The sequence below is a fragment of the Mobula hypostoma genome, chromosome 8, assembly GCF_963921235.1.
Source record: "Mobula hypostoma chromosome 8, sMobHyp1.1, whole genome shotgun sequence".
Classification (NCBI taxonomy): Eukaryota; Metazoa; Chordata; class Chondrichthyes; order Myliobatiformes; family Myliobatidae; genus Mobula; species Mobula hypostoma.
Window position 1 is genome coordinate 150,949,843 of NC_086104.1, and position 121,896 is coordinate 151,071,738.

A 121,896-nucleotide genomic window follows, 5' to 3' on the forward strand; every position below is an offset into this window, starting at 1 on the left:
GGTGCTGTCTGTGTGAGGTCTGCACATTCTCCCTGAGCTTCCCCCCATGCCCCAAGGGTGTGCACGTCGGTAGGTTAATTGCCATGCTGCATAAAGTTGTAAACTCTGCCGCTTCCATCGTGGGCACCAGCCTCCCAAGCATCGAGGGCATCTTCAAACGTGGTGCCTCAAGAAGGCAGCATCCATTGTTACAGACCCTCACCATCTGGGACATGCCCTCTTCTTATTACTGTCATCAGGGAGGCAGTTCAGGAGCCTAAAGACCCACCCTCAGCACTTCAGCAACAGCTTCTTCCCCTCCGCCCTCAGACTTCTGAATTGTCTATGAACCCATGAACACTAACTTGCTATTTCACTTTTGCCCTATCTCTCTGTCCATCTGTCTATCTACTATTTATTGGCTTGCTTGTAACTTGTAGTAATTGTTCTGTCTTGCACTGTAGTAGTAGGCAGCCGTCGATCGCAGGGGATCGTGGGTTTGCGCCTCTGGTGGACTGTGTCCTCTCCAGGCCGCAAGCCTGGGCGGGAAGATTTCAAGAACTGGCTGTTGCCCTTGCAGTGGGTTCCCCCTCTCCACGTCACTGATGTAGTCCAAGGGAAGGGCAAGCGATGATACAGCTTGGCACCGGTGTTGTCGCAGATGTTGCCAGACTGAAGTTGTAAACAACATCAAGCTGCCTAGGGACCCCGGCTCCAGATTCCTTCCTCAGGGTTTACTCCTGAAGCCTTTCCCATCAGTGGGTATGGGCTGCAAGGCAGCGGAGGCTTAAAATCAGAGTTTTCTTTCTCCTACGTGGGCTGCCGTCCAACACGGACGGGCCTCACCTGACTGAAGCAACTGGTTTTGAGGCACCAGTGGTCCGCCTTTACCCCTTCTCTTGTCAGTAGAAACAGTTCCATTTGGGCCTAGTAGCTAAGCCACTCGTGAAGGCCAAGAATAGGACTTGGTTGTCAGAGGCTGTTAGAGACGCACGCCATTTGGAACACTTTATAGGTAGTGGCAGCTTATCCCCACTACCACCTCTGGCTATGACAACCTTAGGACCACTGTCTTGTACTGTACTCCTGTCACAAAACAACAAACTTCATGATCTATTATCATCATCATTATGTGCCTTGTCATAGGCCATTAGGCGACCATGGTCTATCCCCGACTGTGATTGCTCTCGGCAAGTTTTTCCACAGAAGTGGTTTACCATTATCTTCTTCTGGGCAGAGTCTTTACAAGACGGGCGATCCCAGCCACTATCAATACTCTTCGGAGACTGTCTGCCTGGTGTCAGTGGTCACATAACCAGGACTTGTGACATACACCAGCTGCTCACATGGCTTCACAGGACCCTGATCAGGGTGGGGGTGGGAGGTAGGGCTAAGCATGTTCTACACTTTGCCCAAGGGCGACCTGCAGGCTAGTGGAGGGAAGAATCGTAAACACAAAATAATCTGCAGATGCTGGGGTCAAAGCAACACTCACAACACGCTGGAGGAACTCAGCAGGTTGGGCAGCATCCGTGGAAAAGATCAATCGACGTTTCGGGCCAGAACCCTTCGTCAGGACGGGAAGGAGCGCCTTACACCTCCTTTGGTAGAGCTGTATCTAAAGCTGACATAAGTGTTAATAAACCTGATTCTGATTTGCTCTTGTCTAACTCTAAAAGTCTACATCATTGTATAATAGCAGTTGATGCTGACTTTATAATGTTGGTGCCATTTATCAGAATAATCAACCCTTTAGGCTGATCAAAGTTCAGTCGGTGTTTATGATGTCAGTAGTAGTCATTCTGTGTAAGTCTCTGCAGCTTCCAAACTGTGTGGTATTTACTGCTTCCACTCCTCTTCCATTTCAGCCGCACTTGTGCATGTCAGGGAAAGGATCCCGAGACCTGTGGTGCCTCCTTCTCCTTCGGCTGCTCCTGGAGTATGTACTTCAATGGCTGCAAGTACGCCCGCAGCAAGCACCCTCGCAAGTTCAGGCTGCTGGGAGACAACCCAAAGGAGGTGGGTGCCACCTTACCACTGTTTGTACGTGTGTTGCTGGATCAGTCCTGAACTGAGTGAGAGGCCAGCTAAATTATCAGAATAACACGCACACAGAATGCTAGAGGAACTCAGTAGGTCAGGCAGCATCAAGAGTTGGCGGTTTGGACCAAAACCCTTCATCGGGATGGGGACGGAAGGGGAAAGAAGCCAAAATAAGAAGGTGAAGGAGGAGGCACAAGGAAGTCGATAGGTGAAGCCAGTTGAGGAAGAGGGTAGGTGGGTGGGGGGGTGGAGGTGATAGGTGGGAGAGGTAAAGGACTGAGGAAAAAAAAATCTAATAGGAGAAGAGAGTCAAAAGAGAAGGAGAATAGTTACCAAAGGGAGTTGATAGGCAGGTGAGGAGAAGAGAAGGGGTAAGATTAGAGCCAGAATGGAGAATGGAAAAGGGGGGGGGTGCTGAGAACTTAATGGAAGTTAGAGAAATCGATGTTCATGCCATCAGGCTGGAGGCTACCCAAATGGAATATGAGATGTTGCTCTTCCAACCTGAGAGTGGCCTCATCGTGGCAGTTAAGGGGGCCACGGAGCACTTTAGAATGGGAATGAGGTCTGCAATTAAAATGGTTGCCCACTGGGAAATCCTCTTTTTTGGCAGACGGAGCAATCACATTTTCTGTGGCGTCAGCTCTTTATTCCTCTCCATTGATGCCGAATTTCCAGGATTTGCAGAAACTCTTGTGTTGACTTACGGCTAAATTGTCAGACAAGGTTCAGCAAACAAGCAACTGATTCTGAATCAGATGGCCATGGGTTCAAATCCCACACAACTAACTGTTTGTTATTGTCACATATACCAAGATACGGTGATAAACTTAGTTATCTATACAGATCAGTTCAAAACGTCAATACTGTACAACAAAGTAGCACATGGAAACCAATAACAAAATGCCATATATAGTGTTATATTTACAGGGAAAATACTACAGGGGTAGATAAATAAGATGCAAGCACCATGACAAGGTCAGGAATGGAACAAGAACATTGAGAGCAGATTTGATAGAGGGAGATAAAATCATGAGGGGTATAGACAGGCTAAATGCAAGCAGGCTTTTTCCACTGAGGTTGCGTGGGACTACAACTACAGGTCATGGGTTAAGGGTGAAAGGTGAAAAGTTTGAGGGGAACTCAGAGGGTGGTGAGAGTGTGGGATGAGCTGCCAGCACAAGCGGTGCATGTGAGCTCGATTTTAAAGTTTAAGCAAAGTCTGGATAGATGCATAGATGGTAGGGCTATGGAGGGCCCTGGTCCAGTGCAGGTCGATGGGAGTAGGCAGCTTAAATGGCTCGGCACGGACTAGATGGGCCAAAGGGCCTTTCTCGGTGCTGTACTTTTCTATGACTCTATAACTCTAATTCACCTTGATTGATTAAGACTCTTATTATAGAAGCAGTTGTAGCCTCCTGGTAAGCCTCAGGCTCGCTCAGCTCACTTTTGTCTGGGGGGAGCAGCCTTTGGCCCCGCCAAACTGGGTAGTCAAGTTTGTGTGGATGCTGTGTGATGTACCCCACCCCACCAAATAACAGACAATACACCATATGCGATTAAATGATTACACTTTAGAGATCTTACTGGAACTCTAATTAATAGAGATAAAATATAAAAGGTGCCAAAATTATCAAAGTTCAACCACTTCGTGCACAACAGTTGGAGCTCAATTAATGGGGTCCTCTTCCCACCATTCGATCCCCTCCGACCCCTCGACCCACCACCTGGGACCAACCACGGTGGTCGACCAGACGCTCCACACAAGTCTGTCTTCGTCTGCTCTCCTCGCCGAACACTCTGGGCCTCGGATTCCCGCTCGGGGTCCGTCCCACCGCCCAGCTTACAGTATCGCGCCTCCTCTCTCTGTCCCCATCCACCTTCTTCTGCCCCAAAACCCGTGAGAAACAATAGCTTACAGACACACAAGAAAGAATAACATCTATCCCAATTGGTTCATTCTCTCTCTTATCAATAATATAACCCAAGCAAGCAGAGAGAGAGAAAACTCCTTACATCGCAGATATTATTACAGAAAAGCCATTTTTATTCTAACATAACAAAGAAGCCATTTTGTTAGCCTTTGCAGTAACATAAAAGAAGAAACCCTTTACACTGTCTTTGAGCAACACACATAAAAGTTGCTGGTGAACGCAGCAGGCCAGGCAGCATCTCTAGGAAGAGGTGCAGTCGACGTTTCAGGCCGAGACCCTTCGTTAGGACTGTCTTTGAGCCTGGTGGTACGTTTTCAAGCTTTTGTATCTTCTACCCAATGGAAGTTGGAACAAGAGAGAATGATTAAGTTAGAAGAAGTCTTTGAATAAGCTGGTTGTTTTTTCAAGGTGGCAGGAAGTGTAGATAAAGCCAATGGTACACCTTAAGCATAATTCCAATGGTACACTTTAAGCATAATACCAACTAATGGTTCAGTGGTGTTGCTCCAGAGACCTTAAGTTAAGACCTTGTGTGTTATACCGAAGACTCCATGGACTTCTCAGCGAGTCCTGGCACAGTCAACATTAAACCACCTCATACTTACATTAGGCAACCCTTGTTCTACGTACTACCGATCACCATTGATCACAATTGGCGATTAGAAAGCTACACTGCTCCAACATGGTACTGAAAGTTTTCACAATGTAGACAGGTTTCAGCACCTCAGTTAGGATGAGATAGGAACCAGAGACAATAGATGTAGAGGGCAAATTTCAGAGGAAACTGAGGAAAAGGATTTTCACTCAGGGAGTGGTGTGAGTACAGAGCGGAAGCAGTAGATGCAGGTTCAATCATAACACTCACAAGAAGTTTGTATGGGTATGTGGAAGAGAGGAGTTTAGAAGACTATGTGGATGGGATTAGGGAGACCGGGCTGGCGTGGACTAGATGGGCTGAAGAATTCTGGGCTGTAATGCTCTATGACTGTCTTTAAGATGGAAATCTGTAGAAATTCCCTTTGAATCACCAGGATTATCTACCGCAGATGGTGTGGGTTCTAGATCACTGGAAGTATTTAAGGAGGAGGTGAATACGTTTTCAGTGAATTGAAGGGATCTGCCCCAAAGGAGACCTAATCAAATTAATTGGCAGGGAAGACTTGCAGAGACGAGTGTCCTTCTCCTGTTTCTATGTTCCTGGGTTCTTGTAACTTTTACATATGTGCGGAGCAAGAACCACAACGGGGCAATAGGAAAAAGGTGCTCTTACTGTGTCATGTTAGCCACAGTACATGCTGGGCAGCTTAGAGTGCGGGCGCAACAAATCGAGCCCGCTGAGACAAAAGCATGCACCCTGCAAAGCTGGCGCAGAGAGAGAGAGAGCCTCCCGCGTGCAGGAAGCCCAGTTGATTCACTTGGTCGCTCAGTCAGCTGTTTGTGTGCTTGCCCATTCTCTTAATCAATCCAATAAGGTTCAAGACCTCTCTGTGTACACGTCAGGTACAGAATGTGCCTCAGATGCCTGGTCATGTCAAGTTGTTTCATGTGCACACAACTAATGCAGCTGGACAGAGAATTTGTAGGTCATGAATCTCACCACTTTTCATAGCACATCGATTGCACACATTATCTGCTTTGTTTTCAAACATTGGAACAGTGACTGCATTCCAGTGGCTAAGATAGATTGAGGGACACATTTAACTATCGAAAGAACTAAAGTAAGTGCAAATATTTATTGTCTTACGGTTGATTAATGATCAGCTTTATTTGTCACACGTACATTGAGACATACGGTGAAATGCATCACTTGCATCAATCAAATCAATGAGGATTGAGCTGGGCAGCCCGTAAGTGCCAACATGATTCCAGCACCAACATAGCATGCTCACAACTCACGACTGTAAATGTACATTTCTGAACTGTGGGAGGAAACCTGAGCACCCGGAGGAAACCCACACGGTCATGGAGAGAACGTACAAACTTCTTGCAGACGGGCGGTAGCGGGAATTGAACCCCGATCGCTAATGCAGTGCCCCAACTGCTACACTATCATGCCACCTCAGGAAAAAAACAACATGAAGTCAGCAGGTGTACAGAGGAGGAGAAGATGGCGGCGCGACGACAGCGCACGCAGCCACTTCGGTGGTGATGTCTGTTATCTGTCAAGACGGGAACCGTGCACAATCCTGATTTGATGGAGACAGATGTGAGAGTACGGAGGAACATCTGGAAAACTTCTGAAATGCCCGCTTCGCTGCCACTGCTACTGTGTGGTAACCAGAATCTCCGGGGCAGAAGTCCCCGAAATCCTCGGCTTTGCGTGTTTCAGCAGCCGGGGCGAGGTCGAAGGCACTCGGCAGAGGATTGCGCTCGGAGGCTGTATTGGAGAGGCTGGTCGGAAGCTCGAAGTTTTCAGACGGATGGACTCAGTGTCGGCTATGGTCGGCTGCTTCCAAGGCATCGGCAAGTAGACAGTGCCTGGAGGTTTATGGCAGAGAGTTTCTCCCTTTTGCCGCCTGCTATCGGGGACTCGGGAGTCGATCGACTCGGGGACTTTTGAGACTTTATTTACTGTGCCCATGGTTTGTTCTTCATCAAATTACGGTATTGCTTTGCACTGCTGTAACTATATGTTATAATTATGTGGTTCTGTCAGCGTTAGTCTTTGGTTTGTCCTGTTTTCTGTGATATCACTCCGGAGAAACATTGTGTCATTTCTTAATGCATGTATACATTTCCAAATGACAATAAAAGAGGACTGAGTGTTCTCATAATCTATATGTGCAGTTTTGGTCACCTACCAAGAGGATTGATATCAGTAAGATCAAAAGAGTTCAGAGAAAGTTCACAAGGATGTTGTCAAGACCTGAGGACCTGAGTTATAGGGAAAGGTTGAAGAGATTAGAACTTTATTCCCCTGAGCGTAGGAGAATCATAGGAGATTTGATAGAGGTATACAAAATTGTGAGTGGTATGGATAAGGTAAATGCAAACAGGCTTTTTCCACTGAGATTGAGTGAGACTAGAACTAGAGGTCATGGGCTAAGGGAGAAAGGTGAAATGTTTAAGGGGAACATGAGGGGTCACTTCTTCTCTCAGAGGGTGGTGAGAGTGTGGAATGAGCTGCCAGTGCAAGTGGTCGATGTGGGTTCAATTTCACAATTTCAAAGGTTCAAAAGTTCAAAGGTTCATTCAGTATCAAAGTATACAACTTGAAATTCTTCTTCTCCGGGAAGAAGAATTCCCGGCCATGAAGCCCAGGCAGAGAGGAAAGCAGCACGATCAAAAAACCGCACCCCCCCCCATCACCAAAAATGAACAAAAACAGAACAGGCAATTAACCCCCAAATCGCTCGTCCAGCACAAAAGAATTGAACAAAACAGAACAGGCACATCGACCCCCAAATTCCCCTCCCCACACAAAAAAATCAAGACAGATTGGGCTAAAAATACAGAATATAAAAAACTATAAGAGTGGGGGAAAAAGAAGTCTATAGTCCCAGTCCACATCCAAAACGCAGAAAACCTGGTCAATATTCTCGGCAGGCCTTTCCCTCTCCGTAGCAGAGCGATCAAAAGACAGGCAGCCAGCGCTCAGCCTCTGCACTTGCCTCGATGCTTCAATCTTCCTTATCACTCTAATCGGCGAAATGGAGTCGAACATCAGCTCGCGCCCCATCCTGCAGCCTACCCATGCTCACCACCTGTGCCTCCTGGAATCCCCTTGGAGACTGCAGAGTGCTGGAACACCCAGGCGATCTCCAAACAGCAAATCACAGGCTCCCAACGGTTCCAGAATCACATCTAAGACGAAAAACAAATGTAAAAGACATCAAAGAAGTGAAATATATGGATTCATGGTCTATCCAGAAGAGGTCAACCGAAGGAGCAATGTACACAGGCGCCATTTAAGAGAAATTTAGAAAGGTATATGGATGGGAGGGTTATGGAGAGTTATGGTCCAGGTCCAGCTGATGGAACAAGGCAGCTTAATAGCCCAGCATGGACTAAATGGGCCAAAGGGCCTGTTTCTGTGTTCTATGGCTCCATTTTAATATCCATCAAAACACCTACTGCTTATTTCCATGCCATGGTCAAAGTTGTAAAATAAAGGTCTGTACCCTCATGAATAACTCAATGTGCAATAATAACAGCATGCATTATGATCAGAAAAATATCCATTCCCAGGAAGCTGAATGGTTAGGTGCACTGGCTGTGCCTGCACAATCTTCCAATGTATTTCTGAATTATCCTGGTGTAAATACTGTCTAGCATGTGAAGGGAAATTTAGTTGACAATACAGAGAACTAATTCTGAAACAGAATTTGGGAAGAAAGTAGAGATATTTGCAATTAGCAGTTGTCAACTAAAGAGCAAATTCATTTCTTAAACACATATAAAACCGTAAGAGCAGAATTAGGCCATTCAGCACATCAGATCTGCTCCACCATTTTATCATGTCTGATTTATTATCCCTCTCAACCCTGTTCTCCTGCCTTCTCTCCGTAACCTATGACGCCCTTATTAATCAAGAACCTATCAACCTCCACTTTAAATATATCCAATGACTTGGCCTCCACATCCATCTGTGGCAATGAATTCCACAGATTTGTCACTGTCTACCTAAAGAAATTCCTCCTCATCTTTGTTCTAAAGGGGCATCCTTATATTCTGAGGCTGTGCCCTCTGGACCTAGACTCCTCTACTATAGGAAATATCTTCTCCACACCTACTCTATTTTAGCCTTTCAATATTCGATAGGTTTCATTGAGATCCCCACACATTCTTCTAAGCTCCAGCGAGTACAGGCCCAGAACCATCAAATGCTCCTCATATGTTAATCCTTTCATTCCCAAGATCATTGTGGACCCTCTCCAATGTCAGCACACCTTTTCCTAGATTAGGGACCCTAAACTATTGACTATATTCCAAGTGTAGTCTGACCATAAAACCTCAGCATTCCATCCTTGCTTTGATATAAGACCATAGACCATAAGACATAGGAGCAGAATTAGGCCGTCAGACCCATCGAGTCTGCTCCACCATTCAATCATTCTTCCTCCTCCTCAACTCCAGTTCCCAGCCTTCTCCACGTAACCTTTGATGCCATGTCCAATCAAGAACTTATCAATCTCTGCCTTAAATACACCCAACGACCTGACCTCCACAGATGCCTGTGGTAACAAATTCGCCACCCTTTAGCTAAAGAAATTTCTCCGCATCTCTGTTTTGAAAGGGTACCCCTCTATCCTGAGGCTGTGCCCTCTTGTCCTCGACTCTCCCACTATGGGAAACATCCTTTCCACATCTACTCTGTCTTGCTCTTTCAACATTCGAAAGGTTTCAGTGAGATCCCCCCCATCCTTTTGAATTCCACTGAGTACAGACCCAGAACGATCAAACTTTCCTCGTATGATAACCCTTTCATTCCTGGAATCATCCTTGTGAACCTCCTCTGAACCCTATCCAATGCCAGCAAATCTTTTCTAAGATGAGGGGCTCAAAACTATTCACAATACTCAAGGTGAGGCCTCACCAGTGCCTTATAAAGCTTCAGCATCACATCCTTACTCTTGTATTCTAGACCTCTCGAAATAAATGCTAATATTGCATTTGGCTTTCTCCCCACTGACTCAACCTGCAAGTTAACCTTTAGGGAATTCTGCATGAGGACTCCCAATTCCCTTCGCACCTCTGATTTCTGATTTTATCCCTGCTTAGAAAATAGTCTACACTTTTATTGCTTATACGAAAGTGCATGACTATACACTTCCTGACGCTGTATTCCATCTGCCACTTCCTTTCCCATTCTCCCAATCTATCCAAGTCCTTTTGCAGATTCCCTGCTTCCTCAACACTACCTGTCCCTCCACCCATCTTTGTATTGTCCACATATGTGGCCACAAAGCCATCAACTGCACTCCACCATGTGCAGTTCATTTCAGTCCAGAAGGAAGAATTACGTGAACGATGGGAAAATAATTTGGCATGTGATTTCTTTTGCTGAAGTTTATGACGTTTATCATCATTCCAGCAATCCCACTGCCTCAGTGAGTCTTCTGCAGGGGTGAGATACAATAATTAATCTGGGGGAAGAAATGTGGGTCAGCTGTTGTACATACAGTAGAGGTCATTCTTGGCAACAGGTCTAATGATGTGTGGGCGTCATCAGAAATACAAACACAGAAAAGATAAAAAATTAAACACAAGAGGTTCTGCAGATTGCAGAAATCCAGAGTAACATAAAACTGTATAAAATACTAGAGTAACATCTATGGAGAAAAATAATCAACTCTTTGGGCCGAGACTTTTTAATCAGGACTGGAAAGGAAATGTTTCTTTCCTTAGAAGCAGGTGGAGGGGGGGTGGGCAGTGAGTCCAAACTGGTAGGTGATAGGTGAAACTAGGTGAGGGGGAAAGGAGGGTGGATGAAGTGAGAAGCTGAGAACTGATAAGTGGTAAAGGTGAAGGGAGAAGAAGGAATCTGAAGAACTGCCGAAGAAAATTCACAGACTGAAAAGACATCCTTGTTTTCTGAGACGAAACCCTCTGGTCCTAGACCCCCCCCACTATAAGAACATAGGGATTTACAGACCCAACGCCTTAATGTTCGTTGAAGGATTAACATCAACCCCAACTCCTTGTGAATGTAATTAACCCATGGAGATACCCGAGTTGAAATGGGCAGCTCACCACACCAGTGTCCTTTGTTGTATCCAGACCTAGAGTGTTGTCTACACTCAGTGGTCACTTTATTGGGTACACATGTACACCTGCTCGTTAATGCAGGTATCTTATCAGCCAACCATGTTCCAGCAACTCAATGTGTAAAAGCATGTAGACATCGTCAAGAGGTTCAGTTGTTGTTCAGACCAGATATCTGAATGGGGAAGAAGTGTGATCTAAGTGAAGTTGACTGGGGAATGATTGTTGCTGCCAGATGGGGTGGTTTGAGTATCTCAGAAAATGCTGATCTCCTGGGATTTCACACACGACTGCCTCTAGAGTTTCCAGAGAATTGTGTGAAAACCAAAAAAAAAACATCCAGCCAATGGCAATTCCATTAATGAGAGATGCTGGAGGAGAATGGCCAGACTGAATCAAGCTGACAGAAACGTGACAGTAACTTAAATAACCAGACGATACAGCAGTGGTGTGCAGAAGGGCATCTCTGAATGCACAACATGCCGAACTTTGAAGTGGACGGGCTACAGCAGCACAAGACCATGAACACACACTCAGTGGCCACTTTATTAGGTGCAGGAGGAAACCAGAGCACCTGGAGGAAAGCCACTCGGTCACGGGGAGTCCGGGCAAACGGCGCGAGTTAAATCCAGGTCGCTAGTGCTGTAACGCATTGTGCCAACTGCCCTGCTACCATGCCGCCTGTAAAGATAAAGATTAACTTTGTTTATCACGCTTAGATCGAAACGTTGAAACAGAGTGAAATGCATTGTTCGTATCAATGACCAGCACATTCTGAAAATGGTGCTGGGGGCAGCCCACAAGGGTTACCATAACCCTTGTAGTGGTGCCAACATAGCGTGCCCACAATTCCCTAACCATAATGGTACAAATATTTTTGGAATGTCGAGGAAACTGGAGCACCCAGAGGAAACAACCGCAGTCATGCAGAGGACATACGAACATCTGACAGACTGTGGCAGGATTTGAATCAATCTTACAGTCGCCACTGTAATCTGTTGCTCTAACCCTTGCACTACCGTGCTGCACCCAACACTTCACCCCCTTACCAATCAAGAGCTTGTCAACCTCTGCCTTAATTACACCCAGCGTTTCAGCCCCCACAACCCTCGCACAATTTCCACAGATTCACCACCACCTAGCTGAAGAAATTCCTCCTCATCTCGGTTTTAAAGGGACATCCCTTTATTCTGAGGCAGTGCCTTTGGATCCCAAAGAGAGCAAGTTCAACAGGTTCCTCCAAAAATGTGCACGGAATTGTTGCTGGAAGGAGTTTACAGCTGAAGCTTGACGTTGAAATGCAGTTATCGGAGTTTTTGTCCAATCCATCCATGTGGCATTCCTCTGCCCATGAGTGTTGTTACGGAGCTGCGAGAAGCTAGTAGTCCAAGATGGAACAAATGAGCATTGGTGCAATGGACCATAGGCAGCATCCTGCCTGGATGCATTACGGCTTGCAAAGCACCTGCTCAGCCCAGGACCACAAGAAATTGAGGGGAGTTGTGGACGTAGCTCAGCTGACACTCCACTGATCTGTCTCCACTTCTCGCTGCCTCAGTGAAGCAGCCAACATAATCGTTGACCCCACCCACTCCGCACATTCTCTCTCCTCCTCCCCCCCCGCCTTCCATTGGGCAGAAGATACAAAACCCTGAAAGAATATACCACTGGGCTCAAGGACAGCTTCTAGCCCACTATTACAAGATAATTCAAAATTCAAAATAAATATTATTATTAAAAGTTCAAAGGTTCACCTTATTGTCAAAGTACGCATGTACAATACAACCCTGACATTCACCTTCTCCAGATAGCCATGAAGTACAGAAAGACCATGGGAGTTGACGAAAGAAAAGGCATCACCTCCGCGCACCCCCCCCATACAAAACCGGCATAAAAAAGAAATAAAACTCACAGATGTATATGTACTCTGATATGTATTCTTTTATTGTAGGCATACTTTAATATGTATTAAAATACATACACGTCACCATATACATCCCTGAGATTCATTTTCTTGCGGGCATTCACAGTGAATACAAAGGAACCGTGTAGAATCAACAAAAGAACGCACACAAGACGGACAAGTAACCAATGTGTAAACGAAACTTGACTCAGCGCTTTTTATCCTGTTTGTCATTAAACTATCAAACCTAATCTGATAAGATGAACCCTCGTTATTTATTGCTATTTATTTATATTTGCATTTGCACAGTTTGTTGTCTTCTGCACCCTGGTTGATCTTTCATTGATCCTGTTATAGTTAATATTTATAGATATGTTGAGTACGCCCACAGGAAAATGAATCTCAGGGTTGTATATGGTGACATATATGTACTCTGATAATAAATTAACTTTGAACTTTGGTTTCACAATCAAAGTTCAAGTAAATTTATTATCAAAGCCTTGAGATTTTACTTCATCCTGGCTTTGTATCGTATTGTCTGTCTACACTATGTTTTCTCTATAACTGTAACACTTCGTTCTGTATTGTTATTGTTTTTCCCTTGTGCTACTTCAATACGCCAATGCAACAAGTGATCTGTCCGGATGACATGCAAAACAGTTTTTCACTGTATCTTGGTACATGAGAAAAAAAGTCACCTGCTTGCTAATTAATTAACTGTGTCCTTTTTCAGAGATAGCACACTGAAAGCAAATGAAAGCCACGAGTTATAACAGTGATAACAGTAAATGCACCAGCTTTATGCTGTTCGTGTTTCAAGTTCTGAATGTATCCATGCTTTTATTGGATATAATTGAGGAATATGGTGAGAATTTAATGAAACCTGTAGTGCTGCATTTTTATGGTTTTTAATTTGAAATCTTACTTCTCAGCAATTCAAGTATTGGCATAATTCATCCCAGTAAGATTCCATTCTAAATCACAGCTAAACTTGTGTAGAAATTCATCTCTTCTTAGTTCAAAGTTCAAAGTAAATTTATTATCAAAGTTGATATATATCACCATATTCAACCCTGAGATTCATTTTCTTGTGGGCATACTCAATAAATCTGTAGAATAATAACCATAACAGAATCAATGAAATACTGTCCAACTCGGGTGTTCAACCACAAGACAACAAATCCTGCAAATACAGAAAAAAAGAAATAATAATCATAAATAAATAAGCAATATATATCGGGAACATGAGATGAAGAGCCCTTGAAAGTGAGTCCACTGGTCATGGGAACATTTCAAAGATAGGGCAAGTGAATTTGAGTGAAGCTATCCCCTTTGGTTCAAGCTGTGGCAGTGAATTAGACTCCACTTCTTATTAAGAGAAACAGAACAAAGTTACTGAAACAGGTGCAAATTTATTGGCAATGGAGGTTGCAATTCAAAAGAAAGTTACTACTGATTCTGGAAATCAGATATAAAAGTAGAAAATATGAAAATAACTTAACAGATCAGGCAGCATCCGTAGGGAGAAATGAGAAGTTACTGTTTCTGGTCATCAACCTAAGATGTTCATTCTTCCTACAAAAGACTACAAAACTGGTGGATATAACCTTGTCTATCACGGAAAAGCCTCCCCACCATTGAGCACATCTGAAGGAGTGCTGGCACAGGAAAACGGTGTCCATCATCGAGAATGCCCACCATCCAGGCCATGCTGTCTTCTCACTGCCGTCATTGGGAAGAAGGTCCCAATGCAACAGATTCAGGAACAGTTATTACCCTCTAGTCATCAGGCTCTTGAACCAGCATGGGTAACTTCACTCACCTTAACTTTGAACTGGTTCCACAACCAATGGGCTCACTATCAAGGACTCTATAACTCATGTTCTCAGTAGTTATCAATCTATCTATCTATTATTGTATTTTTTTCTCAGCTCAAGCTGGTAAACCTGAGGTACGGGCATAACCAAGCATGCTCATTTCTCAATTACTAACAACTTTCAGACTATTCTTGTTGTGTTTAATATTGTTGCTTTCTGAGGATTTACATAAATGTTGCTGTGTAGCTCGATTTGCTTAATGCTGTTGTGTAGTGCCTTTGGGATGATACCAGTTGTAGATATTACTATTGGGACAATGTATACTCTGTCCATGTTCCATAGTCTTTCAATTTCCTCTTTTAATTCAGTATATTTCTTGTACTTTTCACTTACTGATTTTTGTAGGTTATGTTTGTTTGGAAAGGCTATATCTATTAAGTAAGTTGTTTTTCCTTATTTATCCTGTAATATATCTGGACAGTTATTATGGATTCTCCTATTTGTAATAATAGATATAATTATTATTATTATTATTTGGTTTTTTTTTGTATTTGCACACATTGTCCTGTTTTTCACATTGGTTGCTTGTCAGTCTTTCTTTGTGTGTAACTTTCATTGATCCTATTGTATTTCTTTGTTTTACTGAAGGAAAATGAATTTCAGGGTAGTATATGGTAACATGTACATACTTTGATAATGAATTTACTTTGAGCTTTGAACTTTTTCCTCCTTTCCCATCCAGCCCAGCAGTTTATTCTCCTCCATAGATGCTGCCTGACCTGCTGAGTTCCTCCGGCATCTTGTGTGTGTTGTTGTTCACTGTTTTACTCCGCACTGTGATCACACTTAGTTCAATTCTCACATGAAATGAAGAGGGATCGCTACCTCTGATGGTCGGTGTTAATTACTGTTGTTATTCTCCCCCTCAGGAAGCTTTACTTAAGGACAGATTGCAAACGTTAGCCACAGAAGTCGCTCCACTCTACAAACAGCTTGCACCCCAAGCCTTCAGTAATCAGGTAAGTTGTACAACACACGGGAGAGCTGTGAGATTCGTTCACTCTTGTACTGTAACCAAGCATGGCTAAAACAATAATGCCTATTATTCAAAGTTTCTGTTATTTAGATTTCCCATTGCAAATCCCTGTGTTTTAATTATTATCCAACTGCGCATTGTGTAGAACATTTACATAATCTCCACAAACATGTGTGACACATGGTTAATCTGTTCTGTACCTTACAATATTTAATTTATGCACTTTACTTAGTTTATTGATGCAGAATTTATCTGTAGATTTTATCCCAAGTTATTGTGTGTTATATGTGCATTATGTGTTCTGCTGTGCTTTACACTCTGGTTCGGAGAAACATTGTTTTATTTAACAGTATACATATAGATATTTATATATAAAAAACAATAAACTTGACTTGACTTGACTTCAGACATTTCAATATACTGGTGTAAATGGCAAGCTAATAGAATGGTGTTGGTGCGTGGCTAAGTGGTTAAGACATCGGTCTAGTGATCTGAAGGTCACTAGTTCGAGCCTCAGCTGAGGCAGCATGTTGTGTCCTTGAGCAAGGCACTTAACCAGACATTGCTCTGCGACGACACTGGTGCCAAGCTGTATCGGCCCTAGTGCCCTTCCCTTGGACAGGATCGGTGGCGTGGAGAGGGGAAACTTGCAGCATGGGCAACTGCCGGTCTTCCATACAACCTTGCCCAGGCCTGCGCCCTGGAAACCTTCCAAGGCACAAATCCATGGTCTCATGAGACTAACGGATGCCTATTAATAGGATAGTGAAACTGCTTGAGCTGACCCCAGCCCTCTGTGGAGTAACTGGGGTTAGTGGCACGACATGACATGCTGCTTTGCCCAGTAAGAGAGGGAGATCAGAACATGAGTTATCCAATCACTCTGACACCATTGCAGTTGCTGAGAGGGGAGTGCATGGAATAAGATGGAAAGGAGGTATCTGTTCAGCTCTTTACATGGTGCACAGTGATGGAGGGGTTTTAGGAGAAGTCAGAGAGTTTATATCTTGCAGCAGCCCTCTATCTTTCAGTCAGCATGCCAGGTCAGAGGGCAAGACGAACAAGAGAACGACATGGGAACAGGTGCCACATTTTCTCCTTGACCCTATCAAATAGACCTGTGCAACACCACCGCAGCCTAAACACTGTGGATGTTCCGGGTAACATGCAGAAGGGCAGGACTGCACGCAAATATCAATCAGACCCATACAGCAGCATCTTAGCAGTGGGAGGAAGAAAGGATAGAGGATCAGATTGAAAAATTACCTTTATTTGTCACATAAACATTGAAACATACAATAAAATGTGTTATTTTACGTTAATGACCAACACAGTCCAAATGTGAGCTGGGAGCAGCCTGCCAAGCGTCACCGTGCTTCCGACGCCAACACAGCATGCGCCCAACTTATTAACTCTTAACTCGTACATTTTTAGAATGTGGGAGGAAATCGGAGCACCAAGGGGAATTGCACACAGTCATGGGGAGAACATACAAACTCCTTACGAACAGCGGTCGGAATCACTGACGCTGCAATAGCGTTACGCTTTGCGGAACAGACTTGATGGGCCGAATGGCCCAATTCTGCTCCTGTGTCCTATGGTTAACTGCTGCGCTACCACGCTGCACTATGGAGGAGGAAGGTGAAGGGCGAAGAAAGGGGGAAGTAATAGAAGAAGTCGTCAGTGCAAACAGGTCAGAAGACCAGCTCAGCGATCTAGTCCGCCATCATGACTCTGCCAACGATCATTGTATTGCCCTCTTGCAGACATGGTCAAGAAGTTCAGTTATTATTTGGACTAAACATCAGAATAGGGAAGAAATGTGATCTAAGTGACTTGTTGGTGCCAGACAGGGTGGTTTGCGTAACTCAGAAACTGCTCACCTTCTGGGATTTTCACAAGTAAGAGCCTTTAGAATTTACAGAGAATGGTGCGAGAAACAAACAAAACATTTCTCGGAAGCAGCTGCCCTGTGGGCAAGAACACCTCGCTAATGAGAGAGGTCAGAGGAGAATGGCCAGACTGCTTCAAGCTGACAGCAAGGTGACAGTAACTCAAATAACCAGGCGTTACAACAGTGGCATGCAGAAGAGCAGCTGTGAGTGCACAACACGCCAAGTCTTGAAGTAGACAGGTGCAGTTGCTGAACCTATCGTCAGCCATTTTATCAGGTACAGGAAGTCCCTAACAAAGTGGCCGCTGAGTGCATAATAGTGAAACTTGGAAGCTTTGCTGGAACTTCAGCAATTGTAGAAAACTTTTGCTTAATTTAATAATTTTTTATTCTGAAGCAGAGGCGCCCAACCTGGGGTCCTCAGACCCCTCAGTTAATAGTAGAGGTCCATGGCTTAGAAAAGGTTGGGAACCCCTGATCGAAGACTCATAAATCCACCTTTTCACTGAGATTAATCGGGAAAGGATTGAGTCTTTTGCTGCATTGTTATCCCACACAGCAGTCAAATGCAAAATGTATGAAGGCATTAATGTTAAACCTGTTCAAAATTATTTACAGAAATAGAAAATGATTACTCCACACAGAGACAGCTGATTTATCAGACTGGTTAGAATCTTTTGTCTATTAATACTCCCTAAAATAAGTAACAGGTAAGCACCGATCTATGAAATATAAATGCAATTTCGTAATAAATAAAACTGCAATTCATTGTCTTCACAGATTACCAATGAACGGTTAGCCCCTGACTGCCGACTGGGGAAGAAGGAAGGGAAACCATTTTCAGGAGTAACTGCATGTATGGATTTCTGTGCTCATGCCCATAAAGACCAACACAACATGTACAACGGCTGTACTGTGGTACGTAAATCACCACATCACTCAAATCTGTTTTTAACCCATATATCCCTCCAGCAGAACTTTGAATTTCATGCTATCAAATAAGTAGTTAAATTTCCAGCACAGTCAGAAACTTGCTTCGCAATAATACCCTCTCAGTAATAACAAGTTTTTAAAAAATCTGCAGATGCCAGAAATCTGAAATAAATTCTGATGAGGATCCTGGACCTGAAATGGTGATTGTTTCTCTTCGGCAGATGCTGCTCGACCTGCTGATGGTTTTCAGCATTTACTGTATTTATTTTAGTTTTAACAGTTCTCAGGAACATAGTGGGTAAAAGAACTGGACCCACGTTTAAATCAATTTGAGAGTTATGGGGTATAAATCATTCTGATTGTTTTGAAGGAACTGGGGGAGTTTCAAACTGGTTTCTGCAGAATGACCATAAGACCATAAAACATAAGAGTGGGATCAGCTCATGAAGACAAAGAAGGACACCATTTCAACTGGATGACAGCCAGAGTCTTGACTCAAGCAAGAACAAGAATTTCTCAAAGTGTGGTTCTCTTCAGAAGGATTCATCAACAAGCACATTGACATAGATCCAGTATAGGAACCCTTACAGAGAAAAGACAAACAACGACGTCAACAATTAACAAACCACCAGTAATCTCGGGATCTGGACAGCAAAGCAAACACTTCCACTGGACCTCCCTCGAAACTAGCCAATCAGAATCTTCGACTACTAAACTGTTCACCGTGTTCTGAACCAGCCAGCCACATCACGACGTCTAACAACATCTATTTGGACCCCAGAGGAGGAGATAAACCAGCATTCTGAGGAGACAGCACACTCAACTGATGATGGGTTCTTGTCTGGAGCCAAAACATCTGCAAACATTTTGCCAAGTTCAGCAATCAATCGAAGTTCCACATAAGAGTAGAATTCGGCTATTCGGTCCATGAGTTTGCTCTAGTTCAATCATGGCTGATTTATTTTCCCTCTCAGTCCTGTTCTCCTGCCTTCTTCCTGTATCCTTTGACCCCCCTTACTAATCAAGAACATATCAAACTCCACTTTAAATATACCCAATGACTTAGCCTCAATGAATTCCATAGAATCACCATCATCTGGCTAAAGAAATCCCTCCTCGTCTCTACCTTAAATGGGCATCCTTCTATTCTGAGGCTGTGCCCTCTGTTCCTACTATAGGAAACATCTCTGTATCCACTCTATCGAGGCCTTTCAGTATTTGTTAGATTTCTGTGAGATCCCCCCTCATGTTTCTCAACTTCAATGATACAGGGCCAGGCCCCTTCAAACACTCAATACTTTGCAGATTGTAAACACAAACTACTCTGCAGAAAATACTCACCCCTTTATCTTTCCCCTTACTGGTTTTTCACCTGGAACCTACCAGCCTTCTCCTTCCCACCCTCCCCCCACCTTCTTTATAGGGCCTCTGCCCCTTCCTTCTTCAGTCCTGACGAAGGGTTCCGGCCCAAAACGTCAACCAGTCGTTTCCACGGATGCTGCCCGACCTGCTGAGTTCCTCCAGCGTGTTGAGTGCCCTTGAAACACTCTTCTTGCTTTAATTCTTTCATTCCTGGGATCATTCTTGTGAATCTTCTGTAAGCCCTCTCTAGTGTCAGCACATCTCTCTCTTCGATACGGGGCCCAAATACAACCCTGTTCAATTGAACAGTGTTTGGAATTCAAAATCCGCAGGATAGAGAGATTAATTTTTTAATAATTGCTGATAGAGTCGGCATTTAGTGCCCATCCTCAAATCAAGTAAATGTAAAAATTATCTTTCCAAAACTCCTGGTGATTAGGAGATCAACAGAAGTTATTTTTGCTGCTTATTTATTTATTATTATTATTATTATTATTTCTTTTTGTATTTGCACAGTTTGTTGTCTTTTGCACACTGGTTGATCATCCAAATTGGTGCGGTCTCTTGATTCTGTTATGGTCGTCATTCTATTATCCATTTATTGAGTATGCATGCCCACAGGAGGGTAAACCTCAGGCTTGCAAATGGTGACACATTCTGATACTTTGGGAGTAAATTTACTTTGAACTTTGGAGGCCAAGTCTCGATTAGTGAGGTTACCAAAGGTTACAGGGGAGGGAGAATGGGGTTGAGAAAGTTAGTAAATTAGCCATGATGGAATGGAGGAGTAGATTTGATGAGTCAAAAGGCTTAATCTTGCTCCCAAGTGTTATGGTCTTAAATTAGTGCTGCAAAGGAGAATGATAAAGAGATGAACAAGATATATACATATATGTATATATAGAATCTAATTTCTTTAAAGAATTAGGGCAGAGCAGTTGTGCCGATGGTAGAACCGCTGCCTCACGGCATTAGAGACCGGGGTTTAATCCTCAGCTTGGGCGCTGTCTGAGCAGAGTTTGCATGTTCTCCTTGTGACCATGTTGTATTCTCAGGATGCACTGCGTTCCTCCCACATCCCAAAGACGTGCAGGCTGGTAGATTAACCGACTGCCGTGAATTGCCTCTGGCACATAGGTGAGTTGGGTGGCGGGGTGGAGATACGTCTCTATCAAAGGAGATGCAAGGCGCTCCTTCCCACCGCTGGCCTGCAGGTCACCCTTGGGCGAGGTGTAGCACCTGCTTAGCCCCCCGATCACGGTCACGTGAAGCCATGGAAGCAGGTGGTGGATGGTCGTATGAGTAGCTGGTGCATATCACAAGTCATGGTTATGTGACCACTGGCGCCAGGCAGACAATCTCTGAAGAGTATTGATAATGGCTGGGGTCACCGGTCTTGTAAAGACACTGCCCAGAAGAAGGCAACGGCAAGCCACTTCTGTAGAAAATTTTGCCAAGAACAACCATGGTCGTGGAAAGACCACGACCGCCCACGTCATATGACACAGCACATAATGAAAGAACAATGTAGGTGAGTGTTTGAATCTGGGAGGAATTTAAGAGAATATGGGGAGAATAAACAAAATGAGTATAATGTAGGATTAGTGCAAAGTGAGAGGTTGAGGGTCAACATGGATGCGATGGGCTGAACAGCCTGTTTCCATGCTATGACCCCATAACTCTAAATCTTGAGAATGCATCAGTACTTTTTTATTGCTACTGATGTAGGCACTCGTTATTACAGGTTACTTAAAGAACCCTCGTCGCCACTTTTATTGAAACTGTCATGTTATCATGGCTGAGTGTCAAACGTGGAACTATCCCATGTGAAAAGCTGCTGAGGGTTCTCTGCAAGGAACCAAAGTCACTCTACTCCAGAAGAGATGAGCTGAATCGCATTTTCATCAAATGACACATTGAAACTGCAATACAGGATCATGTTTTGGCAATCCTGTTAGCAATTGCTTGGAAAAGGCATGGTAGTCCAGTGGTTAGTGCAACGTTTTATGGCACTAGCTCAATTCCTGCCACTGTCTGTAAGGAGCTTGTACGGTCACCCCCTGACCTCATCGGTTTTCTGCAGCTACTCCAGTTTCCTCCCACATTCCAAAGACGTAGGGGTTTGGGTAAGTGAGTTGTGGGCGTGCTATGTTGCCACCTTAAGTGTGGCGACATTTGCCCAACACAACCCTCATTGATTTGACTTGATGCAAATGACGCATTTCACTGTATGTTTCAGTGTCAATGACAAATAAAGCTAATCTTTAAAGTACTGAATAGCTCCCTCTGTCCCTCTGACTATACCCCTTGCCCATCCTCTGGGTGTTTTCCCCCTTCCCCCTTTTCCTTCTCCCTGGGCCTCCTGTCCCATGATCCTCTCATATCCCTTTTGCCAATCACCTGTCCAGCTCTTGGCTCCATCTCTCCCCCTCCTGTCTTCTCCTATCATTTTGGATCTCCCCCCCTCCCACTTTTAAATCTCTTACTAACTCTTCCTTCAGTTAGTCCTGACGACGGGTCTCGGCCGGAAACATCGACTGTGCCTCTTCCTAGAGATGCTGCCTGGCCTGCTGCGTTCACCAGCAACTTTGATGTGTGTTGCTTGCTAATCTTTAAAGATCTTTATTGAAAAAATATTACATCATTACCTGCTTGTCACACCTGTCTCACTCATGCAGAGAAAAACAAGGACAGCCTTGAAAAGGACCTTTAAAAGTTCTGCTTGAAAGTAGAGGAGCATGGTGCAAATCATTGTCCTTGACCTTTTACCTTCATTCCAGGTGAAACCAGGTCTCAGTGAGGCGGCCAACTTCCAGCTGTTATTCACAACACAACTCTGCCACATGGTGGCAGCTAACAGTACTGCAATGGCTGTTTCTTCCCGATGGATTAATGGAGAAAAAAAATAAAATTAGAATTTTGTCACGTCATTGTCTTGGTGTTTGATTCTGAGTTTAGTGTTTTAGATCTGAGGTCAGAGTGCTGTAATGGCATGAGTTGCTGCGGTACGTTGATATTAGTAAGTTAGTTAAACTCACTTGGTCAAATTAATTCGAGTTGATTTATTGTGTGCACAAGTACGGTGAGGTAGAATTATAATGAGAAGATTCTTTGCTGCAGCATCACCAGCAGGTAGGGACAGACGGCACACCAAATACAACTTACAAGGCAGTGAAGAGAGAGAGAGAGAAACAGACTGTGCAAAAATAAAACTTTAGTGTTGTTGGGTCTGACTGTTTAATTCTTAGATTAGACTGTTTAATTGTTATTTTCTTTGCAGTTTAACAATTGTCTGCTGGTATTTTAAGTAGTCTGATATGCACAAAACAGTTTAATATGCTTCTAGTAGTTACACGAAGTATAATTCTGGAAAGTTCGAGAAGCTTCTTTGTACTGCATTAATTGAATAAGAGCTATCTCATTGGTTAATTAGTCACACTAGTGTAATTGCGTGGCACGAGCTCATTGGGCCGAAGGGGCTGTTACTGCTCTGTATTTCCAAATAAAAAATTCTCCTAATAATCAAGCACAATTAAAGTTTTGTTAACGGGACACATTGTAGAACATCAAAAAAGTGCAGATGCTGGCTATCTGAAATAAAAGCAGAAAATGATGAAAACACGCAGCAGGTCAGGCAGAATTAGGTTTTTCAGGTTAAAGGCTCGTCTTTGGAAGGTCAGTCACACCAAACGCTTCTCGCAAAGTGAGTCCTGTCTCCATCAGTTTACACCAACACCCAGTCATCACGTCACACTGCTGTGCTCTACCTGACAAGTTAAATGGCAGCAAAGAAAAGCACCATTAACCATAAATCTTCCCAAGAACGTGGCACGGTAGCATAGTGGCTAGCACAATGCTTCACAGTACCAGCATCTGGAGTTCAATTCCCACCACTACCTGTAAGGAGTTTGTACATTCTGCTCGTGACCGCGTGTGTTTCCTCCGGGTGCTCTGGTTTCCTCCCACAGTCCAAAGACCTACTGGTCGGTAGGTTAGTTGGTGATTGTAAATTATCCTGTGATTAGGCCAGGGTTAAACCAGGGGTCGCTGGGAGGTGTGGCTCATGGGGCCAGAAGGGCCTATTCTGCACTGTATCTCAATCAACCAATCAGTCAATAATCTGCTTTTATTCCCAGGTTTGCACCCTGACAAAGGAGGACAATCGGCAGATTGGGACAATACCAGAGGATGAGCAGCTGCACGTGCTTCCCCTCTACAAGGTGTCGACAACCGATGAACACGGCAGCGAGGACAACCAGAACGAGAAGATCAAGGCGGGGGCGATCGAGGTGCTCACCGCCTTTCCCAGGGAGGTGAGAATGCTGCCTGAACCAGTCAAGTCAGCACGCCAGAAGAAGTTGGAAGCCAAGAGAGCAGCTGAGAAGCAGAGGAGCCAAGAGAAGAAACTCCTGGCTGGGAAGCTGAAGCAGGAAGTAGAAAATCTCAAGTGCAGCACTCCACAAAGCAAAGGTAATCAATTTTTCTTCTTTTATAATCAAAATTTGTACTCTTACCTCATATTCTGCTGATGCAAAAACAGAATTAAAAAACATACGTTTTTGGATTGACCATCGTTCTCTTACTTTCCATAAAAGTTTTAACCTTCTACTGACGTACACTCAGTGGCCACTTTACTAGCTACACCTGCTCGTTAATGCACATATCTCATCAGCCAATCATGTGGCAGCAACTCAATGCATAAAAGCATGCAGACACGGTCAAGAGGCTCATTTGCTGTTCAGACCAAACATCAGAATGGGGAAGAAACGTGATCTAAGTAACTTTGACCGTGGGCCGTTTTTTGGTGCCAGACACTTATTCAAGGCCTTTACCCTGCTATATCTTAATAAATAAATAAAACTGGTCAGATCGCTCTTGAAATATTGTGTTCAGTTCTGGTCGCTTCATTATAGGAAAGATGTGGAAGCTGTAGAGAGGGTGCAGAGAAGATTTTTACCAGGATGCTATCTGGACTGGAGAACGTGTATTATGAGGAATGGTTGAGCAAGCTAGGGGTTTTCTCTTAGGAACAAAGGAGGAACTAGATAGAGGATGATCAGAGGCATAGACTGAGTGGACATCCAGGGACTTTTTCCCAGGACGGAAACTGGTAGTATGAGAGGGCATCGTTTAAGGTGACTGGAGGAAAGTATAGGGGAGATGTTAGAGAGAGGACTTTTATACAGGGGGTGCGAAGTGTGTGAATGCACTGTCAGGGCGTTGGTGGAGGCAGATACATTAGGGCCATTTAGGAAACTCTTAGATCTCATAGGTGAGAGGAAAATGGAGGGCTACGTGGGAGGGAAAAGTTAGATCGAACTTGGAGTAGGTTAAATGGTCGGCACAACATTGTGGGCCGAATGGCCTGTACTGTGCTGGAACGTTCTATGCTATGAACCTGAACTTTATTGTCTTTCTGCACTGCACTCGCTCTGCTCCTGTTACACTTTACCCTGCATTGTTACTGTGTTAACTTGTTCTAGCGCAATGCACTGTGTAATGATTTGATCTGAATGAACAGTGTGCAAGGCAAACTTCTCACAGTATCCTGGTACATGTGACAATAGTAAACCAACTCTAATTCCAATAATACCAACTCCTGTACTCTGAAAACTCGTAGACACCCGACCACTGCATGCTGTGGCCTTCTGTCACCGTTCAACTTGCTGCTCTTTCTGATTGAGAATTCAAACATTGGAGAACTCAAATACAAGCAATTAAATAAATTTAGAACGTAAAAAAAAGAACGGTTTCAACAGTAGGGCAGCACAGTAGCGTAGTGGTTAGCATAACGCTTTTATAGCGCCAGAGATTACTGCCCGTTATGCTGCTGGTATTTCGGGGCAGCGATAAAGATCCTCCACCTCTCACTGTATAGAAGGATTCTTCATTGCTGTTTCCACGACAATTTTGTTTGACCAGTCAGGGTTGTTAGCCCTAAGCTGAACCCCAGGACCGGTGGACCACTCTTAGTCAAGCCGCTAGCCTTTGACCTGTTTACCAACAGGCTAAGCGCAAGGCCCTGACTCCAGCCAACACAGCTCCCCGGGTCACTGAGGCACACAACAAGGCTTTGTCCTCGCTCCCCCACACCTCCGCCCCCAACTGTCTGTCAGGAGTTTGTAGGATTCTTCCACTGACTCTGTGGTTTCCCTCCAGGTGCTGCTGTTTCCTCCTGCATTATAGGATGAACGGGTTAGTCAGTTAATCGGTCACATGGGTGTAATTGGGTGGCATGGGCTGGTTGGACCAGCAGGACCTGTTACCACGTTGTATCTAAATAAACAAACAAACAAATGAATAAATAAATCAGGGTGGGTGAATATTGTGTGTTGTATTCCTCCGCGGAGTGAGTGGTTTGCCGTTTGTTCCGGGGGAAAAAAACTTATCTTTGTAAGTCAAAGCCACATAACCCAGAGAGTCGCAACCATTGTGAGTCCAGAACCAGAGGCCACAGTTTAAGAATTAGGGATAGGCCATTTAGAACGGAGTTGAGGAAAAACTTTTTCACCCAGAGAGTGGTGGATATATGGAATGCTCTGCCCCAGAAGGCTGTGGAGGCCAAGTCTCTGGATGCTTTCAAGAAAGAGATGGATAGAGCTCTTAAAGATAGAGGAATCAAAGGTTATGGGGATAAGGCAGGAACTGGATACTGATTGTGGATGATCAGCCATGATCACAGCGATTGGCGGTGCTGGCTCGAAGGGCCGAATGGCCTACTCCTGCACCCATTGTCTATTGTGAATAGGGGAATACTCGGCTTTCGAGGGGCGGCTTTCTGATTCAACTTCTCTTGTCTCCACAGATGTGAGTTTGGCAAGTGGAACGCCCCAACATCACCTCACACCTTCGATCAAAATAGAACCCCAGGATCACTATAATTCCTTCAAGCACAGCGGGAATTCTGTTGTGGAGAGTTACACAGTGCTGGGTAACTACAGACCCTCCAACGCATATGGTCTGGGCAATGCCTATCCTTATCATTCCTACTATGCAAGGCCCGCCCTCTCTGCCATTAATAATTTTCACGCACGTTACTCATTTCCTTACGGATATTATGGTTATCCAAGCAACCAGTTATTCCCCCCATCATTCCTTAACTACGGCGGTAATGACTCACGGCCAGGGAGTTTCTCAGGAAGCAGGTTTGAGAAGAAGCCAGACGTTCAGGAGCTGTGTTCGAATTTCAACCTTGCCCTCATAAATAACAGGATCGACGGCTCTGACCAGGGCACGGAGATGGCGCCAAAGCAGAACCATCAGCTGATGTTTCAAGGGGGAGCGGGCCTAGGTCCTCAGAGCTCGCTGCCCGCAGCATCCAGTCAGTCCCAGCAGGCGTGCCACATACCCGAGGAGGTCAAAAGAGTCTCACAAAATGCCAACAGCATCAATCGATACATCAAGAAGGAGCCCGAAGACCCTGCTCCCTATTCCCAATCTTGCCACGAGGTTTCCGTGAATGCCCACGCAGTAAACAATGCCTTCTCTGCCACACAGACGCCACCTGGCCTCGGTCACCAAGGGAAGTCGTGGGATATGTTTAAACCGAATGGTAGTTTGGTGCCAGCTGCGGCGACTGGGCACGAGAAGCCTTGGGGCCTGTTCAATTCTACCGACAGCACCAAGTTAGCTAACACAAGCGTTCAAGAAAGGTGGAACTCAATAACACCCAATAGGAATATGACTGGGACGCCCGTTTCGAACGCACAAGAAAAGCTGTGGAACTTGCACACTGATGCCAGGAGCACGCCACCCGTGAAAAGTGGGAGCCTACAGGGGGCGCCATGGGATTCGTACAAACCAGGTGAAGCCATCACTCCCCCTTCCATCTCAACGAATGTTAACCTTAAGGACAGATTATGGGAGCCCATGAAAATGCAGAACAACCTGTCAACGATACCGGGCTCCAGCCTCCCTGACAAACTCCAATGGGAAATGTACAAAAGGAGTAGCAGCAGCAACGGTAACCTGCGGGAGAAAGTGTGGGCAGAAAATGGAACTGTGTTCTCCAGCGCAAGCACAGAAGGGAAACAGTGGGATCTTTACAAACTGAATGAGAACAAGGCAGCTTTAGATGGCTCAGGAATACAGGAACAGCTCTGGGACCCGTACTGTATGAATGACAGTGTGGAGGACTTGCCTCCCGAAAACATGAAGGAGGAGGAGGAGGAAGTGTGGTCGGACAGCGAGCACAATTTCTTGGATGGGAACATTGGCGGGGTTGCCGTGGCTCCGGCTCACGGCTCCATTTTGATCGAGTGCGCCCGGAGAGAGCTTCACGCCACCACTCCGTTGAAAAAACCAAACCGGTGTCACCCCACGCGAATATCTCTTGTGTTCTACCAGCATAAGAACTTAAATGAGCCGAACCACGGCTTAGCACTCTGGGAAGCGAAGGTGAAGGTCCTTGCAGAAAGGGCGAAGCAAAGGCGGGAAGAAGCGGCGAGGTTAGGCTTGCCCCTGGTAAATTCCAAGCTCCTCGGGAAAAAGCGCAAATGGGGCAGTGCGCCATCTACAGACATTGAACACAGTAAGAAAGACTTCTTTCCCACACGCCAGGCTTTGACCATTACCACAAACACTGTTATCACTGTGTCTTCATACGCCTATACCCAGGTAACAGGACCCTACAACCGCTGGATTTGAGACACGTACAACTTGGCGGCCATTTTACCTCACTACGGCAACGGTGTCTGTTGCTGGATGCGGTGCTTTCCTCTGTCAAATATACTGTAGAGGGAGAATTCCACTCAAGTGCAAATCATCTCGAAATCTGCACTCTGAGCAAAGAATTTTAATTACGATTAAAAAAAAAATTCCTGGTTTTAGTAATCTAATTTATATATCTACATGTTTTTGAACTTATAGCTACCCATCGTTACTGAAGGGTAAAAGAAAACTTTCTATGTCAAATTAGAAAAATAGTATTTATTGTACACATTTTGTTGTATTTGTTGTTCAAAGAAAAATAATCATTTGGTAGAGAAGCAACTACTTCTTCAGGGCCAAGTTAATTCTGACAGATATCAACATCTCAACCTGTTAGACTTCATCTGAAACTAAACTAAAAAAGGAAAAGAAAACTGGTGCTTTTTTAAAAAAGAAGTTTACAGCACAGAGTTCATTTTTAGTCATGGCAGTAAAGATCAGCTTACACAATCCTTAGCCCAGTGATTTCATAATGTAAGCTATTACCACTGGCCTGTCTGTTGGTGCTCTAAACCTTATTAGCCTGGTGTTTCTGGTCGAAACACCAAGCACATGCACTTAAATGTAAAAAAAAATTCCCATTGTGCCGTTCAGAGGTAGATAATAATGGCAATTAACATCTTGGTGCTCCTCCATTGCCTTTTTGTTCTCATTTCATAAAAACAGAGAATTTTACAGTATATCTGCTGTACCTTGATAAAGCAGAAATCATTTTATGATCTAATCATCTAGTTGTATTTCACTAAGCGTTTGAATTGTAATTACAGTCAAACCTAAGATGACAGATTTCTGGGAATGGATTTCCCAGAATATCTTCTTCAAACTCTATAAAAATAAATAATTTTGCAGTTTTATGCTGAAATACGCTCACCACCTGAACCCATCTTCTTTCCATTCTCAAAATCCTATCGGATTCTTTCTTCTTCAGCCCTTTACCTTTTCCACCTATCATCTCCCAGGTTCTTACTTCATTCCCACTCCCTCCCCCACCCAGTTTCTCCCTCAACTGGCTTCACCTGCCCCATCTTGCCCTCTTTCCCCTCCTCCCCCCACTTGCTTATTCTGGCTCCTCTCCCACCTCCCCCCACCCATTCTCAACACCTGAACCATTCTCCAATATCCTACCAGATTCCTCCTTCTTCAGCCCGCTGCCTTTTCCACCTATCACCTCCCAGCTTCTCACTCCATCCTGCACCCTCCCCCTCACCTGACTTCACCTATCACCTGCCATCTTGTACTTCTTCTCCCTTCCCTCCCACCTTCTTTTCTGGCTTCTCCCCCCCCCCCCCCCCCCCCCCCATCCTTTCCAGCCTTGACGAAGGGTCACGGCCCAAAAAAACGTTGACTCTTTATTCCTCTCCAGAGATGCTGCCCGACCAGTGTACGTCTCTGGATTTCCAGACTCTCACACAAAACGGAACTCAGCAGGACGGGCAGCATCCGCGGAAATGAATGAACAGTCGACGGTCCGGGCGGAAACCCGCCATGGTGCAGAATCTCTTTGTGGTTTGTCGACACCTGAACCCGTTGCGTTGAACACAAGTGATTCTGCCCAGGCTGGAAATCCAGAGTATGGTCAGGTGAATTTCAGTGCCGAACACTTGCGGTCTGAAATTTGGTGAGCTTCAGAAGTTTCCCAGTTAATAAGCGAAGAAGGGTTGACTGTAATGACAATGCACCACCAGTCTAGGAGATAGGCCTATTATTTTTATTAGCATGTCATTGAAACTCCACTCAGGTGCCTCTCTCAGAGTGCAGGGATTCAAGTGACTGAGTTGATTTATTTTTTCGTTCTTTTCTTCATATTTTTTTTCCACACATTGATATAAAAAAGTACAGCGGGTTGTATATTTCACCTGCATTCTATATCCTCCAATTTTAAACTGTAAATATATGAAAAGAAAACATTTTAAAGCACTTTCACCTTGATTTTAAAATGACAACTTGAAGTAGTTTATTTAACAGATAATTATTGGGAGAACTACTGTATATAGCTGCAAAATTTTTAGCAAAATATTTCTCAATGTTCCTGTCCCCTGTTCTTTAACCTCCCCACAACCATTTTTAGGAAATCTTAACCATCATGTTCGTGTTGAATTCAGCTCATGTTCTTACACTGATTAAGCCCAGAAATAGGTTGAGGATTATTTTTTGGGAATCATTGAAACCATTTGTTTTTGATCAGATGCCGTAACTTTGGCTTAAAGTACCATTTATTTTGCCACATTGAAGCATGCACGTGCTGTAAAATTTGGTGTATAATCAGTTTATAGCCTTTTATAATAGAGGAAGATCAGCTGGCATTCACCCAATCTCCTGTATCTCTAAAAAAGCAGCCGCAAAAAAAAACAGCTTATGATTCAGACTTAAAATTGTTTTGCCTTCAAACAAGTAGACGTTTACTTGATTTCCCATAGTACAATGCATGCTTTGTTTAATCTTCCAGTTTCTAACACAGAGTATTGAATTACCTGCATGGAAATTGATTTTTTTTTTTACAACACTTCATATTTTGTCCACATGTTCACCACTGAACTGATAGGCAACTTTGAGGAAGTCGCTGTGCAGTTTTGAAATGGCATTTTTATTTTTGTTTTAATGCAACCCATGGGGTAATATTTCACCAACAACAGAAAAGATTTTTTTTTAAAAAAGAATATGGCCCATGTGTAATCTGATAACAAAAGTAAGGGGCATAGTGGTTAACACAACGCTTTACAGTACGGGTGAACAAAGTTCAAATCCCGCCACTGTCTGTGAGCAGTTTGTACGTTCTACCCGTGACTGCGTGGGTTTCCTCTGGGTGCTCTGGTTTCCTCCCACAGTCCAAAGGCGTACCAGTCAGTAGGCTCATTGGTCATTCTAAATTGTCCCGTGATTAGATGAGGGTTAAATCAGTGAGTCACTGGGCGGTGCGGCTCAAAGGCCAGAAGGGCCTATTCTGTACGTATCTCAATAAAATCCAAACAGATACAATTTTGAAAAAATATTGTACCAATAAGCCATCTTGGAAGAAAATATAATGGACAAAGGTACATATACAGTAGGTGTTTGATAGTACAGACTCAATAGGCCGAAGGGCCTTTATTTCTCAATATATTATGTCCTCTGAGTTCCACAAAAGGGAGTGTAAATTATCCAATTTTGGTTGGTTTTACTTTAATAATTTCATGTGCCTTTATTGAATATTTTACACCTAACCATTCCAAAAAATTCAATTCAAGTTAAGATTTGCTCTCTCTGACGGCCTGTTACGCTACTGGCGTTTAGGGCAGCAGTGAAGGTCCTCCATCTTTGGCGGCGTTCAGGGCTTCCTTCATCGTGTCCGCAGCTCGGTTTCCACTGCTGTTAGTCAGGCAAGTCCCAGATGGAGACTCAGGAATACCGTCACACTCAAGTGAAGGATTCTTCATTGCTGTTTCCGTAACAATTTTGTTTTAATAATCAGAGTTGTTAGCCCTGAACTGAACCCCCCCCCCCCCCCGCACCGAACCTGGAGGACTGGTGGACCGTTGTTAGTCTGGTCTTGACCCTTTGACCTGTTTGGCATGGGTGACCCTACCAAGAGCCAAAGCATAAATCCCAGGCTCCAGCCAACGTAGCTCTCTGGGGCATTGAGGCATGCAAACCTCCAAACCACAACAAGGTTGTGGTCCCCTTGGAGATAAGATTTACCAGCTCCCCAAAATAAAGCTCACCCTCAAATAAGAGACTGGTCTATGATGTCCTTTCGATGTCCCCTTTCCCCAATCTGAACAAATATTTACAGTAGAAACTGGCAGTTCATAGTTTCCATACCACTTAAGAAATCAGTTATAAGTATATGTAGTCATCAATGCCATTATTAAACTAGAAGAAAACTACCTCAGATCTCTCATTTTATTAAAGGATTGAGTATGTTTTCTGAACAGGTTAAAGTTCCTCCATTTGCAGTAGTCATAAGCATTTACAATTTTAAGACGAGAATTTCTAAAACTTTTCAGGTAATGTCGGGTACAAGATCAATTGACGTAACATACTCATAACGTGGAACATTGAAAGATTAGTTTCAGCTACATAAGATAAAACTCCTTTAATGTGAGCTGCTATTTCCATCCCTCAAAAAATATTAGCCTTTTTTTTTAAACATAGGAGCAGAATTCGGCCCTTTGGCTCACTGGGTCTGTTCCATGTCTGATTTATTATCACTCTCGACCCCAGTCTCCTTCCTTCTCCCCGTAACGCCCGATGTTTCAGCTGCGCAAACAACGCACGTTGTCTCTGTTTCATTTAACTTTGCGACTCGGATGAGGAGAATTTGTTTATCTCCCTAACCGTCCTCTTGGCATGCCTCAATCCTGCGGGTAAAATGCTCCTTCTCTAAGTAGTTAGTAACCTTGAAGTGAACTTTCAATAGCTGAAGCTGAATCGCGTTATCCTTGGATGACAGTCCCATGGTCTACCATTGGAGATACAAAGCTGTCTTCACTCTTTATATTATTGCATGAATTTTATAAAGACTGCCCTGGTAGGCAAAAGGATAATGTGTACTCAAAGAGTTAACTGAATTGGCATTCTGCACTGTCTGTCTGTCTGTCTCTCTCTCTCTCTCTCTCTACAGCACTATTTCAACATTAATATAGATTCTTCCCTTCACCCCTAACACACTCTCAGGCTAAGCCATAGAAGCTTACATTTACCAGATTACGTTTCCCCAATTACTAAAGAGCGCAGTATGATTGCTCTCTTGAGAAACAGGCAATTTTAATTCCTGGAACTTTAGCTCAGGAATTGTTTCTGTACATGCAAACAACACTAAAAGGTGCTAAAATAAATGACTAAATGTGAAATACCAGCAATTTGTACTCACTGTAACAGCCTGACATAACTTGAATTACATGCAGGATAGCTTTTGTCACTGTTTCATCACAGGGTTAAAGAGCACCACATGTGCTACTTGTATTTGCTGGTTACATTTAAAGCAGTATAGTATTTGCTTCCAACTCTGAAAAGCTCTGAGCAAACCAGTCTGTCTTTGACAAGTTTCCCCAGTCTAAATATGAATGCCACTGATTTAAGTTCCATGCAAATGCAACGTCAGTTGTTGTACTAAAAATGAAGGCTGCTGCTTAAAATCCACCTTACTGTGAAAATTAGAATGTATTGAGGAAAAAAAACCTGCCTCAATTTTCCCGTCAGTGAATAGCAATGATACTTATATCGTCAAAGTACATAAATAAACCAAACAGTGATAAATTGCTTGTCAAAATTATGTTAATCACAATTTTGAGAATCTTAAAATATATACCAAATTTTGTAAGCCAATCAGAATTAAACAAATAAAATTACCTACGCAATCAATGACGTAGGTCTAAGGGGAAAGTCCTTTCAAGAAAATGCTTTGGAAAATCATGTGCATAAATGCACTGTAATTCATCTTTACACATCAATATGTTGCTCGTTTTCCTCTCCAAAGGATAAGCTATACAGTACTTTACAAAGAGATACATTCACAAAACAAGTAATGGCCACCTCCTTAATCCCCTACCTATTTTATATAAGTCTAAGTAGAATTTGGATTCAAATCTAAGTTATGTTTTTATAAGGTTAATCAATCTAAAAGATTCCACAACTTCTGATCTGTGGATTGTCCAAGCAAACTTTTGATGGCGATAGGTTGCTGGTACCAGTGTGGAAAACTCACTCACTAGCCTTCCGCTGATGAGATAGAGTGGCTTTATTCTTGAGCGTTGGTACTGCTCACTAAGTCCTGTACCTCAGCCAAGTCTGGAAACATCTTGACCATTGTCAATAGACATCCAAAAAATGTATTTGAACGCACAGCAAGAACAAAACCCAGTGCATTGTTTAGCCTAGCGTGATACAGTGAAAATATTTTCAGAGAGATTATAATGTGACCTGCTGAAAGGTGCTACAATATTCTTCAATATAGTACTGTAACTTAAACCAGTTGCAGTGTCCACACAGAGATTAGAAATTTAGGTTCAGGGGTAGACAAACTTCATTTTCAACATTGCAATATGATTTCTCACTGAAAAGGAGAATATATCTCTTAGACAATTACATGACACCATCTCTATTTAGTTCCTTAGCAAGTTTTATTGCATACCTTTTGTAGAGCTATTTCTATAGAATGTATGTAAATTCACCAGTGTGGACACTCAGAGTGCGCACAATAGGATTAAAATATTAACACTTAGTTAACTTTGAAATTTCTTGTCTTCAAATGTGACAGCTAAGGGGAAAGTGTGTTAAATATATGTCTTTTGATGCAACGTTCTATGGTTAAAAAAAATGATTTAAAACAGTTCAGATTCACAGGGCCTTTCTGGTTTCTTTAATTACAGAAATGTTAGCATTTGTTACCCATTCTGCAGCAAAAATTTTTGCAATGCTTGTGCTTAATGCTGGCATAAATTTATGCTTTATCCATGTGACTTTATTTTGTATATCAGTATTTGTAAATATGAAGTATGTTTTAAACTTCTTCCAAATTGTTTTTATATTTCTTTTGTTTTTTTTATTTGAGGTGCTATTTGATTTGTCCAGTCAGGTGATCTTGCCCCCCTTTTTTTTAAATAAATGCTTGTGTTTTGGTTGTACAGAAATTTGGATTCTGTTTGGTGACTTCCTCATCCTAAAATCCAGGATTTCCTTAGAAATCTATAGCATTAGGGCAATCTTGTAATACAATGCAAATGAGCATGACTTTCATAAAACATGGGTTTAACGAGAGAATTTTAATGTACCTACATTACAGGGCATGCTTTCTTTGCTTTGATGACTAAATATTTTAGGTCTCTTTAACAAGATCTATCTTCTTTAAAAGGAGAAGGATCGTGTATATTTCTTGATAGGTAGATAATTTCAGAAAAAAAAAATAGAATGTTAACTCTGTGGTATTCCCATAGAATTTACACTCAGTGACCACTTTATATGAGATACAGGAGTGGAGCCCAGGTTGGTCTTGTGCTGCTGTAGCCCATGCACTTCAATGGTCAATACGTTGTGTATTCAGAGATGCTCTTCTGCTCACTCGCTCACTGTTGCAACATGTGATTATTTTGAGTTACTGTCACCTTCCTATCAGCTTGAACCAGTTTGGCCATTCTCCTCCGACCTCTCTCATGAACAAGGCATTTTCACCCACAGAACTGCCACTCACTGGATGTTTTCTTCTGTTTATTGCGCCATTCTCTACAAACTCTAGAGACTGTAGTGCATGAAAATCCTTCTGAGATACTCAAATCACCCTGTCTGGCACTGATAGTCATTCCACGGGCAAATCACTTAGATCACATTTCTTCCCCATTCTGACATTTGCTCTGAACAGCAACTGAACCTCTTGACCACGTCTGCATGCTTTATACATTGAGTTGCTGCCACATGATTGGCTGATTAGATTACAACATAACGAGCAGGTATACAAGTGTATCTAATAAAGTGACCACTGAGTGTATATTATAAAAAAAATCACAGGTAAAATATTCCATCATCGCTGCGTAAGAGCCACTCTTATTTTTATTTACAATACTTAGACACTGTAAGAGCAATCTTGCTTGGAATGACAAAGTGTGCAGTGGGAGCAAGATGGTTGCCACCTTTTATTTGGTGATTTGCCACCTCTTCGTTGTTATACAACACAATATCGAAGCATGCATTTTGCAAGGGCAAGGGCACACACACACACACACACACACACACACACACACACACACACAAGCACACGCAGGATGTATGTCTGCACTTTGGTTTTGTCAGTTGCAGTTCAAGAAATCCAAATGATAGCCAACATCGTGATATCTGGATTTAATACCGTGAATGACAAAACGGAGCAGTATTTAATACTATAAAAATGTCCTATGGTGTTTGAAGCAAACCCAGGATTAGGTCAGCACTAGTTGTTTAACATACCGTCTAGCTCAAATATCACTTCTGTTTAGAAAGAGCTTTGCACAAATGAGGTCACCTGAATGTACAGGCCATTACTGGCTGTACTTCCTAAGCATTTGAAGTAAGTGCAGGTATTACACTTGTGAGACTCCGAGCATTTTCCAAGTACACTTTGATCACACGCTGGGATCTGTGGTGTCAAATGCAAACAGAGCGAGACTATGTCTTCTGGGCAGGACTTCTTTCTGAACCCTGTTCAGGCTCTGACTCCATAGCAACTTTCTAAAAAGCATAAAAACCTCCTTGCGATGGTAATATTGTAAAAGGAACAGCCCTTTGAACACGTTTGTGCTGCTTCTCTTTTGCTGACGTGGGAGTGGTATACATGTAGTTCCTCTTCGTAGAATGCTGACTTTATAGTGTTAAAGAAACCATGTTATTCCATAAAGTGCACATGATGGAAGAGCTCTATATTCTTTCTCTCTCAGTGAAAGCAAGTTACTCTTTTTCAGAAGTTATGGACAACTATAATGTTACAACAAGGTGTATATAGTTGTTTTTGTTTTGGTAGGGTGGGTGAAGGAATATTGAAAATTCCCAATAGTTTGTCAGTAGTCAAAGACTGCTACCGAACATTGCGGCATCAAAATCGGTGAATATGTTTCAAACCTTTCTGTAGTACGAAAAGCTATTAATCATGTGACTATTGAGTGAATATTGCAAAGATGGCTGTGCAGTGGAAGACTGTGTTGTACACTTTGTATAATACTGTAAGTAGAAAATTACTCTTTTTTTTCCTTTTTAGTGAATGGGCTTATATATCTTTTGTAACTTCTCTGTCTGCTGGCAAGGTAGAAAAATGCGATCAATAATCTGTAACCTTTGTTTTCAATCATGAATGGTTTATAAACAATTGGTAATGAATCCACATTCCATTTGTTAAAAATGCAATACTAAAACATAGCGATACTAAACTTTAATATAATATAAAAATGAATACGTTTATGTAAACAGGATACTTACCCATGTGACCATTTTAGTTCAATTTACAGCTTTTAAAGAGAGGGTCTTCTATTTGACATTTGAGTTTAAAGATAATCTAATATCTAAATTCTGCAAAAAGCAAGAATTTCAGGTTGCACACTGTATACATTCTCTGATATTAAATTGAAATTCAAACATCTGTGAAGCACACAAAATATTTTCTAACCAAAATGAGATTTTAGAAAGAGTTCTGAATTGAAACATGTTATATACTCAGCTTTGTGTTGAGTGGAACTGTTTAGATGTCCAGTTGATTGGGGTTAGCAGAAGTTCAGTACATACCGGGAGGTACATTGTTGGATACTTCAGGGGACAAACATAACTGGGCAGAGTGCAAAGAGTGACTCTCAACGCTAGAAATTCACAAACTTACTTAACTGAGCCTCTTTCAGAGATTTATTTACTGTTTAACAATGTCCCATTTGGGCTGTCGAGGGTCATCTCACTCCAGACCCCATCACAACCATGGACCTTGATACCTACAACTAACGTTCTTGCACTTTGCTCTCAGACTGGTTCTGTAAACTAATTTGATTTTAATCTCAACAGTCTGCTAAATCTTTATCTGTGTGGTGCTCATGATAAAACAGCGGGAAGAAAAAAACTCTCAGAGTGGCAGCTTATCTTCTGCCTGCGATTTGGAGTAGGACGATATGGAAAAAAATAAGCCCTACGAGGCAGATCGTCACAGCACACTGCAAGAGTGTGTTAGTTTACAAGCAAGCATTTGTTTCAGATAAGACCCAAGTTTAATTCAAGGACAGGAACCTGTACTGAATTTAGCCCGGTAACTAAAATTATCCTTAAAATACAGCTAAAATAACTAGTGTTTTGGAATTAAGCTGAAACTTTAGTTCGATTGTTTAAATTGATAACCTTCTCAATAAAATATCCAACATAGACAATAGACAATAGGTGCAGGAGTAGGCCATTCGGCCCTTCGAGCCAGCATCGCCATTCACTGTGATCATGGCTGATCATCCACAATCAGTATCCAGTTCCTGCCTTATCCCCATACCCTTTGATTCCACTACCTTTAAGAGCTCTATCCATATCTTTTTTGAAAGCATCCAGAGACTTGGCCTCCACAGCCTTCTGGGGCAGAGCATTCCATACATCCACCACTCTCTGGGTGAAAAAGTTTTTCCTCAATATAATTCCTCAACATAAATAAAACATTTGGAACAATTCCTCCAGCTTTCACTCATAAAACTCTTCTATACACTCACTACACCTTGGTTAATACCTGCACTCAGTGGCCACTTTATTAGGTACAGGAGTGGAACCCGGTGTGCTGTAGCCCATCCACTAAAAGGTTTAATGCGTTGGGCTTTCAGAGATACTCTTCTACCCAAACCGTTATTTGAGTTACAGGTGCCTTCCTGCCAGCTTAAACCCGTCTGGTCATTCTCCTCTGATCTCTCTCATTAACAAGGTGTGTTCTCCCACAAAACTGCCGCTCACTGGAGTTTTTTTTCACACCGTTCTCTGTAAACGCTAGACAGTATTATGCGTGAAAATCCCAGGCGATTCTCAAACCCTCCTGTCTGGCATCAACAATCATTCCACTGTCAAAGTTAGTTAAATCACATCTTATCCCCATTCTGATATTTGGGCTGAACAACAGCTGAACCTCTTGACCATGTCTGCATGCTCTTGTGCATTGAGTTGCTGCCACACGATTGGCTGATTAGATATTTACATTGACAAGCGGGTGAACTAATTAAAGTGGCAACTGAGTGTACACTTCATGATGCAGAATTCATTATTTGATTCACACCTACTAAATGGAAGACAACTCTTTAAAACAAAGCTACAAATTGTTTATGTTGAGTTTACCTACTGTTAGCTGTAAATAAGTAAAACTTTAAATGCTGCAGTTTAGCTTTATCTAACAACCACTGGCTGTAAATCTTGCAAAATCTAAACAAAATCACTTGATGTGCTTCGACTTAAAATGTACATTTTAAAGGTGCAAACTCACTTGGTTTTAATCATTTTTCTATTTGGTTGGTGTTCAACAACAACAAAAAAGAAAATCATAATGCTATTCCATTCCAAACTAATTTAAACAGTGGGCTGCCTATGAATCACAGAACATAATGCGGCCTAATTTTATTTTATTCACATTCTGACATCAGGGATATTTTTAACAGCAATGAAACCACCTCTGTTTATTTTTTATCATCCATCTTTCAGGGATTTTACTTTGGGATTAGATTTGCTCTATCCATGTTGTAAATGTGACAACTAAGCTTTTTTGTTGCTTTAATTAACATAAAAAGTGGGAAAAAGTTTTGTACATTAAGGCAAAGCTGTAGTGGATAATATTCTAAAAGCCTGTTGTCTTTTTTTTCTAAAGTATTTAAGAAATTTAGGAGGGGGTACAGGCGAGAAAAAATGGCTTATGAAAGAACAAAACAGTATAGGAAACTTTTATTCCAATTTGTTTTTGAGTTGATTTACTGAGAAAACAAAAAAGGAATTGTTATCCATAACTTTGTAACAAGTTCCTCGGGCAAGAGGCTAGCTTGTAACCCGTACTTGAAACTATTTCCTTTTGTTTAAAAAGTCATCAGCTTCACAACTTGAAATAAAAGTTTGCAGCTTCACGGATGAAAAGTAGCATCAAACTGCAGATGGAATAGGACCATTGAGCATTTTACTGCAAATATTAATACAAGTAAATATTTTGCTGGAAGTTTTATTTTGAGTCGATTTTTTTTGTTTTTCCTTTTACTTTTCCTCAAAGGTCTGACTCAACAGTCCATAATTGTATCATTAGGCACTGATTAAAGAAGACCAGGATTAATTTTGATTTTATTGCATTGTATTGTACACAGAAAGGTTGTTTGCAAGAACTTCCTTGTAAATGTATTCTTCCTGATCATTTCGAAATATTGTGGGTGTTTTAATAAATTTTATATTTATTTTTTGCACTCAAATCACTGGCTTTTATTCCCATTTGTGACACACTTAAAATTTCAAGATTTAAGATTCAAGACTGCTTAATATCATAGAGTCATGGACAACTAGTCTAATGTCACAGAGTCATAGAAAAATGCAGCACAAAACAGGCCCTTCAGCCTCTCTAGTCTGTGGTGAACCATTTAATCTGCCGACTCCCATCAATCTGCACCTGGACCATAGCCCTCCATGTACCCATCTAAATTTCTATTAAAATTGACCCTGCATCTAAAACTTGTGCCGGCAGCTTGTTCCACACTCTCACCATCCTTTGAGTGTGAAGTTCCCCCTCTTGTTCCCCTTAATCATTTCACCTTTCACCCTTAACCCATGACCTCCGGTTGTAGTCTCATCCAACCTCACTGGAAAAGCCTGCTGGCATTTTCCCTATGCATACCCTTCATAATTTCATGCACTTCTATCAAATCTCCCCTCAATCTTCTACATTCCAGGGAATAAAGTCCTAACATATTCAACCTTTCTCTATACTTTAGGTCTTTAAGTCCCAGCAACATCTGTATAAGTTTTCTCAATCTTAAATACATCCTTCCATAGTGAATAAAACCACACACACATCTCCAAGTTCGGCCTCACCAACATCTTATACTACTTTAACACTACATCCCAACTCCTGTACTCAATGCATTGATTTATGAAAGCCAACGTGCCTGAAGTTTTCTTTACAATCTACCTGTGACACCACTTTCAATGAAATATGGACCTGTATTCCCAAATCTCTTTGCCCTACCACACTCCTCAGTGCCCTACCATTTATTGAGTAAGACCTACCCTGGTTGGTCCTACTGAAGTGCAAAACCTCACTCTTCTCTGCATTAAATACCATCTGCCATTTTTCCAGCTGGTCCATATCCCACTGCAAGCTTTGATAGTCTTCCTCACTTCCATTTCACCCCTAATCTTGACGTCATCTGCAAATCTGCTGATTCAGATTACCACGTTATCATCCAGATCGTTGATAACAAACAATGAAGGACCCAACACCGACCCCTGCAGCACACCACTAGTCACAGGCCTCCGGTCAGAGAGGCAACAGTCTACTACCATTCTCTGGCTCCTTCCATGAAGCAATGTCTCATCCAATTTACTACCTCATTTTGTCTTGACCAACTTCCCATGCAGGACCATGTCAAAGGCCTTGCTAAAGACCACGCAGGCAACATCTGTGGCCTTGCTTTCATTAACTTTCCTGGTAACTTCCTTGAACAACTCTATAAGGTTGATTAGATATGACCTACCATGCATAAAACCATGTTGACTATCCCTAATCAGTCCCTATCTATGCAAATACTCATTTATCTGGTCCCTTAGAAAACTTTACAATAACTTTCCCACTACTGATGTCAGGCTCACCGGCCTACAATTTCCTGGCTTATTCTTAGAGCCTTTCTTAAACAACACGACAACATTAGCCAATCCTCCAGCACTTCACCCATGATCAAGGTTGTCTTAATTATCTTTTCTAGGGCCCCTGCAATTTCTGCCTCACACAAGGTCCAAGGGAACATCTTATCAGGCCCTTTGGATTTATCCATCCTAATTTGCCTCACAAACGGCAATCACCTCCTCCTCAGTGATCTGCATCAGGTCCGTGACCTCGCCGCTGCATTGCCTCAGATCTAGAAAATGTGGCCATCTCCCAAGTAAACACAGAAGCAAAAAAAAAAAAAAAAAAAAAAAAAAATTCTATTTAAGATCTCCTCCTTCTCTTTTGGCTCCCCACATAGATTACTATTCAGATCTTTCAAAGTACTAATTTTGTTCCTTGGTATCTTTTTGCTCTTGACATATCTGTAGAATCCCTTAGGATTCTCCTTCATTTTGTCTGTTAGAGCAATGTCATGTCTTTTTTAGCCCTTCTGATTTCTTCCTTAAACTTCCTTTTGCATTTATTATACTCCTCAAGTACCTCATTTGTTCCTGCCTGCCTATAACTGCTATGCACCTCCTTCTTTCCCTCAACTAGGGACTCAATACCTCTTGAAAACCAAGGTTCCCTACACCTGTTATCATTGCCTTTTAGTCTGACAGGAACATACGAACTTTGTACTCCCACCTGAAGGATTCCCACTTGACGAGACCATAAGACCATAAGACAAAGGAGCAGAAGTCGGCCATTTGGCCCATTGAGTCTGCTCCGCCATTTTATCATGAGCTGATCCATTCTCCCATTTAGTCCCACTCCCCCGCCTTCTCACCATAACCTTTGATGCCCTGGCTACTCAGATACTTATCAATCTCTGCCTTAAATACACCCAATGACTTGGCCTCCGCTGCTGCCCGTGGCAACAAATTCCATAGATCCACCACCCTCTGACTAAAAAGATTTCTTCACATTTCTGTTCTGAATGGGCGCCCTTCAATCCTTAAGTCATGCCCTCTCGTACTAGACTCCCCCATCATGGGAAACAACTTTGCCACATCCACTCTGTCCATGCCTTTCAACATTCGAAATGTTTCTATGAGGTCTCCCCTCATTCTTCTAAACTCCAAGGAATACAGTCCAAGAGCGAACAAACATTCCTCATATGTTAACCCTCTCATTCCCGGAATCATTTTAGTGAATCTTCTCTGTACCCTCTCCAATATCAGCACATCCTTTCTTAAATAAGGAGACCAAAACTGCCACAGTACTCCAAGTGAGGTCTCATCAGCACCTTATAGAGCCTCAACATCACATCCCTGCTCCTATACTCTATTCCTCTAGAAATGAATGCCAACATTGCATTTGCCTTCTTCACCACCGACTCAACTCCTTTGCCAGAAAACAACACGTCCCAATCCACATTTGCCAGATCCTTTCTGATACCATCAAATTTGGCCTTTCTCCAATTTAGCATCTCAACCTGAGGACCAGACCTACCCCTTGAAACAAATGCCATTATGATAACTCGATGCAAAGTGATCCCCTACACAAACTTCTGCCACCTGCCCTGTCTGATTCTCTAAATGAAGATCTAGTCTTACACTCTCTCTAGCTGGGGCTTCTATGTACTAATTAAGGAAACTTTCCTGAAGACATTTCACAAATTCTTTCCCATCTAGTCCTTTTATAGTATGGGTGTCCCAGTCAAAAAGTGGAAAGTTAAAAATCACCCCCCTGTCACAACCTTATATTTCTTGCAACAGTCTGCAAGCTCTCTAATCAATTTTGTTCATCTAAATCCACTGACAGTTGGGTGTTCTATAATATAATCCCATTAACATGGTCATACCTTTCTTATTGCGCCACCTCCAACGGGATCCCACCACTAAGCATATCTTTCCCTCCCCCCCTCTCTCTGCATTCCGCAGGGATCGCTCCCTACACAACTCCCTTGTCCATTCGTCCCCCCCATCCCTCCCCACTGATCTCCCTCCTGGCACTTATCCGTGTAAGCGGAACAAGTGCTACACATGCCCTTACACTTCCTCCCTTACCACCATTCAGGGCCCCAAACAGTCCTTCCAGGTGAGGCATCACTTCACCTGTGAGTCGACTGGGGTGATATACTGCGTCCGGTGCTCCCGATGTGGCCTTTTATATATTGGTGAGACCCGACGCAGACTGGGAGACCGCTTTGCTGAACATCTACGCTCTGTCCGCCAGAGAAAGCAGGATCTCCCAGTGGCCACACATTTTAATTCCACATCCCATTCCCATTCTGACATGTCTATCCACGGCCTCCTCTACTGTAAAGATGAAGCCACACTCAGGTTGGAGGAACAACACCTTATATTCCGTATGGGTAGCCTCCAACCTGATGGCATGAACATTGACTTCTCTAACTTCCGCTAGGCCCCACCTCCCCCTCGTACCCCATCTGTTACTCTTTTTAATGCACACATTCTTTCTCTCACTCTCCTTTTTCTCCCTCTGTCCCTCTGAATATACCTCTTGCCCATCCTCTGGGTCACCCCCCCCCCCGTCTTTCTTCCCGGACCTCCTGTCCCATGATCCTCTCGTATCCCCTTCTGCCTATCACCTGTCCAGCTCTCGGCTCCATCCCTCCCCCTCCTGTCTTCTCCTATCATTTTGCATCTCCCCCTCCCCCTCCAGCTTTCAAATCCCTTACTCACTCTTCCTTCAGTTAGTCCTGACGAAGGGTCTCGGCCTGAAACGTCGACTGCGCTTCTTCCTATAGATGCTGCCTGGCCTGCTGCGTTCACCAGCAACTTTGATGTGTGTTGCTTGATACCTTTCTTATTCCTCAGTTCTACCCAAAAAGTCTCACTAGACGAGCTCTCCAGTCTGTCTTGAGTGAGCACTGCTGTGACATTTTCCCTGACTAGTAACATCACCCTTTAATCCCTCCCACACTATTACGTCTAAAACAACGGAACCTCAGCACATTGAGCTGCCAATCCTGCTCCCCCACCCCCCCCCCGCAACCAAGTCTCACTAATGGCTAAGATGTCATAGTTCCATGTGCTGACCCATGCGCTAAGTTCATCCATCTTTCTGACAATACACCTTGAATTGAATTATACACAGCTCAGAACATTAGTCCCGCCATGCTCGGCCGTTTTATTTCTGACTTCGTGTGTAGGCTTAACAACATCTTGTTCCACCACCACTCCACTATCTGTTCCGGCACTCTGGCTCCTATTCCCCACCCACCCACCGAGGAGCTGCATTAGCAAACCTTCCTGCGAGGATATTAGTCTCCCTCCAGTTCAGGTGCAAACCATCTCTTCTGTACAGGCCCCACCTTCTTTGAAAGAGACCCAAATAATCCAAAGATCTGAATCCCTCCCTCCTGCACCAACTCCTCCACATGTTAAATAGAATGATCTTCCTATTTTCGGTCTCACTAACACATGGCAGAAGTAGCAGTTCTGAGCTCACAGCCCTGGAGTCCCTGTGTCTTAATTGAGCACCTAACTTCCTGCACTCACTTTGTCGGACCTCATCGCCCAATTTGGTACTAATATGGACCACTACCTCTGGCTGCTCACCCTTCCACTTAAGAGTGCTGTGGACTCGTTCCAAGATGTCCCTGGTTCTGGCACCCAGGAGGCAACAAACCATCCAGGAACCTTGTTCTCATCCACAGAAACTCCTGTTCCCCCAGCCAACAAGTCCCCTTCACTTCTGATCTACAGAGCCAGACTCAATGCAACTGCTTCTCCCCTGTAGTTCATCTTTCCCCCGCCCCACCCCCCCATCAGTTTCCAAAGCAATAATCTTACTATTGAGGGAACAGCCACAGGGGAACTCTGCACAACAACCATCTCCTCATTCTCCCATATTAACCAAAGGTCATCAAGCTGCAGCTCTACTTCCTTAACACAGTCCCTAAATAGCTGCAGCTCAGTACTCTTCCTGCAGATGTAGGTATTAGTGAGACTAGAGGTCCCCTAAAGTTCCCACATTTCACACAAGGAACATACCACTAACTCTGGACACTAGCACACCAGTTATGTACTAACAGAGAAAAAGTGCTTGCAACAATCTTGCTTGAAGTCTATGTCTGTGCTTGACTAAGCCTATTCTCACCCAAACCTTTTGAGCCAAAGCCAGACCACTCTAACACTGCCCCACTCACACAGTGACCACTCCAACAATGGAAAGCTGGATCGAAGTATCATTTCCAGTACAGAGGTGTAATGGAGAACAAAATAATAGTTACTCCAGATCCGATGCATTACAAAATAAAACACAAAGGTAAAGAACAGCATACTAAAAAAATGCAATAATTATGAAACCATAAGAAAGCTTTGTTACATATGTCCAGAAAGTGAGGCTAGGCACAACAGCATCTGTCCATAAGGTCTGTATCTAATTATATCTCAATATTCTGAGAAAGGCTCATTATAATTTAATATTTTTATTAATTATTTCATGTGGGTACTCTTGAATATTCCTTGTGTTTTCTTTCCCAGAGAGAGAGAAACCTTTCGAAGTAATATTCCTCTGATGAGGTGAACAATAATTTATTCAATTTACTTGAACGATTGTTAAAAAGATCTATGAGTCATTTCTGTAGTGTGGCCAATATATTATATAAAAAGATCTAACTAAAAAATATAAATATCTTCAAACCACATAACCTACACAAGGTTTCTAACACTGCTGGAAATCATCTGCGTTATTTTCAAATGACATTAAAAGTGGGAGAAATACTGGAGGAAAATGGTTGAGTGTCAGATGTGCAAAACTGTGGACCTCTCATACGGAACTAATACAGCTTCAAAATTAGTCTGAAACAAGTAACAACTTGCTCAGTGATTTGTCACAAATCTCACCTATTTTTAGGTTCACTTCCTGTTTGTAGGAATAAGTTTGCCAAATTAATCTAATCCTACAGCAGTGTATGAAAGATGAAATCCAGAAAGGTTTGGCGAGACATATCCAGAATTTGTTACTTAAAACCCCTATTTTGTGTCTATTGCAAGTGTTTATTAACCTACCTATTACAGATGAAAATGCCTTGAGGCCTTTATTGCGTACATGATCAAGATTCAAGATGAGTTTATTTATTTTGTGTGCTTTGAAACATACCGTAAGATGCATCATTTGCGTTAGCAAACAACACACCTGTGGGTGTACTGGGGGCAGCCTACAAGCGTCATCACACATTCCTGCATTGACATAACATGCCCAGAACAACAGAGAACACAACAAGCAAAGAAACAACAGCAAATCAAGCCACTTTCATCCCTCCTCCTCAGAGTCTTTTAAGTCCAGGACAAGCCTCCAATGAATTTAAACTTCCCTAATGATGACCGCAGTGATTTGCAAACTTGGTTCCAGCCTACAGGCCTTGATATACTTTCAGTTTTATAAGTTGAGGAATGTTGGGAGAAAGCCCTTGAAAAAGTGATTTAAGCTGTCTATCTGAACCAGTGTTCTTTTGGTGAAGAGCCTCAGGACCCACCACCAGGTTCAAGAACAGTTACTACCTCTAAACCATCAGGCTCTTGAACTGAAGGGGATAACTGCACTCCCTTGCCCCATCACTGAAATGTTCCTACAACCAATTATCTCGCTGAAGACTCTTAATCTTGTTATTTATTAATATTTGCATTTGCACAGTTTGTCATCTTCTGTGCTCTACTTGATCTTTCATTATAGTTACTATTCTGTAGATTTGCTCAGTACGTACACAGGAAAATGAACCTCGGGGTTGTAGATGGTGACATATGTAGGCTGATAATAACATTTACTTCGAACTTTGATGATACCCACATGGGGCTGATGTGAATTGTACCAGACATTTTGATGCAGCATATTTGAGAGTGAAGACACTGTATGAATGGGGGTGGGGGTGTGCATGTCTATGTGTCTTCTTCTCGGGATTACTGCCTGTGCCACGCGACAGTGAGAGTAGGAATGCGATGAGGTGGAGGATAAATGCGTGGCTGAGGGATTGGAGCAGGGGCCAGGGATTCAAGTTTTTGGATCATTGGGACCTCTTTTGGCGCAGGTGTGACCTGTACAAAAAGGACGGGTTACACTTGAATCCTAGGGGGACCAATATCCTGGCAGGGAGATTAGCGGGGGCTACTGAGGTGACTTTAAACGAGAATGGTTGGGGGGTTGGGAATCAAATTAAAGAGGCTAGGCGTGAGGAGGTTAGTTCACAACAGAGGGATGGGAACCAGTGCAGAGAGACAGAGGGGTGTAAAGTGAGCGTAGAAGCAAAAAGTACAAAGGAGAAAAGTAAAAGTGGCAGGCCGACAAATCCAGGGCAAACATTAAAAAGGGCCACTTTTCAACATAATTGTATAAGGGCTAAGAGAGTTGTTAAAGCACGCCTGAAGGCTTTATGTGTCAATGCAAGGAGCATTCGTAATAAGGTGGATGAATTGAAAGTGCAGATTGTTATTAATGATTATGATATAGTTGGGATCACAGAGACATGGCTCCAGGGTGACCAGGGATGGGAGCTCAACGGTCAGGGATATTCAATATTCAGGAGGGATAGACATGAAGGAAGGGGAGGTGGGGTGGCGTTGCTGGTTAAAGAAGAGATTAACGCAATAGAAAGGAAGGACATAAGCCGGGAAGATGTGGAATCGATATGGGTAGAGCTGCGTAACACTAAGGGGCAGAAGACGCTGGTGGAAGTTGTGTACAGGCCACCTAACAGTAGTAGTGAGGTCGGAGATGGTATTAAACAGGAAGTTAGAAATGTGTGCAATAAAGGAACAGCAGTTATAATGGGTGACTTCAATCTACATGTAGACTGGGTGAACCAAATTGGTAAATGTGCTGAGGAAGAGGATTTCTTGGAATGTGTGCGGGATGGTGTTTTGAACCCACATGTCGAGGAACCAACTAGAGAGAAGGCTATTCTGGACTGGGTTTTGAGCAATGAGGAAGGGTTAATTAGCGATCTTGTCGTGAGAGGCCCCTGGGGTAAGAGTGACCATAATATGGTGGAATTCTTCATTAATATGGAGAGTGACATAGTTAATTCAGAAACAAAGGTTCTGAACTTAAAGAGGGGTAACTTTGAAGGTATGAGACGTGAATTAGCTAAGATAGACTGGCAAATGACACTTAAAGGATTGACGGTGGATATGCAATGGCAGGCATTTAAAGGTTGCATGGATGAACTACAACAATTGTTCATCCCAGTTTGGCAAAAGAATAAATCAAGGAAGGTAGTGCACCCGTGGCTGACAAGAGAAATTAGGGATAGTATCAATTCCAAAGAAGTAGCATACAAATTAGCCAGAGAAAGTGGCTCATCTGAGGACTGGGAGAAATTCAAAGTTCAGCAGAGGAGGACAAAGGGCTTAATTAGGAAGGGGAAAAAAGATTATGAGAGAAAACTGGCGGGGAACATAAAAACGGACTGTAAAAGCTTTTATAGATATGTAAAAAGGAAAAGACTGGTAAAGACAAATGTAGGTCCCCTGCAGACAGAAACAGGTGAATTGATTATGGGGAGCAAGGGCATGGCAGACCAATTGAATAATTACTTTGGTTCTGTCTTCACTAAGGAGGACATAAATAATCTTCCAGAAATAGTAAGGGACAGAGGGTCCAGTGAGATGGAGGAACTGAGTGAAATACATGTTAGTAGGGAAGTGGTGTTAGGTAAATTGAAGGGATTGAAGGCAGATAAATCCCCAGGGCCAGATGGTCTGCATCCTAGAGTGCTTAAGGAAGTAGCCCAAGAAATAGTGGATGCATTAGTGATAATTTTTCAAAACTCGTTAGATTCTGGACTAGTTCCTGAGGATTGGAGGGTGGCTAATGTAACCCCACTTTTTAAAAAAGGAGGGAGAGAGAAACCGGGGAATTATAGACCGGTTAGCCTAACGTCGGTGGTGGGGAAACTGCTGGAGTCAGTTATCAAAGATGTGATAACAGCACATTTGGAAAGCGGTGAAATCATCGGACAAAGTCAGCATGGATTTGTGAAAGGAAAATCATGTCTGACGAATCTCATAGAATTTTTTGAGGATGTAACTAGTAGAGTGGATAGGGGAGAACCAGTGGATGTGGTATATTTGGATTTTCAAAAGGCTTTTGACAAGGTCCCACACAGGAGATTAGTGTGCAAACTTAAAGCACACGGTATTGGGGGTAAGGTATTGGTGTGGGTGGAGAATTGGTTAGCAGACAGGAAACAAAGAGTGGGAATAAACGGGACCTTTTCAGAATGGCAGGCGGTGACTAGTGGGGTACCGCAAGGCTCAGTGCTGGGACCCCAGTTGTTTACAATATATATTAATGACTTGGATGAGGGAATTAAATGCAGCATCTCCAAGTTTGCGGATGACACGAAGCTGGTTGGCAGTGTTAGCAGTGAGGAGGATGCTAAGAGGATGCAGGGTGACTTGGATAGGTTGGGTGAGTGGGCAAACTCATGGCAGATGCAATTTAATGTGGATAAATGTGAAGTTATCCACTTTGGTGGCAAAAATAGGAAAACAGATTATTATCTGAATGGTGGCCAATTAGGAAAAGGGGAGGTGCAACGAGACCTGGGTGTCATTATACACCAGTCATTGAAAGTGGGCATGCAGGTACAGCAGGCGGTGAAAAAGGCGAATGGTATGCTGGCATTTATAGCGAGAGGATTCGAGTACAGGAGCAGGGAGGTACTACTGCAGTTGTACAAGGCCTTGGTGAGACCACACCTGGAGTATTGTGTGCAGTTTTGGTCCCCTAATCTGAGGAAAGACATCTTTGCCATAGAGGGAGTACAAAGAAGGTTCACCAGATTGATTCCTGGGATGGCAGGACTTTCATATGAAGAAAGACTGGATGAATTGGGCTTGTACTCGTTGGAATTTAGAAGATTGAGGGGGGATCTGATTGAAACGTATAAGATCCTAAAGGGATTGGACAGGCTAGATGCAGGAAGATTGTTCCCGATGTTGGGGAAGTCCAGAACGAGGGGTCACAGTTTGAGGATAGAGGGGAAGCCTTTTAGGACCGAGATTAGGAAAAACTTCTTCACACAGAGAGTGGTGAATCTGTGGAATTCTCTGCCACAGGAAACAGTTGAGGCCAGTTCATTGGCTATGTTTAAGAGGGAGTTAGATATGGCCCTTGTGGCTACAGGGATCAGGGGGTATGGAGGGAAGGCTGGGGCAGGGTTCTGAGTTGGATGATCAGCCATGATCATAATAAATGGCGGTGCAGGCTCGAAGGGCCGAATGGCCTACTCCTGCACCTATTTTCTATGTTTCTTTGAAGACTAATAGAGATCTTGCCCTTTAAGGCGTTGTCAAAGAAACTCATTATCTGGCAGTGCATCCAGCAGCCGTGATGCAGATGGGAGTGACTGCTTAGGGCGATGGATTGGGCTGCTCTGACCTACCTGTGTGACATTGAATGCCTGGAATGCTGTTGGAACTGGTTGTTCCATCACACTCCTGTTACCTTGGAAAGGCTCTGGAACAATAGGAAGCAAGTCACGCTCCGAAGACAACTAGTGGAGTAGCCGCAGTATTTATTTGGCTGCCCATGAGTGTTGACCAAAACATGCATGAGCCATTGCATTATCTGTTGTGCAATCAGATGGATTTCTACTCCCAACCTTCTGCTGGGAGCAGTCAACGATGACTACAACACTGCACAGCAGCATAGGTGGGCAGCAACAGTGAGTGGAACATTTCACAATGCCAGAGATTGAGGTTCAATTCTTGCTGCCGTCTGCAAAGAGCTTGCGCTTTCTCCCATGACCACGTGTGCCCTCCCACATACATTCCAAAGACACACGGATAGCAAGTGTGCGCATGTTATATTGGCACCAGAAGCAGGCTGACACTTGTGGGCTGGCCCCACATTTCCTCAGACTATGTTGGTCGTCGACACAAACAGCACATTTCAGCAAATGTTTCAATGTACATGTGACAAATTAAGCTAATATGTATATAACATTGTTATGAGGAACCCCAACACCAAGATTTTTGAGAGAGACAACTGCCCTCTGGCTACGTAGGTACGACTTCCACTAGTTATGACTCTAGCCTTTGGTTATCAACTTTAATTTTACCTCGATGCCACACTCTATGTTTAACATCAAGGCATCCTTTGGTATTCTTCTCCCCCCAACTTCTGAACTTAAGCACTTTCACCCATTTTGGAACAAGCCTATGAACCTAGGTGGTCCTGACAAAACCCATGCCGAGCATCAGTAAGTAGGCTATTGGTGAGTAAGTGTTGCTTGGCAGCAGTGTTGATGACATCCTCCATCGTCTCGCTGAGGATATCTAGACAATTTTCCCTCAGTTAGGTTAGTGGTTAGATCACAGGCCCCAGCCCACAATGCTATACAGCAGCTTTTAACCTACTCTAAGATCAATCTAACGCTTCCCTCCCAAATAACCTCCATTTTTCTTTCATCCATATGCTTCTCATGAGTGTCTTAAACGTCCCTGATGTATCTGCCTCTACCACTACCCCGACAGTGTGTTCCAGACACCCGCCACTCGTTTTTAAAAAACTCTGATCATCTCCCCAGTACATACTCTTAATCACTTAAAATTACACCCTTGTGCATTAGCCATTGCCACCCTAGGATAAAATCTCTGGCTGTCCACTCTATCCAGTGCTGCCTCTTGTCAATACTGAGTACACCGTTTATACAAACGCAGTCTAGGTTCAGGAAAGAAGTATGTGAACCCTTCTACAAAAGCTATTTGGAGTCAGGTGTTCCAATCAATGAGATGAAATTGGAGGTGTGGGTTGTGGAGCTGCCCTGCCCTATAAAAAAAGACGCACAAAGTCAAGTTACCCTTCTCCAGAAAGATTTATTTGTCTGCACCACGCCTCGATCAAAACAACTTTCAGAGAAACTTAGAAGGATTATAAAGATGCACAAAGCTGGAAAAGGCTACAAAAGCATTTTTATAGACCTGAGGGTTCATCATCAGTCCACGGTAAGAGAAATTGTCGACAAATGGAAGAAACTCAGTACTGCTGCTACTCTCCCTAGGAGTGAGCATCCTGCAAAGATCACCCCAAGAGCACAATTGGACATGAGTTGAGAGTTAAAGGGCAAAAGTTTAGGGGTAACATGAGGGGGAACTTCTTTACTCAGAGAGTGGTGGCTGTGTGGAATGAGCTTCCAGCAGAAGTGTTTGAGGCAGATTCGATGTTGTCATTTAAAGTTAAATTGGATAGATATATAGACAGGAAGGGAATAGAGGGTTATGGACCGAGTGCAGGTCGGTGGGACTAGGTGAGAGTAGGAGTTCGGCACAGACTAGAAGGGCCGAGATGGCCTGTTTCCGTGCTGTAATTGTTATATGGTTATACAATGTGCAATGTTGTAGGTGGTGAAAAAGACCCCAAGGGTAACAAGAAGACTTGTACAAAAAAAATTGTTACACATCAAATTTGCACAAGAAATGAATGTTCCACAAGACTTCTGAGACAATATTCTGTAGACAGATGAGACAAAAGTTGAACTTTTTTTCTTGGCAGAAATACACACTGCTATGTTTGGAGGAAAAAGGGCACTGCACACTAATACCAAACCTCATCCCAACTGTGAAGCATGGTGGTTTGGGACTGCTTTGCTGTCTCAGGGTCCGGACAGCTTGCAATCATTGAGGGAACAATGAAATCAAAATTGTATCAAGATATTTTACAGGAGAATGTTGGGGTAGTGGTCTGTCACCTGAAGCTTAACAGAAGTTGGATAATACAACAAGACAATAATGCAGAAGACAAGAGTAAATCAACAACAGAATATTTTAAAAATAAGAAAATTTGTGTTTTGGAGTGGCCAAGTCAGAATCCAGACCTTAACCCAATTGAGATACTGTGGCATGACCTGTTCATGCAAGGTATCCCAGAAAAACCAATGAACTGAAACAGAAACAAATGGTTTAAAATTCCTCCTCGTCATTGTGCAAGTCTGATCAGCAGCTACATGAAACATTTGGTGGAGGTTATTGCTGCTGAAAGAGGTTCTACCAGTTATTAAATATAAGAGTTCACATACTTTTTCCTGCCTGGATGGTGAATGATTAAATGAGTTCAATAAAGACATGAAAAGTACAATTGCTTGTTTGTTGTTAGTTTAGGTAGATGGTGTTAGTCTATTATTGTGACTTAGATGAAGATCAGACTACATTGAGTAATTAATGCAGAAAACCAGGTAATTGCATAGGGTTCAAAAACTTTTTTACAACTGTAGTTGATGGCAAAGCTCCATGGCCTAAAAAATGGCTGGGAACCCCTGCCTTAAGCTGATGAGCTTCCTTCTATCACATGAATTAGTGTTTAATTCCATTTGCAACCCTTCATTGTTAAATAGACTGTTAGCTTCTACATTAAGGAAGACTTTTACCTTGATTACTACCATAAAGTTCCACTCTATCATTTCAGTCCATTCAAGATCTGTGCTGTCCTTTGGAACATTATTTATATAATCAAATTATTTATCGATTGTTGTGCACAATAAGATTTATTGCTTACTATATAACATCCTTCTACCTACCTGTGAAACAAGGAATTCTGGAACTCCAGCTGTAGAAAAATAGCTATCCAAAGGAAAGGAGATTAGAAAACCACTATGCTTACTGTCCATTACTTCTAATGCAGAGACCGATCAAGTCTTTAAATCTTCAGCAAAAAAAAATGCAGGATGTCCACTAGTAAACTGGAAATTTGGTTCCCTTACCAGAGAACTAATCTAACCAAGCAGCGACTTCCCCCAAGCTTCTGGGGACAAACCTTAGATGAGGAGTGGCAGGACAAAAGAAGACAACCATCTTGAGTTCAAAGTTTGGGGAAATATTGTGGCGGGTGGAAATCAGAATCCTTGTTCCAGAATGCAGCTGGTTTGCCTTGGGAATCTACAAACAGCACACATGCTTCCAGTTCCTACAGGAATTCCAGTAAGCAACTGAAAAAAATATCTCAAAACTGCAACAAGACCAACTTGGCTGGTATATTGATCTACTCGAAACACACAAATTCTAGAGGAACTCAGCAAGTCAGGCAACACCTATGGTAACGCGTAGGTTCCGAGGATCTAACCTGGTCCCAACATATTGATACAGTTATAAAGAAGGCAAGACAGTGACTATACTTCAATAGTTTGAAGAGATTTGGCGTGTCAACAAATACACTCAAAAACTTCTACAGATGTACCATGGAGAGCATTCTGGCAGGCTGCATCACTGTCTGGTATATTGGGGGGGGGGGGTGGCGCGCTACTGCACAGGACCAAAAGAAGCTGCAGAGGGTTGTGAATTTAGTTGGCTCCATCTTGGATACTAGCCTACAAAGTACCCAGGACATCTTCAAGGAGCTGTGTCTCAGAAAGGCAGTGTCCATTATTAAGAACCTCCAGCACCCAGGGCATGTCTTTTTCTCACTGTTACCATCAAGTAGGAGGTTCAGAAGCCTGAAGGCACACACTCAGCAATTTAGGAACAGTTTCTTCCCCTCTGCCATCTGATTCCTAAATGGACATTGCACCCTTGAACACTACCTCACTTTTTAAATATATATTGGTTTTTGCATGATTTTTAATCTATTCAATATACCTATACTGTAAATGATTTAATTATATTCCTTCTACATTATGTATTGAATTGAACTGCTGCTGCTAAGTTAACAAATTTCCTGACACACACCAGTGATAATAAACCTGATTCTCAAAGTTTCAGGCCAAAGCCCTTCTTCAGGACTGAGATGGTAAGAGGAAGATACCAGAATAAAAAGGTGGGGGGGGGGGGAGAGGGAGATGGTTAGCTGGAAGGTGATAGGTGAAGCCAGGTGGGTGAGAAAGTTCAAGGGCTGGAGAGGAAAGAATCTGATAGGAGAGGAGAATGGGAAGGAGGAAGGGATGCAGGGGGTGGGGGCTGAGTAAAGAGGTAGGTGAGTAGTAGTAGAGGTTAGAGTGGGGAATGGAGGGGGTGGCGGGGATTCTAATTGAAAACACAACTCCCCACCCTTCCTGAAGGGTCTCGACCAGAAATATCAGCTGTTTATTCCTCTCCATAGAAACTGCCTGACCTGATGAGATACTCCAGCATTGTGTGTGTGTGTGTGTGTGTGTGTGTGTGTGTGTGTGTGTGTGTGTGTGTGTGTGTGTGTGTGTGTGTTTTTTACTTTAAAAAAACGACTGCCAGACCAAACTGTAGAGTAAATAAACAAGAAAAAGATATTTTCTACTTTATAACAGCATTGGAATAAGACAACAATTGGCTTCAATCATCTTTATTTGTGCTAATTGTATAATGTAATTTCAAATGTAACTTATGTTCCATCATGTATACACAAAAAAAAATGGAGAATTTCTAGAGGCAAGTAAAAAATTAACAAAACGGGGAAAAAAAAACATCAGCTACATCGTTAGCTTTCAACTGAGCTTGAGAATTTAGGAGCTTTGCCACAATCTTAAAGTACTGCTGGGAGAACTTCTAGATTCAGCATATATATATTGCCAAATGACATATTCATAAAGTATTTGGGCAACTTTCATCGAGTGGCCACAGAATTGGACACATCGTGCAGCTTCATACAAGTGTAATTTTTTGGAAGCAACTCGAACTTGATCCTTTCCTCCTGAAAGTCTGAACTCCATTTAAGAACGGACAAATTATCTGCCCAGGACCAAGCATTCCTTTCTACATACAGATGCATGCCACAGCCTTCATAACATAGATTGCATTGCCAGATCGCATCCTGCGTTGTGCATCTGGGTGCCTTAAGAGCAGGACTGTTCCTATTTTGAATCAAGTTGGAACAAGGCATGCCCACAGGGTCACTTGATACACAAATGACGTGTTGGAAGATCTGCAGAATTCATTTGCGGCAAGCCTGGTCACATGACACTGCTCTCAATTCATATTTGGCTGTGATACTATAAAAGAAGCATTTCTTTATTTAGGGGCATTAGACAGGTCAACCCAACTTAAAGTGGGCATTGTTTTTCCACCATCAGTTATACAAAATGTTTATTTTAATCTGATTATTTACCCTCAGGCAGCTAACATTCAAATACACACTTTGCTGTACAGAACGTTATTTCGCAGTTGTCATTCCTGCCTTCTTAGGAATGCAGAACTTTAAATGGCTGCACAGGCTAAATGCCAAACCATTAAATACAGACATTTCTAAAAGAGTGGGTTTTATTTAAAATTATAACATCCCCATCATTTCCGGCAGGAAGGATCAAGCAGTATGCATTTTGGTGCAGATTCGACAATACCACACTAAACAGACAGTTTCTAGCTTAAATTTAGCTCTATTAGACTTCAGAGATGTTAAGTCTGGATTTCTTACTTTAAGACTCAAAATCTATCAGATTTGTTAAATTAGTGCAAACCAGTTTAGCTTTGCTAGTTAACATGTGAAGATCAAGTAATATCCTGCTTCAGGTGAGATATTTATTCCCTTATAAATTATTCTTAAAAATGTATTTTGAAATCACAACTAGAAATTTGGATTGCTTTGCTAGTTAACGTGTGAAGACCAAGTTTGTTCCTGCTTCAGGTGATATATTTATTCCCCTACAAATTATTTTAAAAAGCATTTTGAAGACACAACTGGAACATTTCTCTTTTGATTCACAAGTAGGTAATAAAATGACAATTGGAATATGCTGTACTTAAATTTATTGGTTCTTTAGTTTGCAACAAACCTTGGCTTATATACTGTAAGTGCAACTCTGGTTGAACAGATGTGCATAACCTCTTTAACAAAATTACCCTCTTCCCAAGAGATATAAGCAAGTCTTAAAAATTACAGTGTACCAAAATTCTAACAGGACAATTATCAAACCTTATATCAAAAAACATAAAACAATGGTATTTCAATTCAGATGTAAGTATTAGCATAAGAAATACACCGCCTAATGATCTGAAAGACAGGTTTTCAGAATACTCTGCGGAAATCTCTTCAAAACTCATGGGAATCTTGGTCATGGGTCAGAAATACAATCTTGGATTGCCCACATTTGTAAAGTAAAAAAAAATATCAAATTTTATCCCAAAAAGTACAAAACTTGTTCTCTCAACTGTGGACAAGTCCGTTTCTCGAGTTATTTTCTAAACCAGAATCTGGTAATCTCCGTCATTCATTGTGTTGCATTCCGCAAGATATCTCGGGCAAGTAAAAGAAACTCAGAAGGGTCATAGCAAAATACTCTCAATAAGAATTGTTAAATGTTCTCTCCCCCAGGTATTCTGATAACCCGTGTTTTAAGACAAGGCCTCCCAAATCTCATTAGAAACCAAATACAGTGGATTCTGGTTAATTGGGTCGTTGGTTAATCAGGGAAGCCACTTATTTGGGACAACTCTTTTTAAAAAAAAAACTTATCAAGTTAATAGCCGGGATTCCCTTAGTTTATTTGGGAGATTAATTATGCCACTTAATTGGGACAGGAGACTGTTGCCCAACAGTTTCTAACTAGCGTCAGTCATCTGCACTTGTTTTGCTGACAGACGCTACACCATGTGAAGTTTTAAAAATAGCGTCAGTAGCATATGCTTGGGTTCTGTTATCCATTCGGGCTGACGGGCGCCGATTCAAAAAGCAGCGATTTTCGATCTTTTTTTTTCTATTTTGACTTTAGAAAATTTCAGAGCCAAGAAAAGATTTGATTTTGTTCATTCATAGTCAATCAAAAGAACACTGCAGTGTACACTGGCTGAATTCCTGTCATTAACTATTTGGAACAAATACAATTTTTTAGTACTGTAGTAAGTATTGGTAGTGTGCTAATTTGTTCTGCATTTCATTTAAAAACAACTTTCTCAGTTATATGGTACTTTGTCTTTTTTAAAAAATTTATATATACCTTTAACTATTTCCATGAAACTTCAGCTGATTGTAGCAGCCATTTAATTGGCCACAATGTACTAGTCCCAATGTGTCCTAATTAACAGGAATCCACTGTACTATGAAAACTGATACTAGTTTCCAGTTTCTGAAATTAGCAGTTCAACCTTTCCCCATGTGCTTTCTCCTTGAGATCAATCTGACATGTACCAGAGCTCCTGGAGAAGTCAGTCACTACTTGTGAAAGGCAGTTCTGGGTTACTTCACTGCAAGAGCATCATTGCCAACATCAATCTTGGTTTTATCTTCTGGTAGCAGTCAACTCTGTTTCAGATTGGCCAAAATTCTGTGCCAATTTTAGATCAAGAGTTCCCAACCAGGGATGCATGGACCCCTTGCTTAATGGTATTGGTCCATGGCATAAAAAAGGTTGGGAACTGCTGTTTAAGAGCATCATTACAGCCCTCTATAGTGGAGATAAATGCAAACTGGAGATCTACCTTGTGAAATTCACACAAATATGAATATGCTATCTGATCAACATTTATAATCCAGGGAATACAATTAAGAGGATCTGCCAGGAAAATACATGATAGCTGTCAAAAGCTTCTTGACATTAACGGGCTAATAAACATTTTATCCCAATAACTTCCTTACCTCCCCCTCCACTAGGCTTAACATTGCACAAAACAAAAAAAACAAAAAATGCTATCTTTCTCCTTGCTTATACAAGAGAATCACTTATGAATCTGCCGCAAAATATGAAGATCCTTACATCTGACAAGTGGCTGTTTTCAGTAGTAAATGTTACTTAGAATAAAAAAATGCCATTTATCTTAAGCTAATTATTGCTAGTTTTTTTTTAATTCCCCTTTTCCCCAAAACTACTTGCTACAATGCAATCACAAAGTAAAAAGTTACAACATGCTGCAAAGTTGCCTTTATTCACCTCAATGTGTAAAAACTTTTAAAAACATTTCTTTCAACAGTAAAGCATGACTGACCAAGTTTTGGAAAAAAAAAGTAGTCTAGTTAAGGCAACTGGGCACAGTCCCCAAAGTGCATCTAATAACATTAGAAGTAAAGGCAACACAGTGTTCACAATATGCAACGGTACATGCTCTGTGTTAGAAATCCAAGACGGCGGATATAAGACAGCCAAACAAAGTGGCGACCGGAAACCCTCATCAGCCGGAATATGTGCCACCATAAACCGAAGCAGTAAGAAAGCTCAGACAGCAAGGTGGATTAATACAACCATCAGCCGATTGCAGGCAGTGTGTTAACGGTTCAACACTGTAGCCCATAGGGTTCTTTTTCCCTTTGGGAGGGTGGGGAGATTAACTAGTGGTATTTTGTCTTCGACAAGGTGTTATTGTATTAAATTGTGACACTGTTCACAGAAAAAAAAAGTAACATATCTATCAATTTCAAACCAATAACTTGCCTAAGGTGATACATTGATCAAATTAGAACAACAAAGATTACACTATTTTAAAAAAAGTCATGTATGAAAGCAAGGGCTTTCTATGTTAACAGCGCTCACCATCTAAAAACATGACTCAAAATGGCCAATCAGAAACATATAACATGAAGTAAATGTACACGGACATAAACGTACAAAACCATTTACTGTCTTTTAAACTCAAACAGTACATTTAGAGACTGTGTACAATTAACTAGTCTACAATTAACTTGCCTATTCGCAGCATGAGCAACCTGCAGTCACACTGCCAACCAACTCATTTAAAACATACATTCAAACTGCACAAGTTCCAGTTTGTTTCTAGCTCTAGGTCAAGAATCATTAGTTTTCCATCTTCCCTCTAATTAATATGTATATATAAAAAAAAAATTGGAGGTAGGTGCAACCAGGAAACCTAGACTACAAATCCATCAGCCAAGAATTCAAATTAATTAAATTTAATGCAGCATTAATCTCTTCTCCCAAATATCTTTGCTTCACTGTCTGATTTTGATAAATGCAGAGTATGTGTGTACTCATTGCTTCCAAGGACAGAGAATCAATACTGCAATATCATTTATGAAATAGAATATTTGTGCACCTTGAACCTTTCAAATACCATTGAACGGCCAGGTCCCTAAAACACTGACATATGGCTAGAATCAACAACTTTTGAACGTGCATTTTTGAAGTTATTCACAAAAAAAACGTAGTACTACTCAACAACAATAGAGACTATGGATTTTTCCACAGAGCATGCTCACAATGATCACACGTCATACTGTGTATGTGCAGAGAAATGGGGATCTTGAAGGTAGAAAAAGCACTAAGATCACGCTGATGTGGAAAATAGAAGAGAGAAATCATCTGTCTTTCGATCCAAGTTTTTCAATTAGATCTTGAAGAGGAGCAAGTTCTTTCCTGTCAATCAGATTAAATTCCTGAAATATGGGAGAAAAATTGAGAATTATTAAATGAATTTGTAATCCCCACCCCTGTACTAGTACCCCCAAGGATCATTTGTAAGGTAAGGAAAAGATGTTAAATACAGCTTGAATTCTCAATACACTAACTTTGGGCATAATTACCACACTCATTGTTACTGTGAGAAAAGCTTCTCACCTCTAGTTATTTTACAGAGAGATACAGCACAGTGATAGGCCCATCGAGCTCATGCTGCCCAATTATAATCAAGGAGCAATTAATTTACTAACCTGCATGTCTTTATAATGTGGGGGGAAACCAGAGCACCCAGAGGAAACCCACAAGGACACAGGGAAAACATACAAACTCCTTACAGACAGCAGTGGGAATTGAACCTGGGACGCTGGCACTGCTACAGTAATATGCTAACTGCTACTTTACCGGGCCATCCCAATTAAAACAGAACTTCCATGGTGCTACATTATTATGTTCAAGCACAGGGTTTTGTGGTTCCTTAAGGTTTTATAGCTGGGGGCAGGTAATGGAAACAAGCTCCCACTACCCATCAAATGCTCCCAATGATGTGCGCCTCAAATAGCCTCCAACAACCAAGTCCAGCTCCTGGCCTTCACACGTGGCTTAGCTACCAAGCCCGGTAGAACCATTTCCACTGACAGGAGAGTGGGCATTGGCGGGTTACTGGCGCCTTAAAACCAGTTACTTCGGGCAGATGGGACTCGTCAGCTCTCCTAAGAGAATGAAAACTCTGATCTCAGACCTCCGCTGCCGTGCAGTTGTGCCCACTCATAGGGAACGCTTCAGGAATAAATCCCAAGGGAAAAATCCAGAGCCGAAGTCCCTAAGGCAGTTCTACATTGAATTCAACGCTGACTGGCGACTCCTGCCAAACTGTATTGGACTCTGCCATTCCTCTGGGTTCACCAGAGGGGGAGCTTGTTCTCCATATCGTACTGCTCAGGCTCGTGTATCTAGACAGTCAGGATGCAACATCCGTGGTTGATCCTGACCGACAGAGGCCTCAAACAACGGGGTTTTGAGCAGCAGGAACCCGACCATCTGAACCACATTCCTGTGCTACTGATGTATTGCATGCACCTCTAAGACGACCAAAGTATTGATAGATGAACAGCAAGTGAATTAAGATCTGGAAACTCTGGCTATGTTCTGCTGTACACTGCAAAATAAATGTTTTGCTTTTAAAGGATGTAGCCACTAATTAACTCTAAGTGCTCCTTCAGTTCAGTTAATTTAATGTAAAAGTACGATGCACCTCCTCAAGGGGGCAGAAACCTGTTGGGGTGATTAAACTTCTTCGGCTTTACTTTAATTCTGTGGCCTTTCTTGGATTCACTAAATTGGAAGTGCCACTTCTCATTTCTCAAGATGGCAATTGCACATTACGCCAGATCTTGGAAACTAAAATGACGCTCAACATAATGAACATCGTTAACTTTGAATAACACGTGATGTCTTGGGAGTGATGCCAATGACACCTCCCTTCAAAAAAAATTGTATAAAAACTCTAAGAAGAAAACTGACAAATTTCTGATAAACAAAAGAGGGAAAGGAATACCCAGTTTTCTTGAACTTGGTTCAAGAAGGTTCTGCAACATCAGGCTCCTGAACTAGCATACACAACTTCACCCAACTCTGAACTGATTCCACAACCTGTGGACTCATTTTCAAGGGCTCTACAACTTTAAAAAAATATATATTTGCACGATTGGCTCATTTTTGCACTCTGGATGTTGGCCAGTATTTTCTATGTATAGTTTTTCATAAATTTCAGTCAGTGGGTGCCGTCCCGAATCCGGGGTTGGCGGCTACGCACCTCCACCTTCTTCGATCTTGCGACAGCACCGAGTACAGCCTCTCCTCCAGTTTGTGCTCACTGGCCGCCTTGGTACCATCCGCCGCCGCTCCCGCCAAACTCGAGCCCGAGGCCTTGTCGGCCTCCAGCCGCGGCTGCTTCTTCGAGCTCGGCCTTTCCTTAGGTGGGGGCCTTGGACAGGTCCAGGCACACGGTGCAGCGCCCAAGTTCATCATATCTCTTCTAACTGGGTGCATAGCATACGATTCGTAGATACATGGTGAAGCTTTAATCTCTTTCACGGAAGATGGCCGTTGGCTCACAAGGAGCTCATCTGCCCTTTGTCAGGTCTTGTTTTTCTTTAGTCCTGCTGGGTGTCCTCACACCCTCCTTACCAGACTAAGTCCGGTGGGGGAGCCGGCCAAGTAGCTGACCACTAGACCACAGCCCTTGGCCAAGCGCCCGCCCCCTGCCCACCGCCGAATTTCTGAGCATCCAGCGCCCAACCGAAAACCATGGTCGAGCGGCTGGCGACCAAACCGGAAGTTTATTTATTTATTGTAGTATATCATAAATTTATTGTAGTTCATTTTCCTGCAAATGTCTGCAGGAAAATGAATCTCAGGGTAGTATATGGTGACATGTACCTGATTTGTTAATAAATTTACTTTGAACCAGCGGAAGTGGTGGATGCGGGTTTGATTTCAACATTGAAGGAGGATTTGGATAAGTATATATGAGAGGTATGGATGGCTATGGTCCAGGCGCAGGCCAATGGGACTAGGCAGAATAATATTTCGGCACAGACCAGATGGCCAAAGATGTTTCTGTGCTGAAACGCTCCATGACTAAAGAATCCAGGGGTCTAAAAGTACGGGACCAAGAAATCATACATTGTTCTTCAATCAAAAATATAGTTTTGTGTCACTGATGAAATTAGGCTCCCAGTACATCTATGTAAAGATCAATGAGCAGGTTTAAAAAGATTAATAACTTGCAAAACTTTTAAGTACAAGTAGTTTTGCCAAGTGCCTGCAAGTGACAGAGAATATCTTACCTGAACAAAAAAGATGAAGTGCTTGAAGGAAGTGTTGAGGTGAGCTTCTTCCTGCAGCTGCATCACAGAGTCAAAATGCTGGTGGTAAATGTGAGCATAGACCCTGAACAGCCGCTTCAGAATGGTCTTGGCCACAGACATGAAGTTTTTAGGAAAGGGTACACCTGAAATTAATAAACAAGGCAAAAATCCATCAAAAAGTTTACAGCCTTTAGACGCATTTTTTAAAAAATCATTTTTAAAAAAAAAGCAAATTTTCAATTTCAGGAGACATCAGAACTCAAGAACAACTTTTTAAAGAGCTAAAATCTAGAGCAAAACATGGCAGGTGCTAAAAAGCTGAACTCTGTCATGGATAGTCCCAAGCCCGGCTGTGAAAGGAGGAGGTTTGGGTATGGGGCTAGCAACCCCATCCTGTAAAATCCCAGAGCTACAGAAACGCCAAAAGCAGCTCTGAAGGCCTCATCCCTGGGAGAGGAAGGATCTTTGAGGATGGGCTACATCTGGAGACAACTTGAAGGACTGGCCCAAGATGGAGTACTCCAGCGGGTTGCTGTCACAGCCTATCCCCCATTAGGGGTAACGGGCTTAAGTAATTAGAAAGTTGAAAATACTCAGCATGTCAGTTGGCATCAATGCAGACAGAAGCAGATACTGGGTTACATTTTACTGAAATTTGCAATTGTCTTACTAAATCTGCAAAGATGAAGCCGTTGTTCGTGATTATCCTATTCCCATTCAGTCAGGTCCTACAGAGTTGCACACAGATGGGCCAGAGGTAGTCACACCCACAGAATCAGCAAGAAAACCTTGAGACTGCAAAGCCCTGCTTCTGACTTAGTACTGAGCAATTAAAAAAAAAACTAAATCACTCAAAATAGTTTTTTTAAGATATAAGAGTTAATGCTAACGTTTCCTCTTCATTGCTGCACATTTTACATCCAAATGAGCTTGCAGCTGGCATAGGATCTATGAAAACACACCAGAGGGCCTGGAATCAGCGCTTCACGTTCTGTTGCTGGACTCAATGGCGAGAATGGGAGATGAAAGCACTCTGTAAATTACTTTAGAAGAAAATACGAATGCTGGAAACCAAAGAATGACAATGCTGATTTAACTAAAATCCTTGAAGTCTGCTGAGTCACAGGGTTGCTGCAACTTGGCAGCTGGGGTCCAAGCCCAGGGCATACTGACGCGACAGGGCCCGGATCCTAGTGCGAGGAATGACCCGATGTTTGGACAATTTAAACGCTTGACCAGATAAACAGAATATGAAGGGTGTTGGGGGTGGGAGTTCTGTTCGCTGTTTACTCAGCTGAGGCTGACGCTGTGGCCGCTTTGGGCTGTATCTGAGGGCTCTGCAACATTTACTTGGCTTTGTGCTGAGGTGAGGCCTGCTCCAGGCTTCGCGTCTGTGGACTCACTTTTGTCCTGAATGCCATATGCTTACTTTTAATGTTTGCATGATTTGGATTTCTTCTCTCTCCATATTAAATGTTTAAGATGGCCTTTTTTTTTAAGGGTTCTTATGGGTTTCTTTGTTTTACGGCTACCTGTAAGGAGATGAATCTCAAGGTTGTATAACGTATACATACTTTAATACATGTACTCTGAACTTGTGTTTCTATCTGCTGAATCCTACTACTGTTCTGAACTGATGATAATGACACCCAATCCCCTCATGCCAGCACATGGTCCGTAAATGCTCCTCTCTGCAAATTCACACAACTATCCAAGAGTTTTAAAAACCTGTCAAACCTGCTCCCACCACCACTAAGATCCTGTTGATTCCTTCCTCTTCAAGCCTTGACCTCTTCCACCTATTCCTTTCTTTTCAAATCTTTTTATTGTTATATTATACAAAAGAAATAACACGAGTACATTGAAGTAACACTTACAATGTCTCAAAAAAGAGATCTTAAAGATTGAAAAAAATTGTAATAACAAAAAAATCTACTAAGCAGAAAAAGTGAGAAAAAAAAAACCCATTAGGTGTACAACCCCGGAGTCATGCATCATGCAAAAAGCTTCTAAAAATAAACATCAAACCGCCAGCAAGAAAATATACCAAAAAATTTACAATTAGATCGTGGAAAAAATCTATCAATTAGCTCAAATGATAATAATGAGCACATGAGCCCCATCTTTTCTCAAAATCAAATAAAGGTTCAAAGGTTCAACTTCTAATTTTCTCCAAACTAAGACATAGCATCACTTGAGAGAACCATTGTGACAAAGTGGGTGCTGGTGTATCCTTCCACTTCAACAGGATGGCCCTCCTAGCTATCAGTGTAACAAATGCAGTAACATTCTGGTCAGACACAGAAAAACCATGAATATTTTGAGGAATTATTCCAAAAAGCAGTTAATTTATTAGGTTGTAGATTAATTTTAAGTGCTTTAAAAACGGTTGAAAAAACTGACTTCCAGAATAAGACCAAAACATATGTGTCAGTGTAGCTATCTCAGTTTAACATCTATCACGATAACAATCAACATTAGAAACGATTTTTCGTCAAATGGTATTGATGTACAATTTTAAATTGAATCAATGAATGGTTAGTACAAATTGAAGAGTTAACCAACTTCAAAATCCGCGTCCAATCCTCAGTCATAAAAGTCAAATTGAGTTCCTTTTCCCAATCCTGTTTAATCTTAGATAAAGGATGCTTATCCCATTGTAATGATAAATTCTAAATTCTTCCAGTAGAACCCTTGATCGAAGGGTTCATACTCATAATAGTATCTAACAGGTCAGCCTCCAATATGTAAGGAAAATTACTTAAATATTTTTGTAAAACATGTCTAACTTGAAGGTATTGCAGAAAGTGTGAGTATGAAAAGAAAATATTTATTAATTGTTCAAAAGACATCAATCTTCTTTAAATACATCCAAAAAATTAATACCTTTATTTTTCCAAAGTAAAAAAATTGGATCACTCAAAGAAGGCTTAAAAAAGTAACTTCGATAAATTAAACTACAAAGTTTATATTTTTTAAGATTAAAAAAATTGCAGAACTGGAACCAAATTTGTAACGGATATTTAATCACAGTATATAGGTTTAAATTAGCAACTTTAGCTAATTGTATAGGTAAAGCAGCTCCCAATAACGAGGTTAAATAAAACTGTTTCACAACTTTCAGTTCCAGGTCTACCCAAATTGGCCAATCACTCTCATCAACCCAATATAACCAAAAGGACATGTATTGCACATTAACAGCCCAATAATACATTCTTAGATTAGGCAAAGCAAGACCTCCGTCCTTTTTCAATTTTTGTAAGTGACATTTACTAATTCTTGGTCTTTCATTATTCCAAATAAAAGATAAAATAATAGAATCAATCCAATCAAAAAAACTTCCTAGTCAGAAAAACAGGGATATTCTGAAATAAATATAAAAATTTTGGTAAAATCATCGTTTTTAACTATATGAATACGACCAACAAGTGAAAATTTATGTGGACTCCATCTACGAAATAAATACTTCATAAAGTCTACTAAAGGAACAAAGTTGGCTTTATAAAGATCCTTATATTTTTTAGTAATTATAATACCTAAATATCTAAAAGAATCCGTGACTTTAAAAGCAGTATTATCATATATAGAGACAGAATCATTTAAAGGAAACAATTTACTTTTAATGAAATTTATTTTATATCCCGAAAAATCTCCAAATTCATTAAATAATTTTAGCAAGGCAGGAATAGCTTCGTCAGGATTAGATATATAAACCAATAAATCGTCAGCGTAAAGAGAGATCTTATGCATGGTCTCATTCACAAAAATCCCATGGATATTTTTAGCCTCACGAAGAGCAATAGCAAGGGGTTCTAATATTAAATTAAATAACAAAGGACTTAATGGACAGCCTTGCCTGGTCCCCCATGAAAGCTGAAAAAAAAAGAGACAGTCCTACAATTGTTAGTGACAACAGTAGCAATAGGAGCTTTATATATCATTTTAATCCAATTATTAAAATTAGCACCAAAGCCAACTTTCTCTAAAACATTAAATAAATATTTCCATTCGACTCAATCGAACGCCTTTTCAGCATCCAAAGATACAACACATTGTGGAGTTTTAAAAGAGGACGAATATGTAATGTTAAACTTTTGAAAAAGAATAGCGACCCTTTATAAAGCCTGTTTGATCTTTAAAAATAATTTTACCCAAAATATTCTCCAACCGATTGGCCATCATCTTTGACAGAATCTTAGCATCGACATTCGGTAATGAAATAGGTCTATATGAAGCTCTATCAGTGGGATCTTTATCTTTTTTAATTAAAGAAATAGAAGCTTCATAAAAAGTAGAGGGTAAGTCACCTTTCACAAAAGAATCCTTAAACATTTCCAACATATACGGAGAAAGCAACTTTCCAAATTTTTAATAAAATTCTACAGTATAACCATCAAGTCCCAGGGACTTACCAGATTGTATTGAAAAAATAGATTTATGAATTTCAGCTTCAGTGATTTGAGCATCAAGAGTTTTTTGATCCTCAGCTGAGATTTTAGGAAAAGCAATCTTTCGTAAAAAAAAAAGCATTCATTTCAGAGGAATCTAACAGACATTGAGATTTATAAAGTTCAGTATAAAAATCTTGAAAATCTTATTAATTTCTTCATATTCCTGAGCCAAGGTACCATCGTTCCTACGAATTTTCATGATTTGCCTTTTGGCTGCAGCCATTTTTATTGAGATGCAAGCAGTTTATTATTTTTATCTCCAACCATATAAAATTGGCTCTTTAACTTAAGCCAATAGCCTTCAATGGGATGAGTTAATAACAGGTTATATTGTAATATAATTCATCCTCGAATATTTTTTTATAAACATGTGAGAAGAAAGAATATTCTCTGTTATCGGGATGGGGATACCTCCACAAATCAATCAACCCAAAATTCAAAAAGGAATTAATAAATGACGCGGAACAATTTTGAAGTCGCTGATTGGTTGAGTTCTTATCAATCATAGGATTTAAGCAGCAGTTAAATTCTCTGCCCATTATCAGCATATATTCATTTAAATCAGGCAGTAAAGCAAATTCCTTTTTAAAAAAAGGATCATTTAAGTTAGGACCATACATATTGACCAAAACAACTTTTCTGTTACAGACTGTTCCTTTAACAATTAAAAATCTACCATTAGAATCTGATTCAATATCCTCTTGAATAAATACATTAGATTTAATAAAAATAGACACACCTTTTGTTTTACTCTGAGAAGTAGAGTAAACCGTCCCACCGTACAAAAAATCTATTTTGATCTCCCACCCTGATATGTGTCTCTTGAGCAAAAATTATATCAGGTTGGAATCGGTTAATAATTTAAAAGTCTTTTTTCGTTTAATAGGATGATTCCAACCACGTACATTCCAGCTTATTATATTAATCCGTTTAAATACCATACTATAACTTTATTCTATTTTATACATGCACAGAGCACATACCAATACGGGATGAATCAAAAATGGCGGTGATGAAGAATACAACCAGATAGAAAATACACATGCTCCAGAACAACCCAATGGGAAAAAGCCCCTAACTCTAATCCCACCCCACTTCCCGAAAGCCCAAGAAAAAGGCAAGCAATCTATGATAGAGTTCAAAGCCACTGACTGCTCCATCTGTATTTTCTTTCCCTCCCCCCAGTGAGTAAAAAGAGTAGAATGACCTTGTAAAAAAGACGATAAAGTCTCAGCAAAGAAAAGCATTTACATTCAATCTAATAAACTATATCTATAAATTATAGCACTTGTATATTATAATAATTAATGCAATTATTCCACCTATGCATTGTTCCCAATTCTTGTATCACTTACTGTCATTCAATGTCTGCTGCCTTCCATTTCTTTTCCTCCCTCCACTTTCTCTGCATCTTAGTAATTATTTTAATACTAATATTTCCCAATTCATTAATACAAACTACTAGTTATTTCAAAGTTGAAAGTTCATTTATTATCAAAGTATGTATACCATACACAACCTCAAGATTCATCTCTGTAGGAGCCATGTATCATTTTCTGTCTATTGTAGTTTGTGGTGCGTCACACGGGTAATCTGTCTTGTTGGTTGGGTAGAAGCAAATGAGTATAGTTATGTATTCTCATTTTATTAGTTGTTTAGCTTAGTCTAGTGGACAGTGATTAAGCCACAGGGAATGATTTTTTGTTGTTGACTGCTAATGGGGGAATCATTGGAATGCTATCAGAATGCTTAGTTATGCTATTCGAATGCTAACATTGCTATTACACTGCAAGTTAGACTGTGATATTGTTCATTTAGTTTCACAAGTTTTTTTTATTGCTTCAAGATCGTTAATAGTTGCTGGTTTCATAATAAATGATTGAATGTACCTTCCTTGATTTGTCGAGTACCCCAGCTTTACCCCTCAGCGGTTTTGGTTTGTTTTCAAGAAACTGCTACAGTCTCCTTACAGGCGATCACAAAACAAAGAAACCCAATAATAAAAAAAGAGGCCGCGCTCTCCATAGAATGTATGATCTAATGAGTACTTGTAGTATTTTAGCTTCTACAATAGATTATAATCTTACTTACAATACACACCATTAAATTCCAAAGCAGATAACAACAAAATGGCTTACCTATTTTTGAAGGAAATAGGGTCTCGTCATCAAGCTGGTCCTGTACCCATGTCATAAGGTAATCAATATACTTTGGAGCCGAACATTTGATTGGCTTTTTAATGTTTGTGCCATCAGCCCAGTGGTATTCGTATCTTAATGGCAGAAATGGGAAGAAGCAAAACAATGCATTAGCAGCGAAACTACAATAACTATTTAACTTTTAGGATGCAACCTATAATTAGTTAGCTAGAACTGCCAGTCCATTTTAAATGTTGTCATATTTTCTGATAACATGGAAGGAAGCCAAATGATTCCATTCCAGCTCTCAATACAATCCCATCAATTCCACACCGATTATTCTAGCAACCACCTACACGAGAGATAATTTACAGCAACTAATTACCCTACCAAGCAGGGAACCTTTAGCAACCCAAATAGCTTAGGGACTCAGGTCAGGACTAAACCTGGGTCACTGACGCTGTACACACAAAATGCTGGAACTCAGCAGGTCAAGTTGCATTTGTGGAAATGAATAAACAGCTAACGCTTCAGGCGGAGACCCTACTTCAGGACTGGAAAGGAAGGGGGAAGGTACCAGAATAAAAAGGCGGGAGGAAGGGAAGGAGGATCACTAGGAGGTTACAGGTGAAGCCAGGTGAGTGGAAAAGGTAATTAGGCAAGAGAGGAAGGAATCTGATAAGAGTGGTAGAACAGAGTGGACCATTGGAGAAAGGGAAGGGGAGAACCCAGGGGCAGGTAAGAGGCCAGAGTGGGGAACAGAAGAAGCTGTGGGTAGGGAATTACCTCCCACCACCCCCCACCCCCCCAGAAGGAGAAATCAATATTCATGCCATCAGGTTGGGAGCTACTACGATGTCGACTCAGGCCTAGGGAGCCGGCGTCGGGCATGATGACGGACTCTCCACTTCTCCCTCTCCCTCATCAGTGTGTTCAGTTCATCTACATTAGCTGCGCTGCTGTCTTCTAGGAGTGTGTTGACCATAGTCTTGGGAGGGCGCCCAGGGTTCATCCTCCCATGCTTGGGCTCCCATATGATGACTAGGCTGGCAGGTAGCTCAAGGTGACGTAGACAGTGCCCTGTTAGTTGCAGTCTTCTCGCCTTGATTTTAGTGGTGAGCATCGGTAGATCGTTATAGAGCTCGACGTTCGTCATGTGTTGTTGCCAACTTACGTCAAGAGCCATCTGGAGCATTCGTGTATAGCACCATCTAGAGGCTTTCGCATCATCTTGGCGAGTGTCCACATCTCGCATCCGTACGTGAGAATGGACTCGATGACTGCTATGAAAATCCTCCTTTTAAGCCCTCTGGTCAGGTTGGGAGCTACCCAGACATAATACAAGGTGCTGTTCCTCCATCCTGAGGGTGGCCTCATCGTGGCACAAGATGAGGCCACGAATCAATGTGACGGAATGGGAATTGAAATTAAATTGGCCTCCAGGAAGCTCTACTTTTGGGGGATGAAGTGGAGGTGCTCGATGAAGGTTTCCCCTCAATTTACGATGCAGAGGCTGCATCGGGAGCACAGGTCACGATAGTCAATCCCAGCAGAATTGCAGGTGAAGTGTTGTCTCAACTGGAAGGACTGTTTGAGGCATTGAATAAAAGGTGAGGGAGGAGATGCATGGCAGGTGTAGCACTTTAGCTACTTGTAGAGATGTGCCAGGAGAGAGATTAGTGAGGAGGGACGAGTGGACAAGGGAATCACAGAGGGAGTGATCCCTGCACAAGGTATGGGGGTGAGCGCGGTGAGGGGAAAATAAAAGAAAAAGAGGTATGTTTGTTAGTAAGACTCCTTTGGAAATGACAAAAATTGTGGAGAACAAGAGGAGCTCCAACACTGATTGGGATATTCGGGAAATGGAAGAGACGCGGGTAATGCAGCATCAATGGTGGAAGGAGGGAAACCCTGCTCTTTGAAGGATATCTCTGATGTCCTGGAAAGGAAAGCCACATCCTCGGAACAGATACAGCAGAGAAGAGAAGAGAATAGCATTTTACAGGAGAGAGGGTTGGAAGAGTTATAATCAAGGTACCTATGGGAATCAGTGGGTTTATAAAAGATATCGGCCGACAGTTCGTCTCCAGAGATGGAAACAGAGCGATCGAGAAGTGGAGGGAAGTGCCAAAAATGGACAAAGTGAATTTAAGAGCAGCGCAGAAGTTGGAGGCAAAGCACTACTGGGAAAGGCTTGGAACATGGACTGTTCTATGTAACCACCAAAAAGCAGGCATAGCTGGGGCCCATAGCTACCCTTCAAGTCTGGAGAAAGTGGGAGGAGCTGAAGGAAAAATTGTTGATGGCAAGGACCAGTTTTGCTAATCAGAGGAGGGTGGCAGTGGAGAGGAACTGGTTGATTCTTTTATTGAAAAGGAAGTGGGCAGCTTTAAAGCCTTCTTGATGGGAGATAAAGTGTATAGCAGGGGTTCCCAACCTTATGTATGCCATGGACCCTTACCATTAACCACGTGGTTTGTGGACTGCAGGTTGGGTTAGGCACTGGACATCCATGGTGAAAATGAGGTGGTCAGAACGAGGGAACTGAAAGTTAGTGAGGAGATGAACTGTGGTGCAGCAGTATTACCTGCCTTAATAAAGAGAAGTTGCTATAATTTAATGTGTGTGGAAAATAACACAGTGGCAACCAGTCGTGAGCGGTGTGCGCAGGGCCGCAACTGTTCGCGATATACATTAATGATCTGGAGGAGGGGACCAAGTGTAGTGTATCTAAGCTTGCTGATAATACTAAACTGAATGGAAAAGCAAACTGTGCAGAGGATACGGAGAGTCTGCAGAGATAATAGACAAACGAGTCAACAGGGGTCTGGCAGATGGAGTACAATGTTGGTAAGTGTGGAAGAAAAAAATGAAAGAGCACATTATTATTTAAATGGTAATAAATTACAGCATGCTGCTGTTCAATAAGGCAAGTGGAATGTTGGCCTTCATTGCTAGAGGGATTGAATTTAAGAGCAGTGAGGTTATGCTACAACTGTATGTGGTACTGGTGAGGCTGCACCTGGAGAACTGCATGCAGTTCTGGTCTCCTTACTTGAGGAAGGATATAACTGCTTTGGAGGCAGTACAGAGGAGGTTCATCGGGTTCATTTCAGAGATGAGGGGTTAGACTATGAGAAGAGATCGAGTTGCCTGGGACTGTACTCACTGGAATTCAGAAGAATGAGAGGAGATCTTATAGAAACATACAAAATTATGAAAGGAATAGACAAGATAGAGGCAGGAAAGTTGTTTCCACTGATAGGTCAGACTAGAACTAGGGGACATAGCCTCAAGACTCAAGGAAGTAGATTTAGGATGGAGATGAGGAGGAACTGCTTTTCCCAGAGTGGTGAATCTGTGGAATTCCCTGCCCAATGAAGCAGTGAAGGCTACCTCAGTAAATATATTTAAGACAAGGTTGGACAGATTTTTGCATAGTAGGGGAATTAAAGGTTATGGGGAAAAGGCAGGTAGGTGGACATGAGTCCATGGCCAAATCAGCCATGATCTTATTGAATGGTGGAGCAGGCTCGACAGCCAGATGTCTTAGTCCTGCTCCTATTTCTTATGTTTTTGTGCTCTGTTTCCCACCCACCTGCCAAACTAATTTAAACCCTCCTGAGCAGCACCATTGAACCTAACCAGGATATTGGCTAAGGTGCAACCTATTCTTCTGGTCACTCTTGCCCCAGACGAGATTCTTATAGAAACATAGAAAATAGGTGCAGGAGTAGGTCATTCGGCCCTTCGAGCCTGCACCGCCATTTATTATGATCATGGCTGATCATCCAACTCAGAACCCTGCCCCAGCCTTCCCTCCATACCCCCTGACCCCCGTAGCCACAAGGGCCATATCTAACTGCCTCCTAAATATAGCCAATGAACTGGCCTCAACAGTTTCCTGTGGCAGAGAATTCCACAGATTCACCACTCTCTGTGTGAAGAAGTTTTTCCTAATCTCGGTCCTAAAAGGCTTCCCCTCTATCCTCAAACTGTGACCCCTCGTTCTGGACTTCCCCAACATCGGGAACAATCTTCCTGCATCTAGCCTGTCCAATCCCTTTAGGATCTTATACGTTTCAATCAGATCCCCCCTCAATCTTCTAAATTCCAACGAGTACAAGCCCAATTCATCCAGTCTTTCTTCATATGAAAGTCCTGCCATCCCAGGAATCAATCTGGTGAACCTTCTTTGTACTCCCTCAATGGCAAAGATGTCTTTTCTCAGATTAGGGGACCAAAACTGCACACAATACTCCAGGTGTGGTCTCATCAAGGCCTTGTACAACTGCAGTAGTACCTCCCTGTCGAATCCTCTCGCTATAAATGCCAGCATACCATTCGCCTTTTTCACCGCCTGCTGTACCTGCATGCCCACTTTCAATGACTGGTGTATAATGACACCCAGGTCTCGTTGCACCTCCCCTTTTCCTAATCGGCCACCATTCAGATAATAATCTGTTTTCCTATTTTTGCCACCAAAGTGGATAACTTCACATTTATCCACATTAAATTGCATCTGCCATGAATTTACCCACTCACCCAACCTATCCAAGTCACCCTGCATCCTCTTAGCATCCTCCTCACTGCTAACACTGCCACCCAGCTTCGTGTCATCCGCAAACTTGGAGATGCTGCATTTAATTCCCTCATCCAAGTTATTAATATATATTGTAAACAACTGGGGTCCCAGCACTGAGCCTTGTGGTACCCCACTAGTCACCGCCTGCCATTCTGAAAAGGTCCCGTTTATTCCCACTCTTTGTTTCCTGTCTGCTAACCAATTCTCCACCCACACCAATACCTTACCCCCAATACCGTGTGCTTTAAGTTTGCACACTAATCTCCTGTGTGGGACCTTGTCAAAAGCCTTTTGAAAATCCAAATATACCACATCCACTGGTTCTCCCCTATCCACTCTACTAGTTACATCCTCAAAAAATTCTATGAGATTCGTCAGACATGATTTTCCTTTCACAAATCCATGCTGACTTTGTCCGATCATTTCACCGCTTTCCAAATGTGCTGTTATCACATCCTTGATAACTGACTCCAGCAGTTTCCCCACCACCGACGTTAGGCTAACCGGTCTATAATTCCCCGGTTTCTCTCTCCCTCCTTTTTTAAAAACTGGGGTTACATTAGCCACCCTCCAATCCTCAGGAACTAGTCCAGCATCTAACGAGTTTTGAAAAATTATCACTAATGCATCCACTATTTCTTGGGCTACTTCTTTAAGCACTCTAGGATGCAGACCATCTGGCCCTGGGGATTTATCTGCCTTCAATCCCTTCAATTTACCTAACACCACTTCCCTACTAACATGTATTTCGCTCAGTTCCTCCATCTCACTGGACCCTCTGTCCCTTACTATTTCTGGAAGATTATTTATGTCCTCCTTAGTGAAGACAGAACCAAAGTAATTATTCAATTGGTCTGCCATGTCCTTGCTCCCCATAATCAATTCACCTGTTTCTGTCTGCAGGGGACCTACATTTGTCTTTACCAGTCTTTTCCTTTTTACATATCTATAAAAGCTTTTACAGTCCGTTTTTATGTTCCCTGCCAGTTTTCTCTCATAATCTTTTTTCCCCTTCCTAATTAAGCCCTTTGTCCTCCTCTGCTGAACTCTGAATTTCTCCCAGTCCTCAGGTGAGCCACTTTTTCTGGCTAATTTGTATGCTTCTTCTTTGGAATTGATACTATCCCTAATTTCTCTTGTCAGCCACGGGTGCACTACCTTCCTTGATTTATTCTTTTGCCAAACTGGGATGAACAATTGTTGTAGTTCATCCATGCTTTAAATGCTTGCCATTGCATATCCACCGTCAATCCTTTAAGTGTCATTTGCCAGTCTATCTTAGCTAATTCACTCTCCATCTTAATGAAGAATTCCACCATATTATGGTCACTCTTACCCAAGGGGCCTGTCACGACAAGATCGCTAATTAACCCTTCCTCATTGCTCAAAACCCAGTCCAGAATAGCCTGCTCTCTAGTTGGTTCCTCGACATGTTGGTTCAAAAAACCACCCCGCATACATTCCAAGAAATCCTCTTCCTCAGCACCTTTACCAATTTGGTTCACCCAGTCTACATGTAGATTGAAGTCACCCATTATAACTGCTGTTCCTTTATTGCACACATTTCTAATTTCCTGTTTAATACCATCTCCGACCTCACTACTACTGTTAGGTGGCCTGTACACAACTCCCACCAGCGTCTTCTGCCCCTTGGTGTTACGCAGCTCTACCCATATCGATTCCACATCTTCCCGGCTTATGTCCTTCCTTTCTATTGCGTTAATCTCTTCTTTAACCAGCAACGCCACCCCACCTCCCCTTCCTTCATGTCTATCCCTCCTGAATATTGAATATCCCTGAACGATGAGCTCCCATCCCTGGTCACCCTGGAGCCATGTCTCTGTGATCCCAACTATATCATAATCATTAATAACAATCTGCACTTTCAATTCATCCACCTTATTACGAATGCTCCTTGCATTGACACATAAAGCCTTCAGGCGCTCTTTTACAACTCTCTTAGCCCTTATACAATTATGTTGAAAAGTGGCCCTTTTTAATGCTTGCCCTGGATTTGTCGGCCTGCCACTTTTACTTTTCTCCTTTGTACTTTTTGCTTCTACCCTCACTTTACACCCCTGTCTCTCTGCACTGGTTCCCATCCCTCTGTTGTGAACGAACCTCCTCACACCTAGCCTCTTCAATTTGATTCCCACCCCCCAACCATTCTAGTTTAAAGTCACCTCAGTAGCCCCCGCTAATCTCCCTGCCAGGATATTGGTCCCCCTAGGATTCAAGTGTAACCCGTCCTTTTTGTACAGGTCACGCCTGCGCCAAAAGAGGTCCCAATGATCCAAAAACTTGAATCCCTGCCCCCTGCTCCAATCCCTCAGCCACGCATTTATCCTCCACCTCATCGCATTCCTACTCTCACTGTCGCGTGGCACAGGCAGTAATCCCGAGATTACTACCTTTGCGGTCCTTTTTCTCAACTCCCTTCCTAGCTCCCTATGATCCAGAAACCTGCAACCCTAACCCTCTACATCAGTTTCTCTGTTCTACTGTTCTTGCACTGACCAACAAGTAGCACTGACAGTAGTCCAGCAACTACTACCTTTGAGACTGCTTTTCCAGCCCATTTCCTTACTCCTTACATTCACTATTCTAGACCCCTTCCTTTCTACCAATGTGCACCACGAATGCTGACTCCTCACCCTCCCTCTTCAAGGTGTTCTACAGCCACTCTGAGATATCCTCAGCCATGGCACCCAGAAGGCAACAGACTATCCTAACGTCTTTTGCAGTCACAGAATCTCCTGTGTGTTTCCCCAACTACTGAGTCTCCCATCAGTATTGCTCTGCCTGACCTCACTCTTCCCTACTGAGCCTCAGAGACAGCCACAGTGCCACTGATCTGGCTGTTGCTGTACCCTGAAAGATCAGCACCCCGTCCCCAGAGAAGCCTGCACTGTCTTCCCCATACTGCTGGTCCCTAACTACGTGCAGCCTGCACTTCTCAAAGTAATTTTATTATCAAAGTACGTATATGAGATTATATACTACACGACATTAATTTTCTTACAAGAATTCACACTAGAACAAAAACACAATAGAATCAATGTAAAGCACACACAAACTGAACAACTAATGTACAGAAGAAACTGCACAAATAAAATTATACAGTAAATAAATAATACTGAGAACACGAGTTGTAGAGTCCTGAAGAGTGAATCCAAAGGCTGTGGAATCGGTTCAGAGCTGAGGTGAGTGAATGTTGGTTCAAGAGCCTAATAATTTTAGGGTAATAACTGCTCCTGAACGTAGTGGTGTGAAACCTAAGGCTCCTTTACACCCTTCCTAATGGCAGCAGCGAGAAGAGAGCAGTCTCTGCTCGAAATGTCGACTCTTTTCCATAGATGCTGCCTGCCCTGCCGAGTTCCTCCAGCATGTTGTGTGTTGCTTGGATTTCCAGCATCTGCAGATTTTCTCCTTTGTAGATGCACTTAATTGTATGTTTTGATGTAAATGTGACAGTTTTTTTTTAAAAAAAGGTAAAGAGCATGGATAAGTCATTTCGGTGTAATTATGAAGAAAGCACAGCAGCGCCCTTAGGAGTTTGCAAAGATTTGGCATAAGATTTAAAACTTTGACAAACTTCTATAGATGTGTGATGGAGAGTATATTGACTGACTGCATTACAGCCTGCTAGAAAAACACCAATGAATGCTTTGAACCAAAAATCCTTCAAAAAGTAATGGACAAGGCCCAGTCCATCACGGGTAAAACCCTCCCCCCCATTGAGCACATCTACAGCAGCATCCATCATTAGGAAACCCCACCAACCAAGTCATGCTCTCTTGTCGCTGCTGCCATCAGGAAGGTGGTACAGGAGCCTCAGGACTCACCACCAGGTTCAGGAACAGTTACTGCCACTCAACCATCAGGCTCTTGAACCAAAAGGGGATACTGTCACTTGCCCTATTACTACATACTTCCCACAACCTATGAATACACTTTCAAGGACTTTCATCTCATGTCCTCAATAACTTATTGCTTATTTATTTACTATTATTTCTTTTAGTATTTGCACACTGGTTATCTGTCCTATTGGTACATTCTTCCATTGATGCTATTATGGTTATTAGATTTATTGAGTATCCCTGCAAGAAAACGAATCACAGGGTGACCAAGTACATTGATAATAAATTGACTTCGAACTTTGAATTAGGATTGAAACTTGTAGTATCAAGTTGGAAGTGGAAAATACTCCTTGCTTTAGAATTTTAGTGTGCATTGACGTGGATAGGCTTTTTCCATTGAGAGTAGGGGAGATTCAAACAAGAGGACATGAGTTGAGAGTTAAGGGACAAAATTTTAGGGGTAACACGAGGGGGAACTTCTTTACTCAGACAGTGGTAGCTGTGTGGAACGAGCTTCCAGCAGAAGTGGTTGAGGCAGGTTTGATGTTGTCATTTAAAGTTAGTTTGGATAGCTATATGGACAGGAAAGGAATGGAGGGTTATGGGCTGAGTGCAGGTAGCTGGGCCTAGGTGAGAGTAAGCATTTGGCACGGACTAGAAGGGCCGAGATGGCCTGTTTCTGTGCTGTAATTGTTATATGTTATATATATTACCACAAATTCACTTCAGATACAAGAATAAACTTTGTTAGTAACCCCCTTAATTACAACTGAGCAGTTTCTGCCCTATACGCATTGATGACAAACCAACTAAAATAAAAAGGCAAAAAAAAAAGAAACTGCAGAGGCTGGAAACCTGGAACAAAGTGCAAAGAATGCTCAACAGGTCAGGTAACATCGGTGAAGTGTTTGAATTTCAGAACTGCTGAAGGATCATTGACCAGAAATGTTAACTCTGTTTCTCTCTCCATGACTGCTGCTCGTTCAGCTAAGCATTTCCATCACTTTGTTCTTAAATATCCTTTCAAAACTAATGAAATATCAAATCTAAGGTTTCATTTCTTTCTACCCAAGTTTAATTGTAGGTTTCCTAAAGATATCTGTGAGCACAGGAGAAAATACAGCCAACAGCCACATGTACACCTGCTCATTAATGCAAATATCTAGCTAGTCAAATCATGTGGTAGCAACTCAATGCATAAAACCATGCAGACATGGTCAAGAGGTTCAGTTGTTGTTCAGACCAAACAGCAGAATGAGGAAGAAACATGATCTAAGTGACTTTCAATATGGATTGTTTGTTGGTGCCAGGCAGAGTGGTTTGAATGTCTCAGAAACTGCGGATCTCCTGGGATTTTCATGCACGTCAGTTTCTGGAATGTACAGAGAACGGTGACGAAAGCAAAAAAAATCCAGTGAGTAGCAGTGTTGCGGATAAAAATGCTTTGTAAATGAGAGACGTCAGAGGAAAATTGCTAGACTGGTTCAGGCTGACAGGAAGGCAACAGCAACTCAAATAACCACACATACACTACACATCGAACCTTCGAGTGTATGAACTACTGTAGCAGAAGACCACAAACATCCATTCGGTGGCCACTTTACTATTTTTAGGTGGCATCTGATAAACTGGTTACTGAGTGCACACTTCCAGGTCACCCAGCTATACTGTATCGTGGCTAATCCTAGACCAGGTGGTGGGGTAGAGACACATTTCTACCAAAGTGCAAGGCGCTCCTTCCCTCTGCTAGTCTGTAGGTTACCCTTGGGCAAGGTGTAGCACCGGTTTAGCACACCCCACCCCCCCAACCCCTGATCAGGGTCATGTGAAGCCATGAGAGCAGGTGGTGGACGGTCGTACGAGCAGCCGGTGCAGATCACAAGTCCTGGTTATGCAAACACTGACACCAGGCAGACAATCTCTGAAGAGTATTGATAATGGCTGGGGTCACCCATCTTGTAAAGACACTGCCCAGAAGAATGGCAAACCACTTCCGTAGAAAAATTTGACAAGAATCATGGTCATGGAAAGACAATGATCACCTACATCATACGATACTGCAAATAACAAATTAATCCAAGACCTTTATGATCACTGTGACTACTACAAAAAATAAACTGTATTCATTTTTGCCTTTCTTATTATTCAGAAATCCAGCAGCCACAGCTCTCTAAAAGTAAGCTCCAAACAATTAATTTCTGCTTTTTGGCGATTTATTCATAGTTGGACATACCGCAGAGTAAGAGCACCTTCCTGCCCAGTGAACCTGTGCCACACTCTTACACCTGATGACCCCTGCGGTGACGTACAAACAGTATTGAGAAATGAATCTGGGTTGATGGCACTGTAATGGGGTTATGCTACTGTGCCGCCCCAATCTGTAGGGCCAATCTCTTAGCTGGAGATCCGGACCTTTTAGCTCCAAACTCTCCAGCGAGAGAGGAACAGACCCGTTGCACATGAACAGCGATTTCTCAAACTTCCAGTAATGGCCCCTCCCCCTTCACCATTCCTCACTCCTTGCCTGCCCATCGCCTCCCTCTGGTGCTCCTTCCTTTTCTTTCTTCCATGGCCTTCTGTTCTCTATTAGATTCCCCCTTCTCCAGAACTGTATCTCTTTCACCAATCAACATCCCAACTCTTTACCCTTCCTCTTTACCAGTTTCACCAATCACCTTGTGTTTCTCTCTCCTCTCCGTCCACCTCCTAACTCTGACTCCTCATCTCTCTTACTCCTGCTAAAGGGTCTTGGCCCGAAATGTCAACCATACTCTTTTCCATAGATGCTGCCTGGCTTGCTGAGTTCACCCAACATTGCGCGTGTTGCTCTCTGCACACATCCTGTCACTGCATTCAAAATCCCCCATGCTTCCATAAAATTGCTTACTGGTCTACATTCCCTCAAGTTTAGAACAATGACACTAACATTCCTGACAGTTCAATCCCTCATACCAAACACTCAGTGAAATTATACTACATCGACTCCAGGAAAACATTTACTGCAAACTCGATTCGGCATACCACCTCGATAGATGCACAGCATCTTAACTGGCTGCACCACAGCCTGGTATGGAAGAACCAACACCCAGGACTGGAAAAGGCTACCAAAAGTGATGGATACAACCCAGACCATCAGTGCAAAACTCTCCCCAGCATTGACTATATTTACATGGAACGCTGCCACAAGAAAGTAGCATTGATCAAAGACTCCCATCATTCAGTACATGCTTTCTTCTTGCTACTATTGGTTAGGAGCTACAAAAGCCTAAAGTCCCACACACCAGATTCAGGAATACACATTACCCTTCAACCATCAGGCAGTGTGGACAACTTCACTGATCGCAACTCTGAACTGATTCTACAACCTACAGAATCACTTGAGGACTCTGACAACTCATGTTCTCAGTATTAATTATTATTTTTCTTTCAACTTGCTCAATTTGATTTCTTTTACACATTGGCTTGTCAGTCTTTGTGTGGTTTTTCCACAGATTCTGTAGTACTTCAATCACTGCAATCAATAGCCTGTAACTTCCCTTTCGGAGTTAAGCTTTTGAACTGCCTGTAACCTGGCATTTCTGTGGTGTGAGCTGAAATCTCAAAGGTGCAGGACAGTTGTAGCATGGCGTGTACAGTCCGAACTGAGACAGCAGGGCCCGGACACAACAGCAGGGGAAGAAGCCAATGCTTGGCCATAGCTGGAGTGCACTTGGAGGCAACTCGATGCAGTAGAACCAAGGCCCGAGTCAGAGGAAAAAATTCGAGGTTTGACTGATATAAGCACCAGGCTGAATTGAAAAGTTCAGATACTGGCCAAATCGAGGCAGCAGGCCCTACGCCGAAGGGCACATCAAAGCAGCAGGGCCTGGAGCCAAGAGCAAGAAAGGGCCCTAGCTTTGGCCGATTCAAGTGCCAGGCCAGATTGAGAAGGTCAGGGTGTCGGGACCGAAGGCGAGAGATGGGCTGTTATTCAGCTCGCTGCTCTCAAGGTTTACCTGTCTCTGCGCTGAACTGAGGCCGTGGCCTGCAATTAACAGGCTCCTGAATCGGCTGCAGTGATAACTGACTTAGAGGTTGTGGACTCACCTTTGTGAACTTCAGTTCTGAATGTTATTAGCTTACTTTTATTGTTTGCACGATTTGTTTTTTTACCCCTGCTCATTGGGTGTTTGTTTAAAATGGGTTCTATTGTAAGGAGATGAATCTCAAGGATGTATATAGTATACACACTTTGATAATAAATGTACTTTGAACATTTATTTCTTTAATTTCTTCTGTAAAAGCTTGCAAGAAAATGATTCTCAAGGTTGTATATGGTAACGTATACTATGCACCTTGATAATAAATTCACTTTCATCTTTTAATATTTCCCCATTAAGTCATTTGTCTTGCCATTCAGCAACTTCATAAAAATTTTACTATAAAATATACAGCATTTCAGCCTACCTTGGTCCTGCTGACATAACAGGGCAGCTTTGCTCCGTACAAAACTCTGTTATTGTTCCATATAACATGTTGATTTGGTTGAAGAAGTCCACAGCTGAAAAGAAATAACAATGTCATTTTTATGATAACCCTCAGGTCACTAAATTAATATTTAAAATGTACTGTTAACAGCAGCCTCCAGCTTAAAACAACCACAGGAAATGTTCCCCATGTTGTTATAAAACTTTACCTAAAGCAACAAGGATCTAAACACCAAAAATGAATCTCATGTTTGGCAAACTAACCATTTAATTCCCAGACATGTCAATTTTATACTTCCAAAATAATTCAGTATTTTATTTTGTGGGGGAATGAAAGTTAAAGATTAGCTTTATAAATTAAGATAAAATTAACTTTGTCACTTGTACATTGAAACATACAGCGTCTGCATCATTGATGTGCTGGGGGGAAGCCACAAGTTTGCCATTCATCCAGCACCAACATAGAATGCCCACAACTTACTAACTCTGACCCGCGTCTTTGTGCGACGTGGGAGAAAACCAGAGCACCTGGAGGAAAGCAACGCAATCATGGGGAGAATGTACAAACTCCTTACAGACAGTAGCAAGAATTGAATGCCAACCTTCCAATTGCTGGTGCTGTAGAGCATTATAACACTATACTATTGTACCATCGGGGAGCAAAGCGGAAAAGGGAACAGAGAAACGGGGGGGGGGGCGGGGGAAGAAAAATACTCATTTCTGTAAACACTTTTGGTGCTTTCAGTGATACAAGCCCAAAAAGGAATACAATTTGGAAGCCCAGTTTAAGATGGAACCATATTCCACTTTGTTTCAACAAGACGTTTCAATACAAGTTGTACAAACACTCAAATCAACAGAAAAAAAATCAAAGCTAGGAGGGAAGGCCATGGATCAAGTAAATGGTGGGAAATGTGATTAGTACAGATGGTCTGCATGGACAAGGTGAGCAGAAGGGCTCTTCCAGGAAAACAAGTACAAGTGTCTTTAAAACACTGTATCGAGAATTTGCCACAGAATTGATCAGGAATACTTGATCAATCATTGGGCACTCAGTCCACATTTGGGAAATATTATACTGCACAGGCAGCACAGTATTGCAGAGCTACATCAGGCTTACAATCAAAGCATACCAGTGCTGGGTCTTTAGCCCATTCTCTCAGCAAAGGTGAACTCTAAGCCCATGATGTTTCAAACAACCAAACACTTTATATAAAAAAAAATCAAATCCTGGAAAGAGCTGGTTTTTCAACTCGTAATTTGGGGCACACTCAATAGTACAAGCCAAAAAAATTAAAGTTCATAATGTAGAAAGAAATGAACAATACTTTGTTCATATTTCTTCAAACTGTATTTGCAATCTTAACTTATTATGGCACTGAAGGCCATTCTGCCCACTGGATCCATACTAGCTTCCAGCAGAACAATCCTATCAGTCCCATTCCCCTGTAGCCTTGCAATTGCCTCTAACATGACAATATCATGAAATATTATACAGGCAGCAGAGTATTCCAAAGCTTAGGGCCCTGGCAGCTGAGAAGATAATCTGCAATGGTACAGTTACATCTCATATTGTACAAAAGAATTATGCACACAAGTTAGGTAATGTTACTGTAGATTAGTTGGAGACAAAAATACAAATTTGCCAAACTTACTATTGACGGCAATCCATTCATTAAGATCCTCGCCTTCTGGTAACATAACAGCCTGACGAAGATTACCACTGCCCAGGGTTGCTTCAGCGTGCTTTAGCAACTCATACTGGTGAGAACCTTCTGGAATGTTCTTTTTTGGTTTGAAAGTTCTATTACTTCGATTCCCACTGAAATGAAATTGGTACAAGTTATTCCCAATGCAGGAGATGGATAGGAAATTGCCCAACGGGAAGCAGAAGGAAAGAGTGAAGGACTTGGAAACAGTGAAAAATGTGCTAAAATACTTGTTGCTAGAGGGTAATACACAGAAAATACTGGCAGAACTCAGCAAGTAGGGCAGCATCTATGGAGAGAAATAAAGAGTTGACATTTCAGCCCCGATGAAGGGTCTCACCCTGAAAATTTGGCTCTTTATTCCTCTCCATAGATGTTGCCTGACTTGAGTTCCTCTGGCATTCTGTGTGTGTTAATCTGGATTCACAGCATCGGCAGAATCCTGTGTTTCTAGAGTAGAAGTTTCCAACCTGGGGTCCCTGGGTTAAGGGTGTGGGTCCACAGCATTAAAAAAAAAGTTTGGGAACCCCTGATCCAGAGGGTGATGTAATTGCAACCATTTCCAGGAGGAGGCTAGCCACTCCAGAAATTTGATGAAACATTTCCATTCACAAGATAGCCATAAACAAGGCTATCTCAGAATCAGTCACATGTGCATTACAATACTGGAACATTAGGCCACATTGCTCCTAGTAGCTACAATCACTGGGCATATTCATAGCTCTGATATTTCTGCAGTTTATTTTATTTGATAGGAGACTGCCTCTAACCAGGCACCAGTCCAACATCCTCAAACTCAGATCAAATCAAATTCAAGTTTAAATATCATTCAACCATAAATGAACACAGCTGAACGAAACAGTGTTCCTTTGGGGCCATGGTGCAAAACATACACAGCACATTCAAAAGAGAGAGCAAAAAACACAGACATAGCTGCTTGAAGCCTATTCCTATAATTTAACTGAATATCATTGTCCTCTTTAGCACACTCCACCATGTCGAACATTCCCCTAGTCCCATAAACTCACAATAACCTCCACCTCAATCTCCGAACCCTAGGGAAAAAGACCAGGCAGGATCTCATTTTGCACTCTGAAAAAGGGTTCATCAAAAGCAGCCTTCAAAGTTCAAAGTAAATTTATTAACAAAGTACACTCGTGTTACCATGTACTATCCTGAGATTTTCTTGCAGGCATCCATGGTAGACCAAAGAAATACAATAGAATCAATGATAAACTACACACAAAGACGGACAAACAACCAATGTGAAAAAGTGACAAATTGGGCTAATACAAACAAAATCATAATAGTAAATAAGTTGTAGAGTCCACAGATTGTGGTATCAGTCCAGAGTTGAGGTGAGGTTATCCATGCTGGTTTAGGAGCCTGACGTCTGAAGGGTAGTAACTATTCCTGAACCTGGTGGTGTGGGACCCAAGGCTCCTGTACCTCCTTGTCTGATGGTAGTAGTGAGAAGACACCGTGGCCTGTATAGTGGGGGTCTTTGATGATGGAGGCTGCTTTTCTGTGGCAGCGCTCCTTGCAGATGTGCGATATTGAGGGAGGGGGCTTTATCAGTGATGGAATGGGCTTTGGCAGCTTTTCTGTTCAAAGGCATTGGTGTTTCCAGACCAGGCAGCGATGCAACCAGTCAGGATATTCTGCACTGCACCTATAGAAGTTTGTTAATGTTTTGGACGACATGCTGAAACAGCACAAATCTCCAACAAAGCAGAAGCGTTGTCATGATTTCTTCGCAATGGCACTCAGGTGCTGGGATTGGACGTTTGCTATCACGCAGCAAAAAGAGGTGGTAGAATTTGAAAACACCTGGTTCCACTACAATCAAATTTATTATCATTGAACTATATACATGTATACCGTCAAACGACATGTTTCTCTGAACCAGCGTGAAAAGCACAATAGTACACATCAAACACAATAACTGAGGAAAGCAAGGATAAAGGTGAATTTCGCATAAACAAAGTAAAGAGCATAAACTGAATATTGTAATGTATAGATGGCTTGAGGGAAGAAACTGTTTTCTGTCCTGATCACTCCTGCTTTTACGCAGTCTCCTACCCGATGGTAGAAGATGCTGGATGGAAGGGAGGGATCTTTGATAATACTAAGGGCCCTGCATATGCAGCACTCCTGATAAATAACCCCGATGGATGGTAGGGATACCCTTATGATCCTCTCAGTCATTCTCACAGTCCTTTGTAGGGACTTCTGGTCCGATGCCCTGCTGATCCCATACCAGATGGAGATGCCACTCGTCAGGTTGCTCTCAATGGAGCTCCTATAAAATTCTGTTAAGATATAAACAAAGGCAAATATGAAGAGAAGAGAAGAGCCTTGGCCCTAGTTTAGTGGGCAGCTACACTGGAAAGTGTGATGGTGGACAGGCATTTAAGAAACAGTGCAGAAATTATTTACGTAATATACACAAAGACCAAAACAAAACAAATGGAGAAGCGATTCATCAATGACTAATTAAGGAAATTAGAAGTATTAAAACCAGTGGTATACAAAAATTGCTTACAAAAATTACAATACAGTTGATGAATGGGAATATTTTAGAATCCAGAAAAGAACCAAAAAAATTAATAAAGGACAAAATAGTGGCAAAAGGTATAAAAGCAGACTGAAAACTTTACACAAAAAGCAAGAGCTTAGTGAGATCAAATGAAGTAATATTTATGTCAGTCCTCAGAGGTCTTCAATCAAGGGCCTGGCAAGTATGAGAAACTGGTGGAATTGAGAAATGACCCAAATTGTAATCCCTAGAAATTCTAACTGTAGCCAAAGGTCTCTATAGTTTACATCCCAAAGTTCCGCAGATTTCCTAACATGTTCCTTAGAAATGGAAGGTGATAACTATAACCCAACTATTTAAGAAAAAGAGACACAGGCACACACAGAGGCACTAAAAGGTTTAGGGGGCATTTACACATTCTCTGGAGGCTGAGGGGAGACCTGATGGAGGTTTACAAGATTCTGAGAGGCAATGAGAGAGTAGGCAGGCAGTATCCTTTTCCCCAGGGTAGAAACGTCTAATACCAAAAGGCATGCACTGAAGGTGAGAGGGGGCAGGTTCAAAGGGGATGTGAGAAGCAAGTGTTTTTTTCCCCCACACTGACTGGTGGATGCCTGGAATGTGCTGCCTGCTATGGTGGTAGAGGCAAATACATCAGAGGACTTTTAAGAGACATTTAGATAGGTATCGGAATGAGGAAGATGGAGGGATATGGACATTGTGTAGGTAGGAGGGATTCGTTTTTGGGTTTACTTTTTAGCTAGATCGGCACAATACTGTGGGCTGAAGGGTCTGTTCCTGTGCTGTATAGCTCTAGGTTCTAAACTTGCTGAAGCAGGCAAAAAGTTGGAATCCACAACAAAGGGTGTAATAACATAACACCTATTACCCGGTTAGAGGAAAGATGAAAAACACTGCCATGAATATTTACGAAAATGTTGGCAGGACTCAAGGACATGGGTTATAGGGAGAAGATGGGCAGGCTAGGACTTTACTCCTTGGAGTGCAGTAGGAGACTGAGGGGTGACCTTTTAGAGGTTTATAAAATTGTGAGGGGGCAGAGATAGAGTGAATGCAAACAGATTTTCTCCCCAGGGACAGGGAAACAAGTACAGAACAGGAAGGGCCTGCTTCCATGATGTATTGTTCTGTGACTATGTGCATGCAGAGTCACGCTGCCTTTTTTTGAGGGAAAGGGAACCAAAAGTTAAATAGGTTTAAAGTGATGGGGGTGGGGTGGGGAGAGGAGATGTAAAACGGACCAGAGTTGCAACTCTTTCACACAGAGGACTGTGTATATATGGAACAAAGTGCCAGAGGAAGTGGTTGAAGCATGCACAATAATAACATATCAAGAGATTTAGATCATTAGCTGGATAAAAGAATATGGGCTACACAGGATTAGCTCAGGTAGGCTCCTCGTTTGCCATCAATGAGTTCATCTATATTATCCTATAACATTTTATCCCAGAGCAGAAATTGCTAATATGGGGGGGGGGGGGCATAATTTTAAGGTGATTAGAGGAACGTATGGGAGGGTGGGATGTCATAGGTAGGTTTTTCTTTTTTTTTGTGTGGAATTTGCTGCCGGGGTGGTGATAGAGACAGCATCAGGTACATTTAAGACAGCGGTCCCCAACCACTGGGCCACAAAGCGTGTGTTACCGGGCTGCGAGGAAACAATACGATTTGGCGATATGAAACGATATGAGTCAGCTGAACTTTTCCTCATTCCCCGTCACGCACTGTTGAACTTGAACCCACCCCCCACCCCCACCGTTGGCTGGTCTGCAAGAATATTGTCAATATTAAACTGGTCTGTGGTGCGAGAAAAGGTTGGGGACCCCCGATTTAAGAGACTCTTGGATAGGCACATGGATGAAAGAAAAATGGAGGGCAATGTAGAAGGGAAAGATTGAACCTACTCTAAGAGCAATTAAAAGGTCAGCAAAACATCATGAGTCAAAGGCCTGTTCGAGAGGAGCAGAATTAGGCCATTTGGCCCATCGAGTCTGCTATGCCATTTCATCATGACTGATCCACCACCCTCCCAACCCCATTCTCCCTCCTTTTCTCCCAGTAACCTTTCAAGTCCTGACTAATCAAGAAGCTATTCGCCTCTACCTTCACCACCAACTTAAACTGCAAAGGGAACCCTGCATGAGTGCTCCCAAGCCCCTTTGCACCTCAGAGTGATGAATTCTCTCTCTGGTTAGAAAACAGTCTATACTTTTATTCCTTCTACCAAAGTGCATGACCATACACTTCCCGACAGTGCCATTTCTCTTACCCATTCCCCTACTCTGTCTAAGCCCTTCTACAGCCTATCTGCTCCTCCACTCATCTTTGCATCAAAACTTACTGTGCTGTACTGTCCAGTTTTCTATGATCTATCTCAGTAAGAGTAGTTGCAACGAGCAAAGTCAAAATGAAATTTGCATTTGACTAACCAAATGGACCTCTGAGGATATGACTGGTAGAATAGATAAGGGGAAAACCAGTGGATGTGTTGTATTTAGATTTTCGGAAACTTTTGATAAAGTCCCAGAGAGGAAGCTAGTCAAGAAGTTTAAAACACATGAAATGGGGGATAACAGAGCCATTAACTGAAAATGCTTATCAGACAGAAAGCAAAGAATGGGAATGAATGCAACTTGCTCAGGTAGGAAGGGCGGAATACTCCAATGATCAGTGCTTGGGCTCAAGCTATTCACCATCCATAATCTAGCTGAAGTGTACAAATTACACAGGCTTTTCAAGTTTGTTAATGTGGAAAAGCTGGGTGATTGTGTAAGGATATGTCAAGTGGAATGCACTGTGGAAAAACACGAGTCATTGACCTTAGTGCACACAACAGAAAAGCAGAGTTTTGAACGCCAAGTGACTGGGACAACGTTCAAAGAGACTAACTACATATGCCCCTGCACATCACTTAAGGCCAACATGGAGGTAGGGCAAGTGATTGGCAAGGTGTAAGATATGTTGCCATCATGAGAGGATTTGAATACAGGAGTAAGGAAGACATTGAAATTGTACAGGGCCTCGGTGGGACAGCACCCAGACTATATAGTACCCAAGTAAACTCGTGGAATGTGGATTCCAGGGTTTGCTGGATGAGATGCGATCAAGTATACTGGGATGAGGTTCTTTAAAATTCAGTAGAATAAGAGACCTTATCAAAACAAAATTCTTATAATGCTTGATGGGCTGGGGACAGAGATGTTTCCCCTTGTGGAAGAGTCTAGGACTAGGGGAAACAATTTCAGAATAAGAGGCAAGTCATTTAGGACTGAGATGAAGAGAAATTTCTTCATTTGGTAGGTATGAATCTTCAGAATTCTCTACCTCAAGGGCTATTGATGCTGTTGGTGTTCATTGGAATTTGAGAGTGGAAGATTTGTTTATACCAAGGGGACCAAGCAAACCAGGGAAATGCAGGAAAATAGTACTGAGATTTAAGATCTGCTATGAATAGCAGAGGAGGCTCAAAAAGGCAAATTGGCCTGCTCTGATTTTTTAAAAAATCTCTAGTGACTTTAAGGCTTTTTCTACTGAGGTTGGGTGAGACTAGCACTAGAGATCATGGGTTAAAGGTGAAATGTTTAAGGGGAGCATGAGGAGGAGCTTCAACTAGAGTGTGGAACGAGCTGCCAGCAGAAGTGGTAGTGGATACAGGTTTGATGCAATGTTTAAGAGAAGTTTGGATAAGTACGTGGATGGGAGGGGTACGGGGGCTTTGATCTACGTTTGTAGGTACACGTCGATAGAACCAGGTAGAATAATAGTTCAGCACTGATTACGTGGGCCAAAGGGTCTGGTTTTATGCTGTAGTGCTCTATGATTCCCAGTCTTACGTGGTCCCTCTCACACATAACACAGAGCAACATTAGATCTTGTCTAATCTATGCTGGCGTCAACACCTTCTGGGATATTTTTCCATACCATTCCATCTCCTGGTTATTAAGTACTTATCCACCTCTATTTTAAAAGCTTCCTGGAAGAGGTGCAAATGAGATTCAGCAGGCCAATCTCTAAGCTCCTCGCCACCCCCAACCCTTCAAGAAGGCAGGTGTACAATCTGTGATCAGTGCTTATGGATGCACTGTGACAGACACTGGCCTCAGCAGGCTTACAATCAAAGTGCAACTGTAACGAATAACGAAAACCAATTTCCCCTGGGATTAATAAAGTATGACTATGACTATGAAAGCAAAACAGTCCTGGGTCTTAAGAGCACCTCTAGTCACAGTCAGTCATAGTCATACTTCATTGATCCCGGGGGAAATTGGTTTTCATCATCCGTTACAGTTGCACCATAAATAATAAATAGTAATAAAACCATACATAGTTAAATAGTAATATGGAAATTATGCTAGTAAATTATGAAACAAGTCCAGGACCAGCCTATTGGCTCAGGGTGTCTGACCCTCCAAGGGAGGAGTTGTAAAGTTTGATGGCCAAAGGCAGGAATGACTTCCTATGACGCTCTGTGTAGCATCTCGGTGGAATGAGTCTCTGGCTGAATGTACTCCTGTGCCCACCCAGTACATTATGTAGTGGATGGGAAACATTGACCAAGATCACATGCAACTTCGACAGCATCCTCTTTTCAGACACCACTGTCAGAGAGTCCAGTTCCATCCCCACAACATCACTGGCCTTACGAATGAGTTTGTTGATTCTGTTGGTGCCTGCTACCCTCAGCCTGCTGCCCCAGCACACAACAGCAAACATGACAGCACCGGCCACCACAGACTCGTAGAACATCCTCAGCATCGTCTGGCAGGTGTTAAAGGACCTCAGTCTCCTCAGGAAATAGAGACAGCTCTGACCCTTCTTGTAGACAGCCTCAGTGTTCTTTGACCAGTGTAGTTTATTGTCAATTCATATCCCCAGGTACTTGTAATCCTCCACCATGTCCACACTGACCCCCTGAATGGAAACAGGGGTCACCGGTACCTTAGCTCTCCTCAGGTCTACTGCCAGCTCCTTAGACTTTTTCACATTAAGCTGCAGATAATTCTGCTCACACCATGTGACAAAGTTTCTTACTGTAGCCCTGTACTCAGCCTCATCTCACCTCCCTCTATCAGTACATGTGATCTCCTAAGCCTTTGAGCTTTCAAACAATTAAAAGCTTTTTACCTTGAAAAGATTTGGCTTTACAACTCGTTATTTTAGATCACTCAAAAAGTATAATGCAAAAATATTAAAGTTCATAAATTAATATTAAAAAAACTGCCATTGAGCCTAACTACAAAGAGTTTTGCCACAAGAAAACAGCGTCCATCATCAAGAAACCCACCATCCAGGATTTGTTCTCTTCTCGCTGCTGTCATCGGGAAGGAAGTACAGCAGGAGTCCCCAACTTGGGGTCCACAGACCACGTGCTTAATGGTATTGGTCCATTGCATAAAAAGGTTAGGAAAGCCTGAGGTACAGGCACTTTAGGTCCCACACCACCAGGTTCGAGGACTGTTATTACTCTTCACCCATCAGGCTCCTGAACCAGTATGGATAACTTCACTCACCGCAACCCACGGACTCACTTGCAAGGCCTCTACAACTCATGTTCCAAGTTACTTTTGTGTGTATTTGCACATTTTTGCATCATTTTGCAGATTGGTTGTTTGTCAGGTGTGTGTAGTTTTTCATTAATTCTATTGTATTTTGTTCTACTGTTAATGCCTCCAAAAAATGACGATCAAGGTAGTATATAGTGATATATATGCACTTTGATAATAAATTTACTTTGAGTTTGAAGGTCTTGAACTTTGAAACGAACAATACATCTTTCTTAATTCTTCATAGTGCATTTACAATATTGACTTATGTCACTGTAGGAGGCCATTTAGCACACTGGATCCATACTAGCTTCTAGCAGTGCAATCCCATTAGTTCCATTCCCAGCTCCCTGTTGCCTCACAATTTATCCCCTCTCACATGACCATCAACTCTGTTTTGTCACATGCTCACACTAGGGGCAATTTACAGTAGTCATTTAACCTACTGTGTCTGTGGGACGAAGATAGAAATCACAGCCCCTGTAGTGGAGGAAAATCACACAATCACAGACAGTACTTACAGTCAGCTTGCCACAGTTCAGCATCAAGCTTGTGTCGGCAAAACAGTGAGGCAGCAGCACTACCTGCCGCACCGCCCTAGCTTTAATTATAGCTAGAATTGCTACCCAAAGTATCAAAAACTGAAGACAAGACATCCAATATTTCTGCCATGAGCCAGAAATTGCACTGGGATTTATTAAGTTGAACACTGCTTCAGAAAAGGGGTGTGATAATAGTGTCTTTTTTTACCCTCACTAGTTCAGTTCACATGGTTTGGTGATCTCTGAGTCTTGGCCTTCAGCAGGACAAACCTTAACACTATGCAAACTTGTTAGAAAAAGAATGAAGATTTGTTTAAGAAATGTGTCAGAAGATTCATAATGATACAAGGCTACAAATCATACTTAATGATGGCAACATCCTGTAATAAGCAGCACTGCTACAACTGTGCATAGATTGCGCTATGAAAGTTATTTTAAATCTTGATTAAAAATAATAGCATTTCCAAAAAAGCAGAAGGAGTGAAAAAAATACTTTCAATAGATGCAGTTCAACGACCCTTATAAGACTTGCTGATTATAGGCAGCAACATACCACTCGGCAAATCCACTAAAGCACAATTTCAAGGTGATTGGAGGAAAGTATGGGGGGAAATAAGGTGTCGGAGAGCAACTTTCTTCATATCAGAGCCAAGCTTTTTTTAAAAAAAACAGTGATGGGTGTGTGGAACACACTGCTAGTGATGGTGGTAGAGGCAGATACACCCAGGGCATTCAGGAAACTCTTAAGCATGTGAATGATAAATAAAATGAAGGGTTATGTATTCTAAAGCAACTTGAGGCCCCATCTGTTGACAGCTTGCATCATCCATTTCAGAGAACATAAAATAATTAGTCACATGGACGTAACTGGGCAATGCAGGACGGAAGAGCCTGTTACCATGCTGAATCTCTAAATAAATAAATAGAAACATCTAAGATTATATAGGAGGGAAGGGTTAGATTGATCTTAGTAGATTAAAAGTTCAGCACAACCTCTATTTATTTATGTAGAGATACAGCATGGTAATAGGCCCTTCCGTCCTGCACCACCCAATCACACCCATGTGACCAATTGTTCTACGTTTTATAAAGTGGATGACGCAAACTGAAATTCTACAACTGTCCTCAGGTGGCCCTTCAAATTACATTAAACTATGTCGTTAAAGGACTGGAAGAAGCAGGAAATGCAGAAAGACTCTTGCAAATCAACTGTAATGAAGAAACAACCAAGGACTACAGGAGGATACAGAGCAAGTTTGTTTGCAGAGAAAGAAGCTTGCAACAGCAGTGCCATCATCATTTTCCTACTATAGCCCTTCATTTGCTGAATGCACAAGATTAAAAATAATGCAAAAGGCAACTAAATAAATTATGAATTTTCTAATGGCAGTTGGGGCAAGGTAATTGGAGCAAGTAAAAAGAGGCAAAAGTAGAGAATTCAGTGCTATAGATGCTGAGAACTTGGAATTAAAAGCCAGGAATTCATAGGTCAGTTGAGACACTTTCAACAGAATTGGAAGAGTTAGAGATGTAACTGGATTCAAGCAGATACAAAGACTGGAGAAACAGAACAGGGATGTCACACAAGATTAAATCTTGTGTGGCACAGTTAGAATGCTGCTGCAATGCCAGTGACCCAAGTTCAATTCCACACTGTCAGTGAGGAATTTATACATACTCCCCGCGGTCGCAAGGGTTTCCTCAGGGTGCCCCTGTTTCCTCCCAGAGGCCAAAGACATTCAGGTTAGTGGTTAATTGGTTACGCAGGCACTACAGGGCAAGGTGGGCTTGTTACTTTGCTGCATCTCCAAATCAGGGGTTCTCAGCCTGGGGTCCATGGACCCTTTGGTTAATGGTGTTGATCCATGGCATAAAAAATGTTGGGAACCCCTGCTCTAAATAAATCAACGACAAGAGGGGCAATATTCAATGTGGAAGTGAACAGTACTAAGGCAAGGAACACACATCAAAGTTGCTGGTGAATGCAGCAGGCCAGGCAGCATCTGTAGGAAGAGGTGCAGTCGACGTTTCAGGCCAAGACCCTTCGTCAGGACTAACTGAAGGAAGAGTGAGTAAGGGATTTGAAAGTTGGAGGGGGAGGGGGAGATCCAAAATGATAGGAGAAGACAGGAGGGGGAGGGATAGAGCCAAGAGCTGGACAGGTGATAGGCAAAAGGGGATACGAGAGGATCATGGGACAGGAGGTCCGGGAAGAAAGTCAAGGGGGGGGGGACCCAGAAGATGGGCAAGAGGTATATTCAGAGGGACAGAGGGAGAAAAAGGAGAGTGAGAGAAAGAATGTGTGCATAAAAATAAGTAACAGATGGGGTATGAGAGGGAGGTGGGGCCTTAGCGGAAGTTAGAGAAGTCGATGTTCATGCCATCAGGTTGGAGGCTACCCAGACGGAATATAAGGTGTTGTTCCTCCAACCTGAGTGTGGCTTCATCTTTACAGTAGAGGAGGCCGTGGATAGACATGTCAGAATGGGAATGGGATGTGGAATTAAAATGTGTGGCCACTGGGAGATCCTGCTTTCTCTGGCGGACAGAGCGGAGATGTTCAGCAAAGCGGTCTCCCAGTCTGCGTCGGGTCTCGCCAATATATAAAAGGCCACATCGGGAGCACCGGACGCAGTATATCACCCCAGTCGACTCACAGGTGAAGTGTTGCCTCACCTGGAAGGACTGTGAAAGCAGGATCTCCCAGTGGCCACACATTTTAATTCCACATCCTATTCTCATTCTGACATGTCTATCCACAGCCTCCTCTACTGTAAAGATGAAGCCACACTCAGGTTGGAGGAACAACACCTTATATTCCGTTTGGGTAGCCTCCAACCTGATGGCATGAACATCGACTTCTCTAACTTCCTCTAAGGCCCCATCTCCCCCTCGTACCCCATCTGTTACTTATTTTTATGCACACATTCTTTCTCTCACTCTCCTTTTTCTCCCTCTGTCCCTCTGAATATACCTCTTGCCCATCCTCTGGGTCACCTCCCCCTTGTCTTTCTTCCCGGACCTCCTGTCCCATGATCCTCTCGTATCCCCTTTTGCCTATCACCTGTCCAGCTCTTGGCTCTATCCCTCCCCCTCCTGTCTTCTCCTATCATTTTGGATCTCCCCCTCCCCCTCCAACTTTCAAATCCCTTACTCACTCTTCCTTCATTTAGTCCTGACGAAGGGTCTCGGCCTGAAACGTCGACTGCACCTCTTCCTACAGATGCTGCCTGGCCTGCTGCGTTCACCAGCAACTTTGATGTGTGTTGCTTGAATTTCCAGCATCTGCAGAATTCCTGTTGTTTGCGTCTAAGGCAAGGAATGTGAGGATAGATCAACAGCAGGGGGTTCCCAACCTGCTTTTTAAAAAAAAGCCATGGACCCGTACATTAATCGAGGGACCCGTGGACTCCAGGTTGGAAACACTGATCTACAGGAAGGTTGCAAGTAAAAAACTGCTGACCATAGGTTTTAATGGATACATGATGTAGAATTAAGAGTCACAGATATCAGAACCTTCAGTCACACTTACTGTACAAAGTCAATGGAGTGGTTCCACAGTCTCAAATGTGAAGAATGCATTGTGATCAGCAAATATTGTACACAAACTGAAAGTAGTGCAAATAAATGTTCCACCTGGGAGAAAAGTTAGGCACCTTGGACAGTAGAAAGGCGAGTGGTAAGGGATATGTTGCACAGATCAAGGGAAATAATCACCGTTAAACAATGGAAAAGGAAGGGCAAAGAGTAAAACTGGGCACCCAGCACCATGCCAGAGCAGACAGAACAGCAGAGCGCAGCGGGGGTAGAAAGCAAAGACAAGTCGCTGTGGTTCTGAAGAGGAGGAAAATGGACAAGTGCTAAAGTCCAGAAAATGTTCTCAGACAAGTCGTGCAAAGAGAAAGATACACTCAGTGTTCACTTTATTAGGTACAACTGCTTGCTAATGCAAATAGCCATTCATGTGGTAGCAACTCAACGCATAAAAGCATGCAGACATAGTCAAGAGGTACAGTTGTTGTTCTCACCAAACATCAGAATAGGGAAGAAGTGTGATCCAAGTGATTTTGACAATGGAATGATTGTTGATGACAGACAGGGTGGTTTTGAACATCTTAGAAACTGACCTCCCTGAACTTTCACTCACAAGTTTCTAAGATTACAGAGAATGGTGCAAGAGAAAAAAATACCTCCAGTGAGTGGCAGTCCTGTGGGCAAAAATACATTGTTAACGAGAGAGGTCAGGAGAGAATGGCCAGACAGGTTCAAGCTGACAGGAAGGCAACAGCAAGTCAAATAACCATGCATTACAACAGTGGTGTGCAGAAGAGTGTCCTTGAATACACAGCAGGTCAAACCTCGAAGTAGATTGGCTACTGCAACTGAAGACCACACTGGGTTCCACTCCTGTACCTAATAAAGTGGCCACTGAGTATGCACAGCTACCAGTAGAGAATCAGCATTATGGCATATTGATGTGCCCGAGATGAAGAAACCAGAATCTTTACTGGAAAACTAAAAGGGCAAACCAGTCAAAGAGACTGAAAGTCTTGAGACTCACAGTTAATTTGATCCATTACCAGGAATAGACAATAGAGAAAAAAAAATGGAGGTTGGAAGCAATTTTCTTACAGCTTGGAGACAGAGGGCGAGAGCAGGTGAAGAGCACAAGTAAGGCCATCAATGCACAGGAGAAATTCATAGAGCCAGGGCTCCCAGCCTTTTTTTTAAAAAAATGCCATGGGCGCCTACCATTAACCGAGGGGTCTGTGGACCCCAGTCTGAAACCCCTACCATAAACAGCCTAGAAAGAATAGGATGAGGCTGGATCCACATTATTCACCAAGTAAAACCCCTTTAGCAAGAATGAACTGAGTCGATGAAGCGGTTTGGAATGAGTACAGGTTCAGACAGGCAACAGTGGAAGGGGGCCATCAGAACTCGGGTAAAGAAACGAACCACATCCTGCTAACCCGTAACTCCTGAATACAAAGACATAGACTGTATAATGTGCCATGGACAATGAAAATAAAATCTCATTCCCAACCCAGAAAGCCAAACAGAAACGATGACAAAAAAATCTGCAGATGCTGGAAATCCAAGCAACACACAGAGAAAAAACAAACAGAAAATTAGTCAGTCCTGAAGTTGATGTGAAGTACAGGTCCTCAGAAAATGATAAATTATTCCCAGCACAATTTAGAGAATTTCAATAACAAAGACAAGTCTCTCCCTATACTGACTTCATTTATAAATTAAGATACCTGAAATCAGTTAGAATGCAGTGCAAATTAAACATGATGTTCAAAACACAAGTAACTTAACCCTAACAACCTGAGCAACTTAAACTTATTACAATGTCCCTGATATCAAAGAAACATTTTAAATGTGGTACCAGGGAGCCCTTGTTGAAAAGAATTATGAAAAAATCTCTACTGGTTGCTGAAATGCTTTGTATAAGTAAGATTGTTGTAGAGGTTTTGAGGGGGGGGGGGAGGGAAAATGGGGTCTCTGCTTCAGAACATTTCTCCAGGGTAACCTTCTCAGCCCAAATACCATCAATGATCAAAAGTGGAATAGTGATGTTTACTGACAAGTGTACAATATCAAATTCCTACTGCAGCTCCCCAGAAAATCACCTCCATCCAATTATTCTTGAGCATCTTCCATCAGAGGCACTAGACTCCCTACCACTGAGAAAACTTTCAAAAAACAATTCCTCAAATAGGTGGCACCCATCATTAAGGACTCTAACCAATTGTGACATGTGTTCTTCTCATTTCTACCATCAGAGAAGAGAAGCAGGCCCCTGAAGACACAAACTCAACATTTTGGAATAGCTTCTTCCCCTCCGCCATCAGATTTCAGAATGGATCATGGGCAGCACCGCGGTGAAGTGGCTAGCACAACACTTTACAGCAGCAGTGACCTGCGCTCAATTCCCACCACTGCCTGTAAGGAGTCCCTACATTGTCCCCGTGACTGTGTAGGTCTCCTCCCACAGCCCAAAGACGTACTGGTTGGGAAGTTCATTGGTCATTGCAACTTATCCCGTGATGGGGTTGGGTTAAATCTGGGATCGCTGGGTGGCGTGGCTCACAGGGTCAGAAAGGTCCTCAATAAAAATTAAAACCCATGAACACTACCTCACTACTTTTTGTCCAAACACATTGCAAATGATGTGAAGGAAGATGCCAGGAGAACATCTCCTATCTTTACACTCAGAGGCCACTTTATTAGGTACACCTGCTCGTTAATGCAAATATTTAATCAGCCAATCATGTGGCAGCAACTCAATACATAAAAGCGTGCAGACATGGTCAACAGGTTCAGTTGTTCAGACCAAACATCAGAAAAGGGAAGAAGTGTGATTTAAGCGATTTTGACCATGGAATGATTGTTGATGACAGACGGGGTAGTTTTGAGCATCTCAGAAACTGATCTCCTGAAGTTTTCATGAACAACAGTTTCTAAAGATTACAGAGAATGGTATGAGAAAAAAAAATACATCCAGTGAGCGGCAGTTATGAGGGGAAAAAACAGAAATTGATAGTTGATGCCAGATGGGGTGGCTTAAGTACCCCAGGAAGTGCTGTTCTTGTGGGATTTTCCACACACAAGTCTGAGGTTTACAGAGAGTGGTGCGGAAAAACAACAAACGTCCAGTGAACAACAGATCTGTGGGCAAAGACACCTTGTCAACGAGAGAAGTCAGAGAATGGCCAGGGCGGTGCAAGCTGACAGGATGGCGACTGTAACTCAAACACACGTTACAACAGCGGTGTGCAGAAGAGCATCTCTGAACGCACAGCACATCAAACCTTTAAGTGGATGGGCTACAGCAGCAGAAGACCACGAACATACACTCAGTGGCCACTGACTGTGTACATCACCAGCATCTTCATCTCCTGTTTGCCAAAACCCTGTGGTTGTTATAAGCACATGAACATCCCCTACGCTTAAAAGCTAAGCATGAACTTCAACCACAGGACATCAGACTACGGCCTAAGAGACTTCATCTGAACTGGATTATCTGTGGGCTACAGTATTCTGCAAAACCAGAAAAAGTAATCCTGCTTAGAAGCACAATATCTTTAAAGTAGGTATCCCATTTTTCTTCAAAACATGCCTGTTGTTTCACTATATATTCAGGCGTTTCTCATCATCAGGAGTATATATTCAGGCGTTTCTCATCATCAGGAGTTGTCATAACAAAGTGAACTGGGCATATACTAACTAGGTAATTCAGAGCCAGCCAGTTTCCACAAACCTCAGTCGTATTTCTCTACAAAAACACACCACATTAAACAAAACTCCGACTTTCAAAATAAATTGAGTTCGAGATTCAATAGGATCTCAAGATTGTTATTATAAACTTTAATAGATATTTGCTATGATTTCCAATTCTAAGTAATGCATGGAGTAATCTGACCTTCACTTAATATTTTTATAATCACACATAACACCTACCCACAAATGGGTGAATCTGTGGAAATCGTTGCCACAGACAGCAGTGGAGGCCAAGTTACTGGGGTAAATTTAAAGTGGAGGTCCCTGACTAGTAAGGATGTCAGAAGTTATGCGGAGTAGGCACAGGAGAATGGGGTTGAAAGGGATAATAAATCAGCCATAATAGAAAGGTGGAGCAGACTGAACGGGCCCAATGCTGTACCTATGTCTCTTGGTCGCAGGAAAATGCAAACAGACAACTGTTAGTAATAGGCAAAGGACAAAGTCAAGATTAGTAAATTCCAGGAAGTAGGAATGACAGAGAACAATGATTGAAACCCAAGGCAATTTATTTTGAAGAGTATTAATACAGTACAAAGCAGAAATGGACACTTGCAGCTGGAAGCCACGTTATTTTGGGGGTGGAGGAACTCTTACAAACACATCACCAATATGTACACAATAATCAAAAGAATATAAATGAAGAAATCAAACGTAATACAGTTCTCCCATCTTCACCAAAATGGAAATAGAAACAAAATACATTTCAAACCGTTGTTATCTATAAGACTGCAACCATAGATTGCTAAACGAACGCCTTTTAAAACAAACTGTAAGATAGTATTTCTTCAACTTGAGAAATGAAATTGGGATCAGAATCCCAAAAGTCAAAATCAAAGTGTATTTTCTAGCCATTAAAAAGAAGTATCAGTAATATTTGTTGAACATGAGAAGTGGAAACTGGGATCAGAGACAACAGAGTTCCAAAGTCAAAGATAAATTTAGATTTGCGACTAAAACTATGAATATTTGTGTCACGGGAAGTGAAATTAGAATCACGTAGAACAGAGCTCCAAAACTCAAGTTTTTTTTTTGTTTTAAATAGGGAAGTTACCAGGTAGAATAGTGTTTAATCAACAAAGGCACAAATGCAGCAATAGGTTAGGGTATTAACCGGTGCATGGCGCCTCAGAAGGAGATGCAGCCTCACCAAGGGCAGCAAGGAGAGAGAAAGCCCGAGGTGAAGAGAAAGACAGAGAGAGGTACAGGCCCAAAGTTACCACAGTTCTGCAGCGGAACAGGAAGAATGGAGGAGCCAGCCTGAGTCACAGCTGCCTACAGATACTTACAAAAGGAAGCTCATTTTCTTCTAGTTTGCGCCACTCAAAAATCACCAGAAAAGACGGGTTAGAATATATCTGGCACAGACATTCCAATCCGAACCACTTTAAGGAGACCAAAAGCTGCTTTAAAGCGTCAACTGCAAAACCTCCCCGTCAGAAACAAAAAAAAACTTGACCAACTCTCCCACCACAGGCCACGGAATCTCGCGAAACTTGCCTCAGCGAGTTATTATGCAAAGCAAGGCTTTTTTAATGGCACCCGACGCACCCAATCAGAAGCTGCATCCCCTCCAGCTAATGGGCGGGGTGTATTTTTAACCAATAGCAAGAGGCGGAGATGGGGACGGTTTGGGAAAAAATACTTTCCCCCTCCCCAAGAATCCCAGAACCAGAGTTTATTACCGCGTGCTTTTTTTCCCTTTTCAAGAAAGGGAGTGTAAAAAAAAAGTTGTCAAGCGGTTAAAACAAAAACAGGCCTGTTGATTGACATTTTGACAGGCGGATTGTTATAAGAAACGTCAAAAACGTGTCCCCCTATCAGCGCAGGGACGAGGCGGGCTCTGTGGCCACTGTTTTGATGAGGAGAATATTTTGGGAAGAAAATTATAAATTGTTTGAAAAGCTTTGCTTAAACGATGTTAAGCTGAAGATTTTCTTTAGTTAAAAGACCGAATACGTACGTGTACATAGAAATAAAACGTAATAATAACCGTAACTGACGACGGCACAGGGGTTTATTCTGACGTGCTGACGTAAGGACGCTGTGCGCGTGGGGCAGACGTTGAGCTGCGCGCTAAAGGTAGGGTGTTGTTTTCAGCTTTCCCTCAATTGTCTGCTTCACGCCGACCGTCGGTGGGTTTTTTTTCCTGACGCGAAGCGGTGGAGCGAATATGTTTTTTATTCGGACGAGAGGGAGAGAAAGCAGCTGAAGCTAAGGTCGGGCTGAGCGAGTGGTGGGTGATGGGGGCGGGAGGCTGGGGGCGTGGATGTGGCGAGGGCCCGGACTCCAGGACGCTGCGTTGTGAGGCGCGGCCGCCATTTTGCGGTGCGCCGCTGTGTAATGGACGGTGGTGGCGCCGCGTCCTCCCCTCACTCGACGGCTTTTCGACCCGTTACCCCTGTCCAGCCATTCCCCAGGGCGCCAGGTAGAAAAGCGGCACCGTTTGAATACCTGGAGTAGTTATTTAATATTATTTATTTAAAATTTACATTTGTTTTCTTGTGCACTCTGATCTCTCATTGATCCTGTTATAATTGCTATTGTATAGATTTGCGGAATATGCCCACAGATAAATGAATCTCAGGGTTGTATATGATGACACTGAAGTACTTTACTGCTTTCCCACTTCTTGAGGCTGTTCTGTTTCGGGAATCATTTTACGTTTCCCCGCAGCGCTTACCGTTCTATCGCAACTAAAACTTGATTTCAGTGTTATAGTCCTGCAAGTAATCTGTACTTTGGCCCCTCCATGATATTTACCTCGACTTTGCTAACTGAATCTCTTTCCCACTGGAATATCTACAGATCCACTTTTGAATGTATTTAAAACCTGAGACTCGGATTCTGGGGATCGCTACCTGATCGATGACGATCTTTTTTTCCCCATGTTTGTTGTTCTTTGCAACTGTTTAGCGATTCTAGACTAAGTTAGTTAATTCGACCCTAGTTCTTGTAAATGACTATAGGAACTAACTCTTTTGGGCGATCTTTCCTTTCTCTCTCCACGAATTTGGTTGCTCTATATATGCAGTGCTATGAGATCTGAGCGATCGTATTAGGACTCCCATTTCATTGCATTAAAAAGTCTTCCTCATGCATGCAAGTCCTTTTTAAAATAAAACGTATTAAGACACTGCCTGTGCGCGTTAAAATTATGTTTTTGCAGCACAATCTGGAGCTGATGTAAAGCAGTTTAATCTTGGCCCAAACTTTTTACCTTGGTAAACATTTGCCATCTTAAAATTTTGTGTCATTTGTCAGGCCATGAGGTGTTTATGCATTCTTTTAAATTCTGTTAAAGTGGTCATCTTCTTGTTCAGTTTGACAGTTATAATGCCTTTGGTTCTCCAGAGTTTTTATTTGCATTTCAATTGTTTCTATTCTATAGATTTTTTAAAGTATACCCACAAGGTAATAAATCTCAGAGCTGTAACTTACGTACTTTGATATATGAAATTCTTCAGTTCTTGACCTTCCCCACTCACCTGGCTTCACCTACCATCTTCCAGCTAGCCTCTTCCCCTTCCCCACCACCTTTTTATTCTGGCATCTTCCTCCTTTCTTAGTCCTGAAGAATGCTTTTGGTCTGATGCTGTCTGACCTGAGTTCCTCCAGTGCTTTGTGTGTGTTGCAATAACATTTATTTTCAACTTTGAATACTTTGTTTTGTTTTTAAAAACTATTTGCTTGTAAAGTACATTTAATATCTTGATTTTTAGAAACATTGTGGAGCTGCAGACCTGATAACTTAACTTTTTTTTTCCAGACGATTTTTAATTGATCAGAATCGTGCATTCAAATGGAAGAAGATTACATTGTCAGAATTCGTGGACTTCCATGGTCCTGCACTGCAGATGAAGTGTTGCGATTTTTTTCAGGTTTTGTGAATTTATTCTTAATGGTTCGGCACTTGAAATTTTGGAATCTGAAGTTTGCTCGAAAATTTAAATAGAATGAATGTTTAATATATATTTGGACCAATACTGGAGGAGGCCTTATGGCCTATCAAACACCTGCTGCTTTGCATTCTCAATAAGTCCATTCTCCCTCTTTATTTCTGTGTAGCCCAACCATTTTCTCCTGTCTTACAAGTTGATTTTTTTTCCAATCATACTTGCCAGTAATTATAATCGAAATGGTGCTGGAGGACTGGAAAATTGCAAATGCCACTCCACTCTTTAAAAAGAGAGGGAGGCAGAAGAAAGGAAATTTTAGGTTAGTTAGCTTGACTTTAGTGGTTGGGAAGATGTTGGAGTCTAGTATTAAGGATAAAGTTTTGGAGTTACTTGGAGGCACAAAGACAGCATCATTTCCTTAGACCTTGCCTGACAAATCTGTTGGAATTCTTTGAGGAAATAACAGGCAGGATAGACAAAGGAGAGAGTCAGTGTATGTTGATTTCTTGGATTTTCAGAAGGCCTTTGACAAGATGCTGCATGTGAGACTGCTTTACAAGATGAGAGCCCATTGTATTATAGGAAAGATGGATAGAAGATTGGTTGACTGGCAGGAGGGAAAGGGTGGGAATAAAGGGGGGCATTTTTTTGGGTTGACTGTGAGTGACTAGTGCGGTTCTTCAGTGATCGCTGTTGGGACTGCTTTTCACATATGTCAATGATAAGTGATTGAATTGATGGCTTTGTGGCAAAGTTTGTGCGTGATACACAGGTGGAGGGGCAAATAGTGTTGAGGAAGCTGGGAGTCTTCAGAAGGATTTGGACAATGGGCAAAGTGGCTGATGGAATATAGCATAGGGAAGTATATGGTTGTGCACTTTGGTAGAACGAACAAAGTCGTAGACTATTTTCTAAACCGAGAAAGTCAAAGGTGCATAAGAACTTGGGAGTTCTTATGCAGGATTCCCTGAAGATAAACTTGCAGGTTGATTCGATGGTAAGGAAGGCAAATGCAATGTTAGCATTCATTTTGGGAGAAGTAGAATATAAAAGCAAGGATGTAAAACTAGGGCTTCAAAAGGAATTGGTTAGAGTGTACTTGGAGTATTGTGAGCAGTTTTGGTCCCATATCTAAGAAAGGGTATGCTGCCATCCAGAGGAGGTTCATGAAAATGATCCTGGAGATGAGGAGCACTTGATGGCTCTGAGCCTGTACTTGCTGGCGTTCTATAAGAATTTGGGGGGGAGCCTTATTGAAACCTGTTGAATGTTGAAAAGCCTAGACTGAGTGGACATGGAGAGGATGTTTCCTGTAGTGGAGGAGTCTAGGACCTAAAGGCGCAGCCTCTGAATAGAAATACACATCTTAGAACAGTGGTGATGAGGAATTTCTTTAGCCAGAGGGTAGTGAATCTGTGCAGTTCATTGCCACAGACAACTGGATGCCAAGTCACACTCTCAATGCGCTGGAGGAACTCAGCAGGTCAGTCAGCATCAGTTGAAAAGATTAGTCGACGTTTCGGGCTGAAACCCTTCGTCAGATTTCGGCCCGAAACGTGTACTAATCTTTTCAACAGATGCTGAGTTCCTCCAGCGCATTGTGAGTGTTCCTTTGACAACAGCATCTGCAGATTATTTTGTGTTTTGGATGCCAAGTCATTGGGTATATTTAAGGAGGATGTTAATAGGTTCTTGATTAGTAAGGGCATCAAAGGTTCTGGAGAGAAGGCAGGAGAATGAGGTTGAACGGAGTATAATGGGCAGACTTGGTGGGCTGAATGGCCTAATTCTACTCCTATGTTTTGTGGTCTTATTTTTCTCCTTTTTACAACTACCTGCAACCTTTGGTACCTCCAGTATTAGAGGCCAGTAGGCTAGTTACTAACCAGTATTTGTGTAGATTCACAGTTCCCATAATGGCCTTTGCTTTTGATTTTTTTTGATTCCGAATGCTATATGATGTTTTGTCTTGTTCCCATGTTGCTTTTTCCTAAAATCACAGGCCAGTAATTAATTGTTTACAGATTGCAAAATATTAAATGGAACTGCTGGGATACACTTCACTTATTTGAGAGAAGGCCGTCCAAGTGGAGAAGCTTACATTCAGCTGGAATCCAAGGATGATATAAAATGTGCCCTTGCAAAAGATCGGGAGAGCATGGGGCATAGATACATTGAAGGTAAGCTTATTTTAAGTTGTAGGCTTGCCAAGGCCTAAGTTCAAGTCCTTCATTTACTGAATTCCTTGTGCTTAATGAAGTAATGAGTGAAACAATATTTCTGTTTGACACATCAGTAAATACTTGAGTGTTGTGGGACTATTGTTTATTTCAGTGATCTGACTATCTTCCCATTTTCTAAATTCCATGACTTGCCTTTATCCTAACTTTCACTCGATCCAGTTCATCCTTCTATACTCGTTGACCTACAGTGGTTTCTGCATGCTTAGTTTGAATCCAAAACTTACTTTAAGATAACTCCTGGGCCTTGCCCCTCCCTTCTTTACCTTTTCCGGCCCAAGGTGCTGCCAGATGAATAATGTCTCCATTTCTAACCTTGATGACTTTCATTCTGCTGGGATAATTGTTTTGGGTGGGGGGGGGGTGCAGTGGAATAATTGTCCATAGGTATCAAGACTAATTTGGACAGTAGACTTGCTTCACCATGTTGCTTAAACCCTATTGTTCTCTTGTTTCCGGATGTTTGTGTAACTGGCGCCTTGGTGATTGTGGATGAGGTGCTGGCTGTTATAAAAAGGCATCGTACTATTTATCTGCTGTTTAAATATGGGGGGATATGTAATGGAATTTAATTAGAAAGGAAAATGATACATGTACTCGCATACATTAGTGACCCAGCTGGAAACCTGACATGTTTCTGTTAAAACAAATGCAACTGTGGCCTATGAGTAGCTCAGGATTTGGCATAAGTTCTGAATGCTTATTGAATAATTAGTTAATTTGCAATACATAAATTAAATCAAGAATTGAAAATGGAAATGCCTGTTGCATAGTGGGGAGGAGGGCTTATGAATGATTATACAATCTGTATTTAGCCTTCAGAGAAGCTTGATTTTAGCTAGCCCGTTATTCAGCTCTGTAGTAAAATATTCAAATGTTTTCATTTAAGCAGCTGGCATTGAAATCACAAATTAAATAAGATTTAATTCAAGTTTAGGTGTACATGTCAATAGAATTAACTTTTGCGCTGGTGGTGGGATGAGTAATAAAAGTTGTCTGTAGGTGGAGTGTGACGTTTACTTGGTCCTATTGAACTTGTTTGGCACAGATGCAGGAAGGGATTGTTGGTGAAATGGAAAATTTCAAGTATACAGTTTAGTTGTGAGCTGTTCAATATAGATCAATTTTAAACTTGTAAGGATTTGTTTTCTATGCTAAATGTATTTGTCTGTCATGGGAATGCTTGGATCATTAATTCAGGCATAGTTCTTGTCATAGCGAAGAATAGTTTGTTTAGATTTCAGTATTTCAATTTGTATTTGCAGTCTTTGAGACTAAAGCCACTGAAATGGACTGGGTGCTAAAACATGTTAACCCAAGTCAGACAGAATCAACAAGTGATGGAACTGTACGCCTTAGAGGCTTACCATTTGGATGCAGCAAAGAGGAAATTTTACAGTTTTTCACAGGTACTTATTGTTTATTTCCTCCAGTATTGGAACGCCATATGTTTGGACATGGGGTTTAAATGTCATAATGTTAAAGCAGATTTTTTAATGGGAAAGGATTGGGAATGTTCATAAATGGCTACTCATAAGCTGTGCAATAATTATCAATGTTTGGTATAGATATACAAAGCTTGTTCCGTGTTTTGTCAGTTTGGGGGGGGATGGGATAGTGGAGCATTATAATCTTTACTCCATAGTGTGGCGCATAATATTGGGCACAAGGGTTTTTATTTGAATAGGATTCCTAAAATAATTTTTAAAGAATTTCTGCTGATGGATTCACAATTTATTGCAGTGATTTACAAAGAAGACACGTTTTGTCGTCTTGGCAACGTTTAATGCAATTGGCATAAATGTGTGAGCTAAAGAACTAGAAGATTTGGGAAAGCCCACAAGTTAGCTTAGTTCCAGCAAGAAGTATTGGACCATGTTTCTAAGGCATGCTTGTATTTTGCAGTGGAGTATTAAGTTATTTTTGGAAATATAGGTTAGATTCGTTGCCAAAATGGTAACTTAGTTTCTTTGACGTAATTGGGGCCAATATCACAAAATTGTAATATTGCCTCCATTTAAAGATATTCTGATTTCTGAAATGTCAATCCTTGAGTCCAATATTGTGAGCCAATAGTGTATGCATATTAATTGAAGGAATACTTTAGAAAACTATGCCCGATTTATCAATTTTTCAAACAGCATTGCTTAAACGTATTTTGCAGGGTAGAATTCTGTACGACGTTTTACCAACTGCATCCAACAAATTCATTCTTGCACCACTTTATTCACCGATAAGCATTGGTATTTTAGAATTGATACTACAATGCAAGCGATTTTTGGTCATAATTTGTACATGATGCTGTTATTCTAAACTATTCCTTCTCAAATGTTAGTCCAGCTAAGGTTTGGGTCACTTGGTACAGGCAGTACAGTAGTGCTGAAATTCGAAATCTAAAGAGTTGCACTGCAGGATGGTAGATGCAGTTGTGTGTCTGCTGTCCTGAGCATTTACAAACCCAGCTTTGCCAGTGTAGGGGAAGTGTCTACTAAATGTTGGGCACTTACTCTGAACAGAGGAAGTGTAAACTGGGATAATGCACTTCTAGCTGTCTGCTACAGAGTTGCATTGAATGTTCCCTCAACCCTCCAAGCTTGTGCCTAAGTGGGGAAGCTCAAAAGGGATGATAATACAGTTGTTCTCCCATAGCTTAGAATCTTAGTTTACATCTTATCCTTTTGAAAAGAATGTAACATTTTACTTTGCTGATGTTTCAGTTACTGTCTGTGAAGAATTTTTACGGGATGAACAGACTGAAGTAATAACAAAAAGTAGGATTATTTAGACATTTTAGACAACTGGTGGACTACCTAAGTTCTTCCAGGAGTGTTGCAAAACTTTTGTTCTCTCCTTTCCCCCTCCCCCTCCTGAAAGTGCCAACCATTTTGAGTTAAGTTTCACGTTGGTGGCTCCTTACTCCTGTTGGTTACATTTCAGGTGCAAGGCAATCAGTAAATATTTTCAACCAGTGGGAAATAGCAAAGCACTACTTGTGTACCATAGAGATAACTGGGTGGTAAGAGTAGGAATTGTGGTAAAGAAGAGGTGATTTAATGGAGACCAGTAATGAGAAATTCGCTTTCTGGGGCTGGGTGACTCGGCAGGCGATTGATTGCTTCTACAAGCTGCCATGCAGTTATTTTAAGATGTTGGGTGGTTTAGTTCAGTTAAACATTTTACTGAATTATTTTAATCTTAAATAAATACTAGGTAAATTAGATGAGCAAGTAAATATGGTTGGGGCAGTATCAAGTCACATGATTGTTGAGCTGGTAGTTGGTCTAATCCTTGCTGTTTCTTCACATTCAGTAACTTGCAGCTGACAGTATAAATGAACACTTGTATTTAAAGACCATGCTAAATTTATCTTGACACAGTTTGCTCGGTAAATGCACTCACTATCTGTATGATGCTGATTATATAAAGCAAATGGATCTGGATTGGGTTTATTATACAGCCCTAAGAAGCAAACCTTGATGCCTTTAACTTTGAAATGATTAAAAAATTGAGTCACTTGGTATGGAATTAATGTGCGATGATTTAATTTCCATAGTCTATTCCAGTTGGGTATCATTGAGCTATTGGTGTCATTGTGAGCTAGTTTCAAATCTCTAATACTGGAATTTGATTCATCACAACCAGATAAAATTGTCTAGTTATTGATTTTGTTTAATCCAAGATCAACGATGAGCAGGAGTACAGAAACTCCACTTAGGTTTCACTCCGTCTCACATGACCCTGATTTGGAAATACAATACTATTCGTTCATCGTTTTATTGAAATCCTTGGAACTTCATCCAGCAGCAGAGTAGTCTGCTGCAGTACAAGCTGAATACCATTGCCTTGGTAGCAGTGTGATGCAAATACTGGACTTGATGTATTCCTTCCTGTTTTTTTTATACACGTTAATCACCTCTTTTATGAACTTTTATCTGTTGTTTAGGTTACTCAGACATTTAATAATGTAATGTTAAAAGTCAGCTGGAGTATTGCAAGGACGGTGTCTTTGCAGGCATATAAATTAAACCATGTCCCATGTTCTATTGGGGTAAGATTAAACATCCACATTCTGTGCATGCCTGTTTTTAATTGATATCCTATATTTATCTTTGCTTTATTTAAACAGCATTATACTGCCTCTTGCCTCTTTAGTCAATTCTGATATCAGTACTCGCCATTTGATATGCTGTAGTATGTGTATAAGAGTAGGAATGTTTCAATTTTTAATATTGTTCCCCTTGTGGGGTATTTGTCCTTGGGTTGAAGGGTTGGAAATCGTGCCAAATGGGATAACATTGCCGGTGGACTACCAGGGGAGAAGCACGGGGGAAGCCTTCGTGCAGTTTGCATCAAAGGAGATAGCTGAAAAAGCACTGGGGAAACACAAGGAAAGAATAGGGCACAGGTGGGGATGGACGGAAGGGTGGCTCATATGTCTTTAAGCCCACTTGTTCAGGTTGCAGAATTCATTCATTCTTGAAGAGAAAATAGTCAAACCACCCACATGCCTTTGGAAAACAGTGGGACTCAACTGATTTTTCTGAATTGTGTAAAGATATCCTAAACTGTAGGGCCCTCAGAGTTGAAAGTTAATGGTAAATGTTATCTGCCAGAATTTATACTTGTGTATTTTTAATTTTCAATATTAAACTTATATAATTTTGAAAATCCAGAGGGCTTTACAGTTTAGGATTATCATAGATATGAATACTAAAATTTCAATTGTTTAAATTTGATTTGGTTTTTAAATGATTTTGTTACATTTGGATTAACTAAATTACATAAAATTACATTTTTTGTAATATTTGCAAACCATTATGACATTGCAAAAACTTTTGTTTTCTCATTTTAGTGCGTGAAACGCACAGCACTGCAGGCTTTAGTCATCATTTAACCTATGGGAAGGTGATGACTAGACAGCTTGCTGATTTGCATTCAATTCAACCAGAGAATGCAATGTTTCATTGGATTGAAGTCAGTTTTTGAATTTGTACTTCGAAGCGTCGGTACTAATGCCCAATTGATGAAATTCGTCACATTTCCTTTTGTGTACTTTGCAACCTTGCACTAAGCTTTGTTTGAATCAAAATGTCTGACTTGGTGCTTAACACAATTTGGGAGTCTCGTCGCATTTGTGTTGCTAGGCCTGGTTTGTTTGTGGTCAAACAAAATTGGTCACAACATTAACATTCATATTTTTAGAGAGGGAAGTGAAATTTTCATAATGATTTTTTAAATTTGAGTAGAACTCTGAACAGTTGAGGCTCTTTAGAAACAACACAACAGCCTTTCCTTCGTAAACACGAGGAATTCTGCAGATGCCGGAAATTCAACACACATCAAAGTTGCTGGTGAATGCAGCAGGCCAGGCAGCATCTCTAGGAAGAGGTACAGTCAACGTTTTGGGCTGAGACCCTTCGTTAGGACTAACTGAAGGAAGAGCTAGTAAGAGATTTGAGAGGGGGAGGGGGAGATCCAAAATGATAGGAAAAGACAGGAGGGGGAGGGATGGAGCCAAGAACTGGACAGGTGATTGGCAAAAGGAATATGAGAGGATCATGGGACATGAGGCCCAGGGAGAAGGAAAAGGGGGAGGGGGGAAAAAACCCAGAGGATGGGCAAGGGGGTATAATCAGAGGGACAGAGGGAGAAAAAGGAGAGAGAGAATGTGTGTATATAAATAAATAACGGATGGGGTACGAGGGGGAGGTGGGGCATTAGCGGAAGTTAGAGAAGTCAGTGTTCATCTTTACAGTAGAGGAGGCTGTGGACAGACATATCAGAATGGTATGTGGAATTAAAATGTGTGGCCACTGGGAGATCCTGCTTTCTTTGGCGGACAGAGCGTAGGTGTTCACCAAAACGATCTCCCAGTCTGCGTCGGGTCTCGCCAATATATAGAAGGCCACATCGGGAGCACCGGATGCAGTATATCACCCCAGCCGACTCACAGGTGAAGTGTCGCCTCACCTGGAAGGACTGTCTGGGGCCCTGAATGGTGGTAAGGGAGGGAGGAAGTGTAAGGGCATGTGTAGCACTCGTTCCGCTTACAGGAATAAGTGTCAGGAGGGAGATCAGTGGGGAGGGATGGGGGGGACGAAAGGACAAGGGAGTCACGTAGGGAGCGATCCCTGCGGAAAGCAGGAGGGAGGAGGGAAAGATGTGCTTAGTGATGGGATCCCGTTGGAGGTGGCGGAAGTTACGGAGAATAATATGTTGGACTGGTGGGGTGGTAGGTGAGGACCAGGGGATTCCTATTCCTAGTGGGGTGACGGGAGGATGGAGTGAGAGCAGATGTGAGAAGCCTTTCCTTCTGCAGTTGTCAGTTTGAGTGCAGTTGATGTTGCAATACATCTACGGAGGGTAGTGTTAGGACATGGAGCATTTCAACCCATGATGTTATGCTGACCTTTTAACTTACTCAAGATCAATTGTCCTCAGCTTTTTCTGAATGTCCAGCAGATGACTTGCTCCCAGATTTCAATTTGAAATTGGCTACAATAACCATTGGAGAGTATACTTGCTCTGTTTGGTTTCAAGTGCATCTTGTTTATTTTCATGAAATGTCTATCACAAGGGCCATGTAGAACAAAAGTAGGGAAGTGTTGCCAGTGAGCTTTTCTGACCTTGCAGATGCAGTTACCTTTAAGATAGTGGAAAAGATGGTTCATTTTGGTTGATTCACAAGACAAAGGGTGTTGTCTTAGGAGGAAAACTGTAAACTTGGCCTGTGCACTCACATTTAGAAGAATGCAAGGTGATCTTGTTATTTCTGGTTGCCTTAGCACAATAGATGTAAAGATAATACCTCAAGGCGGCAATGTAGGGTTTGCTGGAATGGTTTGGGAGGGGGGGCAGGTGTGGAAGGGCCACTAAACTGACTAATTCTTTCGGAAATGCTTTCCCAACAGTTTATAGATGGACATTTCAAAAACAAGAGTTTGTTAAACCACAGAACTGAAGATTGTTGGGGTTGTTTAGTAAAGTGGACAATCATCAGAGCAGCCATAATCATATTAAGTGGTGAAGAGTGCTTAATGGCCTGCACTTGTGTGACTTTCATTAACCTTGAGTGCATTTCTACTTTAGTCTTTAAGAGCACACATGCCTCTTAAATCCACCTCTAATTTTCAATTTAGCTATTCACTCCCTTGGTTCCAATGTGTTGTAACAAGTCAGACATTTAATCTAATAGATTTATTGTTAAAGGAAATCAGCTATTTTTATGGCTATTGTATTTATTCAATATAAATATTATCTATGCTAAGACAAAGATTGATTGCTCTGGTGAAAAGTTAATCATGTTTTCACTTTCCATCTAATTAACAAGTCTCTTACTGATTTTGAATGGTGCAAGACCTCTTATTTCCACTTGAATGTTGTAAATGGTGAGCACCTTTTAAAAATTTCATACTTCTGTTAACTAATGCAAAGTGCCATTAGTTTATCACCCACTGAATCTGAAAATATAGTAATGCCACAAACTGGGAGTCAAGTTATACTTTTATCTTGAACCATGTTGGCACGACATTCTAGATGGTTTCTGTAATGAAGAGTGACAAGGACTATCCACTTGAATTGCGGACAAAATGTTTTTTTTCTAATGTTAAGTGCGCACATTGAGAATATTTTGTAGTTATGATTTATTGTCAATTTAAAAGTGGGCTAGGGCAACGTAGCCAAAAATGAACAATGGGAGTTTTGTGATTCTTCTCACCAGAGAAATCCACAGTCGTGCCGTTAACGTAACTCAGTTTTTAAGATGTCATAACCACAAGCTGATAATATTAATTGTGGCTGTTCAGGTATATTGAAATCTTCAGAAGCAGTAGAGGGGAGATTCGAACTTATCAGGACCCTCCAAGAAGGTTTATGGGGCAACGTCCAGGGCCCTATGACAGACCAATGGGTGGAAGAAGTGGCTATGGTGGTCCAGGTCCCATGAGAGGAGACATGTATGACCGTACACGGCGGGGCTCTGTATATGGTGGTGGTAAGTGAGCACAGTGATATTTTTGGTATGTTAGTAGATTTCAAATTAATGTGTTAATTACCAATCAGCATGAGTTTCATTTTGTGTGAATTTACACCTGTTAAGCTTGTGCCTCTAGAATTCATGTGCTGTTTGTGTCTCGGTAAACAAGATGCTGCCTAATTGGGTCTTCACCACTCACAGGTTTTCAGTAATATCTTAAAGGACGTTTAGTTGCACAACTTATTTTTAGGTCAGATTGTAAAGTGTACTTTTTATTCTAGGTTATGGCAATTTCGAGGACTATGGTTATAATGATGGTTATGCTTATGGCTACGGTTATGGACGTGATGGATTTGGACACAATATGAGAGGAGTTGGAATGATGGATAGAGGTATGAAACTCAGTTTGGCTTGTTTTGTTTTCAGTATATTGAAGAGGTCATAGTATATATCACGGGATGGGAATAGGTCTTTAAGCCCACACTAGCCATCCTTTATACTAATCCTACGTTATTCTCCATCTTCAACTACTCCATAACATAAGAGTGGCAATTTACACCTGGCTAATGAACCCACCAACCGGCTTGTCTTTGCATTGTGAGAGCAAAGCAGTGAATGAGAAAGGAAAAAGGGCACTGGAGGTTAGGATTGCTGGAGCTGGGGGTGATACGATGGCAGCAGCTCTACTAGTTGCATCATACTAGATTGCCCCAAAGTGAAACTTGCATTGATTTTTAATTTTGGGCTCTATGTAAAGTTCTTCCAAAGAATAAATTAGTTCATTACTCTAAGGGTCTTAAAGAAATTTAGAACAGTATAACACAGTACAGGCCCTAGAGCTGCATGTTCAGTGCATTTGAGGGGTGGGCATGCAGCATGAGGGAAATGCTCCTCTCTGGAGACCTGCATGGGTATAATTGATTATTTGATTTGTACTTTTAATTTGTTGCGTTATATGTTAAATTTGTTTGCTTTACATCCTGGGTTTAGTGTCTAATGTTTCTATTAATGTTGAAAATTTACAGGGATGGGTAACCGTGGTTATGGTGGAGCAGGAGATGCCAGCCCACTTTATCAGAATGGTGCAGGTCATTACGTACACATGAGAGGATTACCATTTAGAGCTACAGAAGGTGATGTTGCTGATGTAAGTGGAATTTTTGGGATTGTATTCCTCACTAAATTTAACCTAAAGTTGAAATGATTAGGAAGCGTCTCATTACCTTTGTTATCTGAGTGTTTATTTCCCAATTAGACACACCTATGACTTTTTTAAACAAAAAGTAGAAGAGAAGCACTAAAACTAAGTTTTCATCTGAAACAACTCAAGCTGAATTTTGGTGGAAGCTCTTGTCATGTCAAGCAGCCACAACCCAGAACATGACTGTATTTAGCACTGATAAGTAACTGGTTAGCTCTTAAGTTGAGTTTTTAAGTATTGTATTGTTTTATGCTTGGTTAAGAATGTTAACTGGCTATACTCTATACTGGCACCAGTTCCTTGAGCACTGGTGATGAGAATGATTTCCTTTAATTTAGAACATAGAAATTTACAGCACATTACAGGCCCTTCGGCCCACAATGTTGTGCTGACCATGTAAGCTATTCTAGTGACTACCTAGAATTTACCCAGCGCTAGCTCCCTATTTTTCTAAGCTCCATGTACCTATCTAAGAGTCTCTTTAAAGACTCTATTGTATCCGCTTCCGCCACCGCTGCTGGCAGTGCATTCCACGCACCCACCACTCTCTTTGTGAAAAACTTACCCCTGACATTCCCTCGGTACCTATTTCCAAGCACCTTAAACTATGTCCTCATGTTGACCATTTCAGCCCTGGGAAAAAGCCTCTGGCTATCCACACTATAAACGCTCCTCATCTTATATGCCTCGATCAGGTCAATTCTCATCCTTTGTCGCTCCAAGGAGAAAAGGCCAAGTACATTCAACCTGTTCTCATAAGGTACGCCCTCCAGTCCAGGCAAAGTCCTTGTAAATCTCCTCTGCACTCTCTATAGTATCCACATCCTTCCTGTAGTGAGGTGACCAGAACTGAACACAGTACTCCAAGTGGGGTCTGACCAAGGTCTTAAAGAGCAGGGCTCTTGAGCTCAATCCCACAGTTGATGAATGCCAATACACCGCCTTAACAACACTCAACACTCAACCCAGCTTTGAGTGTCCTATCGACATGGACCCCAAGATCTCTCAGATCCTCCACACTGCCAAGAGTCTTGCCATTTATATTATATTCTGTCTTGGGTGGGAGTAACCATTACTTGTTGACAATTATCATTTCTATTTCCCAATAGTTCTTTTCACCGCTGATTCCTGTAAAGATCAACTTTGAATATGGCTCAGATGGGCGCCTGACTGGAGAAGCTGATGTTGAGTTTGCTACTCATGAAGATGCTGTTGCAGCCATGTCTAAAGACAAAGCACATATGCGTGAGTAATTAGCCTGGTCTGTAAATGCATATCTGATCAAACATTCTCAAAGGTATATTGTGCTTAAATGTGACCAACATCAATTTGGACATACTATCTTGAGGAGCAGCAACCATTAATCTATATAACCTGTCATCTAAGGTTTATTAATGAAAGTTAGACTACTGCATATCTGATTTTGGGTTCTTCGGTTGTAAAATCTGTACCTTGTACAGTCGGCCCTCCTTATCCGCGGGGGATTGGTTCCGGGACCCCCCGCGGATACCAAAAAATGCGGATGCTCAAGTCCCTTATTTAACTTGTCTCAGTGCGGGTGGGCTTTAGGACCCGGGGGAGCTCAGAACCCGTGGTCCGCGGCTGCTGCTGAATCCGCAGTGTTTCTGTTCCATTGACGGAAAACAATCACGTTTGAAAATAAAGTGGAAATAATAAAGCAATTGGAAAGAGGTGAAATGCCATCGGTCATTGGAAAAGCTTTAGGCTACAGTCGGTCAGTGATCGAATCAATTTTAAAGGATAAAGTGAGAATAATGGAGCATGTGAAAGGTCCTGCCCTGGTGAAAGCTACAGTTATTACTAAGCAACGCAGTGGTTTAATTATTGAAATACATAAGTTTCTTAAGTGTTTTATATGCATAGAAAGGTAAAATGTATACTATATACTAAGACAAACATTTGACTGACGCTAAATACTGGATGTACCTGTTCCGACTTGCGTACGAATCCGACTTAAAGACTGCCTGTACTTTAAACCATCTCTGGATTACTTATAATATCTAATACAATGTAAATACTATGTAAATAGTTGTTAATACTGTATTGTTTAGGGAATAATGACAAAAAAAAATCTGTACATGCTCAAACAACGAGTGCTGGAGAGAGAACTCCTGGGTTTTCCCTATCTGTGGTTGGTTGAATCCGCTCATGCGGAACCCGCAGCTAAGGAGGGCCGACTGTAAATTCAGTCTTAATTTCTATTTTGTGTATTTGGTCCACTGCAAATTTTTTAATACTCTATTGTAAGATGTTAGTATTCAAATTTGTGCTGATTAATTTTGACCACATTGTTCATACTGAAACTGCTGTGTAAAGAGAAATTGTGCATTATTTATTGATTTTTTTCAGAGCATCGATATATTGAGCTTTTCCTCGACTCCACTGCTAATATGGGAAGTGGCTTTGGCTATGGAGCACATAGAATGGGCGATATGGGTATGGATCACTATGGAGGTGATTATCAGTTTTGACTTGATTTCTAACTTAATCATTTAACCATTTGGTAAAACGTGAAGGTTTTCAATAACTGTCCATTAGACTGGTGATCCTGATAATTAGCACATTTGTAGAATGGATAGAGAAATTGAGTTTGTCTGGAGATCACTGCCAACTTTCTCAAATTGTCAGTTTATTAACATTATTTAGAAGCAGCCAGTTCTTTTCATCGGATAGTAAACTGGCAATGCTTGCTACACCTGCAGGTTTCAAGCACAGGAACAGGCGGAAAAAATGAAAAGCATTGGAATTTGTTGGGCACAGATTTGAATGGGACAATCATTTTACTGGTTTTAACCAAATCTACTTAAATAGCCAAACTATATTTCATTAACGTGGCCAATATAAACATGAGTTTCTGCGGATGCTGGAAATCCACACACACAAACACAGACACACAAGGCTGGAGAAGCTCAACAGGTTTGGCAGGCAGTGCCTATAAAAGGGATTAAACAATGATATTTTGGGCCAAGAACTTTTATTAAATCTTGAAGAATGGCCTCAACCTGAAATGTCGACTATTAAAATGGTATTATTGTCCTCAAGCTTCCTTTTTAACTTAAATGATTTCTGTCATAATTTTCAAATTAATCCTTTTTCTAATCAAAATCAAATTTTTGAAGTAAAATTATCAATCTGAGTAATTGAAGGTGGCAATTTTAAGAGGACAAGACAGTAGAAGTTCAGTAATCCAGCATGCTCAGGGCCTTGCTCTGTTGGTAGATTTTCTAGACTTTGATATTACTCTTATATGCTGCTGTTACAGTAGTATAAATTTCCACTGAAACCAATGAGTTTAAAGGGACAATGAGATCCAGGTGCTGAGCCACTTGGAAAATTTGAATGGTGGTTTTCTTTATCATGTTTGAACATTTTTTTCCATCAGTGGGTGATGTGTAATGGGCTATTGAGTTGTCAATACATTTTAAAGGTTTACTGGTTGTAGAGGTGTTTGAGAAAGTTAATTTGTCATGTTTAACTTAAACCAGGTTTGAAAAATGCTACAATGACTAGTTTCCTAAAAGGACAGGAAGGAGGGGTCCTGTGTTGTATACAACAGCATATGTTAGACCATGCACTGTGGAAAATAAGTCGGTCATGGTGGAGCACACTTGGTGGGCTGAATGGCCTAATTCTGTTCCTGTGTTTTATGGTATGCTGAAAGACTTCAGTACAGATGGCTAATGCTTGATATATTTTGCATTTGTTAATTGTACTCACAAATAGAATAATTTTATGCAGGGACATTGCTGTTTAAATGGCATACTGGTTGTCAAGTTTGTGGCATGCACATCAGACCAGCTTTACTGAAGATAGGATGAGGATAATCAATCATTTTTTCCCCGTTATTTCTGACAGGTAATCAAGGAGGCTATGGGCATAATGATCAGGGTATGGGAAATAGCTACGGCAACATGGGAAATAGTTATGCGGGCTATGGAAATTCTGCAAATGCACGTGGATATGGTAAGTGAAGTTCCTACTTGAAGGCTCCTTTGGGGAGTTACTGGCTGCTAGTTATAATAAAACCTGAAATAGGGGTGAAACAATTGATTTCAGAACATTTCATAACCCCGCTACTTTTGCGGGGATTGTGTGAATCAAGCTGAACAAGTATGACAATTATAGACAAGGAAATTGATTTTTGTTTAAAACAAGATTTGCTGTTTAAATTACAGGCTACGGTGCTGTGGCAGGAGGATATTCCAACAATCAGACCATGGGAATGGGTAACATGGACGCAAACATGGCTGGATGGAGAATGTAAACTGTTAAGTGGTTGGGCCATGAGTCAGAAGCTTCAAGAACCCTAGGACTGCCACATAATGGATGACCAATGCAGCAACACTGCTGTTTTCTTCCAAGCAGTAATATTTTTACTAATAGAGCTACTTTGCAGTTCTTTTTATTTTTTTACAGGTTTTGGTGTAAAAATCTTGAAATATTGCCCAATCAACAGGAATATTGGGTAACATAATTTGAAGCATCAGGTATTTGACCTGATGGTGAAAGGGAGAAATTTTTGAAATTTTGACTTGAGTAAATGTGGCAAATGAAAGTAAACATCTAGTGCTAAGCTTCTTTTGAACTTGTTTTGTTATTTTAAATCCAACTTGGATCATTTAAAAATCAAATGGAGCAAATTGTGTGATTGTATGCAATCTTATACTTTGGTACCATTTGATATGTGGTGAGGTTCAGTGGTCTTTTTACATGCAGTCACCAGAAGCTCAACCACTGTAATGTTTAATCTGCTCAGTGTTGTTACGATGCTGCAATAATGAGCATTTGGTAAACATGACTTTTTGTTTTGGAAGCTTATTTTTTACCATATTGCCCAGTATTGTTCCACGTTCTGTTTGGTTGTATTTTTCATGTGTCATCCTGTTTACTTTTTGTCTCCATTGCCGTCTAGTAATGCAGTCATGGTACTCAGTTGGATTGAGATGGGGCAGCTCCTGGCCCATTCCAGTGCAGGGGCTTTCATCCAGTTGTGACTTCCTTGAATGCACTAATGATTAAATTGAGCAGGTGTTGGATATGAGCTGTCACCCATCCAGTTGTTTCAGTGGATTCTTCAGCATTTAGCATTTGGAATTCAGCAAATATTTTTACCAACAGTTGCTATGTTAATTTTTTTAATGTGTCTGGTTCACTTGGAATTTTAACCTGATTCATTTTTTGATTGTTAGCAATGTAGTTTTAAAAAAATGAGAAGTGTATATTTGTACCTTTCTACAAGAGGTGCTTTTTTTGGGTTACTATTGTTTGACAAGTAAGATTCATTGCCTTTGGCACTTCAATGTGCAGTTTCTGAAATGTGCACATGTCAAACATCTGTGAAAGATTACTTACTGTACATTTCTAATGGTAAAATATAATAAAGTGTAATTTCAGAACTCTGGCATAGCCAATATCTGTTCATGGTGTGAAAAGGAAAATTGCTCAAGTGAACTGGTTATGGTTCTTCGCAAAAGTTTGTACAGGGAATCTTCTGCACTTTGGCATGGTGAAACTGGCAGAGCTTGTGTGGTAATGCTATCTGCACAAACTTAGTGCTTACTTTGGGGAGGGGGGCTTGCAAACTTTGGAGATTCACTCAAGAAAGTGATTGTGGGCTTGGGGATTGATTTGGCAGTAGTAAATAGAGGAACCCAAGGGTTTCTTAAGGGCATAATTTTTGAATGG

The 121,896-nt window shown here is 41.9% G+C and overlaps 3 protein-coding genes across 9 annotated transcripts in view; 2 read left to right on the top strand and 1 right to left on the bottom strand.

The window, feature by feature from the left end:
• The window catches only part of tet3 (tet methylcytosine dioxygenase 3), a 336,470-nt gene extending 296,319 nt beyond the window's left edge, over positions 1-40,151 (top strand). For all 5 annotated transcript variants that reach the window (XM_063057052.1, XM_063057053.1, XM_063057054.1 and 2 more), the window contains 5 exons: positions 1,848-1,998; positions 15,311-15,400; positions 18,092-18,229; positions 23,743-24,076; positions 26,412-40,151. In XM_063057052.1, coding sequence (XP_062913122.1) covers positions 1,848-1,998; positions 15,311-15,400; positions 18,092-18,229; positions 23,743-24,076; positions 26,412-28,252 — 2,554 coding nt within the window. In that variant the 3' untranslated portion in view covers positions 28,253-40,151. The remainder of the gene's footprint in view (positions 1-1,847; positions 1,999-15,310; positions 15,401-18,091; positions 18,230-23,742; positions 24,077-26,411) is intronic.
• An 18,138-nt stretch (positions 40,152-58,289) lies between these two features.
• Positions 58,290-102,367, bottom strand: LOC134351050 (MOB kinase activator 1A). The gene is made up of 6 exons (XM_063057057.1): positions 102,165-102,367; positions 84,887-85,053; positions 83,212-83,305; positions 70,321-70,454; positions 63,711-63,874; positions 58,290-60,839 (listed from the first exon to the last, which is right to left on the bottom strand). Exons 1-6 carry the CDS (start codon positions 102,176-102,178, stop codon positions 60,762-60,764), a joined length of 651 nt encoding a protein of 216 aa, XP_062913127.1. The 5' UTR covers positions 102,179-102,367; the 3' UTR covers positions 58,290-60,761.
• A 555-nt stretch (positions 102,368-102,922) lies between these two features.
• On the top strand, positions 102,923-121,618 carry LOC134351051 (heterogeneous nuclear ribonucleoprotein H3-like). Of its 3 annotated transcripts, none has more exons than XM_063057060.1 (12): positions 102,923-102,957; positions 104,645-104,756; positions 106,799-106,954; positions 108,280-108,423; positions 111,281-111,419; positions 114,820-115,007; positions 115,271-115,381; positions 116,015-116,136; positions 117,300-117,435; positions 118,561-118,665; positions 120,067-120,174; positions 120,387-121,618. In XM_063057060.1, exons 2-12 carry the CDS (start codon positions 104,678-104,680, stop codon positions 120,473-120,475), a joined length of 1,377 nt encoding a protein of 458 aa, XP_062913130.1. In that variant the 5' UTR covers positions 102,923-102,957; positions 104,645-104,677; the 3' UTR covers positions 120,476-121,618. The 3 variants fall into 3 exon arrangements, with proteins under 3 accessions (XP_062913130.1, XP_062913129.1, XP_062913131.1); XM_063057059.1 differs by lacking the exon at positions 102,923-102,957 and adding an exon at positions 102,965-103,094; XM_063057061.1 differs by lacking the exon at positions 102,923-102,957 and adding an exon at positions 103,180-103,303.
• Positions 121,619-121,896: the final 278 nt, after the last annotated feature.

What these genes read in the sequence shown, in the direction of transcription:
- LOC134351050 (XM_063057057.1), bottom strand. An exon ending in TGAATGGATTGCCGTCAATA is followed by an intron (nt 83,306 to 84,886) that starts GTAAGTTTGGCA and finishes ATTTCTTTTCAG; the next exon opens with CTGTGGACTTCTTCAACCAA. An exon ending in GTTATGTCAGCAGGACCAAG is followed by an intron (nt 70,455 to 83,211) that starts GTAGGCTGAAAT and finishes TCTGCCATTAAG; the next exon opens with ATACGAATACCACTGGGCTG.
- LOC134351051 (XM_063057060.1), top strand. Translation starts at nt 104,678, where the DNA reads ATGGAAGAAGATTACATTGTCAGAATTCGTGGACTTCCATGGTCCTGC. An exon ending in AAGGAAAGAATAGGGCACAG is followed by an intron (nt 111,420 to 114,819) that starts GTGGGGATGGAC and finishes GTGGCTGTTCAG; the next exon opens with GTATATTGAAATCTTCAGAA. An exon ending in TGCAAATGCACGTGGATATG is followed by an intron (nt 120,175 to 120,386) that starts GTAAGTGAAGTT and finishes TTTAAATTACAG; the next exon opens with GCTACGGTGCTGTGGCAGGA.